Consider the following 144179-nt stretch of genomic DNA (forward strand, 5'->3'; position numbering starts at 1 on the left):
TATTGACTATTTGCTCAATATTTCACTATTATATGAATTACATATTCCCAGTGTCCTCAGGCCACTATTAGGTTCCTAGACAGTCAAAGATTCATGTTTAATATAGAGAAAATTAGAGATAGAGAAAAATTATTTTATAATATATGAAAAAACTACCATATTTAATAATTCTAGAAAGTCTTTGAGAGTTCAAACCAGTTATGCTACTTACCTTATACATAAAATCATATGACTTTCCTGGGCAAGAGCATTACAGTTTAGTCTTTTTCATTTGTTTGTTTTGTCAGTAAGGGACTTGCCTTCTGTGTCCTACATTGGAATTTACTATAATTTCATTCAATTTATATAGATAATAAGTGGAATGTAAACATTGTTCACATTCTCACAGTTACAGTTTGATATAACTAGGATGGAAATTCAGTTAGAAGGCACTCCTCTCTACATAATCTTTGTAGTGTCACAGAAACATCCAGAAGGTCTGCCTTCTTCCAGCCCTGCCACATATTATGTAACCAAGGATCTGCCAATTAATTTTTCTGGAAGTCAATTTCCTCATTTATAATTTGGGGAAAATAAATCCTGTGAGGAAATAAAACCTCACAAGATTGCAATGAGAATCAAATGAGGTAAAACATATAAATACATTTTGGAAAAAAAAAAGAGAGAGAGAGAGAGAGATACCATTTCTGGAAACCCAGAACAATTTTAACAGCAATAACAATAACAAGTCCTCATTTTGTAACTATGTCTTGTATTAGGAATTTTATGATTGCAATCAATAGAAATCAACTCAAACTAGCTTAAGAGGGGGCAAAAACTGGAGAGAGGACTGCATTATAAGGATTCAATAGCATTCTGGTATCTGAAACTAGGAGCACATCAAGATCTCAGGAAAGAACTGGAACCAGTTACCTTTCCTCTCTTCTCTTGTATTTGTTCTCGGTTTATCTGAAATATTATTTCTAATATCTAAAGATATATTTCCTCTACCTATCCTCGAGTAAAAATTTGGCTGCTTGCATATGCAGAGCATGTATTTTCCAGATCCAACCACTTCGAGACACCAATCTCTATGTAATTTCCAACTACAAATTCACTGGGAATCTGGTTATGCTTTGATTATGTGCCCACCTTCAGTTATATAAATTGTGATGAATGATCAAGAATAAGATTTTTAAAATGGCTGTTGGGTGAATACTGCTATTCTCCAATATATTACAGACCTTTTATTTCTTTTTCCTCCAGAAAAAAAGGTTGTTGAATCCCTTAGGTATCCACTATTCTCTTTAACTTTCCAAAGCACTTTCACATGTGAATGAAATGAGACATTGTATTATCTTAACAGATAGAAACAGAATTTCTCTGAGGGATGGAACTATTTTTGTTGAAAGGGGAAAAAAGATACTTCAGTAAGCCATTTGAAAGAGAAGAGAGATCTGGAGGGCGTAGGTGCCAGCTGAGTCCCAAGAACAGAAGAGCAGCTTGGGGTGCTCTGCTTTAGAAAATGAAAGTCATTGGATTTTGCTCTTAAGAGGATTGGGGAGAAAAAAGAAAAGGAGGAGGAGACTGGGAGGCAAAGAGCCCAAGAAATGTGGTGTGTCAAAGTGGCATGAGGCAAGGAACTTGTAAAAATCTCCCGAGTGGTACGGTGGCCCCCACCCCTTCACCTTTATCACCTCTACCCTACACAAACTCTCCAAGAAGAAAAATATTCAAGATGTGATTTTTAGTTGTTTTTGTGCAATATGAATTATTTGTTCATTCTGCGGACATTATCAGAATTAAGTAAGAGTGTGTGTATGTGTGTGTGTGTGCGTGTGTGTCTAAATTAAGTACGTCTGGCCTGAAGTGATGTGGAATGGAGGGAAAGTGTGTTAAAGGAGAAGTGGAGGCACAGCATATACCACCAAAGATGTCAAGGGCAGGGAGGCAGCAACTGACTCTGAGTTATAAACGCATTATCTCTTATGCTCCCTCCAATAACTTGCCAAGTAATTAAGACAGATATCATTACTGTTTGACAGATAAGGAAACTGAAGACAATTGTTTACGGAATGTCTTATAGCAAATTAGTCTTGGAGCCGAACTAAAATCTGTATGTCTTATCACTGGACTCAGGTTATTACACTGAACTTCCGTCAAATGTTACGATAGGGACAGGACAATAGTAGCATACCTTAGTGGAAAGAATCAAGAACACATTTCTTTAAATGAAATGCTCTTAATACTTTTAGTGAAACCACTAAGATTACCTTTTAGTCATTCTTCCATTCATTTAATATATATGTGTTGAATTCATGCTCTGTAATTAGCATTATGATAGGTAATACCCTTTTGCTTATGAGTAAGAATCATTTGACCAAAGTGAATTTTTTAAAATTTTTATTTATTTATTTGTTTTATTTTTTGAGATGGAGTTTCACTCTTGTTGCCCAGACTGGAGTGCAATGGTGTGATCTTGGCTCACCGCAACCTCTGCCTCCCAGGTTCAAGTGATCCTCCTGCCTCAGCCTCCTGAGTAGCTGGGATTACAGGCATGCATCACCACACCCAGCTAATTTTTTTTGTATTTTTAGTAGAGACGGGGTTTCTCCATGTTGGTCAGACTGGTCTCGAACTCCCAACCTCAAGTGATCCACCTGCCTCGGCCTCCCAAAGTGCTGGGATTAGAGGCATGAGCCACTGCATCTGGCCTTGACCAACGGGAATCTTAAAATTATGAGAAGAAAAAAAAAGGAATAGGAGGACCATGAAATCCACAGCATCCTGGGTTTTTTTTTTTTTTTTTTTTTTTGGTTTATGTTTGTTTGTTTTTTGGTACTTTTTGAAATCGCAGTGACACAAATTCTGACCTAGATTCAGCACCAGAAGTAACTAATTATGAATCCGCAACTAACCATATTAATATTCATACACTGATGGTGGGAACTGAATGGTATAGCACTTTAGAAAACAGCTTGGTAATTCCTCAAAAAGTTAAATACAGAATTACCATATAATCCAGGAAAATCATTTAAAATTTTCCTTTCTAAGATCAAGAAATGCCTGCAAAGTGCTCTGCCAGCCTAAACATTCTCCCTCATCCAAAAGTTCCCAATGAGAAGGCTGTATTCTGAATGTCTGTGTCCCTGCAAAATGTATATGTTGAAACCTAATCCCCAATTCAATAGCATTATGAGGGACAGCCTTTGGGAGGTGATTAAGTGATGAACATAGAGCCTCATGCATGGAGTAGTTTCTCATAAAAGAGGCCTGGGGAAGCCTGGTTGCCCCTTCTACCATGAGAGGACACATAGAAGCCATCAATTATGAGGAATGAGCCCTTGCCAGATGGTGAATCTGCTGGCATCTTGATCTTATACTTTCAAGCCTTCAGAACTATGAGCAAGAAATTTCTGTTGTATGTAAGTTTCTCAGTCTAAGGTATTTGTTACAGCAGCCAGAGTGGACTAACACAGAACTGTTTAGAAAGGGGACAGGAGCACTTTGTGAATTAAAGCACCACTTTATCAATAGCTGTGCAGCCCCAGATATCCAAAGAAGTGCCTTGGTAAGAGAATGAGGTTGAATTTACAGCTGAAGCTTGAGAGCTAAGCAGCACTTTCCAGTTAACACAAATTAAAAGTTGGTGAGCCCGTGTGCTCAGGCTTGCCTGTGAAAAACAACATTTAACTCAGGCAGGTCCTGAACCCATTAACCCATCCAAGTGCATTGAATTGAAAAAAGAAGCTCCTGCGAGGTTCTGCCTATAACCCGGAGATTGGAAATAGATAGGCAAGTAAAGCACGGAGAGCAGAACATTGCTTTTAAGATAAAGTTAATGTTCTGAGGCTCATTCCATGTCTGAAACTTCTGCCTACGGAATTTTTAATGTATCTTCTTCAGTGTTAGAGTAGCAGTGAGCTGGGAACAAAGGGGGTAAAGATAAGCCAGGCACAGGAGAGGTGACCAAAGATTTTCTTTCATTACATACATTTTTTCCCAGTCACTTTTCTCAGAGATTTAGGATCTGATCTTGAGCACTTGGCTGCCTGACTCTCCACTTTGTATAATGTTATAGATGAGTATATGGAAGATCTGGATAATTGCATGTCTTAAAGCTCCTCCTGTGTAATATTTTCCCCCATTCAATGGCCCTGAATTCTTTTTGTTTCATTTTGTTTTGTTTTTGTCTGAGACAGGGTCTCACTCTGTAGACCAAAGTGGAGTGCACTGGTGCAAGGCTGGAGTGCAGTGGTGCAATTACAGCTCCCTGAAGCCTCGACCTCCCACGCTCAAGCAATCCTCCCACCTCAGCCTCCCAAGTGGCTGGGACCACAGGTGCATGCCACCATCTCTGGCTTATTTTTAACTTTTTTGTAGAGTCAGGGTCTCACAATGTTGCCCATGCTGGTCTTGAACTCCTGGGCTAAATAGATCTTCCTGCCTTGGCCTCACAAAGTGCTGAGACTACAGGTATGAGCCAATGCACCTGGCCCCTGAACTCTTACAAAGGGATAATTTCTTAAAAACTTAAAACATATTTTATTCCTTTTAGCCCCTACTCCATATGTGGTCTAATAAACTACTGATATGCAACATGTTTGCTAAACCCTTTAATACAATTATTTGGAATAATCATGCCACTGATAGTAATTAGAACAGAAAGGCACTCAGTGCTTCCCTGAATCCCTTTGGCCTGCCTCCTACTCCCAGTCCTCTGTCAACCCTTCTGTTGCAGTTCCTGCTGAGCTGAACAAGAGACACACGTCAGCCTCACAGCTTAAACAAAGAGCTACAGTGAAAGAAAAACAGCTGAGCCAGCAGGAAGCATAAACAGAGGGGGAGGTGTCAAGATAGCTATTTTTAAAGCCAATGTAGTAAATAAACTCATAGGCTTTAATAAAGCCAGGTAGCTCTTTTCTTGAGAAGCTAGCCTATGCTTCAAGCTTGGCCCAAGGTTTGCTTGATCCTCTATTAGAACAGCATATTTGAAATTTTGGTACGGCAAACAAACACTGGGGCAGGGGAAGACATGTCCTCATTCTTAGGATTTTATTCTTAAAAAGAAAAACAGGAAGCTTGAGAACCATGAAAACACAAGGCAGATAGGAATCACAAAATATGAACAAAATGTTATTGTTGCCCATCAAGATACAAATGGATGCATCATGAATTTGATGGCAATTTCTCCTCTTTGGATCTTAACTACATCCCTCCTTCTGGCCCTCAAAGTCCTCAACTGTCTCTGTCACCTTAATCTATTTCTCTTTCCTATTTTGTTCTTACTCTTGGATCTGACAAAACAGAAAGAAAAATGCACTATAATTATGAGCACATGATGTGCCTGGAACTGTGGTATGAGTTATCTTACTTAACACAACACTTCTAATATCTCCAGTGTTGAAGAAGAAACTGAGGCTTACAAATTCCAATGTAGAATAAATTCCCTCCACCTGAATGGCCTACACAGCTCTATAGCATCTAGTTCCTGCCTACCTTGCATCCCTCACCTCCCTGATCTCCTACCCCTCTCTTCTCCACTTTAGTCAAACTAACCTTTGAGTTCCTTGATTAAGTCAACTTACATTCTACCCTAGGGCTGTTGCCCTTGTACTCACCATTGAAAGGCACTGGAATCCTCTTCCTCCAACCATGGTTCCTTCTAGTCATCTGGTTCTCTGCTCAAACGTGTCATCTCATTAGAGTAATCTTCATGAATGTTCAGTTGAAAGTACCTAATCTTTCCCTCAGAGTAACTCCTTGTTGTGGCCATGAAGGTGCACCATTCAGATGACCCTTTACAGTAGCATAGTTGGCTGATAGCCTCCAACTGCCCCATCTTTAGATCCATTGCAAGTGTTCACACTTAGACCTGAGGCTTTCTCTTCTGAGGCTACCCTGAGCCTATGACTGAGTAAGGTAGGGGTACTAGACCCAGCCCACTTCACCACTTCTGCCCAGTGCAGGACTCCTCTAATGAACAATATCTACTCAGGACTGGGATCTGGGGCAGAGATCTCATCAGGTTGGCCAAGACTTTCTTCGAGCTGCACCATAACCTGTCCCAAACTCCCTCTTTCCTTCTCTCCTTGTCCAGGTGTCAGAGCTGCATCCCATTCCAAGTGCTCCCCAGCTACTCCTGCTCCCACTCTCTCTTATCCTTCACAGTATCTTCTCCCAATCTATTGTTTATCTAATTCTGTCTTGATGTCTGCTCCTCAGAAGACCTGAACTCTCTTGTAAAACACTGGTTGATTACTTTTATAGCATTTATGACTATTTTTATTTTATCCAATTAAATTGATCCACTTATGTATATATTTAATGTCTCCCTCTTACCACTGCTACCATCTCCTCGTCAATGTAATCTGTCTTATTCATCACCTTATTCCCAGTGCTAAGAACAGTACCTGGCTTATAATAGATCTTCAGTTAATATTGTTGAATAAATGAATTAATGGATTTAGAAGGCTAGATTTATGCTTTAGATCCAGCAGTTCCTCTTTATTCAATTACTGTGAGTTTTACTGTTCTAGGTTTTGGACATAAAACAGTAAGCAAGAAAGAGAAAGTCTCTGCCCTTTAGCATGTATATTCAAGGGAGAGAAGACAGGTAACAAACAGATAATCACAAACATATATGTGCTATGTGATAAGATATATAAACAAATTATAGTGCGTAATAAGGGAATAAAGAATGGTTGTTGAGTAATCAGGAAAGATCTCTCTCTGATAAGATGACATTTGAACAGAGATTTGAATGAAATAAAGGAGTGAGTCAAGCAGATACCTGGCCCAAGAGTGTTCCAGGCAGGGGGAGCATAAATGCCAAGGCCAATGATGGAGTGTGTTTGGCAAGTTCAAAGAACAGTCTGGAGGTCAGTGAGCCTGAACCAGACAACAAGGAGAATGGCAGAAAACACTATGGGGGAGGCACATGGTAAAAAAATGGCAAGTCGTTGTATGCCATCATAAGGATTTTAGATGAGATTTTCCTCTAAGTGAGATGGAAAGTGAATGGATAGTTCTCCCTGACATTTTAAAAGGATGCATCTGGCTGCTAGGTGGGAAACAGTAAGAGATCAAGGTAGAAGTAGAGGAAGCAGAAAGCTGGTTAATATTTCATAAATATCTCTAGTGTCTATCAGTAAAGATGGCGATATTTGGCCAAATTCTGATTATATTTGAAGACAAAGTTAGTAGGATTTCCTAACAAATTGAATAACCAAGGCTTGTGGAAAAGGAAAGAATCTAGGGCCGGGCGCGGTGGCTCAAGCCTGTAATCCCAGCACTTTGGGAGGCCGAGACGGGCAGATCACAAGATCAGGAGATTGAGACCATCCTCGCTAACACGGTGAAACCCCATCTCTACTAAAAAATACAAAAAAAAAAAAAAAAACTAGCCGGGCGACGTGGCGGGTGCCTGTAGTCCCAGCTACTCGGGAGGCTGAGGCAGGAGAATGGCGTAAACCCAGGAGGCGGAGCTTGCAGTGAGCTGAGATTCGGCCACTGCACTCCAGCCTGGGTGACAGCAAGACTCCGTCTCAAAAAAAAAAAAAAAAAAAAAAAAAAAAAAAAGAATCTAGGATAACTCCAAGTATTTCGTCCAAGCAAACAGAAAGATGGAGTTGTTGGTTACTGTGTTTTCCTCCGGTCAAGCTCAGCTGAACAGGTGTAGTCATACATAGGCAGAGTAGATTTAACCAGATTTGAGGTTTTTCCTGTTGAATACAATGGTGGGAGTGTTTTGAGGATACTGCAAATGAATAATTATCCTGATGGAAGATGGGATATAAGTTGCACAAGGAGAGACATTAGCAGATGTAGGGCATGACAGAAAGAGAAAAGGCATATGGTTGGTAGACGGAAGGTCTCTGTGGGACTGAAGAATTGATGGTAATAATGTAACAGAGGGTGAGATGAAAACGTCTGAAGTGGCGGTCAGAAAGTACGGTGGCCATGTTTTTTCCTTTGTTCCATAACTGTTGTAGTCTGTTCTTATGCTGCTAATAAAGACATACCAAAGACTGGGTAATTTATAAAGGAAAGAGGTTTAATTGTCTCACAGTTCAGCATGGCTAGGGAGGCCTCACAATGATGGCAGAAGGCAAAGGAGGAGCAAAGTCATGTCTTACATGGCAGCAGGCAAGAAAGCTTGTGCAGAAAAACTCCTACCTATAAAACCATTAGCTCTCATGAGACTTATTCACTCGGGAGAACAGTATGGGGGAATTTGACCTCATGATTCAGTTATCTCCACCTGGTCCCACCCTTGACGTATGGGGAGTACAATTCAACCTGAGATTTAGATGCAGGCACAGTGAAACCATATCAATAGCAATCCTTTTTTTCTCAGTTGAATAATATTTGAGAAGAGTTACAAGTGAAATGAAACAAATTCCATACCTACCTCTTCAACTACCATCCCATGTGTCAACCCCTCTCCGTGGTTAAGGTTCTTGAAAAAGTCTCCTTACTCAGCTTCTGCATTCTCCATGTTTACTTCTTAATTCCATATGGTAAGGCTCCCATTCACAACATAGCAAGGCAAAATTTTGTTTGCTACAGCTTTCAACACTACCTTGAAGCCAGCTAAAAAAGTCTACTCCTTTTGATTTATGACATCTCTTCAGTCATTTGTATCTCTCATTCCTACATTACATATCCCCAATTTCTTCAATTATTCCTTATTACATAGTTTGTAGCTACTTTGAAACCTGAGGCTCTCAGCAGGATGTGCTCTAATTTGTCTCTTAACATATGTCTCTAACTCTCTTAAGATATAATGTTCAGTATTATTCAGAAATAAGAAGAAATGAAGTACTGGTGGATGCTACATGGATGAACCCTGAAAACTTTATGCTAACTGAAGGCAGCCAGTCACAAAATACTATATACTATATGATTCCTTTTTTATAAAATGTCAGAATAGGCAAATCGAAAGAGACAGAAATTAGATTAGTGGTTTTCCAGGACTGGGGAAAGATAAAGGATTGGAGATAATGGCTAAGGACTGCAGAGCTTCTTTTTGTGGTGATGAAAATATTCTACAATTGATTGTAATCATGGTTGCACAACTCTGTGAATACACTGAAAGCCACTGAAGTGTATACTTTAGGCGAATTCTATGGCATATGACTTATATCTCAAAAAAGCTTGAACCTGGGAGACAAGGTTGCGGTGAGCTGAGATCGTGCCACTGTACTCCAGCCTGGGCAACAAGAGTGAAACTCCGAAGTAGAGTGCTTTAACCTCTATAATTTCAATTTCACTCTGTATAAAATAGATAAATAAATAATATCTGCTCTACCTCCTCCTTGACAAGGTTGTTGAATCATATTTTGCAACATCATAATTATGTAAGTTATTAGCTTGAGTGACTCTCACCACCTCACATTTGGATTACTAACACATTTCACTTGCTGGTAACCCATTTGTTTTGCATGTAGTGGTAAGAGGGTTTTTAAAATTTTTTTGTTTTTTAACATGTACTACCCAACTCAGGAGAGAATTTACATTAGTATCCACTTAGTACTAGTACTAAGTACCCACTGTACTAGCACTTAGTACCCACTGTATCAAGTCCAACTCTTCACCTTAGCATTTAAAGCTGTCTTCCAACTTTGTCCCATACATCTCATCATTCTTTACATCAACTTCGTCCCACACATCCTATCATTCTTCACAGCCAAACTACTTACAATTATAAAACCATTGTTTTCTCTTTCATGTATCTTGCCTATTAACTGTTTAGCTGGTTACTCCCCTCAAAGAAAATATACTCTACTATGGCCTGAATGTCTCCAAAGCCCTAACCCACAATACGATGGTATTTGGAGTTGGAACGTTTGGGAGGTAATTAGATTTGGATGAGGTCTTTAGAGTGGGGCCTTTAAGATGGGGCCTTTATAAGAAGAGGAGAGACTAGAATGCTTTCAAGCTCTCTCTTGTTCTTGCTCTGCCACGTGAGGACACAGCAAGAAAGAGGCCATCTGCAAGGCCGCAGCAGAATCCTCACTGAGGAACTGAATCAACTGGCACCTTAATCTTAGATTTACCAGCCTCCAGAACGGTGAGAAATATATTCCTATTGTTTCAGCCACTCAGCTTATGGTATTTTTAGGGCAGCCTGAACTAATACTTCTTTAAACTCCCCACCAATATCCCGTTATCACCTCCTTCACACTTTTTTTTCAAAACTTTCTTATCTTAGAATTTCCCCCCATACTGATCAGTTCATTACTCTGCATCCTTTTAGGAATTTTGCTACGTATAAATCTAATTTGCTGTTCTTATTCATTTATGTATTACATTTTAACTCACCTATTTGACTAACTTCAAAGGACAGAAGTAACGTCACCTATTTGACAAACTTCTGTTATACCTTCATTTCTCCAAAACAAGTTTTGTAGTAATTTCTACCAATATTCAGCCACCACTGCTGCTTCTTTTGCTGAAACTGTTGGTTCCACACTCTGGTCCAAACTTAATAGGAAAGACTCACCATAAAAGATAATCAAGAATGGTTAATACACAGTATGTTGAAATTTAATTTCCTTAAGTTTAATTCCAGAGTTCTGATACACATTAGCATTTAGAGTGCCAAGAATTACACTGTAGAAGGTAAGTACATTTAAAGATTGTTCCTTTTTGTTGTTATATTACAAAAGATTATAGTTGAGGCAGATCTTGAAATTGCATCTCATCAGCCCAGCAGGTGGTGTGACTCCCATAGGAGAACAGGAAAGGACATGTCCCATAAGGAGGTAACTCAGAGTCTCTGCTAGCTCACAAGCGTGGTCTCAGTGACCTACTCGAAAGCTATTCTGCTTGTATCATCAGTTCAGCCTCACCTTAGAAAACTCAAGCCCAGTTTTCCCAAATGATTTTTAGATAATAAGATTTCCAGATGAAAACCAGGGGGCATTTCCCAATTTTTAATACATCAAGGAAGATGTTTTTCCTTGCTACCAGTCCCATTTTCTAATCAGTTAACGCTTCCTGTGATATCTGTAGGGGAAAGGTGTAGTGCAATTGACAGGGAGAGATGAGATCTTAAGCCACTGCTCATTCATTGGGTGATGAGTAGTAATGCCTCCTGCAGGCCATAGGAACTTATCTCGGGCCGATCAGTTACAGCTGGAAGGATGGGGCCATAGCACCATAAATGCACTCCTCATTTTATGGGCAAAGAAGCTAAGGCCTGTAAAAATGACATGCCCAGTGGTACAGGAGTTACAAACACGGTAATAAATATTGGCTCAAAATTTGGCATGGAAGCTTATGTGCTGCTCTAGAGGAGATCTGCTATGATGTGGAGATTGGCTTGTTGTGGGTGTGTTTTATTGCTCTTATCATTTAAAAGTACTTTTTGATTATTTGTCTCCCATTTTTTTAGGTTACAAGGAAATCCTTCAAAATGAGTTCTTGTGAAAAACCTGAGAATGGAAAGAAGGAGAGAGGAATAGGAAGAAGGAAAGAGAAGCAAAAGGTAGGAAGAAAGTTGACCTTGCTGCCCTTTCCTAGTCTCCTCCTCCGACTTTCCTGTTCTCCACTGCGCCCATCTCTGGTTTCACCAGGCTCCATTCCTTCCCCAGCTCCCTGTTTCCCACGGCCCTGAAAGCCAGCCGACAGGGATTTGCATTTTGAAAAGCCTTGCGTGGCTGCCGGCGCTGGGCATGCTCAAACGCCCAGAACTGGCTTTTTTCGGCAACTTTGGCAGCTCTCCCACCCCCACCCGAAGGGGCAGGTACGCACAGCTCCCTCGGTGTGAGTAAACGGAAAGAAATTACCCCACTCCCGCCCAGGGCAGAAGGCCACAGGCCCGCGGGGCAGTGTCGTGCTCCGGGGACGCTGCCAGGGGGCGCCGGGCCCTCGGGGGTGTCGCGGCGCCGGGGCAGTGGGCCGGGGGGCGCGCGCGCCCCTCCGGGGGGGCGCTGTCCAAGGGCACGTGCGCGGGCGCGCGCTCTGGGAGTGGTCGCGGGGTGGCGGGAGGGGCGGGCAGGGGAGTGGTCGCGGGGTGGCGGGAGGGGCGGGCAGGGGAGTGGTCGCGGGGTGGCGGGAGGGGCGGGCAGGGGAGTGGTCGCGGGGTGGCGGGAGGGGCGGGCAGGGGAGTGGTCGCGGGGTGGTGGGAGGGGCGGGCAGGGGCGGGGCCGCGGCGGCGCGCGGAGGCCGAGCTCGGCTGGGCTTGGCGAGGCTGCGGCTCGGCCACCGGCGGGAGGGCAGCAGCGGTTGTACCCAGAGCTTCAAAACCCCAAACCGGGGACTTGGGGGCGCTGAGCCGGACCGGGAAGCAGAGCCTGGCCGTGAGGAACAGCCGCCCGTTGCTGTCTGCCCCTCTGCGGACGGCGTCTCTCTCGACTCCTCTTAGGAAGTGGTGGGGGTGGCGTGGCCCCCGTCGGGAGGCGTTCGAACGCCCGCTCCGAGAGAGAAAGGATTCCCCTGTGCTTGGAGCCCGCACTCGGGCGCGGAGGGAGCGGCGGCAGGCTCTCGCTCTCGGCAACATGGGCTGCACGCTGAGCGCCGAGGACAAGGCGGCGGTGGAGCGGAGTAAGATGATCGACCGCAACCTCCGCGAGGACGGCGAGAAGGCGGCGCGCGAGGTCAAGCTGCTGCTGCTTGGTAAGGGCGGCCGGGTCGGGGACCCCGGGTCGGCGGGGGACCGGGCGCGGCGCTCCGCGGAGACCGCTGCGCGGCCCTCTGCGTTTGGAAACCCGGAGGGAAGGGGAGGAAGCGCCCGAGGAGGCTTCTGAGCGGGAGCTGTGTCTGGCGGTGCGGGGCCGAGGCGGGTCCTCCTCTCCGGCTACCCGGCCTCCCTCCGCCTCGGCGGGCGAGGACTCCCCGCGGTGGGGCGGGCGCGTCACTTCACTCGGATGCCTTCGGCGACACAGCAGAGAGCCCAGGCGCGAGTCCGAGGCGGCGGGTCCTGTGGAAACCCCTTGCTTTGAAGTTTTAGCTCAACATTACAAAGACGAAGGGGCATTCGCGGCTAGAAAATAACCGCCCCCCCCCCGCCCGCCGTCCCCAGCCCCCTCCCGGAAAACCCTTCTTCGTGTGAGGTGTGGGTTGTGTTTCGACTGTGATTTTCTCATGCCCAGAGTGCCACGTTTGGTGAAATCAGTGCACCTTTTGTGGGGTCTCTGAGATGGGGCTGAAATGTCTTTCCTGTTAACTTCCTATGGCGACTCCTTAAGTGGTCAAGGAGCATCGATTACATTCCGCCTGCGCTGGGGAAAGGCTGCGCTGGATGCGTGATTTTTCTTGCTGTGGGGGCATGGAAGCCACCCAAGTGGGGTTGGGAAGCTTTGCTTTAGTAGTAGGCAAGGCAGATACTCGAGTGGTGAAAACTGCTGTGAAAGGAGCGAGAGGGTCACGCCAGACAACAGGGTTCTCCCTCCGCTGCCACCGTTTCTGATGAATGAGATTTGGAAGATACACGCAAGGCTTTTATTTGTTCTTCGCACTGTTCTGTTCGTGAAACGCTACGTGGAGGTCTTTTCCAAATGTTTGACGGGGAAGAAAATAAAAAGGAGTAAACCAGGGTTTTCATTGAGGGAAGCAGTAGGAAAATATTCACGGGTTAAGATTTGTGAGTTAGGGTTTTCTTTTGTTTGCATGTTTTCTTCTCACACTCTAGGTATTTAGATGAAAAATTTCTCAGAATGTTCATTTGCATTTGCAAGGACTGCTTTTATTTTTATACCAGTTATAATAAAAAAGAAATGTTGCACAAACCTGTTTTCAGTAAGCTTCTGTTTCATTGGTTTAATGACTGCAGAAAAAATGGTGGTTTTTTTTCTCCATTACTAGTAGGCTTGGGAGCAGCAAAGTTGGCATGACTAAAAGTAATAATGATCTGAGTCATTTTGCAAGTAAACTGTGAAATAACTTTGCATTTTAAAGACCTGCGTGGCTTTTTTCACCCTCTCGCCCCCAACATAAGTCTTTCTCAGTTAATGCTGTTGCCTAAGTTTTTACATTAATAAGAAATACTGTGTTTTGAGGAGGTTAGTGTAACTGCTTCTCTTGTGAATTGAATGTGAGATAGATATGAAATAAAAGGATTAAGAAGTTTTTTTCTTGCAGTTTTTGCTCTCCTGGTGTGATACGTTGTTTCATTGTATTTCTGTGTGACTCTTAGTTTGAGCCAGCCATCCACCATGTTTAAAGCAATTGAGAAATGAATCATCTGGTCGTGGTGTTTTGTCCTTTAATTAGGTGACTGTTAGGGATGGACTAGAATAAAGGTCCCAGGAGGAGGCTTTTGCTTGTGTTCAGAAGAGATCAGTGTGTCTTAACCTTAGCAGGTTGGCATTTGGGGCCGGGGAATTCTTTGTTGTGCGGGTTGTTTTTGTGCATTGTAGGATGTTCAGCAGCATCTTTGGCCTCCACTCATTAGATGGTAGTAGCAGTCCCCCAAACTATGAGCTCCAAAAGCGTTTCCACATATTGCTAGAAGTCCTCTGGGGGCAAAATACAGCCTTAGTTAAGGACCACTGTTCTAGATTAACACTTAAATATAATTGAATGTATAATATAGAATCAGAAGGTGAATCTTTACAGTCATCATAGTGAGTTCAGAGAAAGATGTAGCAGAGGCCTCATTTTTCAGAAGGAATTATGGAGTCCTTATTTCTGTTTCGTTTTTGGTTTTTTTTGAGACGGAGTCTTGCTCTGTCGCCCAGGCTGGAGTGCAGTGGCCGGATCTCGGCTCACTGCAACCTTCGCCTCCTGGTTCGAGCGATTCTCCTGCCTTAGCCTCCTGAGTAGCTGGAACTACGGGTGCCTGCCACCATGCCTGGCTAATTTTGTGTTTTTAGTAGAGACCGGGTTTTCCCATGTTGGCCAGGCTTGTCTCGAACTCCTGACCTCAGGTGATCCGCCAGCCTCGGCCTCCCCAAGTCCTGGGATTACAGGCGTGAGCCGCTTCGCCTGACCAGAATTCTTATTTCTTTAAATCAGTACTAGCACCATTAGAAATATTTAAGAATGGTTTTTAGAAATCTCTGGGTGACTGAATTCTTTCGGCTGTCTTTTCTAGCTTTGGTCTTTTGCTTTTCCCTACCTCTCTGGAAATCCTGGCTGTCCTGCTGGCCCAGCACTCTGCTCTGTCTTATCCCCGGTCTACTCTACCCTTTTGCCCAGAGTTCCAGCACCCTAGTCCTGTAAACAGAATGCTGGCTTACTTATTCCAGAAATTCAATTCTTGGAATGTTTGAAGACATTGTTTTCCTAATTTGACTTTAGTAGTGAATTGTGACCTTTGGTTCTTTTTTGAATCCTTAAAGCATATGTATAAACAGCTCATTGAAATAATTCCATGTAAAACACGGCAACAGAATCAACTAGAAATGTAAAATCGTGTCTAGGTAATGTATAACCAGTGTCACAGCCATTTACATTAGATCTTGTTCCTTTTCACTTATTCTATTTTTCTCATCAAATGATGTTTTTTAAATTTAAGGTGTAAAAGCTCTAAAGTACGTTAAAGACAGTCTGTAAATATATTGTGTTTTTTTCTTAAGGAATGTTTTGTCATTTTAGACAGTGGGGCTGAGTAATTTAGATATGAGACTTGCACACTGTTAGTAAAGATTTTGGCACTGAGTGCCTATATGATTTAAATCAGAGGTATTTCAATATACTGAGCGGTGAATTAGGCCTTAAAAGAAGAGGACCTAGTCTAATCATTGGCACTAAGGAAATTAGGCCAGAGTTTGGGTTGTTTGTCTTTTTGGTTTAGTTTTTATGCTTATTAGGATGACAATACTTAATACAGAAACTTATTTTAAAGAAGTAAGTAATAATGAAATTTTTTTAATATAATAATGTCTACTTGTTGAGGAAATTATTTTTTATTATATCTTTGAGAATGTTTTAATTTATCATCCTTCTAAGGGCATTAAGATTAAGCTTATGCTTTATTTCAGTAGGTAACTATAGTGTACTACTTAGTACTTACTAAATGTTTTATGTGTTTTGAGAATGTAAGAGATGATATACAAATAAATTTGTATAATCATCAATTAATTTTCTCTTCCAAAGCTTTGAGCAGTATTCTCCTTTATTCCACCTCACTATCCTTCCTTCCGCTCCACTCACCCTCATATACAAAATTCGACACCCTTATCTCCTTCTTTAGCTTGGTTTAAATATTCCAGGTTTAGGAGAAAATGAGCTGAGGGATTGGATTTCTTCTGTTTGGTGGATATTTTTCTATTGCTACCACTGGCCAGCTCTTTGGGATGCTGCATCTTTAATCTTCACTCCTTTTAAACTTGCCCTGTGACTTCCCCTAGTTGAGAAATTTTGGCATTGCAGGGCTTTCGATTTTTCATTGCTTTGACTTTCTTAGAACTGGTTTAGGATCTTAGATGTCAAAAAGCCCATTTCCTTGAATAAAATGGACCTGGTATTTCAGTATGGGTTGTGTGCTTCTCTCTCATGGTGTACCTTGTGTTAGCAGTTACTTTAATAAGAAGCCACAGGTGGTTTAAGAGTTTATTTTGGAATTGGTGATTTTTTCTGTACCTTCTGTTTTTCATTTTCATATTCATAGTTCAATTCCTTCTCTGCCTCTAGCAGCCTAATTTCAGTAGGCTTTCCTGCTTCTTGTATTTCTCTCTAGCCTATTCTTTCTACTGTAGGTTTCATGCTGCTTCCTTACTCAAAAACCTTTGTTGACTTTTCCGTTTCCTGCAGAATAAAATCTTTTAGACTTGGTTTCCCTCTACCCTTATACTTTTTCCTTAGGGCACCCTTCTCCTCCAAACAGAAACTGTTGGCATATGTTAAAGCATATTTGCACTTGATTTCTGGTGGTGGTTAGCCTTCTGCCCAGCCTGTTTTCCTACTGCTGTGAGCACTTTAAAGGCAGAATTTTTGTAGGTTTTCTTTGAATTCTTAACAACCCTTCTATTTTATCATGTGTAAAATGACTTCTTAATTATGTAAAATTATCTTGCTGGAATGTAAACTTTTTGCTCTGCTGTTTTCATTATCAATGAGAGCAAATAACTGCCCAGCCAAATTATGTAAACAAAAAAGGAATAGTAAATTATGTGATGACCACAGTGAACACATCGCATCTAAAATCAAATTGTTTAGTTTAAGATTTTTTTTCATACTTATAAGAGCTTTTCACAGTCATTGTATTTGATAAATTAAAGTTGTGAAAATGATAATGGAAATTCACTGGAGGAGGGTCTGCTATGTTGCAATTATGGGATTTTGCCCTGCAAATTTTTTTTTTTTTTTTGTAAAGGTGGATCTCATTTTCTGATTTTTATTTTTGGCCCCAATTTCTGATGCATAAAAAGTATGACTCTTGTTGAATGTCTCAGTGATAGGAAATATGCCTGTCTTACAGAATTTAATAGATATTATTTAAACCTGAAAAAGACTGCTGTAATTTTTTAAACAAAAATTGTGTATTCAACCACAACCTTAATTTTTATTTTGTAATACGTTTCTAACTGCCTTGGAAAATTCTATGTACAGCAAATTCACACGGGAAGACCTGAGTGTACTTGAGTGTATTTACAGATTTCTTGGTCACGTGTTCTGGCATGCCATTAACCAATGTATGACTCCCCAGAGTTTGACACGGTGAAGTTCAGATCCCGGACTCCAGTTGAGTCTTATGAACTAAGGTCAGCTCTACTTAATCTTTTAGTGCTTGGACTGCTTTGTGACCTAACTTGTTAGTACCAATTAAAAACCTTAATGGAAATAGGGCAGAAATAATTTTAAAAGGAATGTTCATTACCATAAATGTAGTGACTTAACGCAAAATTTATTGTCATCCAGTTGTGGAGGTTAGAAGTCCAAGAAGGGTTTCCACTGGGCTAAAGTCAGGTTGTCTATAGGGCTTCTTTTCTTCTGGAGATTCTAGAGGAGAATCCATTCTCTTGCCTTTTTCAACCTCTTCAGAGGCTGCCTGCTTTCATTGGCTCATGGTACCTTCTCCATCTCAAAGCCAACAATAGCTGGTGGAGTCTTTCTCATGTGGCATCACTCTCCAGCCTCCCCTTTTCACTTGGAAGGAGCCTTGTAATTACATTGGGCCCACCCGCATAATCCAAGTTAATAGCCCCATCTCAAGATCACATCTGCAAAACTCATTTTGCCCTGTGATGATATTCACAGGTTTCGTGGATTGGGACGTATTTATCTTTGGGGACCATTATTTTGCCTAGCACAGTCAGTCCTCTGGCTCCCAAAGGTTGGTGTCCATCCTGCATGCAAAATGCATTCATCCTCTCCCAACAACTCCGAAAGTCTCAACCCAATACAGCCACAACTGACTGCAGAATCTCAACCAGGCTCTTGATCTAACTCAGGAATGGGTGAGATTCTGAATTTAATCCATACTGGGACAAAATTCATATCATGAATTTTGTTTGTGGACCTGTGAAACTAGCGAACAAGTTATCTGCTCCCAGAATATGGTGAGTCAGGCATAGGTTATCATTAAATGGAAAGAAAAAAGGAGTCACGAGTTTTGAGCACTTTCAAAACTCCTTTAGGTTTCAAGGGCTGGGGATAGTTCTCTGTGACCCTTTGCTCCACCCTCTGGGTACTGAACTTCTCCACTCTTGGGAGTCATCCTTCTTTTCTAATCAAGGGTGGTAGCACCTGTATGCTGCTTATTACTCTTATCAGCCTGTTTCTTGCCTGTGGAATTATGAGGGTCTGACAGCATTATTTCATTTCATATTCTTTTACTTCACTTTTTTCCTCTCCCGTTTTACTGTAACCAGCAAGAAAAAACAAAAACAAAAAACTGGCCACATCTTCAATACTTTGCTTGGAAATCTCTTCATCTTAGTGTCCAGGTTCATAGCTTATAAGGTCTGCTTTCAATATAACGGCTGGACTTAATTCAGCTAAGCTTTCTGCCAGTATATAACAAGGATCCCCCTTCCTCTAGTTTTCAATAACATGTTTCACCTTTCTTCCCATCCAAGTCCTCAGCAGCAGCAGATTTAAGGTTCATGCATCTAGTAATAGTGTGTTCATGATAATTCACGTGTTTTCTAAGATGATAATGTTTCATCTACCAGGCTCCTCACTTCCTTCTGAGCCCACACTGGGAGAGACATTAACATCGTATTTCTACTAACAGTATGTCAAGGCCACCTAGACTTTTTCTGTTATGCTTCTCAAAATTCTTTCAGCTTCTGCCTGTTGCCCATTTCTGCATTTTTAGGTGTTACAGCAGCACCACACTTCCCATTATCTTCATTGATATATATAACTTTTGAGAGTGCAAAATGATTGTAATTTTACATTCTCCCGTCCCTTATAATTTATGTGACTATCATGGTAACACTAAAAGCACCAGTTTCTTACATGTCATATGGAACCCATGGTGTTACTCAAGTGGTAATGTGAAAGAATAAAGCTCTTCTTTGCCTTTTCTTCATTGACGTTTTTCCTGATCATCCAGTCTAAATTAGTCTTCCTTCCTCTCCCTTCCTAGTAATACTGAAATCATCTTGTACTTTTATTTTTTATTGTCTGTTGCCTTTCTCTATGGCATTGGCCCCATCAGAACATGAATCTTGTCAGACTTATCACCTGATGGGATGGTGCATAGTAGCCGTTTCATAATTGTCGGTTAAATGAATTGATAAATTGTTGAACATTAATTTTGACTAGTTTTCTTTTAAAGGGAAAAATTGGTACATATTCTTTGTGCTTTGGGTATTTTGAGTGAAATTTGACCCAACATATATCTTGCTGTATTACAGTAATGAAAACCTACTACATTATTCCTAACACAGTTCTAAAAAGCAAATTAATTTTGAGTACCATCTTGTTACGTGATCAAAAAAATATGATTCTTGGTAAATAAGTGGTAGAGTGAAATGTGATTTTCATATTTGTATGTTTTGGGAACTTTGTTTTTAACAGTATTGTTGCCTTGCTGCTTCACGTGTTATTTAGATGCTTTCTTAAAATGCGTACACTATTGCAGTGAGGCATTTAATATGTACTCACAACTATATATTTCACACTGGATGATGTGAATCTAGTAAACCTCAGCTTTCAGGAGCCAGCAGGCTGCTCAGAAGCTCACCACCAGTCTCTTCATTATGTCTTGCTTGTTCTCATGTGGTGAGAATGGTCACTGTAACATTTGTAAAGTGTGTTCTATGCTTTTCATGTCCAGTTACGCTTTAGCCTTCCCAGATCCTCAAGAGAATTTACAGTCTACTTGGGGAAGTACTATATATACATAAAAATAAGTCCTCATAATGTTAAATGGGGAAGAAAAAGAATAAAATAGATACTAGGTCGGGGAGGTGAGTGTCAGTATTGGGACTTCATTGTTGATCTTGCGGGGCGGAGGTGGAGGTAGTCTGCCTTTCAGATACTACTTTGATTATAAATCTGTCAATTTCCTTCATGTATTTCTGAACCTACTATTTAACCCCGATTGGGTATAAGCTTTGTATTGTATGAAAACTTATAATTTAGAAGAGACTTTGCTATGTATCAATTTAGTTTCCAAACATTTTCCATGTCTAAGGAATTTTTTTCCCCTCCAAGGTTTATTTAGCTCTGTAGAAAGACTTTCCAGATAGGAAAGGGGAGTTGACTTCGAACTCTGGTGGTAAAAGGTTTCCCATGAGATCTTGGGCAAGTTACCAAATTTTTTAAGCTTTGGTTTTTTCTTCTATAAATGCTGGATAATAAATATATCTACTTCACAGGGCTAGGGACAAAGTCAGCTAATGCATCTGAAGTACTTAGAATACTACATGGTACATACGTTCTTAATAATTATAGGCTGTTATTATAAATACTTTAGAAACTCTCTGGAATCAGCCCTCCCTTGCAGTTTCATCCATTTATGGTCATAGACATTAAATTATTTTTATTGGCTTTTCTTAGCAAGGATGTGTGTGTGTGTGTGTTTGTATGTGTGTACATGTATATGTATATATAGTGAAGACTTCAGGAAGTATAAATTCAGTTTTAAACATTAGTTTCTAATCCCACCATAACTTCCTTGAGGGACTTGGATTTATCTTAACAGCTTCCTTACTGGGACTAGACCAGGTAAATATCTGTGCTGTGTTAAGAATTCTATAGAGAATGCACTCTAAGTAATCAGAAGACTTTACAAATGTTATAAAAGGAATTTTCTCTTCATTTTATTATCCATTTTTAGAATTAGTGCAGTGATTTCTTGCAAAGCCTTTTTTTTTTTTTTTTTTTTTTTTGGAAAATAAAGCTGTTTGTGTAAATTATGAAACGTTGAGCTCATTCAAAAGATGGTGCCATTTCTCAGAGGAATTTATGACAACTTTCTGTACTGTTGACTCAGAGATTCCTGATAGAACTCCAGGATTATAATGGATTTACTTTTAGGAGAAGCATCTCTTGAAAAGTGGTGGTAACCTTGATAGAGAAACAGTGAATCATTGAATCTGTGATAGTATTTGTTCCTTTTAACAAATTGTAAAAGGAGTTCCTTAAGACTTATGTCTTGAATTGTATGAAACTCCTCCTGTTACCCTTGCCTCACTAAAGTACAGTCCAGAATTTTTTCTAGTAACTAATCTATATTATGTATTTTTCTTGTTTGGGCACATACATCTTATTTGACAGCTGCTGCTGAAGGCTTACTAATTTTGTTCTTCATGGAAGAACAGCAAAAGAGGGATGGAACTTGTAAGTAAACCTACAGTTAAAATCAATATAATGTAGTAGGATTTAAAAGAAAACTGCCTTCTTATATGGTTTCAAAGTTAATCTAATTCCAAGAATTATTTATTTCAGTATAGCTTAAAATTGGTCCATGTGTACTAGCTCACTTACATTTTCACAAACTGAGCACATTAATCAGCGATCAGATCAAGAAATGTATGCAAGGGTTATTTTGTTACTGTAAAAAGTAATGCTGGTCAGTAAAGTTGCTGGGACTATAAGATGGTGCTCCTTTAATTCAAGACCAACACTGTGCACTTGCCTCCATCCATTTGTCCTCTCTCTCTTCCAGCACCTTTTTCCATCCACCTGATTCTCTAGCGTCTTCACACTGCTTTAAAGACTCCTGTGTACTGGTCTCAAGTCATGCCTAGCTTTAAAAGTGATAAAATCCAAGTAATACACCCCTTAAGTACTTTTTAATCTGTTGTTTTCTAATTTAAACTTTTCAGAATATTCAGAAAAATAGGCAGCATTCATATTTTTCCTTTTTTACTTTCTAGTCACTCTTTGAATTACTTTCAGCTTTAAATTATTGACTTTCTGATTGATATAGAAGTATTGAGAAATAGGCAGTCGTGTAACCTTATCAATCTATATCAATCTATATACTTTTTAAAGAGGTAATGTGGTGTCTGTTCCCGTGTACTTCTCTCCTTCTGGAGTTCCTTTTGTATGAAGGTCGGGCTTCTCATTTGAACTTATTTGTAACTTCTTTGTGGTTTTTATCTTTTTGTGCTACTTACACATTTTCTAGGTTCATTTTTATCCAGTTGGTAATAACTAATCTGCCTATTGATATATTGAGCTTTACATTTTAGTGGTGAAATTTCTATGTCTAAAAACCATTTCTCATCTTTAGCTTGAAAAAGTATCCGTTATTCTACTTTATTTTCTGGCTTTTTCAAAGCCATTTTCATTATACTGTATCTATTTCATAGTCTGAAAAACTGTTGTTGTTGTTTTTTTTTCTTTTTTTTTTGAGACAGAGTCTCGCTCTGTCGCCCAGGCTGGAGTGCAGTGGCCAGATCTCAGCTCACTGCAAGCTCCGCCTCCCGGGTTTACGCCATTCTCCTGCCTCAGCCTCCCCAGTAGCTGGGACTACAGGCGCCCGCCACCTCGCCCGGCTAGTTTTTTTTTGTATCTTTTAGTAGAGACGGGGGTGTCACCATTTTCGCCAGGATGGTCTCGATCTCCTGACCTCGTGATCCGCCTGTCTCGGCCTCCCAAAGTACTGAGATTACAGGCTTGAGCCACCGCGCCCGGCCTGAAAAACTGTTTTTGAAGTTCTTGAGCTTCAGTTATTTCTGGTGTCTTGACTCTGCCTCGCAGTAAATTGTGTCCTCTTGTAATTTTTTATTTGTGAACATGTATTAAGCAGTATATTGTCTGTGTGAATCCTGTACACCCTGCGTTGGCTGCAGCTTTCCTTTCCATCTCATGGATGCTGTGGCCTTCTTATTTGGTTTTCCCCAGGCAGCCCTTTCCTGTAGAGTCAGTATGAGGTAGCCAGGTTCTCAGCTGTTTCGAATGCTTTGCCTTCCCTGGTTATCTCAGGCATCAGGAAAATTATATGTTGCATACATTGTACAGAGGTCCCATGGTGTTGGGGAAAGGTCAGCTCAGGCATTGCCTCTGCTTAGCCACAATTCATCATACTGCTTGAATATGTGTTGCTGCCTAGGAGACTTTCTTAACCCAAACAGAGCCCCCTGCCTTTAGCAGTTTCTTCATCTTCTCTGACATACAATTCAACTTTGGCCCAGAGAGGAGATTAAGATACCGGTCTGACTCTGCCTCTCTTTTCCCCATCTGCCTTCTGCAGTTGCTCCTGACTGAATGCCCTATAGCTCCCAAGCTTGCAGGCTGTGCCACAGGATGCCTAGGAAAGTAAGCCACTTGTACTCTTCCATTTTTGTCTGGATGACACCAGTGTCTGCTTCTTCTCCCATTATTCATGTAAATGCAAAAGAGAAAAAAAGCACTTTAATAATTTTGAAGAATTTCTCATATTACATTCTCTATTGTGTCTGGCTCTGAAGTTAGGTTTTTGTGTTTTTTTCCCACAGTTATTCCTACTGTATGTCCTTGCTGCAATCCATGTGCTGACCTTATTTTTTTAGAGCTCGTTCTTTTTAAAGTTAAACTTTACTATGCATAGAAATAATTTTGAAACTTTCAAAATGCAGATTCTCATTGAGTAGGTCTGGGGTGGGGCCTGAGATTCTGCATTTCTCACAGGCTCCCGGGGTGCTTGTATTGCTGAGCCACAGTCCAGTCCATCTCACAGTCCTAGAGGAGGTGATCTTCTCTGGTTCTTTTCCATTTATCCATTTCATAAGCATTTCTCACTTCTTATCTGGCCTTTGCCACGTTCATGAAAACTATCACTTTATCAGTAAAGTATTTAAAACAGTGCCTTGCACAGAGTAAACATTCATGTTTTAGATATTCACACGTACATGCACACACATATATCTATCACACTTATTATTATTGCTGTTTTACAGTTAAACTTCTTTTAATGTTAGTCTAGAAACTTGTTTTAGTAGTGCATTTTGAGAGAAACCATTTGGTATCATCTTACATGGAAACATCCACTTCCTTAGGAATGACCAAAAACTATAATTAGTTATAATGAATCTTGTATGATTTGGCAAGAGTTTTTTAAGTGGAGTTCTTTTGATGATACGATTATTCAGGTCAGGCTGAAAGAGCCCCAATGATAATGTTTTTCTGACTGTTTTCCTCTGGTAATGTTTGTGACAAAACTCCTTTGTCATAAATAAATATAGTTGCTGGTGCAGACTGAATGTTTGTATTCCCCTGAAATTCACATGTGGAAACCCTAACCCCCAAAATGATAGTATTTGGAGATGGGGCTTTTGGGAAGTAATTAAGGTTAGATTAGGTCATGAGGGCTGGTCCTTCATGATGAGATTAGTGTCTTTAGTTTTAAAAAAAAGACACTGGAGCTCTCTTGCTTGTACCAAGACGTGACCATGTGAGACATAACTCAGTGAGGGCCCTCACCAAGAAACACACCATTCTGGCCCCTTGATGTGATCTCCAGGAGCTTCTTGACCTATGAGAAATAGATGTTTGTTGTTTAAGCCACCCAGTATAGTTTTCTGTTATAGCAGGCTTCACTGACTGAGATAGTTGCCAACTCTGATTAAGTTTACAGTCATTGGACCTGAAATAATCATGCTGCTTTTCTATCATTTCAGCTCTTCTGATCTGTAGGTGTTGCATACAACGTGATTTTCATACTTTTAAAAGGGAGTTTTGATCTTAGAAAACTATCCTTCATGTTTAGTGATAAATAATTGCAAAATAAGAATTGTTTTGTGATTACAGCGTGTGTTCTATAGCTTCTGCTTTCATCATAGTATCGTTTGCTGGTTGGGCTTAGTTGCAGTTATGACATCTGGTTCTTATGAAACGTGTAAATTCATTCAACAAATATTTATAGAATGCCAGTTCTACGGCCTGCATTTTCTAAATATGTGGGAATGGAAGTCTTTGGGAAGCTGATATATTAAAGTACATAACACATTATTGGAACATTTCACCATTAGGTGAAACAATATGTTTTGTTGTTGTTGTTGTTACGTTTAAATGTAAAAACTGGACTGTGGGTTTACTCTCTCATTTGTCTTAATATGCCTTTGTAGTAAATCATCTTAACGATGTTTTAGATGAATGCAGTTTATAGGTCAAGTTGAGTTTTACTGCTTTTTGCCAAAAACTATTTCAGACTTTCAGAGCTAAGCACTAAGTAAATGGACTCCACAGTAATTTATACTGTGCACATGGTGATGCTTGGAATTTTAGAATTAATTCTCTGGAAAGTTGTCAACTGAGAAATGTCCATTGTAGACTTAGCAGTCCCATCTGAAATAACTTGAACTGTAATTTAAAAAGTAGTATAGAAAGAGCAATTCTGGAAAATATAAAACTCTCAAAAAGATCTTAATAGTGGTCCCCTTTGGAGAATCGGTAGGACTTAGGCTTTGTAATTCATAGAATTGTGTAGATTTTGCATTGTATTTGGGTATATGTTGATGTTTATGTCCATCAGTGAAAAAAAATATTATTTTAAAATTAAAACAAAACAAAAAACTTAGAAAATTAGAGCATCTGAATGATTTTGTCATATAAGCAACCTTAACTTTTAAAAGTATAAGCTAAAAACCATTTTGAAGAATTTCTAGAATGGGTTCATATCCATGGAGAAATAAGTTGAGAACCAAACTTCAATGTTTTAGAATTGAATGGTTGTATTCTAGAAATGATTTAGTATAAAGGTTTGTCTTTATTTCTGATAGTTAGGATTAGCTATTTAGATTTATGATAGTTTTAATAACTAAATTATTATGTGGATGTTTACAACTAGTATCTCCAGTTTATTTGATAGATCTTTTGAGGTAAAAATATAGTTATAACTTCCTTGTAATATATTTCCTACATATTTTGAGGTGTTGAGTCTTGAGACTGATATGTGGTATTACTAATACCAATGTAGTCTCAATAGTCTTAATTATATGCAGTATCGGTGTAGGAAAAATATAGGAATTGCTTTCTTTTGGTCTGGTATTTAATTATTTTCAAATGCTGCTTCTCTCTATATAAAGTATTACAGCTATACTGTGGACATTTTAGGGAAGCAAACATTTGAGTACATTTCTTTTCTCGATATATTTTGAATGGTTGATGTATTGCAAATGTAACTTTACACTTTTTCTGGCTTCAGTATTTACTTATTAAATATTTTCTGTAAATCCCAACTTTAGTAGCTACATAATATTTTACAGATACTCCATAATTTATTTAATCACACTAATGTTGATAATTGATGTCTCCTACTTTTACAGTCATGTACTGTGCTGGAACTGTCAAATTTTATGCATGTATCATTGCCCGTATTCCTAATTATTTCCTTAAATTACTAGGTTAATAGTTTTGAACCATTTTAAGGCTTATAATGTGTATAGATACAGATTTTCTCCCCCTAAATGGTCCAGTTTCTGTCCCTACAGGAGGCATGTGAAGCTGCTGTGTTTCACCTTACCCTTGTCAGCATTGAGTGTTCTTGTAATTATCTGCACTAACTTGATGGGTAAAAATGGCTTCCCATTGTTGCTGTAATCTGCAATCTTGGATTTGCTGAGGGGCGGTAGAAGGACTATATACTCTAAAGAAGTTAATGTGCTCCATTTTGAGATTCATCAGAACCTGTCTTGTAATACCTTGCATGTTTGTATATTCCCTCTTCCCCGTGTACTTTTTGATTTTGTTACTTTTTCACCTAGATTGTTTTGCTTCATGTTAATGAGAGGATTTAGAAAGCCTTAAATTGTTGGCCCATAGAACTGTTCCTTGAGTGGTTTTAACAAGGCATTTTAAAATTCACTTAATTTTATATGCCTTCAGGATGTACAAACTAAAGTAGAGAAGAATTTGTTACACGAGAAGAAAAAATGGAAACTATGATAGACAAGACTGATTAATTCATGTTAGCATTGAAGACCTACATACCCTAAACCAAGTGGGACCAAACAGCATACCATCTGTATACCACCTGTTTTCATGGAAGTGCAGGTTACAGTGAGATGCCCTCGGAACCGGACAATACCAGATGTTGACTTGACAGCTTAAATGTACTCTTGGTTGGAAGCATCAATTGGTAAAACAATTTTGGGTAAAGCTTTATCAATACTTAGTAAAGGTATACATACCTTTGAATTGATAATCCCATTCCTAGGTATGGATTCCAGAGAAAGTGTTGTACATGTACCAGGAAAAATAATTACTACAACATTGTTAGTAATAGCAAAATTTCAAAAGAACTAAATTATTAATCATCAGGAGTGAATAGGAGTGAATAAATATGTGAGCAGGAATGAATAAATAAATGAGGGTATGTACTGAAATTGAAATACTGTGTAAGAACTATACAAATGAAGTACTGTACAGAGAAAGTGAATGCATGATAAATCTCAATAACAGTGCTAAGTTAAATATGCATTTTGTAAAGTGATATGCTTTATGACACATTCATATAAAGTTAAAAAAAATCCTCAGAACTACGCCATATGTTTATAGGTACAATCACATAAAGGAAGAGTGTAAATAAATGCAGGGAGAGGATAAACATCAAATTCAGAGTGCTGGTTACCTCTGAGGAGGCGGAGAGGGAATTGGATCAGGAGGATGTATCCAGGGTACTGCAGTGTTTTAATTCTCAAGCCGGATGCTGGACACAGAGATGTTTATTATCTTGTTTTCTGGATATTTTTATATGACTGAAATATTTCGTAAATAAACAGGACTTTTGTTATCGTAGGCTAATTCATCTCAAGTTTGGCATATTTTCCTGTGATTTCACATCCGGTTATTTCCCAAGCCTTGTTTACTCCTTATTGCATTGCATTGTCCATCCATCATCCTTCGTTTTTCCATTTTTACACAAGTTAGTCTTTTGTAATGTCCTCTTACCTGGTTTTCCTCCCTACGTACTTCCCACCCTTCAGTCTATATCAGTCCTCCAGAATGACAGCTTTGATTGTATCAGTAACTGGCCAGAAGTCATCAGTAGCTCTGGTTATTTACAGAATATGGTTCTCTTTATTAGCATGGAATTCGGGAGCCTCGGTGATTTGGCTTCCACCCTGCATTTCCATATTTCCCATGATTCTCCGTTGCCACAGTGTGAGAACTTCCCCTGCTTTCCCATCTTGATAACCTTGCTTATGTTGTTTCTGTCTCAAGGAGTGCCCTTCCACCCTTACCTGTTTCCAGTCCTGCCCAGGCATGTTCATGAGCAGAGTTTGGGAGAACTTTTCTCAAAGTTGAATAATATCTGGATCCCTAATAAGACAGTTCTTATGGATTCCTAATATTGATTTAAATCATTTCAATATATAAAACTATGAAAACATATAATTAGGTATAAAAAGTTTCTCACTTCTAGATAGCCACAAAGCTAAAAAAAAGAAAAATTACACAGAAAACCACAAACCAATAGAGTTCTCATTAACATGACTTGTTCTCTGCTGGTTGTGATGTCAGTCAGCTATAAACTGCTTTCACATGTGGCATGCCTACTATCAAATGCCACAAGATGTCTTAATTCTTCCGTCCTCTTTCTCTAATTGCAAAGTCCTCATTCCTGGGGTGCTCCCACCTCCAGTGGAATAAATGCCTCAGTGAAGCATCATCATGAATGAAAAGGCTCAGTAGTGTTCCCCACCAAGTGGCTGCATTACGACATGAAAAAAATACATCTGCGCTAACTTTCTAATGCCTAAGTGCAGATTTATTTAATATTAGCTGTTGTCTGCTATGAGCTGTGTCAAAGGTTGTGTGGATCCAAACATATATCATACATAGATCCTGCCCTTGGGGAGTTTAGTGGCAAAAGAAACCGAGGAAACATTATTTACGGTAGGGATAAATGCTAGGGGGTGTGATTTGAACTTGTATTGGGAGGCATCTGAATTCCAAGTTAGCTGTTGCCCTTCAGCTATTAAAGGACACAAGCAAGAATATGAAGTTCACATGTTTATTTTTAATTTTTTCACTTTGTTCTCCTTTCATGACCTCTTTTCATTTTTTTAAATATACCCCATTTCTTTCAGTTTTCTAGAACTAAGGTGTAGGTTGTATTAATCTCATGTTACAAAGCAGGAAATTGAGGTTTTGATAGATAAGGAATTTGCCCAAGACATACTGCTAGTAAGTGGCCAGGCTGCGTGTTGTCTCCTTGTATACTGCCTCTCAGTCCTCTCTTAGGACGCTTCTTTCTTTATGTTATTTCATGTGTGCATTTGCAATTATGCAATTAAATGGTATTTTTCCCTCTATTAGGGAGACAGGGCCTGGTCAAAGTAAATATCTGTTGAATAACTTAGTGAACAATTATATCTTATGTTGAAAGAATTAATAACTACAACACCATTATTAACTGATATACCCAACAGGTGTTTTAACTAGATAATTTAAAAGGGGAGACTAAGTCGTACATATCCATTGAAGTAGGTTGGTGTTTTGTTTTTACAAAAAAGGGTTAAAGAAATCAACTTAAGGATATAATCTGGGGTTCGATTCAGTCTCATTTCTTACACCTACGCTATTTATGGCTGAAAGATTTCAAATGAAAAGTGAAATTTATTTAAAAAAAAACCCGAGGCAATTAAATACCCTGAATCTTTGAAGAGAGCGGTAATTATATCTAATACGCTGTATTTACCGAAGAATGTAGACTTTTATATTTCAGAAAGATTTTTTAACATCATTACTTTCCCACTAACCAAAGTAACTAAAATATTAAATTTATCTCAATATGTCACAGTGTAAAAATATTCCTGTCATTGATAGGCCAGCCCCTGCATGATAGTGGTAGAGATTCCAAGAGGGCAGTTAAATCAGTCAAGCTTGTCATGTCAGAGATAGTCTTCAAGAAGGATCAAAGGGTTCATTTTAACTTTGTATCTTTTTTTCCCATTAATATAGCCTTAATATAGTTTTACATCCTTGGTTTTGATTATACAATGTGCATCTTAAAAATTAGTAAGCTGTAGTTAATGCTTGTATTTCTCTAATAACTTTTAAAGTATGTTTGAACACTGATTTATCTAATTATCAAATTGGAAGTAAAACTATTTCCAATTCTACAAGTTAACTTGGAATAATGTCAGGGATTTTTTTCTCTAATACAGTAGGAGAAAAGCAGTGAGGTGGTTAATAAACAAGACATGGGTGGCTGAGGTAGGAGGATGCTTATTCCATCTGAAATGCTTAAATAGTGTAAATATACAAGAGAGTGTTTCTGGTGAGTTTGCTTTGAGGATTTGTATTAATGGCCTTAACATTCTGAAACATGGCCCTAAAATACTTTTTTCTTGAGGTCATCAAGAAGGTTAACATCCATTGTGCCATAGTCAAGAAGGAGAAAATAAATTTAGGTAACACAAAGTGATACTTTCTTTTTCTTGCACTTTGGCGATTGTCTAGTTTTCTTAATCTTTATACCTTCTGTAACTTCTACTTTTGTCTCTTTGAGTGTAACTCCTAGAAATATTTCAGGCAGGCAATTTACATACATTTCTATGGAAATCAAGCTTATATAGTCACTGAACAGATTATGTTTTAAATTAATTGATTATTTATTTATTTTTGAGACAGCCTCATTCTGTCACCCAGGCTGGAGTGCAGAGGCATGATCTTGGCTCATGCAGCCTCGACCTCTCAGGCTCAAGCAATCCTCCCACCTTAGCCCCCAGAGTAACTGGGACTACAGGCACTCACCACCAAACCCAGTTAAATTCTGTATTTTTTTGTAGAGACGGGGTTTCACCCTGTTGCCCAGGCTGGCCTCAAACTCCTGTACTCAAGTAGTCTGCCTGCCTTGGCCTTCCAAAGTGCTGGGATCACAGGCATGAGCCACTGTGCATGGCCATTTAACTTTTATTTAGAAAAGAAATAGAAGGTGCACTTTTATTTTAATTGTTATTTTATGGTTATAATATCTTGTGTTTAATAGAGTTCTTGTAAACATTTTGTTAATGGTGTATTTTTAGCTTCTGCGTGAATTTGATGAATTTTGTACTTGGTGTAGTTATGTAAAACTAGGATTAAATTTGGTGCACAGGGATTTTAGATATAAAGCCCTAATCTTCCCCAAGTTCTTGGGGAGTTTGCTCTGGAAAGAGTGGCAGGAATGAGGTGACAACATGATTTTTTGAACACTCTGTACATTAATTTCCAGGCTGAAGTTATCTGGGGCTTCCAGTTTTTATTTGGATGCTTCTTACATAAACAAGCCTCTAGTGTACTTTCTGTTACTTGCTAGGGTAACTTTAGGTTCATTGTTGACAAATAACAGTTTAACTTTTACATCCTCTTTTATAGTTGGTTTTCTTTATATTAAAGGAAATGATGTGTACATTCTGTATTTAAGAGAAAACTATAATGTTTTCCTGAAAATGGTATTTTCTTGAAAATGGCATTTACATTTGCAAGAAGTTGGTTTTGATTATTGTCACTGGAGCTTTGGGCTCGGCAGTAGCTTTCTGGGCTGTGTTCCAGAAGTATATGAGAGCTATAGTTGTGAAAGACTTGGATTTACAACTTACTAGGTTATAGATAAAATATTTTTTAAAGTAGATTATTTTTCTATAAAATATAGTTTCATCTTTAGTGAGCTATATTACCAGAGGAAAGTTACCTATTACATATTCAGAAAAAAATAAAATGATACATTGTTTATTTTTTCCATTATAGCCTGCCTTTGAATTCAAGTTTAAATATATTGTTTGTTATAAATGTATTTCTAACTGAAGTGATTTTTCAAGATGACTGACTCAATATGTGGGATTATGCAATTTTTGAAGTATTGAGCTCTTCTTGATAAAAGAAAACGTTTAATACTTTTTATAGTCTCCTTACATGAAGGAAGACAGAATACTCTGAGTTGATATTAACCAAACAGAAATTATTTTGGTTTTTGGATATTTTAATCAATATTGAATTGTTTTTGCTTACGTAAAAAGTAAACATTCATTGATACATTATCAACTTCAGTAATATCGAATTCTGTATTTCTATCCAATAGTACATACATGATGCATAAAAGTGATTTATTTGGGCCTCTGTAAGGTCGATAATATTAAATAAAGGTTTCAGTGATTTCAGTTAGGTAGTTAGAGGTTATGTTTTTATTTATTCTGAAATGATTTCATCAGGATTAAACAAACTTCTGTGTGCTTACCTTCCTTAAATATATTTTATGTAGTCTAGTTTTCAAGACTTTGTACTCTTAGTCATTAAGGTGTCAAAGTCAGTGAGTAGGCTGGTGCCTTTATTATTGAAGATCAGTGATTATAATTGAAGTTTTGAAATTTTAAGTAGCGATAGCATTCCAGGAGGAATGATAGCAGAGTTAGGCAGTTAGATGTTTAAGAAAAAAACAGTGTGTTACTGAGCAGACAGTTAGAAAGCTGCTGGGTGCAGTGGCTCACACCTGTAATCCCAGCACTTTGGGAGGCTCTGGCGGACGGATCGCGAAGTCGGGAGTTCAAGACCAGCCTGGCCAATGTGGTGACACCCGTCTCTACTAAAATTACAAAAATATTAGCCAGGTGTGGTGGCGTGTGCCTGTAGTCCCAGCTACCCAGGAGACTGAGGCAGAAAAATCGCTTGAACCCGGGAGGCAGAGGTTGCCGTGAGCCGAGATCGCACCACTGCACTCCAGCCTGGGCGACAGAGCAAGACTCCGTCTCAAAAAAAAAAAAAAAAAAAAAAAAAGGAAAGAAAGAAAGCTAATATACGTATCAACAAGCAAGTCTGCCTCTCTTCCTTGTGAAATTCAAAACTAAGAGCTGTTGGAGCAGGCATTAAGTTTTCTGAGGATGCAGTATTCAATTGCATAGTCTCACTTTTCCAGTCCTAAAAAATATATCGTACTCATTAGGCATTTATTGTGTGCTTATCATGTACCATGTGTCCTGTTAAAATACATGAAAGAAAATATGGAAAGAAAAGATTCTTATTCTCTGGATGTAGCGGTGGATAAGAGATTTAAGATTTCCTTTTGCAAGGTGAATCAAACACCCCGAGTGTGTGTAATGTTATGTCATGTTATGTCATGTGTCATGTCTAACCTTATCATAAAGGAAAGCCTTTTTTTTTGAAACAGTATCTTGCTATGTTGCATAGGCTGGAGTGCAGTGGTGCAACCATAGCTCACTCTAACCTCAAACTCCTGACTGAAGTGATCTTTCTTGTCTCAGCCTCGCAGGTAGCTGGGATTGCAGGTACATGCCACCACTCCCAGCCAATTTTTTAGTTTTTTATTTTGTAGAGATGGTGTCTTGCTCTGTTGCCCAGGCTGGTCTTAAGCTCTTGGCCTCAAATGACCCTCTTTTCGCAGCAGTCCAAAGTGATGGAATTACAGGAGTGAGCTGCTGTGCCTAGCTAAAGGAGGGCTTTTGAGTATTGAAATGAATCATTGCTTTCTAATTCTATAATTTTTTAACAGACTTTGTTTTCTGGAACAGTTTTAGGTTCATAGTACTATTGAGCAGAGAGGGTTCAGAGCTTTCCCATATATCCCAGCCCCCACACATGCATAGACTCCTCCATTCTCAAAATCTCCCACCACAATAGTACATTTGTTAACAGTGGATGAACCTACAGTGACACATCATCATTCAAAGACCATAGTTTTACATTAGGGTTTACCCTTGGTAGTGTACATTCTGCGGGTTTGGAAAAATGCGTAATTACATTTATCCAGCATTATAGAATCACAGGGAGTAGTTTTACTGCCCTGAAAATCCTCTGTGCTCCTCGTATTTATCCTCCCTCCTACCTAATGTTAAGCAACCACTGACCTTTTTTACTGTCTCCATAGTTTTTTCTTTTCCAGAATGTCATATAGTTGAAATCATGTAGTATGTAGCCTTTTCCAATTGGCCTTTTCACTTAATAATACGCACTTAAGTTTCCTCCATGTCATAGTTTGATTATTTATTTTTAGAGCTGAATAATATTCCATTGTTTAAATGCACCACAGTTTATCTGTTCACCTGCTGAATGACATCTTAGTTTGCCGGAATTATGGTAATTATGAATAAAGCTACTGTAAACATCCATGTGTAGATTTTTGTCTGGACATGTTTTAATTTCCTTTGTGTAAATACTAAGGGACACAGTTTTTGGATAATATGGTAAGAGTAAGTTTAATTTTTGTAAGAAACTACCAAACTGTGTTCCAAAGAGGCTGTACCGTTTTGCACTTGCCAATGAGTGAGAGTTCCTGTTGCTCCATGTTCTCACCAGCATTTGGTGGTGTCAGTGTTCTGGATTTTGGCTATTCTAATAAATGTGTCGTGGTATCTCATTGGTACTTCAGTTTGCATTATCTTGATGACATATGATGTGAAGCTTTTTTTTTTTTTTTTTTTTTTTTTGAGACAGAATCTCACTCTTGTCACCCAAGCTGTAATGCAGTGGCAAGATCTCAGCTCACTGCAACCTCTGTCTCCCAGATTCAAGCAATTCTCCTGCTTCAGGCTCCCGGGTAGCTGGGATCACAGACACTCACCAAAACACCCGGCTAATTTTTTTTGTATTTTTAGTAGAGATGGGGTTTCACCGTATTGGCCAGGCTAGTCTCGAACTCCTGACGTCTGGTGATTTGCCCACCTTGGCCTCCCAAAGTGCTGGGATTACAGGCATGAGCCGCTGCACCTGGCCCTGAAGCATCTTTTTATACACTTATTTTCCATCTGCATATCTTCTTTGGTGAGGTGTCAAAAGTTTTTAGCCCATTTTTAAACTAAGTTGTTTTCTTATTGTTTTTAAGAGTTCTTTGTGTATTTTGTATTTTAAAAATATACAGTGTTTTTTTAATTGAGAAATATAACCTTTGTATATTTTGGATAATAGTCCTTTATTACTATGTCTTTTGCATGTTTTATTCCAGTCTTGTCTGTTCATTCTATTGATAGTGTTTTTCACAGAGTATAAGTTTTTTATTTTAATGAAGTCTAGCTTATTCATTCTTTCATGGATAGCGTGCCTTTGTTGTATCTAAGTCATCACCAAACCCAAGGTGATTGAGAGTTTCTCTTTTTATCATCTTGGAGTTTTGCGTTTTATGTTTAGATCTGTGATCCATTTGATTTAATTTTTGTGAAGAATATAAGGTCTGTGCCTAGGTTAATTTTTTTTTTGCATGTGAATATCCAGTTCGGTCACCGTTTGTTGAAAAGACTGCCTTTTCTCTATTGTATTGCCTTTGCTCCTTTGTCAAAGATCAGTTGACTTATCTATGTGGATCTGTTTCTGGGGTTGTTTGTTCGGATCCATGGATTAGCCTGTCTATTCTTTCACTGCTACTACACTGTGTTGATGATGATAGGCTTAAAGTAAACCTTGAGAACAAGTAGTGTCAGTACTCCAACTTTGTTCTTCTCTTTCAGTATTGTGTTGGCTACTCTAGATCTTTTCTCATATAAAGTTTAGAATCATTTTGTTGACATCTACAAAATAATTTGGTGGCTGATTCCATAACTCTTAATGAGGTGTTTGTTTGCTTAATCAGTATTCTAATATTTAGTAGTGTTTCCACATATTTACGAAATTCTTGTTTTCTGAAGGGTGACTGATAATGGTTTGGCTGAGTCCCTACCCAAATCTCATCTCAAATTGTAGTTCCCATAATCTTCATGTGGGAGGGAACTGGTGGGAGGTAATTTAATCATAGGGTTTGTTACCCTCATGCTGTTCTCAGGATCGTGATTTCACATGAGATCTGGTGGTTTTATAAGGGGCCTTTCCCCCTTTTACTCACTCACTTCTCTTCCTGCTGCTTTGTGAAGGATGTGGTTTCCTCTCCCTCTGCCATGACGGTGAGTTTGCTGAGGCCTCCCCAGTCATGCTGAACTGTGAATCAATTAAACTTCTTTCCTTTATAAATTACCCAGTCTCAGGTATGTCTTTAACAGCATGAGAAGAAGCTAATCCAGTGATCTTTAAATAAATAGTCACAGTATAAATGGCAAAATACTGTTTTCTCAGTTTGCACCATGCTATTCATGCCAGTCTCAGGCAATCCATCCCTTTCAGATTCCTCCCAGTTCATCCTGGGATATACAGGGAGGACCTTTCAGCTACAATCTTTGACCTGTGGCTCTGGATTCCACAGGAACTCTTACCATTTTCCTCTTTTCTCATTATGGCTCACAGTGGCAATGTCTTCTGAAGCTGTTGAGTTTAGAGGTGGCATAGCTTCTGCCAGTGCCCACCGCCCACCACAGACATGCTGATACTACTGATGCCCAGGCTTGAATTTGCTGTGTCTATCTTGTGGCCTTGAAGAATTCCTTGTGATGTTCTCCACGTCAAGCTGAGGGTACCATCCTGAGCCACATAATAAGTAAATATATTTTGTGCTGCTGGCTCAAGTTCAAGTTCTGGCTCAAAAAAACAAAATATATTTTGTGCTGCTGGCTTGTGCTCTCACAGTCCCACAGAGACTTTTGTGAAACAGTTTTTTTGGGGACTTACTTGTTTATTTGCAGTGTCCTTGTGCCCTATTTCAGTCCAAGTACAGATGGGCTGGGTTAAGTGACACCATATTCAGAAACATAGTTCTGAGGCTTGTACTTTGTTTTTAATCCAAGCTGTGTACATTGATAACCTCTACCCCCACCTTGAGAGGTGTCTAGAAAAGCCTAATTTCTAGGTGAGAGCATCTGAAGTTCAGGCAATACTCTTGTTGGCCCATAGCAGACACTTTAGATATTTCAATTTACTGTCATCTTTTTTTAAAAAAAAATTATGATTGACACCTAATAATTGAATGTAATTATGGGGTACAGCATGTTTCAACACATGTATACATTGTGTACACAATCAAATCAGGGTAATTAGCATATCCATGACTTTAAATATTTATTATTTCCTTGTGCTGAGAACGTTCAGCACAATACTAACATTTAACAATATTCTTTGTTTCCTGTTTGGATGGTGGAGAATCTTTAGTTGTGGTTCTCTCCAGGTAGATATTCTTGATTTCACTTTTTTGTATTATATTAAAAGAGTCTAGTGTTCAAGCAGGCTGAATTTAGTTTGAATCTCAGCTTCCTCGCTGGTGGTTGATTGTGGCACATTTCTAGATTTCTGGGGAACTCAATATCCTTATTTGTGAAATTGACAGAAAACACATCTCATAGGGATTGTGTGAGGATTAGAGATATATGTTAAGTTTACTGGGCACATGCTAAATACTCGTTATGTGGCAGTAATCTTGACCTCTGAGTTGGTTGTATCACTTACTATCTAACAGTAAATAAAGGAATCTCTCCTGTTACTTGGCTTCATAGATCTGTGCTCAGAGGCAACTCTGTTGCAGATCAATTTCCTTAAAGTCTCTCTGGGAAGATGCCTGCTTCTTCTGTAAATATCACATCAACCCTCTACAAGTGACTTTTGCATGCTCTAGGTAGCCTCTCTTCTAAGTTAGGTTATTTTAGACAGTTTTTTTCTTAAAAATGCAGCCATCAGAAGAGTGTAGATTAAAATAAATAAATAAATAAATAAAACATCCCATGGAGCCCAACTTCTCTGTAAATTTTCTGGACCTCATTTTGGTTACTAAAAACAGTGAAAGTAATGAGCCAGGTGATCTTTTAATAACTCGTTTGTGCTTTAAAAATTCATTATTCTATAAGAGAAGATCTGTTAGGCTCAATTTTGTATTTTAGGCAGGTGGCTTCCATATATCTAGGAAGTATTCTGGTATTTCCGGTGTGGAATTAAGTAAGCATCCAGGAGAAATTCAGTATAAGTCAAAGTTTGGAAATTAACCAAGCAGCTTTCAGCCCCTTTTGATTTTGGTCTGCAAAGGTTTTCATTACATTTTACAAATGAATACTTGTGATATCCATTTGCAAATCAAATTCTTCATTTTAAGCTATTTGCCAATGTATTATCTGTTGTGATTTTGTCAGTTGTAACCTTTTAGAATATTACTTTGAATTGTTATGTAGCCGGTTATGTTCTTCAGACCATTATGAAAATCTCTTTTATTAAGGAGAATATTTTGGTAAAACAATTTGAGTATTTCCTAAGGAAGGCAAAAAGTATATTTTTTATATTCTTTCCATTTAATTCCATTATTTGGTACTAGTTCTAATTTTTAGAAAAATAAAATGTTCTGGTAACTAATGTAATAGTTGGCATCGTGTAGTATGATATCTTGCAGTCTTCTCCAGAACACCAAATTTCCACAAACCAAGTGGCTCCCTAGTTAATCACATCTCATAAGTGCTGAATGAAAGTCAGTTAACAGACTTTTGAAATGTAGTACTCTTTTGGATCTTTGATATACTAATGTGAATTGTGAATCCTCAAAAAGAAAGTAGAGTATACACCTACTAAACTACGTAGCCTGGTATCCAAAGAACACTTGTTGAGATTCTTCATAATATTAGTGTTCCAAGGATACAGTTTGTGAGAAGCTCATTGTATAGTACTTCATAGTTTATAAAGTACTCCTGCATTATTACCTTATTTATTTCTCACAACCTATTTAGGTGTTGTTTTACTGGTCAGGTACATGAGCATCTGAGAAGTTGTTGCTACATATTGAAGGTACATACTTATTTACTTGGAGATTAATTTGTGTTAAGAAGGAAATTAGAATCTTAAATCAGCAACAGTATGTTGTTTTGATAAGCATTTGAGGAGTTAATTGAGTACAGCTCTGGTGATTACAGAGAAATCTGTTAGAAAATGTTGACACAAAGAATGAGAGTTTAAAAATGTCAACTATTTTACCGCTGGGCATGCTAGTGAAATTTTCCACTCAGTTATGTTTGTGTCAACAACAAAGAATTTCTTTAAATGCCATATATTTTTAGCAGTGCATTATGCATTATGGCTGTGCAATATAAACTCTCCTAGTTTTTATTAAATTTAAATGTGTGTTAGCCTATAATGTTATCGTTAATGCTGTGCTTGTTTCTAAAGTGGGAGCTCCACAACTCAGAATACTCTGAATCATAGACTGATAGGAAGTTGAGTCCAAGCAGATTTTTTTTTTAGCATCCCTTGGTTTATCCTCCTCTTCAAAAAGCTGAAATTACCCCTGAAACTACTGGATCATGGAACTATACAGTATGATTGAAAGTCACTGGAAGGGTGCTCAATTTTTTATTTACTGGTAGATACTTGTACAGTGCTTACCATTTCCCACCCTATGTCCTAAAGGATCTATAAATATCAGGTTATTTAATTAATAGTTATTGAGTGTCTGTGCTGTGGACTGAATGTGTCCCTCCGAAATTCTGTGTTGAAGCCCTAATCCACAGGGTGATGGCATTTGGAGGTGGGGCATTTGGGAGATAATTGGGTTGGAATGAGGTCGTGGAATGGAGTCCTCATGATGGGCATGAAGGGACCTTGAGTTCTCTTTACCATGTGGGGATTCAGCAAGTAAGTGACTGGCAGTAAACCAGGAAGAGAGCACTCACCAAGAACCTGACCATGTTGGAAATTTGATCTCAGACTTCTAGCTTCCAGAACTATGAGAAATAAGTGCTTGTTGTTTAGGCCACCCAGTCTGTCTTACTCTGTTATAGCAACCCAGACTAAGATAGTCTGCTCCTGTGCCAGGTAGTTACCCTGGTCTTTAAGGCATTTTATGAAATTCTACAGCACCTCACTGAAGAAGTTTGTATTATTTTACTAATTTTATAGATGAGAAAACAGATACTCTTCTAGAAATCTTCTGCTTCTCAAATTGAAGGTACACAGCTGTATGTCAAGGTTAATACAAGCAACAGGAAAGGAACTGTCCTGCATCTTTAACATTTGGCTTTGTTGCTGCACAAACAAAATCAGCTGAATTCTTTTCAGCTTTATATTTTCAAAGAGAAAGTTGTTCTTGGAGCTTACCACTTCAGTCCCAATGGAAAATCTCTCCACCTGCAAAGAAACCCTCCATGGATTGAAGGCATACTTTGAGGAGCTCCTTGAGGTTGGGGATAGATGGTTAAGGTACATACCTGGGATAAGTAATAAAACGGTCCTTATTCAGCCACACACTAGGATTTGGTGTGGGTAAGCATGATGGGTGGGTTTTGAGACATCCTGTGGGAAGAGATTTAAGAGAGTTAAGTTGACCTTCAGTGAAGAGAAACAGCAAGGAAGAATGGAAGTGTGTGGGTAGTATTGATAGGTTTTTGCTCTGCATTGTTTGATGTTAATCTTATTCTTGTCTTCCCACAAAATCTTTAAAGTGTTTGCTTTAAAAAATAATTTGTAAAACTGGATTTGTTTTAGGGAGTGTGGCCAAGTACTGATGATAGCTTCAAGGAAGACTTAGAGGACTTGCTGAGACACCCAAGGGAGGCTGACACCTCTGGGTTTCATCTATCTAGGACTAGTGTTCATTTCTTCTGGCAGTATATGTGTCAGTTCTCTTTTATATAGCATCTGAAGGTTTTATGTGTTTGAAATACAGAATGGTCCCTATCCACCAGAATCCCTCAGTATTTTATTTAAGCTACATAATTTTAATTTTGTAATCATCTTTATCCTACACCTCAGCATGCATAGTACTAGCCCTTCTGTGGGTAGGCTCATACCTGTTTAACAAATGGAGATGTGTTGTGAACAGTAGTGAGTTCTTAAACCTTGCTTGGTCTCTACATGTCCTCTTAATAAGATGTTTGTAGTAGATTCTCCATCACTCCATTGTGTGTTCAGTGAACTCTTCACTGTTGACACGTTAATTACATTCAACTGAAATTCACTTACATAACTACTTAGCTCAAACCAGTAACACATATTTGAGAAACTGAACATTTTGAGTCCAAGTTCTGTATTTTACATTAATTTAAACATATGTGAAGATAGTTTTAGCCCATTATTGTTGAATTTTGAGATATTTAGAAACACTGGTTTTCCTTATGTCTTTTTGCCTACCTCATAGTCAGAGTGTGAATTCTGTAGCGTATAATCCCCATGTTGATACTAATTCATTAATCAGTGTTCTTTAGAGTTGTCCCACCAGATGCAAACCTACCTAAACTAGAGGCCAGCCTTGTATTCTTGTATTGAATATAAGAATATCATGTGGCATATTGTAAAAGCATCACTGAAATTACACTACTCTAGGCCTCAGATATGGTCCATGCCTTTTTTCTTGTGTCTAATAGTCTTATCAAAACAGAACTGACCTTTTTTAGTGAACGTATGCTACTTTATCAAACGGGTGCTTTTTTTTTATTTTTTATTTTATTTTATTATTATTTTTTTTTTTTGAGGGAGGATGGAGTCTCTGTCGCCAGGCTGGAGTGCAGTGGTACGATCTAGGCTCACTGCAACCTCCGCCTCCTGGATTCAAGTGATTCTTCTGCCTCAGCCTCCCAAGTAGCTGAGACTACAGGTGTGCACCACCACATCCAGCTAATTTTTGTATTTTTAGTAGAGATGGAGTTTCACCATGTTGGCCAGGATGGTCTCATCTCTTGACCTCATGATCCGTCCACCTCAGCCTCCCAAAGTGCTGGGATTACAGGTGTGAGCCACTGTGCCCAGCTGCTTTCTTTTTTTCTTTATTTCTCTTTTTCTTTTTGAGACAGTCTCACTCTGTCGCCTAGGCTGGAGTGCAGTGATGCAATCTCAGCTCACTGCAAGCTCTGCCTCCCGGGTTATGCGATTCTCTTGCCCCAGCCTCCCGAGTAGCTGGAACTACAGGCACCCACCACCATACCTGGCTACTTTTTTTATATTTTTAGCAGAGACAGGGTTTCATCGTGTTAGCCAGGATGGTCTTGATCTCCTGACCTTGTAATCTGCCCGCCTCGGCCTCCCCACTTTGAGTACTCACATTTTACCTTTTAATGAGTTGTCTTCAAAATTGGCAGAAGTTGATTCTAGACTTTACCTAATTTTTATCACTGCCTCTTTTAATCTGGGGTATTTGCCCATCTCTGCTCTTCTCTAACATCCTCATGATTTCTCAAATTTCCTTTGATTAGTTTACAAAGATACCAGTAATTGGAGAAGCAAAAATGATGATATAGTAATAGCTGATTGGCATTTCAGAGCATTAGTATACCACTTCTTCACTTGACCTTTTTAATAGTAATGGAGAGTCATTGGAAAAAAGGATATATGAAAAGTTAGAAAATAAGCCTGTGAGAAAAAAGCTAAAGATGGCATTGTTTTTCTCCAAAAAAGAGAAGGCTCAGACTTTGTATGTGAGGATGTATTGTAGTAGTAGCCAGCTCTTTTCTCCTTCCACCAAGACCGAACCGAAGGGAATTGATGATTTAGGCTGCGTTATTAAGGGATGTATATTGAGTATTAATAGGAATTTTATGATTCTGAATATTGCTCATCTCTGGAGGGACTTTTTGGTAGAAGTTGTGATTTCTCTCCCCTCTTAAATCTCTAAAAATAACATCAATTTTCATCTCTCAGTAATGTTGTACAGTGCTCCCAAAGGCTAAGAGAGATATTAAGTGACCTTTCAAGTCCTTTCTTGCTCGGTGACTCTGTCTTTTCGCAGATCTCACCCCACAGCTAGAGATCTGTTGCATTAGATTCACTTTTGTTCTTTCTTTGTCATTTAAAGGGCTGTTAACATTCCACCATGAATCTGCTAATGGAAAGGTGACCCTGCCATTTAATATACTATTCTCAGTGTAAAAATAAAACTCCACTTTATATGTTTATGTAAAATATAAATACTTTATGCGGTATTTCAGTTATTTAAAAAACATGAGCTATTTGATAAATTATTTTTAAAGACAGTCTTTATTTTCAGTTTACCTTCAGATTTTTGGCAGAACATTTTCTGTTGTGAAATTGAACATGCTGTGCATTTATTTTTATTTTTTCATTCAAACACTTTAGTTCTTTTAGTTAACATATTCTGTAACTAGAAGTAGTTTTTAGTATAATAGTTTTTAAAAACTATATTACCAAAACAACAAATGCTATTTGAGAATATCATCTCTCAAAATTTCTGATTTGGAAATAAATCATAGATAAAAAATCAAGGTAAATATGTAAAATACTTTCCTAGCAGTTACTGTACCATTTGGACAGTATTATCCCATTTGACCGTTGTTACTTTTACTTCATTGATAACTAAATACAGGGAGGGCAAATTAATATAAAACCTTGGACTCCTAGATCTCAGCTTACAAATAGGGACTTTGGGCAATTTGCTTAATCTTTGTTTATTAAGCCTCAGTTTTACCATTTATAATCTAGCATGGTGATGGCACAATGCTTGTTTAGATTGCTGGAAAAATAAATACAGAATCCTTAGCATAGTGCTTGCCACATGGTAAGAACTATAAAGATTATTGTTTTATTCATTAACAACAACAGATTACAGATTGCTTACTACCATTCACTAGGCGTTATGCTAAGCAATGAGCATGTAAGGACAAAAATATTCCATTCTTTGTGCTGGGGAATCTTTCTTCCTTGTATTGGAAACATAGGTAGAAACATGTAATTGTGATATAAGTGCTCATAGACATGCAATCTTCCAGAAAGTAGAGTTGGATAATAATTTGATTGTTAGAGAAAACAGAATTTCAAAATTGTTTAAAATAACAGGGAAGGTTACTATTTCTTTAGATTGTTCTCATTTTAGCAAAATAGATTGATACATTATTCTTACAAATAATCACAAAGTAGAAATAAACAGTTTTCCTTTGCTTGAATATAAATGTGTTTAGAAGACAGTTGGAGGAAGTGGAGAGCCTCTTAGTTCCATTTACATACTGATATTAATATTCTAAGGTGATTTTAGGATTACTCACATTTAATTTATCTTCTAATGTTGTTTATTTAACTCTACATGTGATAATTTAGTCCCTTAAAATGACATGGGTGCTTTGGCAATATCTATATTTATAAGGTTATTTTCAGTTTCATATCCCCCACCTTTCACTAATACTACTGTTATAGATTGGGGATGAAGTGTTACAAATAAATCTTCTACATATATTACATGTGTATACCTGTGGTTCTTAAAAACGATTGTCACGATTAGAGTATATTACCTGAGACATCAAACAGCCTGTGAGAGCTGATAAAGTGACTGTCATCATTATAAATAATAGCCAGTGAGAGTGAGTGGGTTAATGGGTTGCTGTTTCCTGGTAGTGTTTTAGAAGCTAAGGTCACCTGAGAACCATTGGTGGTTTCATAGACTTCTTAAAGTTGGAAAGAAACTTGGAGTCACCCCTTCAGCCTCACAGCTAAGATAAGAATGACCTATTTCTGCATCTCTGACTAGTGGACATCCAGACTCGAACACTGCACATGGATGCGTGGAAGAAAGACAAGAAAGTTTTTCCTTGCAATGCTCAGCATTCTGTGGAAGGTAGACATTTGTAGCATCTGTAGTGTATAGCAGGAGGCGTATGCAGTTAGGTTCACTTTTTTGTCCTTAAGATGGTGGTCAGTGTCACAGAAATGAAGATGGAGTCTGGCAAAGGAAAAGATTTTCGTGTTTTACGTGCCTGGAGTAGTAGCTCCCATCCTGCCAGACCTGATGTCCACCTAATTTTAATGCCCCCTATAATATTCTGAAACAAAATTTGTAGATAATAGTAACCTATTTGTATATATTTACTAAAAACCAGTAAACATGCCCAACGGCAATATATTAGAGAAATAGAAGAAATTTATCCCATGTTTTTCAGCATGTAAATGCTCAGTCACAACTGTGTCTTTATAAAAGTTGGATACTTGTTTCCTTATATAGAATCATTTATAGTTTACTGTACATGCAAACTGCAATAGACGTGCCATTGAGAATATAACATGCAGAAATAGGATTCAACTTTACTGAAATTTCCACGTGACAAGGATTACTGTTTTCTCTCTTTTATGCAGTAGTTGCATTGCTGGAAAAAGTCAACACATACTAAAATCATGCAAAAAAGTCTTTGTGTTTATGTGGAAAATTGAGTTAGGTTGTAGATTCAGATAATATGAAGTTTTTGTTTTTTTCACCAACAGAATATAGGTCATTAGAAAATTGTGCAGGACATGGAAAGTACTCTATTGAAGGGATTCTTCTGTATATCATACAGCCACACCAGTGACCAAAAATGCTCCCACAAATTCCCATTAGATTGTTCCTGGGGTAGCGCTATCCTTTTTCAGAATCATTGCCCTTAGCTGACTCCATGAGAACTTCAGCTTGCAAGTTGAAGCTCTAAGTGCTGCCTCAGACTAGAGAGTATACAAGAAACTACCTTTGACAGGTGCTCTGGAAATCTCTAGTCATGTACTTAACCCTCTTTTTACTAATTTACTAGGTTTTTAAAAGATTGCTGTGAAATTTATTAGAAACAAGCCCCTCATGCATACAAAGGCCATAGCTAGAACATCAGATTCACTTAAAAATTCTGACAAAATATACCTAATATTCACCATTTTCATTATTTTTAAGTGTACAATTCAGTGGCATTAAGTACAGTCACGTTGTTCACCATCACCAGTGTCCATCTCTGGAACTTCTACATCATCCCAAATTAAAACTCTTTACCAATTAAATAATAAATCTCCATTGCTTCTTCATTCTCAGCTCCTGACAACCACTATTCTACCTTTCTAAAAATTTACCCTACTAGTTTGACTAAAAATATTTTATTACAGGTTTTTCCTTTTTGATAATGTGAGATTGACTGTCTTTTTATGTTATAGGACCCTATATATTTCCTCTGTTGCCAGAAACTTATGCTTCATTTTGTTTCTTTAATGTTGCTTGTTCTGTCCCTTAAATGTAAATAATAATATTCTCATTGCTCTTCTTTCTGTACTTCTGTCCCTGATTCTTTTGATTTTGTCATAATCTATGATATCCCCCTTTAAAATGTTCTTAGACTTTAAAATGGGAAGTAAGAACCATGCCTTGACAGATGACAATTGTAGTTAGATTCCATATTCTACACGTGGCTTTTGTGGTGGTTTTCCATCCATTTGCCCTTGCTCTCTTTAATAAAGTTCTGTCGTGACTGTTAAAAGGCCTAAAACCTTTTAACGTTTGTAACTTGGAGACTTACAGGCTAAAATTTCCTCCTGAGGGAATCCTTTTGTATATCTAGTATCATTTTAAAGTAATAGACATGTATAATTTTCTCGAATCAAACACCACCCCTATCTATTAGGCAAAATCTTTGGACTTCTATTTCATATGAAATCACTAATCTTTCAGCAAATTGTGTATTCAGAAATGCTATACAATAGAAGAGGAGGTAGAATGAAGGTTCCATTTAGGAACAGTTTGCCCTTAGCAAGTAACCAGGTGTTAGTCAGTGTTTCAGGATGACTTCATGGAAGGGAAGTCATTGAAATGTCTATAATCAAGTTTTTAAATATCATTCCCAAATTATCTTGTTGATTGTTGATTACCAAATTTTATTAACTTTTAAAGACAGTTTTATTGAGATATAATTCACCAAAAAATCATTTATTTAAAGTATATATTTCCATAATTTTTAAGTGTAGGCATAATGTTGTACAGCCATTACCATAATCAATTTTGGAATACTTACATTACCACCAAAAATTTCATGACCTTTACCAGTCACTTCTCATTTCCCCCAAAACTCACACCGTTACTCAACCACTGGTCTACATTCTGTCTCTATAGATTTGACATTTTTGTACATTTCATATAAATGGAATCATATAATATGATCTTTGGCTTCTTTCACTGAGCATTGTAAGGTTCCTCTACGTTGTCCTCTGTATCAGTACTTTGTTCTTTTTCATAGCTGAATAATTCTGTCGTACAGATGGGCTACATAGTTTACCTCTTCATCCGTTGATGGACAGTTGTCTTGTTTCCACCATTTTGCTATTATGAGTAGTGCTGCTATAAACATTCATGTACAACTTTTTGCATGTGAGTATATTTCATTTTTATTACGTATGTATGTAGGATTGAATGTTTAACTTTTTGAATAGATGCCAGAGTGTTTTCCAAAGTGGTTGTACCATTTACATTCCTATCAAGCAGTGTATGAAGATTCCATAATTCTTCTACATTTCACCAATATTTGTATTGCCTACTTTTTTATTATGGCCGTCCTAGTGGGTGTGAAGTAGTACCTTTATTGTGGTTTTGATTTACATTTCCCTGATGACTGATGTTATTGAACATCTTTTCATGTTTATTAACCTCTATTAACTCTGAAATCTTAAGTGTACAAAATTCCTATTAGTCCATTCTTTCACTGCTGTCAAGAAATACCTGAGACTGGGTAGTTTATACAGAAAAGAGTTTTAGTTGGCTTACAGTTCTGCAGGCAGTACAAGAAGCATGACTGGGAGGCCTCAGGAAACTTTCAGTTATGGTAGAATGTGAAGGGGAAGCAGGTGCCTCTTACCTGACTGGAGTGGGAGGAAGAGAGAAGTGAGGAGGTGATATATACTTGTAAGCAACCAGATCTCAGATAACTCACTCACTATCACCAGAACTGCACCAAAGGGGAAATCTAGCCCAATGATGCAGTCACCTTCCACCACCTCCACTTCCAACATTAGGGATTACAGTTTGTCATGAAATTTGGGTGGGGACACAGACCCAAACCACATTAGAAGCTCTAACCTGGCAGTTAGCTTCATTAGTGATGATGGATCAAAGGGACATAGCGTATTTCATTTAATTCTAAGATACACATTTTTCATATTTGACATCCCTAAAATCAGTGCATTTTACAGTAAATATATGGCTTTAGTAAAGACAGTTGGGAAAAAGAAATCTCAGTTGACAGTTGAGGTTTATTACTCCTGGTTCTCTTAGTCCTAGAGCAACTGATTCAACTAGAAACTACAGTATATTGTTAAATTAGGACCAAATAGTTATTTCTCTTGCAGCTCATCAGATTAAAATTATGGTGTGATGCCTCTTTACCTACGTAAGCCTTTTCTGATTAGTATTTACTTACCAATTTATAGGCAATAATAAATTTGATGTATTATTTATCCTCATTAAAAATAATTCCCTATTTCCTTGTAAAAAAATTATTAATTTATTGGGTATTTCCTCAATAAGTTTTTCTGTGTTCTTCTTTATAAACTTTAGGTCTCTGTGTGTCATTGTGCTTGAAATAGTGCAGGGATTTAGTGAAAGCTACACCATCATTTATCATTGTTAGACTCACTCTTGTCTGGCAAAGACAGCTGACAAAAGTATTGAAGGCTTGTCTTTTATTGATCTCCACTGGACTTTGACCCTTGCAGAAACTGACTATGGCCAGAATGTATGAACTCAATGTCATCTTTTATTATTGATGTTTATTTTAATTTACATCTTGATGTAAAATGGCATCTAGCAAAACTATGTGCTTCCTATAGTATTATAGAAAACTAGGGTGCAGGGGGCAGCAATCCTATTGACAGATGATGTAGTTTTATAGATTCTGGCATCAGATCGTTAGATTATATGTTTTCCGGAACCAAATTTGCTTTTGTATAACTTCTGTTTTTGATTTTAAATTTCAGTCTCTTGGTTACACAGTATGACTTCTCTTTCATATGAGCGCTCTTCAGTTATTTATCGGACATCTTATTTCCACTAGTCTTTTTTCCTTCTAAACGTTCCTTCCTCCCTCAGCTTTCTTCAAATGAAATAGTTTGTTTTGTACACCACAAAATTATTGTATATAATCCTATTTGTGTGCCCTTCCTGGAAAAATGTCTTCAAAAATGATATTTGGAAGGCTAGTGGTCCGATGAAAAGTATACTATACTTGTACTTTTAGAATTATATGAACTTGTACACATTTTATTTGTATCAGCCTTTCTGTAATCTTTTACTGTCATTTTCTTGTAATCTGAGGTTTTTGGAATTAGGACTTATGTGTTATTTAACTTTGACTAGATTTCTTAACATTGTCCTGGCTATGTGGGTAGATTCCTATGGCTAGTGAATAGTTGGAGGTTCGTAAAAAGAGGTGAGACTGAAAGGCCTTTGGATCCAGTTCTAGAAATAGCTGGAATGCCATGCTAAGAAGTTTGCATTAAAAAGTTGTTAGATTTAAACATTTTAGAAAAATAGTTCTATAAGGAGTATTCAATTTGGTAGATGAAGGTAGTTAAGTTTTGAATATGTTAATATGCAGAGGGACGTTTCCTCTGTCTCATGGAATCAGATTTTGTCTGTCAAACCAACCTGTCTTAAGGGAACTTCTAAAAACAAAATGAAAATTGCCAGCATACCTTGAGTATTTATTTTAGTCAAAAACATAGACTTTTATTCAGCAATCTTTTGATGTAGAGTCACGATCTCTTTTTTCCTTGAAGTATTGTTCAGAGTTGTCTTTTTCACGTAACCAAAATGGACTCCTTATTTCCAGTTTCTGTTTCTTTCAAGTGAGAATTTAAAGATACCTGCAAAGCAACTTGAATGAAGAATTCTTCCAGATTGTAAAATCCTTTTTTCTCTCTACTTAACAATTACCTCACCTTTACCTGTTCAGCAACACTTTTTAGCAGCTTGCCTTATTTATTTTCTTTCCGTGACATTCACCTTAGTTTTCACGAGGAAAACCAAAACAAAATGTTAAAAAAATCTTTCATCTTGCATGTTTATTTGCATAATATTAAAAGTTTTCTAAAATGTAAAGATGGAACAGAGGGTAAAGGAAAGAGTAGGTTTATGGAGTGTGACAAAGACTGCCAGTTAGCCCCCAATACCCAGTGTCCTTCAGCATCTGTTTTCTGGGCATATGGCCACACATTTAGTGACTGTATTTCCTAGCTTTTCTTGAAGCAAAATGAGGCCAGAAGACAAGCTTCTGCCTATGGGGATGTGAATGGAAGTGATGGGTACTGGTACCACTTCTGGATTGTGCCCTTAAGGTAAAAGGGCATCTTCTCCACTTCCCGTACTCGTTTTCTCCCTCCTGCTGATGGCGGGGTTCACGTACAGGTGGGATCATGGACAGATATCTTACATCTGAGGTGGAAGCCATGTCATGAAGATGGCAGCACAAAAAAAATATGTCTTTTATATCTTGTCTATACTTTTAAAATATGCTTAGAAATCTGTTGCATATGTTTTAATAGGATTACAGTAATTAATTTGGACTATAGATTAGATGTCAAGTAAAAAAAAAATAATTTATCTTGTACTCAGCCTACCTCCTGCTGAGCCCCCTACGTTTTGATAAGTAGGGAAAAACTACAGAACGTCCCAAAACTGCAAAATGCTTAAGCCTTAGTCCTGCCCGATAATATAAAAAGTCCGTTTATGTAGTGTTCAGATAAAAATGTTTCATCACTTGCCATGCTCCCCTCCTGCTGTTCTCCCCAATTGGTGTGGGGGACAGCAGGTGGGTGGGAAGGGAGGGAAGAGTGACTTAAACTCATTGTAGCAGGAATTGTCTGATCCCATAGATGTAATGTTCTCTGCCTCCCTAGTCTCAGAGGTGATGGCTTCCACCTAGGTATTCCTGGCATCACAATTGAAATCTCTGGTGCTGTAACTCATAGCTTGCTTGGAGCTTACCTGCTTGAGTTCCCCCTAAGTGCAGTCCTTAGTCTTTTACTAAGTCTTGGTCGTCTCTCCTACTGTTATATTGGTCCATGTAGCATCCCAGTGTCTGTCAACTCAGTTACCACACACTGAAAATTAGAGGTGCCTTGGTTGGGAAATATCAACCACAGAGGCTCTCCTGCCCAAATGTGGTGTGGTCATTTTTAGGGCCTATGTTGATAAGGGGACCAACTTGGGAGAAAGTGTGGGGAAGGAATGGAGGTAGGGGTTATCAAGAAACTTTTGAGAGTTAAAAGTAATTTGCTTTGACTGGGAGTGAGATTTATGTATATGAGTAATGAGATGGGAAGATGGGTAGATGCAAAGGAAATTAAAGAAGATGATTTTATTCAACTTTAATCATAGAGATACCAATTTTTTCTAAATAAATTGCATAATTTTGATTTAGTGTAAAAAATTGGAAATTACAGAAATATTCAAGAAGTAAAATCACATTACTCCAGCATAAACACTTTTTTCCCTCAGAGATCATTATTCTGATTTTTAATTTAAAAAAATTTTTTAAAAATTTCTTCAATGTAATTTTTCCCATGTACTTGTCCTGTATGAATAAACATATATATAACTCTAAAATACACTGTATGTGCTTATTTTCCCTTTATGAATTGTTTTTGTATCTTTTGCTGTTGTTTTTTAGAACATTGGTATTTTTCTTTTTCTTGTCAATTAGTGTTCATTATGTATTAAAGAAAACTAGTTTGCTGGTCATTAATTATGAATATTTTTGTCCTGTTCTGTAGTTTCCCTTTCCATTTTATATATGGGTTTACATCTTTTTCTTCAAGTACGTTTTGAGACTCTTTATTTTATTTTGTGTATTATGTTTGCATGTTTATATATTTGTTTATATATTTAAATCTAGCCTGCTTTTTAAAAAATTGTCAGCGTAAAAGCCAGGCTCTTGGATCAAATAAAGCGAACCTGACCATGGCTTAATGAAGGCAGATGTTTATTTCTCCCATGTCACAAATATAAGTTTAAATAGTCCTGAGGTGCTCTACCCCATGTGGTCATTCAGGCATCCAAGTACTAGTAGTCAGTCATTGATTCTTCACTACTGTGCACCTATAATAAAAGAAAAAGCTAAATAAGCAAAAAGTATTATTTTCATTAAACCTGAGCCATAAATATTTATCTCTTTAATATTCCATGTGACCAAATGGGAAATACACTTACAGTACTCTTACTGTATACCAAAGCATGATGGTTGGTTATCGTGAGGGAAAGCAGATGTATGAGTGTTTGAGTTGTGAACTGAACTAGCTCTTTTCTTGGAAAACCATTTTTAATTGATAGACAAACTATGGTTAGTCCAACTTGGGATTGGCAGAGTTAGCCATTCACTTCAAGGAAAATAGCTAACTCTATTTGTTGACACCTATAAAATTTGAACTTTCAAGCCAAATAAAATTTTTAAAATAAAAATACTTAAAAACTTGTTCCTGCTACTGGGATATTGGCATCTTCAAGACTGAAATCCTTTTCTGAGGAGATGAGTAATTTTGAAAAGGAAATTAGAAAATATATGTGTGTGTGTGTGTGTGTGTATGTAAAAATAATGAAATACATCAACATTTGGTCCTGCAAAACTCAACCAATTTGCAAATCAAACGTGGGTTAAAAGATTAATTCCAAGTACGAGATAGACCAGTGGATTTAATGTGTAGGCATACCTTGTTTTATTGTTCTTCACTTGATTGTGCTTTGCAGATACTGCCTTTTTAAAAAACAAATTGAAGGTTTGTGGCAACCCTGCATCCAGCAAGTCTGTCAACACCATTTTTCTAATGTATGTGCTCACTTTGTATCTCTGTGTCACATTTTGGTAGTTCGCACAATATTTCAGATGTGATCTGGGATCAGTGATCTTTGATGTTACTATTCTAATTGTTTTGGAGTGCCATAAACTGTGCCCATATAAGACAATTAACTTAGTTGACAAATGTGCGTATTCTCTTTCCTCCACTGGACTGGCTGTTCCCTCATATCTCTACCTCTTCTTAAACTTCCCTATTTCCTGAGACACAGCAGTATTGAAATTGGGCTTAATAACCCTACAGAGTGGCTTCTAAGTGTTCAAAGGAAAGGAAGAGTCACAAGTCTCTCAGTTTAAGTCAAAAGCTAGAAATGATTAAGCTTAGTGAGGAAGGCATGTCCAAAGTTGAGATAGGCTGAATGCTAGTTCTCTTGCACCTGAGATAGGCTGAATGCTAGTCCTCTTGCACCAAACATTTAGCCAAGTTGTGAATGTAAAGGAAAAGTTCTTGAAGGAAATTAAAAGTGCTACTGCAGTGAACACATGAATGATGAGAAAGTGAAACCAGCCTTATTGCTGATACGGAGAAAGTTTTAGTGGTCTGGATAGAAGATCAAACTAGCTACAACATTTCCTTAAGCCAAAGCTTAAGCCAGATCAAGGCCCTACCTCTCCAGTTCTGTGAAGGTTGAGAGAAATGAGGAAGCTGCAGAAGAAAAGTTGGTTCACGAGCTTGAAGGAAAGAAGCCATCTCCATTAAATAAAAATGTAAGGTAAAGCAGCAAGTGGTGATGTAGAAGCTGCAGCAGGTTATCCAGAAGATCGAACTAAGGTCATTGTTGAAGATGACTACAATAAATAACAGATTTTCAATGTAGGCAAAATAGCCTTCGATTTGAAGAAAGTCCCATCTAGGACATTCATAGCTAGAGAGGAAAAGTCAGTGCTTGGCTTCAGAGCTACAAAGGACAGTCTAACTCTTGTTCTGGGCGAATGCAGCTGGTGACTGTTGAAGTCATTGCCCATTTAGCATTCTAAATATCCTAGAGCCCTTAAGAATTATACTAAATCTTGGCTGGGTGTGGTGACTCATGCCTGTAATACCAGCACTTTTGGGAGGCCAAGGTGGGCAGATCACCTGAGGTCAGGAGTTCCAGACCAGCCTGGCCAACATGGTGAAACCCCATCTCTACTAAAAATACAAAAATTAGCCAGGGGTGGTGGTGGGCACCTGTAATCCCAGCTGCTTGGGAGGCTGAGGCAGGAGAATCTCTTGAACCCAAGAGACTGAGGCTGCAGTGAGCCAAGATCACGCCACCGCATTCCAGCCTGGGCGACAAGATGGGACTCTGTCTCAAGAAAAAAAAAAAAAAAAAAAAAAAAAATTACTGTGCCTGTGCTCTGTAAATGGAAGAACAAAACCATGGATGACAGCATATCTTTTTACAGCATGGTTTTCCTAATATCTTAAGCCCAGTGTTGAGACCTTACTGCTCATATATAAAGATTTTTTTCAATATATCAATATATTTCTGCTCATTGACAATGCACCACATTATCCAAGAGCACTGATGGAGATGTACAAGGAAATTATTGTTGCTGCTGTTTTTAGAGACAAGGTCTTGCTCTGTTACCAGGATGGAGTGCTGTGGCATGGTCATAGTTTACTGCGGCCTTTAACTCCTGAGCTCAGGTGATTCTCCCTCCTTAGCCTCCCAAGTAGCTAGAACTACAAATGCTTGGCCAGTGTTTTTTATTCTTATTTTTGGTAGAGATGGGGGTCTTGTTATGTTGCCCAGGTTGGTCTTAAACTCATGGCCTCAAGCTGTTCTCCTGCCTTGGCCTCCCAAGGGAATTATAGGTGTGAGCCACTGTGCCCAGCCTAATGTTGTTTTTATGCCCTCTAATACAGCATTTGTTCTGCAGCTTAAGATCAGGAAGTAATTTCAACTTTCATGTATTATTATGTAAGAAGCACATTTTGTGAGGCTATAGCTGCCATTAGATGGTGATTCCTTTAATAGATCTGAGTAAATTGAAAACCTTCTGAAAAGGATTAGTCATTCTAGATGCCATGAAAAACATTTGTGATTCATGGGAAGAGACCAGAATATTAACATTAGCAGGCGTTTGAAAGAATGCCTGGGTTCATTGTAACCCTCATGGATGACTCTGAGGGGTTTGGGACTTCAGTAGAGGAGGGAGCTGCAGATGTGGTGTAAATAACAAGAGAACTAGAATTAGAAGTGGAGCCTGAAGATGTGAATGATTTCCTGCAGTCTCATGATAAACCTTTAAGGAAGGAGGAATTGCTTCTCATAGATGAACAAAGAAAATGGTTTCTTGAGATGGAGTCTTTTCCTGGTGATGATGCTGTGAACATTGTTGAAATGACAACAAAGGATTTAGTATCTTACATAAACTTAGTTGATAAAGCAGTGGCAGGGTTTTAGAGGATTGGATCCACTTTTGAAAGAAGTTCTGCTGCTGTGGGTAAAATGTTCAAAGAGCATCACATGCTACAGAAAAATCTTTCTGGAAAGGTAAAGTCAGTCAATGCAGCAGACTTCGTTATTGTATTATTTTAAGTAATTGCCACAGCCACCTCAGCTTTCCCCAACACTCCCCCGATCAGCTGGCAGCCATTGCCATGGAGGCAGGACCCTTCTCCAGCGGAAGATGATGACTTGCTGAAGGCTTAGATGATTGTTAACATTTTTTAGGAATAAAGTATTTTCTATTAAAGTATGTACATTTTTTAGACATCATACTATTGCACAGTTAATATAGACTATGGTAGAGTGTGAACATAATTTTTGTATGCACTGGGAAACCAAAACATTCTTATGAATTGCTTTATTGCTATATTCTCTTTACTGCAGTGGTTTTGAATAGAACCCATAATATCTCTGAGGTATGCCTGTACAAAAGTAAGAAAACTTTGTAGAAATCGTTTCAGATTCTACACTGTAATAATCAAACTTTAAGAAGTTACCACTTCTCAAATTACAACATAGAATAAGACTATCCATAATTATACTTAAAATGCTATTGAATGCTCCTCCCTTTTCTAACTAAATTATGTGAAAATGGATTTTCTTCATATGTTTCAACCAAAGTGTAATGTATTACAGTATATTAAATGCAGAAGTAGATATAGAATCCAGCTGCCTTTTATTGTGCTATTTGCAGAAATGCAAAACAGTGCCACTTGTCTTACTATTTTGGGGAGGGAAGGGAAAATATAATTATTTCATTAAAATAGTGTATTCTTTTTTAATAACTAGCAACTTAATGACTGTGTTACGATAACTAATCAAGAAAAAAGGTGACCTTTTTCTTTTTCTTCCTTAGTGGCTCTCAATCTTTAGCATGCATCAGAATCACTTGGAGGGATTGTTAAAACACAGATTACTGGACCCCTCACCTCCAGAGTTTCTGTCTGACTCAGTAAACACTGGATGGGGCCTGAGATGTCCATTTCTAACAAAATCCCCAGGTGATGCAGATACTGGTATCATTGTTTCAGAACCACTGTTCTACTTACTTCTTTGGTTTATTAGGCAACCTTGTTTTACCTGCCATTTGGGAAGGAAAAGTATTAGAATTTTAAAAAGACATGTATGTAGTTCAGGTATAAAGATACCGAAAGTGTAGTATCCTTAAGTTGCCAGAAATTTGGGAATTAAAAAAATTAAGCAGAAGAGTTTGTCAGGAATTATTCAGTGTCTGAGACTTTCCCCTACATACAAGCTAACAATTTACCATACTACCATTTCATGAATGCTGTGAAAAAACAAGAAATTCCTCATTTAGAGACAAAAAATGACTTTAATAGAGCAGTTATGCCAGAGAATCAGCATTGGTGGTGATTTACCCAGTCCGTAAGGGCAGCATGAACAGTGCCAGGTGATAGGTGCATAAGCAGTGGGTTATATTATAGTAGAGGAACCCTGACTTTACAGATCACAATTTTTAAAAAATAAGTCAGTCTGACCTTTGTCCCGGAGGATATATTACCTTTATTATACAGGACAGTAAACCTATTTTCTGCCACAGAGGGAGACATTATCAGTATCTTGTCTCTACAAATACCCTTGAAAAGATAGGAATAGGTAGTCCATGACTCTGCTCACAAATGTTCACAAATGTGAGAGAGGCCCATGGAGAATTGTAGCTTAGCAGAGGAAATGTTGAAAAAGTTTGTATATGTTAATTATTTACCAGTCTTTAATAGGAAACAGCTTAGGAAAAACAGAGCAATTAGACTTGAGCTTTAGACAAAGCAGTGTATGATTTCCTGATGAAGAAAAACATCCTCCTCTTGTGTGGCTCCAAATTATTTTCATAAATGTGTATGTATAATTGTGATAGGAAGTAAAGTTTCTTACCCTTTTAGGTCTTACATGAACTGTAAAACAAAACATTCTTATAAAGTGTGTGTGTGTGTGTGTGTGTGTATTATATATATAAAGTGTAAATGTGAAGTTAGTATGAGAAGTAATGGTATATTAGCTACAATAAATTGCATGTGCAATTTGATTCTTTTGATTTGGCATACCTCTTTTGCAATGGGCTGTATAATATCAAATTTTCCCACATCTTTTTCTACCTAAAATTCTGTAACTTTCTTTTGTGCAGCATGCAGTGTTTATTTGGACTTCACTTGGTACAGATGCATTGTTAACCTCCTTTGTTTTTCCCTCATTAGCTCAAGATAATTAAAGTATTACTACTTGGCACAGGGGTAAAGACTCTTTGGGTCGATGTGATAGAAAGCAACCTCATACCTGGCTCTCATAGCTGGGAAATCAAGGTGGATTTGTCTGCAGTCACTACTAGAGTGATATATTTCCTATTTGGCCCAGGTCAGTCCGGTTGAGCTTGTGTCTGCTTTAACTCTCAAAAGTCCCTACTTGGAAGATAAATTATATGTTCTCCTGACTGTGGCTTCATGTAAAGGTTCAAACAGTACTTTCAGGCTTCTCAGGTCGTGATCTTCATTCAGTGCTGCTCCTCTAGGTTTTGGCCCCATCGTTTAATGGCATCCTCCATTATGTGATCGTTGAAAATGGCTTTTGTGGGCCAGATTTCACATCATCTTTTCAGTTTTGTGATCTTTCTTGATAGCCTTCATATAAAAGGAAGGAGAATATATATATATATATATAAAATATTAATTTGTAAAATACTTTGCTGGTTGGTATAAGACCTATAAACGTGAAGAATTTTATTCCCAATGACACCACTCTCATGGGCCAGTTGGAAACACATGACACTTCTTCTTTGACCAATTGGGTGATTGGCAGTCAAACCAGATAGAGTGGTGGATGGAAAGGTCCCTCCAGCACAACATTTGACATTTGCTTCAGTATCTTAAGGACTTATAAACACAAACTCAAATATAGACCTTGAAACTGTATGACCCCCTTCAGACATATGGTGTGATTAGAGTGACTTAGAGTTTATTTTATCACTATACAAATAACGCTGTATTAAACATTTTCACAGAAAACTTATAGACACCTAAAAATATGCCTATGGCCTCCGGTCCTCCACCCTTCCTCATCGAGTGGGTGTGTAGATTCAAATTTTAGAAACATTTTGTCTGTCAGTTCAGTTAGCCGAATGGTCTATTTGATGGGAATCTCAGAAAAGAGCTTTCAGTGCTGCACACAATTCTTTCTTTTGTCCTGCCTTTCTAGGGTAGCTTTGTGTGTGCATTCATTCATTTTTTTAAAACCACATAAATGTATTCTTTCATGGTTCTGCAGCTAAATATTCAAAAGCAAAGTGTCAGCAGGATTGACTCCTTTGATATATAAAAATTATATATATTGCAGTATACAGGGTCATGTTTTACTATATGGGTACATAAATAATTAAGTCAGACTAATTAACATATCCATCATCTTGCATACATGTCATTTTTTGTGGTGAAAACATTTAAGATCTACTCTGTTAGTAGTTTTCAGGTATACAATATGTTGTTATTAACTGTTGTCACCATGATGTGCAGTGGATCTCTACAACTTATTCATCCTAACTAAAACTTTGTACCCTTTGACCCACATCTACCTCCCTCCCTCCCCTTCAGTTCCCCCAGCTAATCCTCCTGGTAATCACAGTTCTATGCTGTTTCTATGAGTCTGACGTTTTTAGATTCTACATGTACTGTATAAGTTAGATTATGTGGTATTTGTCCAGGTTTATCCATACTATCACAAATGACAGGATTTCCTTTTTAAAGCTGAATGATATTTCATTGTGTATATATACACAACATTTTCTTTATCCACTCATCCATTGACAGATAATTTAGATTGATTGCATAAGTTGGCTATTGTGAATAATGCTGCAGTGAACATATCTCATCAGTATACTGATTTCATTTCCTTTGTGTGCATACATTGTTGCTCATTATAATAGTATGATACCTATCTCAGAAGTGAATGGCTCAGGGGATAGTTTTATATGGAGTGAAGATTGGGGAAAGTGGGTCATTTTGAAGCTCTAGATTTTGGATTTTCATGTTTACAGTCATTATTAAATTTTTCTTATATCCCAGAATGTCAGATGTCTCCCATATATGTGTAAATATTTATTTAAATATAAGTTCAGAGCTTCTTAGAACTAAATGGAAAAGATTTTAGATAATTACCTCTGTTGGGGAATGATAATTAAAAACAAAACCTTCTCCCAACCCAGAAATCCTTTTTACAAAAATAGCAGAGATAGAAAATATTTTCATTATTAAATATGTGTTAAACTAGATTGTGATGTACATCTGCTAAGAGATTGGAAAGACAAAAGACCCTCGCCCTTTTATACATTACAGCCTATTCAACCCATTACATGCATGTTCACATGATAAACAGTAAGTCCTCAAGTAAGAGGACTTCAAAGCACCTTTATCACACATAACTTACCCTACCTTTACTATGGTCATTGGGATGACCATCATGTTAGCTAATTGGCCTTATTCATAGGAGAAAAAGAAACTTCTGTCTTTAGGACAGAAGTTAATTTTGCATCGTGGAGCAAGGTGCCCAGGAAGTCAAGTTCCTACCCTGCCACAGAAACTGGGAGGTAGGGATGCTATCTCCCTTAATATTTGCATTTCAAAGAGATGGCTCCCAAGTCCTTGAAAAATACATTCCTGAGTCATAAAGCTTGTAAAAGACCTATTTAGTTTTCAAAAGAATATATTATATACATTTCAAAGAGAGAGAAAAGTATTTCCAATTATAATTTTTCTGAAGTAAATGCTCTAAGAAAAAGGGAGGGAAATGTTTTTCCTTTCAACAGGGAGGATTGAACGTTTTATTTTTAATTTGTGTTTGCCCTTGCACCCCTACTTTGTCTGCTTCTATCTTAAACATAAGGACCTTGATCTTGTTAATCTTACAGTAGCATTATGATAAAGAGAAGGGATTTTAAATGCATTTGTAATTTAGTTTTATTTCATTTTCAACTAAATTATAGTTTAGTTTTATTCGATGTTAACATTTTAAATCAGTGATTCAACATAAAAATTAGGATTTCTTAAAAGGAGAGTAGTGGTATAAGGACTTCAGCATAGGATAACTTGGCTAAATCCCTATGTTGTAGCTGAACAGCCTGTGATGTTGAACACCCTCCATCCTTGAAGCCAGGAAATAAATGATATAAATGTGACCCTAAGCAGAAAGTAGACCAAAGGATTTTTTCTTTGAAAGAAAGAAAATATATACTTGTTTTCTGAGGTCAGAAGTGTTTTTTTGTTTTGTTTTAAACTTTACCAGCAGATAAAACTAAAATTTCCTATGCTACCCCCAACCTAATCAGAGGCAGACACTGTTTGGCTATCATATTGATAGCGATAAATTATATAACCCTGTTAAAGGAATTAGAATCTAGCAAAGAGTTACCTTATATCTTGATTTGTTTTTATTTTTTCTCCCTTCCTCCACCATCTTGACTTGATGCCTTTCCCTTTCCTGGATCCTACCGGTAGGCTGCGGTATGTTTGAGACCCCAAAGTGCCCGTGAGTTCTCTCCCCACTGTTACTATGGTGGTGCTCTTTTGCCCTCAGTGCAGTCTTATTTGCTGGACTCCATATTTGCTCTCAGAGATGCAGTTTTTCGTTAGCCGCTTCCTCCTTAAAGGAGACCAGTGGGCGGAGGGGGAGGACTTCTCTGTGTGCCTGTTACCAGTAGAGAATCCAGTGCATCTGCAGCAACCTCAATTCTTGCCTCCTCAGAAGAAAGAATTCATCCGAGGGGCACAAGGTAGGAGAGACCTAGACAAGTTTTAGAGGAGTGAAAATTTATTCAAAAGCTTTAGGGCAGGAACAAAAGGAAGGAATGTGTACCTGGAAGAGGGCCTGGCTGGTGACTCGAATGGTTAGTGTGCAGTTTGACCTTTTGACTTGGGGTGTTATCCATTGGCATACTTCTAGGGTCTTGTGTCCCGTCTCCCTGATTCTTCCCTTGGGGTGGGTTGTTCACATGTACAGTAGCCTGCTAGCGCTTGGGAGAGGAGCCTGCAGTGTGTTTACGGGAATTGTGCCCATGCTTACTTGAGGCTTTCTTCCCTTACCAGTCTAGCGTTCCTAGAGGAAGGTCATATACCAGTTAAACTCCACCATTTTGCCTCTTATTGTGCATGCTTGAGCTCACTCACCCATTTCTCCGAATCTTACTGGGAAGCTGCTGTTCGCCAGTTGCAGGTTTCTTTTTGTCTATATGGAGACTACCTTTCCCTTTTACTGGCTGTGACCAATTACTATTTTAGAGAAACATTTGACAACATCCTGTCCATCACCTGATGGTCGCCTGACATTCCTGGACAGGTGGAGCCCTCTCCTGCCCTGCTCATGCCTGACTAGCTACCTGCTGTAACGTCACAACTTTGGGTTTATAACCACTGGCCTACAATAACCATAGCACACACATTCTCAGCCCTCTGGGAGTCACATTCTCCCCTCTAAACTCTCATTCACTCCACAGTGATTATCTTATTGATAGTTCCTGTGTGGGCCACTTAGTCACCTTGACCAGCCAGGTTTTGTGACTGCAAATGGTCACACACTTTGATCTTTCTTGACTGACACATGTTACATATTTCTCTTTTCTTCTGAAGCTGCTCTTGGTAGATGGGAGCACTTTTCATCCCACCCTGGATTTCAGTGAAAAGTAACAGCAACTTGGCTGAGTACTACTGGAAAAAATTTACCCCCCAACCCCATTTTTTTCCTTACAGTATTACTTCCTGCTGAAGCCATGTTCATAGGGCTAACACTTATTCTGGACAGAAATACAGTTATAATTAAGCATTAGTCAGTCTGTGCTTGGACCCACTTCCTTGTAACTGAAAGTCACTTAACAGGATACTGACCATTTGCATCTCCATTGTTCCCTGAGTTCCAGTTTAACAGCTGAGGCCACCCAGTTTAAAGACCCTCACAGAAGAACTGAATCAGCCTAAGAATAGTTTCTTCATCTCCCTGTCCTATGACTTTACCCTGCTTTCATCGACCACTCAATCTATACACTTCAGCCGACTCCCAAACCCTTAAAAACTCTAGCCCCAAACTCCTCAGGCAGATGGATTTGCGGTTTCCTCTGTCTGTTCGGTGGCCCTACTACGATTAAACTTCTTTCTCTGCTGCAGCCCAGGGTCTCAGCACATTAACTTGGCATGCACATTAGGCAACGATGTGCAGCGTTACACTCCCAGCCTCCCGGAAGTGACTGCTGCCTGAGATTTGTAGAGAACAACTATTTACTCTTTCCTCTATACTATATGGAGAAAATACCAGTGTTCAGAATGTTGAAACCCTAACCACGTGACATTTGTACTTTTCCTGTTAGGAGACTGTGTGGAAGTGAGAGTTGAAAACTAATTATGTAAATTACTAAGCTTTGAAACATTTTTGCAAAATTTCTGCCTGTAGATATCTATTCCACAAAAAGTATTTTGTGACTAGTAAAGAAAGTACAAATCCAGTTAATAAGACTCCCATCCCCATTCTTTTTTTTTTTTTTTTTGAGATGGAGTCTTGCTCTGTTGCCCAGTCTGGAGTGAGTGCAGTGGCATGATCTCGGCTCACTGCAAGCTCCCCTTCCTGGGTTCATGCAACTCTTCTGCCTCCGCCTCTGGAGTAGCTGGGACTATAGGCACCTGCCACCACACCCAGTTAATTTTTGTATTTTTAGTAGAGACAGGGTTTTACCATATTGGCCAGGCTGGTCTCGAACTCCTGTCCTCGTCATCTGCACGCCTCAGCCTCCCAAAGTGCTGGGATTACAGGCATGAGCCACCACGCCCGCTCCCCCACTCTTTAATGTTAAACAGATTTCAGGATTTTTTGAACCACAAGCCATTGACTGGATGTACAATGCAAAGTAAGCTAAGGGTTCCATGTTCCCATTTATTTGAAGAGATAAAAAGTGAATTAGAATGTAGAGATAATGTCTGATAGCAGGAAAATTTGTTTTTTTCTTAAGGTTTAAACATTCTCATTTGTACATACATAAACTCAAATGAATCACCAGGGTGGCAAGACCAGTTCAACTGGAAACAAACTTATTCTTAACTATTTCTGATTTTCTTCCTTTCATGGATCTCGAAACTCACGAGCTTACGTCATTTGAACCTTTCTCTGGGCTTTTGAGTTGTTTCACTAACAAAATAGACCATAGGTGGCTATTCATCAAAGTTGGCTGTATCTGTGGAATCGCCACCCCTGTGTATGAATCCTGGGATCTAGAGTGTCCCATCATCACAGCATGGTAGCCGCTGACTCACTCACAGTACTCTAGAAACCCAGACTGGTTTCTTAAAGACAGCCCCACTGGAAACTGCCTAGGTTGTATTACTTGTGTGGACCCCCAGGATTAGAGAAATGTGTGAGCCAGAATGCCTGCCATTGTGCTTTTCATAGAGCCAAGCACACTGTTGTTGATTAATAAATAATGGGTTGTTTATCTTGGACTTGTTTTTATTGGCAGATGCCCTGAAAGATTCAAAGGCTGTCTGTAAATGAAGAATGCTTTTATTGTTTATTTAATGCCTGCTTTTCTATTCAGTGTGAGGGTATTTTGGGAAAATTTCTTAAATATCAAACAGCAAGTAAAATTTAGGGAGTTTTATCCTCAGATATTCAAATAGGCTGTTTAACTATAACCTCTTTTCAGATGTTTCTGATGAGTTGGGTATGTGTGCTTGTGTGTGTGTGTCTGGAGAAGAGGTAAAGGGAGAGATGAGGCCCAGAAGTTGACTGTCAATTATATCAGTCATAAATAGCTTAAATAAATTCAAGTACGTTTCTGGTTGGTTAATTTTGTGTATAGCACAAGCCAGCTTCTGAAAATTACAAACATGTGCAAAGTGAGAGGCAGCAGGAATCACATGCAGAATGGGTAAGGAGAGGCTGACAAAGGAAATAAGTTTGATGGTTAATAAAGAATCACCAGGGTGGCAAGACCAGAGCAAATTGCATTTTGGCAGGGGAAACAGTGTTTGAAGATGTGTGGCATGAGCAGCAGTGGGTGTTCCTGGATCTGTAAGTTGTTCAGTAATGCTGAACATAAAACTGTAGGAATGGCCCAGGGAAAATGGGAATATGGAGCCTAAAATGGAATGAAAATGTAGTGAAAATCCTGGGCCCTGTCTCTCAAACAGTCACAAATTCCTCCAGGATATTGTAGTATTGGCCAAAAAGTGTGTGAAACCAAATGATAGACTTGTCATATCTTCCATGTCTTGTGTCCTTGGCTCGGATGTTCTCAATACCCAGCAATCAAGGGAGGGGAGCCTGACAAATAATTGATCTAATTTGGTATAAAGATAGCAGCTGTTGTAAAGTGGAAAGGGTATTTAAGAAGGGCTTGATTTTGTAAACTGTCATTTCCTTAGTAGTATTTTCATGTTAGGATAGCATAGCCCTAGGAACTCAAATCTTGAGGAGGCCCTGCATATATAGAGAGTGAAGGAGAGTTTTGAGAATGGCTTCTGGCCTTATGACTTGCATGACACTGAAGATGAAAAAACGCTTTTTATTTTATTTTTGTCCAGCACAACATTGAATCCTCAGGGCTAGCAGATCATCTTGGTTCTGTATTACGTTTTTAATAATGGTGATTGAACACATATTGCATGAGACATAGCTGTTTGAATATCTGATACTTTAGAATAGTTCTTCATGTGGCTTCTTGGTGCCACTGCTGCCTATTTCACAAGAGCCACGGGTTAAAATTAAGATAATTGGTCGGCCGGGCGCGGTGGCTCAAGCCTGTAATCCCAGCACTTTGGGAGGCCGAGACGGGCGGATCACGAGGTCAGGAGATCGAGACCATCCTGGCTAACACGGTGAAACCCCGTCTCTACTAAAAAAATACAAAAAAAAAAATTAGCCGGGCGAGGTGGCGGGCGCCTGTAGTCCCGTCTACTCGGGAGGCTGAGGCAGGAGAATGGCGTGAACCCGGGAGGCGGAGCTTGCAGTGAGCTGAGATCTGGCCACAGCACTCCAGCCTGGGCGGCAGAGCGAGACTCCGTCTCAAAAAAAAAAAAAAAAAAAAGATAATTGGTCAAGCAGTTAAAACATCTTCCAGTGGGGAGCAGAGTCTTAAATAAAACTAATTTATACAGGTTTTATTTAACTTAGAAAAGACTGAATTTTTTAATGCTTTAGAGAATACACACAAACAACAGTAGAAGCATGTTTTGTTCATTTGAGTTTATTGACTTTATGAAATAATAGGTAGAGCAGACTTATTTCCCAGAACTTTTCTGTGTGTTTGGAAACCGATGAAGCTCATTTTATTTGTTTGTTTTAAAATAAATTTTATTTTGTATGTTAAATGCATACAACCTGATGTTACAAAATATATGTATCAAAATGGTTACTATATTGAGACAGATGAACATACACATCATTTCATGTAGTTACCTGTTTGTCTCCTGTGGCTAGAACAGCTGTCATCTACTCATTTAGCAAAATCCTGAGACCATACAGTATTATTACTCTACAACTACAGTTCTCATGTTGTATGTTAGATCTTTACACTTATTAATCCTACATATTTGCTGCCTTGTATCTTATTTTAGTATAAAACAAAATTCAGCTCTAAGAGGTAGACACGCAGAGAGAAGACTGGGTGTGTGTGTGTTGGGAGTTGAATAAGTATATTCAACTCCCAACATAAAGTGATTATAAAGTGATTATGATGAAGTTAGAAACCTTTTATTTATGGTTTTTTTTAGGTGCTGGTGAATCTGGTAAAAGTACAATTGTGAAGCAGATGAAGTAAGTAGATTTAAACATTAAATTTGCTGTTTATGTTTAAGTAAGTGTACCCTTCTACCAAAGGAAGTAAATGTTTTGGTTTTTTTCCCCCTTTTGTCTCATTAGAATTATCCATGAAGCTGGTTATTCAGAAGAGGAGTGTAAACAGTACAAAGCAGTCGTCTACAGTAACACCATCCAGTCGATTATTGCTATCATTAGGGCCATGGGGAGGTTGAAGATAGACTTTGGTGACTCAGCCCGGGCGGTAAGTTATTAAATTTGTTGGAGCCGACCTGATGAGTAAAAAGAATAACTTGTGTGCTAATACCATACTGTGTTATTACAAAGGCTTGTCAACTATCAGGACCATTTTATAAAAGGAATCAAAAGATTAGAAGTGAGTGAAATGAGTCAGGAGCATTAGAAGTGAGTGAAATAAGAACATATAGGATTGTGTAATCTCTCCTTTGTGCTTTCCTTTTCCATTAGATGATTTGGACAACTGAATAATCATCACGGTGCTTTCTGTATAGCATGCTGTATTGGGTACCCCTGTATTACCATAATAACTTTTAGTACTGAGTAAACTGCTTACCCTGGCCCTCTTCAAAATCTGTTTCTGTAATTTGGAATAATGAAGTGATACAGTTATTTGTATTCATGCCTAGACTGAAAAGCAGTCTAATCTCAAATAGTGAAAACAGTATAAAAGTTTGCTTATCTTTGGAATAGGAAAATATCGGCTATTAAAAACCATGTATCAAAATTTGAGAGCTAAAAGAGATTTTTGGAGACGAGCTAGTTCCAATTCTTTATTTTGCCAAGAAAGAAACTAGCACCCAGGAAATTACATGGTACAGAGATTGCCATACAGCTTGTGGTAACCAAGGCACTATGCCTATGCCTCCTCATTTGCCCCAGTAACTTGTTTCAGTTGGATTGGAAGCAGCCCAGATCCAATCCATAAAGCACCTTTTTTTTTTCTTTTCTTCTCTCATCTTCTGTATATTATTGTATTATTTTTACTAGTATTTACTATGACGATTTTGTGTGTAGAGACTATACATTTTTCTTTCTGTCTTAGTATTGGCCAGATTTTATTTTTTAAACATGTAGGCTCAACTCATGCTTAATAGGGAAGAAAAATGAAAGCAACATTAGGGAATACACACTGGAAAACTCTGTAAAATCTAGTTTTTCAAATGTTACTTTAAAAATTCTCTTACAAGTTACTGAGCCATATTAATTTACTGTTTTTAAAACTTTTTTAAAAAGGTTAGTATCATAAATTAAAATTTTCAAGTAGATTTCAATATCATTTTAAATAATTTATACATTTATCATTTATTCAGCAAACTTTTTGACTCAAAAGCATTTGTTGAATGAGTAAACGATAAATTCATAAATTAGAGTGATTCCAAGCAATAAATATTCTGGAGAAGATCAAATCTTATTTCAGAAAAGACATTTTAAAAGAACATTATTATTGAAAATAATGTTGAAATCTACTTGGAAATGCTAATTAAACTAAGCCGTTTTAATCTTTGTTTAAAAGACTCTACAGTAGAGAACCATGCTTAGATTAAGAAAAAAGAATTAATACCTTACACCAATTCCAATTATAAACTTTTAATTTAAACCTGTTACCAAATTCACATATGCGACATTCTGCATTTGGATCTTTTATGTGCTTCTGAAAGAAAAAAGCATTGTAGCCTCCATTTTAGGAGATCATGAAGGGTCAATACAAGCAGCTTTTCATGAGTTCTTTTTATTTTTAAGTTTTTCTCTCAAGGAATGTTGTCGTTTTCTCTTTCTTTTTTTAAACATAACTTGGGCTTGATTTCAAGACTGGAAATAACTACTCTCAAGCTCTATTTTTTTTTAACCAGTTTTCTGATGCTTTGGAATCTTATGTGGGCCTGCTTTGCTCATCTTTGTTTCACTGTTGCTGGTTTGACCCACTCTTTTTAGACTCTCTGTAGCGATACTTCAGTAACTGTCTTCTTCCTGCCTTCAGACTGTTAATTCTGTTTGCTTTCTCCATCATCATTAACTCATTCACACAAATGCCTCATGTCCTCCCATTGCTTCTCATTGGTCTACTCCATGTTTTGTGTTACCTGTCTTTACATAAGCTTTCAAAACTACTGGGCTTTTGCAGTTGTGCTGAGGAATACAAAGATGAATTAAACATGGCCTGGACACGAGGAAGGGGAATTGAAGCTGAGTGTTAAAACATGAATAAGAGTTTTCTAGACAACAATGGAAAAAACATACTAGGAATAAGAAACAGTACATTGTTATTGTTATATTTATTATTATTATTATTATTATTTTTTTTTTTTTGAGACAGAGTCTCGCTCTGTAGCCCAGGCTGGAGTACAGTGGTACAGTCTCAGCTCACTGCAACCTCCACTTCCCGAGTTCAAGCAGTTCTCATGCCTCAGCCTCCCAAGTAGCTGGGACCATGGATGTGTGCCACCACACCTGGCTAATTTTTGTATTTTCATAAAGATAGGGTTTCACTGTGTTGGCCAGGCTGGTCTTGAGCTCTTGGCCTCAAGTAGTCCACCCATCTCGGCCTCCCCAAGTACTGGGATTACAGGCGTGAGCCACCGCACCCAGCCACAAACAATATATTCAAAAGAAGTCTGAATATATTTCTGTTTCTGAAAGTATTAACCCTGAGTTGAAGGATAACCAGATACTGAATTTTGATAGGTACCACAGGTTTGCTTTCGGAAGAAAAGCAACATAAATAATCTGTTTTAGTAACCATTCGTCAGTGTCTGTTTTACCATAGTCTTACCAACTTAGGTGTTATCAGCGTTTCAATTTTTAACATCTGATAAATGCGAAATACTGTCTTTTTCTAGTTTTTTTCTGATTTTTAATGAATTTGATAATTATTTTAAAACATTTTTTTGTTTGTATTTCTTCTGTGAAATCCTTAGTTTTTACTCATTTCTGTTCAATTACTTATCTTTTCACATTGATTCTGTTTAAGTATTAAGGATATTAACCCTTCCTTGCATATTGCAAACACTTTTGCCTAGCATATTTCTTTTCGTTTTTGAAATAGTACATTACAAAACTGTTAAGAGTTTTAGTCGATTCTCACTTCTGTGGTTTGTTTCTTATTAGAATGGCACTCTTCACCTTATAATTTTTTTAATTCTCTTATTTTTTAAGAATGTTTGTAGTTTTATTTTTTATATTTATCTCTTTATCTCTTCACACAGCTTTAAAGTTGTGTTTGTTGCTAGTTAGGATCTAAGTATATTTTATCATATCTTTTGCCTAACAGTCATTTATTAAATATTAAATAATCAGTCTATTCTGTCTGTTCCTCAGTGACTTGAAATTGCTACCCTTAGCATTAAATTGAGTGTGTTTCTGGACTCCAGTTTTTCTTTCTATTGATGTATTATTTTTCCCCACATCTGTCACGTACTAAGCTATTCAACTTCCCTAAGCTTGTTTCCTTATAATACAAGGGAAATAATGATAACATCTATGTTGTAGGGTTGTGAGGAATAATGACATTAAGCACTCCCCACATGCCTTTGTAATAATACATGCTCAATAAATGTCTGTTACTGCTATTGTTGTCTTTTGCTTTTTTTCTGTTTGTTTTTTGAAACAGCATTTCCCTCTTCTTGCCAGGCTTGAGTGCAGTGGCACAATCTCGGCTCACTGCAACCTGCACCTTCCTGGCTCAGCGATTCTCCTGCCTCAGCCTCCCGAGTAGCTGGGATTACAGGCATCCACCATCACACCCAGATGATTTTTTTGTATTTTTAGTAGAGATGGAGTTTCACTATGTTAGCCAGGCTGGTCTCTATCTCCTGACCTCAGGTGATCCACCTGCCTCAGCCTCCCAAAGTGCTGGGATTACAGGCATGAGCCACCATGCCCAGCCTTTTTTTTTTTTTTTTTTAATTATTATTATTACATTACTGTTACTCTTGTGAGAATGACACCATTTTAATTTCTTTGGTTTCATGGATTAGTTGGCACCTGGTAGATAGAGTAAATGCACCCCATTTCATTCCATTGTTCTTTTGCCAGATAACAATGCCATCATAATTTCTCTCCCAGATGAACTTGAGAGCCAACTTAATTCCCCTACAACCCTGTTGAAACACAACAAACCAAAACAGCTTGTTTACTTCGTTGGGATTACATCTTAGTATGTAGGTTGATTTGGTAAGAATTGAGTAAGAAGATGTAAAATCTTAATAAGTGGTAATTTTCTGTGGTTTGCTTCGTATTTGGCAGTTATCAGATTTCCAAAACAGATTATACACTGATTATTTAAAATGAGAAGAAACAAAATTGTTTTCAAGGCTGGCATGGAGCAATCACATTTTATGCCTAATAATCATTTCAGAACTTTCGCAGAATGAGGATAGTCCATCTGTGAGTGATAATGTATTGATAATTTAGGTGATTATGCTTCTAATGAAGTAAAATTTTAGAAGCTTTACAAAGGGGCCTGTTCGCCTGTTCAGGCACTGGGCACTTACAGGAGTGCTGTTCACAATGTGATTCATGGGCCAGTGCCTGTCCACAAGAGTGTGCACAAAGTGGATATAGAAATTAAACGTAAGCATTGGGTTTGTAGCAATTGACAGAGTAATTTATATGTTCACGCTGAGAGTTTTTAAAATATTAATTTATATTTTGTATGTCATTTAAATTTTTCTATTATTATTCTGGAATAGGTTGGAAACAAATGCAAATGAAATAAAACACAACACTGGTTCTTCATCACAGACAGCTTGAGAAGCACTTATTTAGAATACTTCAGGCTGTGAGGAGTAGGAATCCTCACCTTGAATTGACTTAGACAAGTTTTTCCCCCCAAGCCTCATGTATGTTTCTGCATAATGACCATTTTTCTGTTCCAATAACTTTGTTATTTTATGTTATTATTGTTATTTACTTTCATTAGTTTGTCTGTGTCTGTCTGCCAGATTTGCTAGATTGTTTTTTAGAAAGGTTCTATCAGTTTGCCTTCCTTGCAGCAGTTTTTGGAATGCCTTTTCTTAGCACTCTGGACAGCCAAAATTTAGGAGTGTTGTATTTAAAAAATCTTTGCTAATTTGTTGTTAGTAAATCATGTATCAGCATATTTTGAATTTTCCATTTTTAATGTAGCTGACCAGTTTTCCATGTCAATTTGTTATGTTTTTATTTTTCTATGTGATTTGTGGCACTTTATTCATTTACCACTTGGAATCTTGGTGTTTTGATGATCTATTTGCTTGTTTATATGTACATATGTATTAACCCTTTGTCCACTAATACAAATGTTTAGTAAGTCACATTTTACTTAACTGCCATTAATGTTATGGTAATACTATATTTTAAAAAGTGTTTAAATCTTCACCTGTTATTTCTTCCATTGTGTTTAAATGTAGAACATCCTCTCTCAACAAAAGATTTAGCAAATATTGATGCTCTTTTAAAAACGAGAAATTTCAAGGGAGTGAATTTTACCATTTGTTTCTGTGTTTGTTTTTTAATCTGTCTGAAGCATGTTTTGTTGTATGCATGGAGTAAAGATGTACATTATTTTATTTCTCTTCAGGTGGCTAATTATCACCAGTGTGACTGGATTAATCCTATCTTTTCTGACTGATTTATCATGTAATAAGTTCAGATTTGGGATTTTTTTCCCCTATGGATCTGCCTTCATAGTAGATTGTTTCTACATATTGTAGGCTTTTAATATCTGACAAAAACATCCCTGTGCTCCCAGTCTTTTTCAAAATGCTCCTTATTACTTTTACTTGCTTTTTCCACGTGAATGTTTGTATCATTTTTAGTAGTATTCTGATTTATGTTTGAGAACTAAGATGAAGAAACTTAACGGTTTTTGTTTTGATTCTGAAAAATATTTATGTGGCAAAATGATACTAGCTACCATTTGAAATGAATGTATGCTTCTAATATAGTATATTTCTCTTCTCATTTCACTTATCTCACATTTCTATATCTATTGACAAGTTCTCTTGTCAGTACGAAGAACACTTAAATGTCAGTATTTCTCCATTTTACCAATTTGAAAAAATATACATGTATAAGATTTGTAAATATGTATATTTATATATTTATTGATAATTTCCTTTCTTGACTTAATGAAACTCATACTTCATGCTAAATTCACTGCAATTTAGTTAAAAATTTATCTCTGACATATAGTTAAAATTAACTTTATTTTAGGCTTTTTCCCCCTTTTAAGTTAATTTTAACTATATGTCAGAGATAAATTTATGGGGAAAAAAGAAAAATGACTTCCTATTTCATTTCCTCCAGTCATTTTTACTTTGATTATATTTGTGCTTTTAGAAAAAAAATGTATTTTACATGTATGTATTCCTTAAAGCAACTCTTTAACATCTGATCAAGTCGGCTTCATCCCTGGGATGCAAGGCTGGTTCAACATACGCACATCAATGTAATCCATCACATAAACAGAACCAAAGACAAAAACCACATGATTATCTCAATAGGTGAAGGAAAGGCCTTCAATAAAATTCAACACCCCTTCATGCTAGAAACTCTCAATAACACTCCATTACCATATTATTCATATTATTTAGCTTCTGTTTTAGAAGGGCTTGCTGATCTTTTTAAATGTAAACTCTTAATCTCATGCATAAATTCTACCTGCTGTATTACAATGAATAGTCATCCGACCTTTGCTTTAACACCTCAGTCTCTCATTCCCCTTCCCTTTTTTGTTTTTCAGGTGGCTTTATTTAAAAAAAAAAAAAAAAAAAAAAAATCCTGTAATTGAGATGAACTCTGATATCTTTTGCTCTAAGAATGCTCCTTTTTCTGCTCTGTGCCTAAACATGGACTCTGTTCTTTGTTACCTTGTAATTATGTCAGACTACAGCCATCATGCTCCCTCAAAGTCTTCTCCTCCTATCCTAGGCAAACTCTTCTGAATTTTCATAAAGTGGGTGACAGCTTTAAATGAAACATGTAATCGCTAAATAAGTACAGCATGCTAGATATTCCCTGATCACTGCTTGAAATGAGGACTTATTATTTGTCTCTTGACAAAATAGTGCTTCATAGCTCCTTTCTGAGTTCTCAGAGCACACGGTTATATGAACTGGAATTTACTTTCTCTAAATCATCTTATTTTTATTTAGCTTTTAGTACTTTGAAAATATTTTAGCTTTGCTACATCCGAGGAATTTTTCTGTCAAATAATTGCCTGTCAAATAATGTTTCTTTCTCACCACCACAAAGACTTCCTGTAAACTGCTTTATTAACCTGTAACCTGCTTTATTAACCTGTAACCTTCCTTACCAAACTCCAGTCTTCTCTTAAGTAATCTCTATTCTTTTTCTACTCCGCATCAGACTGTTTTGGTACACTCGTATTTATATTTATAAATGTTAAGTAATTTTCCTTCTCATAAATTTTCAAAGACCTCATTCCATGGCAAGATAAAATCATTGTCATCATTCTGTGTTTTTAAAATTTATCCTGTTTTAGATATGGCCACTTGTGATTGGGTGACTAGCCATGGAACTTTAAGTAAGTTGCTTAACCTCTTTGTGCCTTGGGTTCGTTTTATACAGAAGATTAGGTAGAATAATTTCAGCAGTGTTCTTCTCAGATTTATTGCCTGAAGCTCATCTACAGATACACCTGAATGTCCTGGTAATGATGTGGAAGTGAATAATCCCAGTAAGTTTTTTTTTAAAGAAAAGAGGCTTGAAAAAATTATCTGAGCTTTACAACTTGATGTTATGAGATACATATAGATAGTAAAATGGTTACTCTAGTGGAGCAAGTTAACATACCCATTATCTCACGTAGTTAAATTTTTTGGCTACAAGAGCAGTTAAAACCTATTTAACAAAAATCTCGAATACAGTACATTTTCATTAGCTACAGTCCTCATATTGTACTTCAGTGTCTACTTCTCTAGACTTGGTCATCTTGCGTATCTGCTACTTTGTATTCTTTGAATATGTCTATTTTCTCTTTCTCCTCCCTCCTTTCCTCCCCCACCCCACAGCCATAACTACTGGTTTGTCCTCTAGCTTTGTATATTTGACCTTGACCTATTTTTGTTTCTGTGTTTTTTGGTTTTTTTTTTTTTTTTTTTTTTGAGACCTGGAAGACATTATGCTTAATGAAATAAGCCAGACACAGAAAAATATTACATCATTTTACTTATGTGTGGAATTATGAAAAAGAAACATTTTTTTTAATGCCACAGAGAGAATGCAGTTTATAAATACAGCTTCCAAAGTTTCTTAAGGCTTTTCTTCAGGCCTATCCCTGGAAAGTTTGAGAAGAATGTGATCTTGTGACCCATACTGGAGGGCATTAGTCCTTTTTTGTCAAAAAATGCTATTGAAGTTGAATGAAGACGTCATAATGGAAGCTTATTTAAAAACCTACTTAAGCGGAAAGTACTTTACTAAAATAGGTTATGTTTGATGTAATTTAATAAATAAAAATGGTCAGATTCAGAAATTTCTCATGTATAGGTAATCGGATAATTGAATAATTGTTTACTGGAATTAGGCTAATGGTGCTAAGAATGACTTGAAACCATGTTATGTGAGATTTATTAAGGATATTATGCACGTGTCACTTGCCTGCATGCATTTCTCTTGTGATTTGCTAAAAAGGGAAGCATATGCTTGAATAATATGTTCTCATGCTGAGAGACTTAATTATTTTTCATGATGGGTTCCAGCTGAAAAGAAAATGTTTCACAAATTGGCAGCAGCATGAATTTATATTGTCAGCTAGTACACTCTGCTAGCCTGTGTCACCAAATGCTGCTTCTCTTCTATACCCCTTATAATAATGTGTGCCATCACTTTGTAAGCATCTGCTACGATACTTTGGAAGAATGCCCCTTGAGAGAAATTAGGAATTGTCCACCCAGTTAACTTAAAGCTACATATTTCAAGTTAAGGAGATTCTTGGTTAAGAAAGAAACTTCACATCTGGGTTTGTTTGTTTATTGTGTTTTTTTAAAAATTGTGTTATTACTTGAAAACTGGAGTTATGTTATCCAGTATGGTATCTACTATCCGCATGTGGCTACTGAACCCTTAAAATGTATCTACTCTGAATTGAAATGGGCTGTTTGCATAAAATACACACCAGATTTTTTAATATGTATGAAAAAATATGAAATATAATTGTATATTTATTACATATAAATGAATTGATATTTTTATACATAGGTTAAGTAATACTGTTGAAAATCATTTCACGTAGCTTTAAAAAAAGCTTTTACAAATGTAGCTATTAGAAAATTTAGATTGTATTAGTGGTGCACGTTATATTTCTCTTGGACCCCACACTGATTTAGAGTGGTTGATTACTTGTGGATCAGAATAACCAAATATGAGTAGCCTCAAATTTTAAGCAAAGTTTAATTAACTTTATATAAAGTATCTTTTCATTTAGAAAATTTTACATACTGTCTTCTATATATATCATGAGGATTTCTACTCCAAAGCTGTGCTTATTTTGTTTTCTATGCCTGGATTAGCAAAACACCTGCTCCCAACTTCTGCCCCATTGATTTTAAAGTGGCCATACTTAAAATCTCCTGAAAATCTCACACCATTGTATGAAACTAGTCTTCTGGTCTTGCCCACTCCACATTGATTTCTCCCTGCTCTGAACTTATTTTGCAACTATAAGGTATATCAGAAAGTTAACACTTAGTTCAATTCTATCTCTAATCTTTAAAAGTTGTGTTTCTTAGTTTAGAAAACATTTTAAGGAGACAGGAAGAAGACATAGGTTCTTCTTCTGTTTTCTCAAAAATGACCATCTTCAATACACAAAAAAACTGTGAGTGGATAATTGGTTAATGTCCCCTTTATGAGCTGGAACCTAAGTTATTCTTCCAGCTTCCTAGTGCCTTGACAGATAGTACTGACACCACAAAACATAGACGTATGATGTATGATTATTGTCTTTTGGTCAACCCAATTTTTAAGTGGTGCCTTAAAGAAAGAAAAGTAATGACACTTTAATAAAAACAGAGGAAATTCACGATTGCCATTTTTTTTTTTTTTAACTCTATAATTGTCTCCTTTGTACTTTCTATCTCAAACATATCCCCATTTACTTAAAAAAATGTCCTTTGAATGTTCAGGATGATGCACGCCAACTCTTTGTGCTAGCTGGAGCTGCCGAAGAAGGCTTTATGACTGCAGAACTTGCTGGAGTTATAAAGAGATTGTGGAAAGATAGTGGTGTACAAGCCTGTTTCAACAGATCCCGAGAGTACCAGCTTAATGATTCTGCAGCGTAGTAAGTAATCATAACTTCAGAACTAAACTATCATGAATAATTACTTGCAAGTCAAATGTACTTCCAAGTCAATTTTATTGCAGAATTGGCTGACACGTTCTTGTACAACTTAGGATATTCAAGATGACAATATTTTAAAACTTTATCTGTCTTATGTGTGTTGTGTGTGTGTAGATAGCAGTGTTATTTCCTGTGTGTTCAGTAGTGTCTCAAGAGACTCATGATATGTAACTCTAATTGAAACATGCAGAATGGTACCTTTTCCAATATATTTTCAAGAAAGTAGTTGGAAGTTTCCAAAATCCACTCTGAATTGGGGTGTATAAGTTTACTTGGAGCTATCTTGAGAGTGTAACTGATTTGAGTTCTTTTCATTATGCTAGCAGTGCCTGAGAAGAGTTACTTGTTCAATGACAGGTACTATAAGTAGGGATTTTTTTGGAAAGAGTGCATGATGACTCCAAGATATTTTTTCAGTAAGTACAATAGCTCTGTATTTGAAAATTGTCAGTTGTGTGTGTGCCCTGTTGTATTTGACACAGTTTCCAGATACTTCAGTTTTTTGGAAGAAAAATCTGCCCTGAATTTTCAGGTGGCGGCCCCAGAAAGTTTGCAAAACAAGTTGTGATAAAAACCTAATCAGGGAAGCTGGGTGAGGTGACTCATTGCTTGTAATCCCAGCACTTTGAGAGGCCAAGGTGGGCAGATCTCTTGAGCCCAGGTATTTGAGACCAGTCTGGGTAACTTAGCGAGACTCCCTCCCCCCTATCTCTACAAGAAATACAAAAATTATCCAGTCATGATGGTGCACACCTGTGGTCCCAGTTACTCAGTGGGGCTGAGACAGGATGATTGCTTGAACTCAGGAGTTTGAGTTTGCAGTGAGCCATGATTGTACCACTGCACTCCAGCCTGTAGATGCATCGAGGCCCTGTCTCAAAAAAATAAAAAATAAAAACCTAATCAGGGAGCTTTCTGTTTGGTGATCTCCATAGTACAACACCAAAAACAAACAACAAAATTTAAAATTTACCACACATACTCAAAAATTCTTATATGATATGTATTAGGCATTAATTGCTCTTAAAATCTATGTTGTACATTTGTTTCACTTTCCAGGATTTTTCCATTTTCTTGACACAGCTGTTGGCTGTTAGGGGCACAAGTAAGGATTAGATAGATGACAGATTTTGAAAGGTCTAAGTGAATGCATGCACTTTGCCACAATGAATAAATAAATGAGGTGTGGCTCCTGAAGAGCGAATTATATTATTTGTTTAGCCTCAGCATAGGTACTATATGTTATGTGATTTAGTGTGTTTAAGAAATAATATTGTATCACCCACATCAATCTTTATAACCCTGTATTTCTTAATCTATATTTTTAACATTTTAACCTTATGTAATATTATTACATAAGGTTAACCTTATGTAATATTATTACATATGGTTACATATATTACATAAGGTTACATATATTAATATATGTAACCATACATATGGTTACATATATTACATAAGGTTACATATAACCTTATGTAATATTATTATTATTACATAACCTTAACCTTATGTATTATTACGTGGTTTATACGTGTGTATATAACATAAACACGTTGAATATGTAGCCCATCTCTCCAACTGGTATCATATCCTATACAAAGAAATATTCCTTGACCCACTGAGTTGGTCCTTGCTCTCCAGTTTTAGGTACTCCTAATGTACTTTTTTTCAGCTTTACATTTATTTTGAGGTTATTTTATTTCTATTTATGTCGTGAATATTTGATTATTTTCTGTCTCTGCTGTTACATTGTAAATTCAGTAATGTGTTTTTACCTAATGTATTCCCACAGCCTGACACAGTCAGCACTCAATATGATCTTGTTTAATAATGAATAAATTCATAAACCAGACATCACAGAGGAGACAAATTAGAAAAAATACTTATAGGAAGAACACAACTCTTAAACCATATTTGCTTTGACACCACCAGCATCTGCAGAGATTTAAGTGGGAGTCACTATTATGAGAAGATTGCTTTGAGTGGAGCCCAGCAAAAGGAGCTTTTTCAGTAATTAAGGGGTGCTACTTGGGAATGACAGATTGAAGTTCTCTTTCTCACTATATGTGGGAACTTCCAGACCCCCTCAGTCTCTTGTCCAGTACTCTCTCCTGTGCACACTACTTGAAAATGAGTTAACAAAAACACAGTCTGGGCATTGGTGGCTCATGCTTTGTAATCCCAGCATTTGGGGAGGCTGAGGTGAGAGGATCGCTTGAGCCCAGGAATTCCAGACCAGCCTGAGCAACATACTGAGACCTTGTCTCTACAAAAAGTAAAAACAAAAAATTTAGCCAGGCATGGTGGCCCATCCCTTATAGTCCTCGCTTCTTGAGAGACTGAGTCAGGAGAATCACCCAAGCCCAGAAGGTTGAGGCTATAGTGAGCTATGACTGCACAGCTGCATTCCAGCTTGGGTGACAGAGCAGGACCATGTCTCAAAGAAAAATAAAATAAAATTATAAAATGAAAAATACATTGCTTTAGTTTTACATTATTTTATTCTAATAGTTGTGACCTTGAGATGGCACTAATGTGGCTGCTTTTTAGGAATGAAGAAAGTCATAGAAACATTTTTCTCCATAGTTATTAGAGGGCATCTTGATCTATGAGTTCTTGACTGGGGATGCTAAGATGCAGTCAAGTTGCCCATTAGGACTGACTCCCCACCAATTCACACTTTAAATTTGTAATCATTTAGAGCAATCAGAATTTTTCGCAGTGCCTGCTTTCCTTCTTTGTCTTATTGAAATATTATTTTTAGAGATTTTTTTGAACTGTAGCAGTTTTTTGTTTTGTTTTGTTTTTGTTTTTGTTTTTTTAGTTTTTTGAGACAGAGTCTGGCTTTGTTGCCAGGCTGGAGTACAGTGGCACGATCTTGGCTCACTGCAACCTCGGCCTCCCAGGTTCAAGCGATTGTCCTGCCTCAGCCTCTCGAGTAGCTGGAATTACAGGCACACACCACCACGCCCAGCTAATTTTTGCATTTTTAGTAGAGATGGCATTTCACCATGTTGGCCAGGATGGTCTCCATCTCCTGACCTCGTGATCTGCCCACCTCAGCCTCCCAAAGTGCTGGGATTACAGGCGCAAGCCACCGTGCCCGGCGAACTGTAACAGTTTTAAGCAAAGAAATCTGTGAGTAATCAAAGAACATTTTAAATAAGAGTAGCTCATTATTTTAAAGAGGCAGTAAAATCTTGCCATGGCTTGTTTGATTTGTAAAGTAGGATTTTCTTACAGTAAAGTAGAACATTTGGAATTAAAAGCACAGAGAAAGTACTGGAGTATTATCACCAGTGTGATAAGATTCTCTTAAATTCAGTGAATATAGTACAGGTAACTCAGGCTGTCATCTCTTTATGTGTTCTAGTATAATTACCACATACATACACTTGACTGTCTAAAACATTTTTTATTTCTAAGTTATCAGTCACCTTATAGCTCTCGTAATAAAAGCACTGCGGTGATGCTCTCTACATTCAGCTGACCTTAGGACTCATTCCAAACTCCTGGTTTAAGGCTTTGTATAGCTTACTAGTGGCTTTGCTCTCCAAGAAAGAACATGCAACCGTTCTCATCTCCATACTAATTTACAGCTTCTCCTGGGGCAGTGTATTCCTTTTCTTCCATCCCTGTTATTCTGTTTACACCCCTCAGTATCCATGAATCCTTCTTTAATCACCTAGGTCCACATTAATCTCTCCATTACCTGTACTTTCTGTGAATTACTGACTATACCGTATAATTTGACAGAAAATAACTTACTCTTTTACATTGCATGGTATGATACCACTACATTTTATATCACAACATATGTAGCACCAGTGGCAGAGAGTATTACATGAGTGACTCAAACATGTATTGATTTAGAGAGCAGTAACATGCAGCGTAGAGGAGTATGTGCTGTTTTCCTGTATGTAACATAAGACTGGTTGAAAAGAAACATCTCATTCAGCCTTTGGGCAGAGCTCTTTCATCACTACTTGCTCCAAAATTAAGACTTTAAAAATCTTCAGTAAAAAAGAGTAATGTCTGGATCATAAACACAGTGCTATATCCAAAAACTGTGATAAAGAATTCTAAGAAACAAACTCATGGTGTGTACTAGCTTTTTTTTTTTTTAAGTTATTCTTTTTCCTTTGAATTACTGATAACTGTCCCTCAGAAATAAAGTACATATTTAAAAAATACTAAAAGAGCTTTGTGGTTGCAGAGGTGTAAACATTTTTATTTCCATGGGAGTTATATAAGAAAATACAAACTTAAACTCGTTTGTGTCTTTACACAGAATTTTAAAAACTTTTAGTGATTTCAGATTATCGCTTATATTGCAGTGTGTTTTAATTTTTGTTTTGGATGATCTTTATTGGCTATATTTAACATGTTGTTTTGTTTAATTTTTTCAGCTATTTGAATGACTTGGACAGAATAGCTCAGCCAAATTACATCCCGACTCAACAAGATGTTCTCAGAACTAGAGTGAAAACTACAGGAATTGTTGAAACCCATTTTACTTTCAAAGATCTTCATTTTAAGTGAGTAGCTTTGAAATATATGCTTTCTAAATTTAGATATAAAACACATTGCTTTAGAAATAAAAGGTATAATAAAAGTTGACAACATTTTTACAGTCGGAAATTACAATTGGAAAAAAACTTTCTTCAGATGATTGTGCAAAATAATTTTTGGGTGAAGTCAAAAAAAGCATTCCTAAGTGGAATATTTTTATTTAAGAAAATCTATCCAGGCAAATTCCATTTTGCCTGTAGTTTTTACAGTGATTCAAACAAAATAGTTTTTGGCTTTTATTTCTAAATAGAAAATTCTGCTCTAATGTACTGTTTTCGGAAAGTGTTGCCATCTATTTTTAGGTAAAAAGAGAGCAAGTTTTACTGATAGTATAAATGCTTATTTATGGAAATACTAAGAGCACCTTTAACAATTTTTTCATGAACAGTTTTCTTCCTAGGGAACTTTCCTTCCCTGTGAAGGTAGTCCTTATCCGCTATTTCATCATCAGAAATACTCATTTAAAGTGTACTGAATATCCACTTACTGAGGTCTGAGCAGAAAAGCACTGAATTGTGGTCTTTAGAAATGCAAGGGGTCTTGGAGTGGATGTTTTTCCAGTTCCCTCATTTTATGATGAACGAGGCTCAGGAAAGTTTAGTAAAACATCATATTCAAATTTACAAAACTACTTTTCTCTTTTTCCAGTAAATAACAGTTTCCAAGGTATGAGGAAAACTGTTGGACTTAGACACAACCAAATATGATATCTTCATTTGCAGAGCCTTGTTTTATTATACAGCCTTCCTGGTCAGTTACTTTCATCTGTTTCCCTTCCAGGTCATCCGCTAGTCGTTTCCATGACTGACTTCTTCTAAAATGCTCCACTTACTCATTTCATTGTTCACTCAAACAAAATTGCCTTTAAGTCTGTACTGTTATTCATCATTTCTGTTAAAGTAATAGTAAAATCATGAAAAGAGAAAGTATGTAGCCTGTGTAAAGATATATTCATTAATAAGATAACATCATGGGATATTCTACTGAAACAAAACTTCTGTATTGTCATAGACATCTAAGACCACTGTAGTGTTACTTGATGTTAAAAATACTCATTAACAAATACAGATGTTCTTTTTTTCCTTCTTAGTATTTTTTATTTCGGTACATTGAAGCCAAATAAAGAGGCAGAAGTTCTTTTTTTAAAATCTGCTAGTTTCTTATAATTCACATTCATTTAAAATGTCACATGTCCTAAGTGCCAGTTGAGTGTTCAGCTGAAGGAACACCAAACACAAAGCTGTTGAATAGCTTTGGGAGGCCCTTCTGAAGTAAATGACTAATTTATATGAATATAATAGAGTCACATTATTCATACAGTATTAAAACCTATGCATGTCCTACACCACATATTCACTAGTAAATATTCCTGGAAATAATAAAAATGCTAGAATTAAGTGAGTTGTAGACTTACAGGGATTTTGTTGTTGTTGTTCTTTTAAGTTTAACAGATAGGGATATTTTTGTTTGTTTTTAACCCAGCAAGGTTAAGATTGATTTTAAGATTGCCACTGTAGTCATGGGCATCAAGTAGATGTCATCTCACAGCTGCAGAGCTTTATAGATATGTTGACCCGAATTGAGCACACTCCAGTTGTCACTGCAGGAGATTGGATTAGAAAAGGTGTTTATGATCTGTTTTTTTAAGGAAAATTTTAATATTTCATGTTTTTCTAAATTTCAACTTTTAAATACAGTGAAGGGTTAGATAAATCATTTGTTATCAGTTTGTGATTTTTTCTTAAGATTATGTTTAGTGGAGGTTTTTGGTGTCTTTGTAGAAATTCACACTTTATAAGACTGTGTCTATATCTCCTTAACTTTTACCCAACTCCATCTCCACAATACCAAAAAGAATTTTTTAAAAGATTACACAAGCAAAAGAACAATAAACTTATATTATTCTGTTTGCCAAAAAGTAATTTGTCTGCATTTGGTTTGCAAATGGAGTGTCCCATATCGTTATTGAAATTATTTTGTCTTTTTTATCTTCACTAAAAATTACAGGATTCAACATAATCATTCTAAATAAATCTTTACTGTGAATTACGGATTAGGCTTTGCTTCATCTAACTTTATTACTCTGAAATGGTCATGATAATAAAGCAGAATTTCTAAAATCATCTTGGAAAAAAGGTTCCTAGTGAGAGAAAAAATAGTTATCGGTTCATCTCATAAAGAAATCTCACTGTTAGAAGTAGTGAGCACTGTTAAATTATATGCAACAGTACTTCTGATTGCTTCCATAAGTATTTTATATTTAATACATTTGTTGCTATCACTTGTCACTGATTTACAGGTGGTTCATGTAATTGAATTTTCCAGAAAACTAAAGTTTTATTTCAATTTTCATGACTACTTCTCCCCAAGAAACAAACATTGACCTGCTTTCTTAAACAAAGATATAGGTCATAATTAATTTATCTGGGAACATTAGCTTTGTGCTTTAATACATGCTATGGTTTTTCATATGCTTTTTTTTTTTCATTCTCATTCTTTTCTTAAAAAAGCCCTCTGAACATTTTATGCTACTGTCATTATCTCTTACTGAAATTGTTTTAACTTCTTTTAGTCTGCTTATTACTATTTCCATAATATTAAATAAACAAACTGAGTACTCTGATTTCAAATAATCAGATATGTCTGATCTGGAGAATATCGTCATTTTATCTTAAAACTAAGAAGTGATTTTAATGACAAGGAAATTCACTATTAGATTGGGACTTAGAATTTTTTCTTTAACCTAGTATACCTTAGATTCTGATTTTGGTTTTTGTTCACCTTGTTTTAAAGATTGTGTTCTAAAGCAAACTTAAATTATGTTCAGCTAATGGCTTACAGTAGTCCCCCCTTATTCGAGGGGATATGTTCCAAGACCCTGCATGTATGCTTGAAACTGCTGATAGTACTGAACCTTGTATACACCATGTTTCTTCGTAGACTTACATACCTATGATAAAGTTTATAAATTCAGCACAGTAAGAGACTAACAACTAATAATAACATAGAACAATCATGGCAACATATTATAATTAAAAGGTATGTGAATGTGGTCTCACTTTCTCAAAATACTGTAGTATTTTTGGACCTTGGTTGACCACAGGTAACTGAAACTGCAGGGAGTGAAACCAGGAATAAGGGGGAACTACTGTATTTCTAACCAATATTGTCTGAGGAGAAAATGTGTGGAGTTGGAGTTGCTAAGTAAAGATTCTAGACCTCGGTTCCCCTAATAAGTAGTTGGGTAAACTTGGTTAAGTTTCTTAACAGGCTATTACAGTTTTGCTCTGTGTTAGAGGCTTAAAAATAAAATGAGTTATTGCCTATGAAAAATGTTGTAAAAGTGAGAACTCTATAAATAGTAATAAGTGGCAGAGGCAAATATTAAATCAATTATTTGGTACTTAAGGCAGTCTGATTATATAAAATTCACTTTTCATCTTGTTTAGGTGCACTCTTAAACATTTATTTCAGGACCATAGTTTTCACTTCCCTCCTAGGTTTTTCAAACCTGTCATTTCAGCATCCAGCAAATACTGGGATTGAGTAAAGTTGACTCTCACCATTATCCTTCCACGAGGTTCATTGATCGTACTCCATTTAGGCTTCTTGGTTGAGGTTGATGTATTTAGTTGCTGTTTTTATTCAGTGACTTAAAGATAAACACAGGTTTGTCAGGAACCTCAGATAAACTTTGTCTTATTTTGGATTTTGAATTCTGTTAAATTACTATCATTGCTAGCATATGGTTTCAACTTTGCTTTTTATAGGTTAAATGAGCCTCAGATGAATGAGAGCAGAAATGCATTTAGAATAATTCTACTGGGAATAATTCTACTTGAGTGTGGTCATCACTGAGATATGCTATCTTTTCAGTAAAGTTATTTTCAAATTGTGTTCCTGGGCATTTTTGCAAATGGTAACCCAATTTAAATCATTTTAATTTACTATCATTTATTTTGTTCTTGTTTGATCTTTATTACCCAGCTATGCTTTTTACATCTTAACTCTTTTATTTTGTGGTAGAAACATTTTATTATATAGCTTACCTGAATTTAATGAACAATGGTACCAGCTAAGCCAAAAGAATGAAGCTGCTTAAATGATCATAAAAGTAACAATACTAGTTGATGTACTCAGATTTGGTTTATAGGCCAGTACTGCTCTGTAGGGAAAATTCTTTTTGCCTGGGAATTAAATAGGGACTATTTTAATTAGTGCACCATCTAGATAAATGGAGCCTTTAAAAATGTACCAGTTTGCATAGTGTTTTCATTATATAAGTGGTTATTTCTAGGTTGTATAATGTAGTCTATGCAAATTTTAACTTTTGCTTAACTTTAGAAAATCTTAGAAAAGGAATAGACTATTGTCTTTATATTGTTTGATTTTGCTACTACTTTGTTCAGTAACCTACAGTGGTTCACTATTGTATATTGTATAAAAATTGAGTTATTTTCCATTCTAAATTTTAAGTCCATTCAGTAGGATCACTCATTTATGTCATAGTTCAGTTCTCTCATTTTGTAATGTATCCTGATTTTACTTTGTATGCAAACGTATTTTACCCTATCTGAATTTTATTTGCTTGCCCTACATTTTCTTACCTGAAATGGCTTCTTCTTTACATCAAAGCCTTGCTTATTACTTCTGAGCTAAAATGACATGTTTTAGTAGGAGGAGGGATCTCTGTTCTCTGCCTTCGATGTCTGTGACTGTGGCAAATGGAATATTTACTCTTTGATCTCTGCATTCCCCAGTTGCTTCATGTGACTTCTCAGTGTTTACACATAGTGCGGTCCATTCATTTGTTTGCTTTAATGTTCTAAGTGTTCTCCCGTGTGTTAATGTCTTGTTTTTTGAGGATATTTTTGTTTTTGCTTTTGTTTTAGAGATACTTTCCCTTCAATCAAAAATTTTAAAAACTAGCAGATTTTTTCCCGTTTTGAGAAGTCCAGTTTGTGACATTGTTTTCCTCCCATAAAGTCCTTCTCTCCTTCCTTTTCATCATACATTTCCACAACTATTCAGAGCTTTTTTTGTTAGCATTAAAGAACTTCTCAGAACTTTTTGAACGTTTAATGTGATGTTAACTCATTTCTCCTCTTAACAGAATGTTTGATGTGGGAGGTCAGAGATCTGAGCGGAAGAAGTGGATTCATTGCTTCGAAGGAGTGACGGCGATCATCTTCTGTGTAGCACTGAGTGACTACGACCTGGTTCTAGCTGAAGATGAAGAAATGGCAAGTAGAACTACTTTAAGAGTTGAGCTTGAAACATGAAGAGCTGAAGGTGTTGCCAAGAATTTTTCTGAGAAAAATTCTTAAGAAATTCTTTCTAATGTCTGTAACAATTTGAAAGTACAGGGTCTTTCCTCTAACTTTTCTATTTGCCTAATACAAGAGAAATATACTAGAGAAGCACAGGTGGATCTTGAGGAAAAGGAAAGCATGGAGTCAATCTCAGCTCAAACCTGTAAGCTTAACTATGCATTTCTATATCTGATATCAACATAGCACATGGAAATATATTTACATAGTAGTTCAAAATCCCGTGACTTAATTTGTTACTTCTGTTAGTTTAGTAAATTTTTTTTTTGAGACGGAGTCTCGCTCACTGCAACCTCCACCTCCCAGTTTGAAGCCAGTTCTCCTGCCCCAGCCTCCTAAGTAGCTGGAATTACAGGCACGTACCACCACACCCAGCTGATTTTTGTATTTTTAGTAGAGATGGGATTTTGCCACATTGGCCAGGCTGGTCACAAACTCCTGAACTCAGGTGATCCACCCGCCTCAGCCTCCCAAAGTGCTGGTATTACAGGCCTGAGCCACCGCACCCAGCTAGTAAATCTTTAATATATGTTATACTTTGTTGCTGCCCTGTAATTTTCAGATAGGTTTCAATGTACCATTAATATGGGGGAAATGTTTTTAAATAGAAATGTAAAACTTTGTCATTTTAAGTTAACTTTATTACAAAGTGGGGAAAAAAGAGTAGAAATGTCAGTTTTGTGCAGTTGACCCTTGAACAACAGGGGTTTAAGCTGCATGGGTCCACATATGTGAGAATTTTTTTCAACCACGCACATTCATGGGATGCGAAACCTGAGTATGAAGAAAGTCAACTTTTCCTGTACGTGGGTTCCACAGAACCGCCTGCTGGACTTGAGTATATGCAGATTTTGGTACCCTTGGGGATCTTTGTACTAATCCCCCTGAATATACCGAGAGACGATTATATTTTTAAAATCAAGTGTATGAAATTATAGTGCAATGCAACACCACATGTTCGTTTCTCTCATTTCAGCACTACAAAATGTATCAGTGCCCTCTTTGATGAGCACAGATCCTAGAAGTTCCAGAAACAGGAATTGGAAGTGTCCTTCCAGTATTTATATTTATTGTAATATTTAGAGTAATGGGCGAATTGGATCTTAGCTTGTTCAATTTAATTTTATTAATCTTTAAAAACCTCTGTTTATCTTTTAATGGAAACTTAGATGAAATGAACTCTATGACAATGTCATTTCTTTTCACATGTTCACATTTCACATCCTAGATTATACTGTCCTGTAGCAGGATGTTCCCTGGCACAGAGCATGACATATAGTGGGTACTTAGCAAGTAAAAGTTGAATGCAGAAAGTGATGAAAGATGGTTAGATACTTCTCTCACCTAAAGTGAAAGTGGGTTCTGAAATGACAGAAATGTATTTTTGTGATACGTTATGTATTTTTCAATGACTGAACTCTGTTTTATTATAACACCTATTATTTTTTAAAATACTCCTTAAAAGTCCTTGCTGTTAGTGACAATTGGTTTTCTTTTTTTCTGTTACAGAATCGAATGCATGAAAGCATGAAGTTGTTTGACAGCATATGTAACAACAAGTGGTTTACAGATACATCCATTATACTTTTTCTGAACAAGAAGGATCTCTTTGAAGAAAAAATCAAGAAGAGCCCTCTCACTATATGCTATCCAGAATATGCAGGTATTTTACTTTTCTGGGAATAACTTGTCAAGTTACATATTTCTAATTGAAACTTCCCCTAAGGCAAGAATTCAGTTGTTAATTTAAATCTCTTGGCTTAGTGATTCTTAGACATTTAAGGGATATTATTTATCAAACTGCAGTTGAGCACAAAAATTTCCTTAAGATGTGGAGGAAATTACTGAAAATAATGTATTCGTTTTATGGAAAAACTGTTAGATAATGTTTAGTGATGACTCCAAGTTAAAATACTGGTTTTTAAATCAAGTTAACAGATTTCATATCAGGTACTGTGTGATGTACAATAAATAAGACATGTCTCTGCCCACCATCTAATCTCAAAGACAGACATACTTAAGCAACAAGCAATAGCAGTGCATCCTGCTGCTAAAAAGGAGCATGAACATTATTGTAAGGGGGAAAATGAAGATGGGATCATTGAGGCAGCTAACTCTTCCAGAAGGGCAGGGAAGGTTTCACAAGAAGCCTAAACTTTGGTAATGAGACTGTTAATAGTGCTTTAATTTTACTATGATGGAAAATTCCATGGAGTGAGAAAAGTAGACCTGAAGTACAGTCCTGACTTTTCCATAATTAGCTCTTTGATCTTGAACAAGGCAGTTAGTTCACCTAGGTCTCAGTATTCCATCTGTGAAGTCAGGAGTTGGGCTAAAACATTAGTTTTAGTTTAGTTCCTTGGAGCACCTCCTGGGTTGCTGTTGAAGGTGGAGATGGGAGAGGGAACAGAACTAATTACTGCCCCCCGCACCCACCACCTTATAACTTTTTCATTAAAGCAGAGTAACTCAGCTTTCATCTGGTTTACATATCAAGTAAGGTTTTATTTTAGTGAAGAGCATTCAATATGCCTTAAAAAACAGGAGTTTGACTACCACTGGTTTATGTAATCTCCAAATCTAGTTTGAAGAGTTTAGTTATTTACCGTCACTCCACTCTTCCTGTTTTTTTTGAAAAAGTCTCAAGAATTTGTTTTTTTATAAACAAAGTTTTCCTGAGTCTTGTGTTGAGTAAATTGTACGATGAATATTCACTGCCATTTTACAGGAAATGTTAAAACAACCCTGTGATGTCAGTGCTCGGGTATCCCTACCCATACAAATGAGAATAGCAGGGCTTAATGAAGCCAGAGTCCAGTTCCAGACCCAAGTCCATTGTCCTCCTGCTCCTCGACCATTAATGGCTAGGCTACATTTAATTAAACATTCAGTGAAACCAAAAGGGGAGGGTTCTTTGGTAAATATAATCATGTTAATTGTTATAACTCTTTTTGTGTACTGTGAAATTATACTTAAGTTCAAACTAATTTCACACAGTTGCTTACTTTAAAACTTTGCTTTCTTTTTGGAAGTCATAGTCCTGAGTCACTGTGTTCAGGAACATTTTTTTGTGTGTGTGCTTATTAGAAATAAGTTATCCAGAGTCAAGATGGCTTATTTTTTCCCTTATTTGAATATATTTTTTAGTTTATTTTTGTCATATTCTATGATGTAGCCATTTTGTATTAATTCATAGTACCAGATTCCCAAAATGAATCCATAAATATTGTATACCTACAGGGATTTCAGAGCAACTAAGAATATACTTGTTAGCTCTTTCCTTGCCAGGTAGACAGTGTGTTTAGGAATTTTTGCTTGTGTTTTGCTTAAGTTAATAATCCCTGACTTCAGAATCTTTGCACAAAAAGAATATTACACAATTCTTTCACATCTCCAGAGTTAAGATTATTATTAAAGATCTCCATGGCATGCCCTAAGTATTGATTCAGTTGCTTCTTGCTTCAGCCGCAACTCTCAATTTCCTATGGCTGTGGAATAACCCTGTGTATCCCCTAAGCAACTTGCTTGATTTATCTCCTGTCTGTCTGCTCATGTGTCATCCTTCTCCTCCTCTTCTTTTTACTGTATGTTGCCACTTCACCAGTTTCATCTGCAGTCATGTCATCTTAGCTCTCTATCCTTTCATAGTCATGGCTATTCTCAATAGGTTAAATTTTATGGTCAGCCCTAATTTATCTCTGGAGCCTTAGATTTGCATTACCAACTGCTTGAACATACATGTTTTGTTGTTGTTTGTTTGTTTGGTTGGTTGGTTTTTTAGCACCCGAAGCTCAAACAGAACTCTTTTTCTTGTTTGAACTCAGATCTCTCCTCTTTCCTTTTTGATTGTGTCATCAGCCTCCCAGTTCTTCATTTTTGAACCTGGTTATCACCTGTGCTTACCTTTGTTCAGGACCATTCTATCACACATTTAAAAAAAAAAAATACCATATTTGCTCTCGTGTCCCTGCTTTGCCATTCTTTTCTTAAGACTTAAAATCAGAATGAAGAATGTTCATTCATACGTGTTGTACTTTGAGGGTAATCTAGCTAGCTGCCTAGGATATATAGAGCAAATTGAGCTAGGCACTCAATGTAAGCTGTTTGGCTGAAATATATTTTAATTTAGCAGTTGCATTAGCTTCTGTGGGCCAACAAGATGCTGTTAATTGCTTTAAAATTTTGGAGAACAAAACTTACGATTTAATAAAATTTGATTTTTTGAAGTATGTGATTTCTAGTGATATAAAATAGTTAAAATGTAAACTTAAAGATGATAACTTTATTACCTTTTTATCCCTAATAAAAATCTCATAATCTCTGTCATAGCACATTACACCACATTCCTATGGGCATTTGTCACATTGTATTATACTGGATTCTGTAAGATATAAAAGGAGTATGGGGCTGGTGGGGTGTGATGTTTACTCTTGAAGAGTTCACATTCTAGTTTAGGAGACTCAACACTGAAAAAGAATTTAAGACTATAAAGCAGTATAACAAAAACTAAAATAGTTATTTCTAGGAGGAGACAAAAGTTTTTAAGTGATAGAGAACCCAGCTAGATTTGATTAATTAGAAAAAGTTAGATGGAGTGCCAATTTTGAGCAAATGTGAAGGCAGGCAGAGATCTCAGCCGGTGAAGTAGAATGAAGAGGAAGTACTGCAGTACCACAGGTGGCAGTTTGCATGTTGGGTCCTCATGACATGGACCTGGGTTGAGCGCCAGGGTGGAGGAGAGGATCTCAGAATGATGGCACTGCAGAGCAGACTGGATAGTAGAAGACCTTGAAAGCCTGGCAGATAATTTTGGATTATTACTACAGAAGAGGGGTTTAAACAATTTTTTTCCAAATGAAATTTGAATGTTTTTCAATTTTTTTATTGAAGTATTGCATATAGCATATTGTATACATTAATGTATATTATGTACATACATACATACACACACACCCTCAGCAAAAGTGCATTTTTAGAGGTGAACATACCAGTATCCACCACTCAGGTCAAGAAACCAAACAGCTTCAGGACCCCAGAAAGTCCCATCATGCTTCCTCCCAGTCTTAACCAATCAAAACCTCCCCACAACACACACATACACGCTCACACCCCATACACAGAGTAATCACTGGTTACTCACTGATAATCACTGAAGACCTTAATAAAAGAACAGACACAAAGGAAATAAATACCCACTTCACATGTGCCACAGACACTATTAATTGGTGAGGCTTTTGTCCTCACCAATTCATTTTTCAAACAGTGTTGTATCATACAGTGTATGATCTTTTTGCATCTAGCTTCTTTTGCTCAATAGTTCACTTATGAGATTAATTCATGTTACTGAGTATAGCAGTAGTACTTTCATTCTCACTTCTTCTGTGTCTTCAGTGATACACAGTTCTGTCAAGTGTATATCTAGAAACTGAATTGCGGGGTCAGAGTGTGTGTGTGATTATCTTTAGATATGCCAAACAATTTCTGGAGTGTTTGTACTCAGAGGAAGTCTTTTTTAGTCAGTAACCTGAAAGCTGGAGTGTGTCATTCACTTTTTTTGTAACCTCATACTCCTAAACATCATTGTAGACCTTGGTACAATTTTTGAATAAAGAAAAATGAGTGAAGAATGCTAATTAATGTATATATAGAAAAGGGAGGAAAAAATACTGATCAGCATTCAGCCAACATTTTTTGATCCACCGTTGAGCCAGAACTGAAATAGCATGCCGTCATCAAGCATCTGAGTTGGGGTGTAGAGGACAGAGGATAAGAGGATAAAAGATCTGGCATTTGGAGATTGAGGCAGGAACAAAGATCCTTATGAACACGGAATGCCATGTAGAGGAAATTTTTTGTTTAATTTTAGGGATAACTTACAGTCATTAAAGGTAACTAACATGGAGTGTTTTTCATTTAGAAGAAGTAATGTCTCCCATTCTAGAAGGGAAAGCACAGTTAAGGAGTCCATGAATGAAACTGTATGAAACTGACTTCAGTATTTTAAGCAGTTATTTTAACTTTCTGCATTATGTTTCTTTCCTTTTTCCATCTCAGGATCAAACACATATGAAGAGGCAGCTGCATATATTCAATGTCAGTTTGAAGACCTCAATAAAAGAAAGGACACAAAGGAAATATACACCCACTTCACATGTGCCACAGATACTAAGAATGTGCAGTTTGTTTTTGATGCTGTAACAGATGTCATCATAAAAAATAATCTAAAAGATTGTGGTCTCTTCTAAGTTTTGCAGTTAATGGTAAAATGCATTTTCAAACCAAATGAGTACTTATATATGGATCTCTGTAGACTAGAGTCTTGCAGCAACACAGAATGTAATATAAGGCAAATGCATCTGGGAGCTGACCAAAGTTGTTCTGTTTTGTTTTTTTAACTGAAAGTAACAGAAGGACCTTTCTTAAATGTGACAGATGGTCCTGCAGTGTGAAACTGAAGGACAGTGTTAAAGCTGGGCTCTAGTATATTGATGATTTCTGCATAAGTGTAAATATGCAAATGTATGTATACATGTATTTATGACTTTAGTTTTCGACATTATTTTTAGGTTTTAAGAGTGGCAACTTAGGATTCTAGGGTGATGGCTTTGGAAATAACATAAATAATACCTTGTACTGAATGACAGACTATTACTATGTTTGCCAGTTTTAAACAGCTTTATTTATGTTCATGTCCTGTAAATTTTTAAGTACAGTAATTAATATTAGGAAACATAACCCTTATCTTGATTATATGTATACTTGTATTAATAAAAATGTTATTTGTACAAACATTGCACAGACTATTTTAATAACATGATTTGTTCTTTAAATTTTATGTGTTTTATTGAAATGTTCTTAAGATGAATACACCTGCCTTTGGATCAATTATTTAAACATTGTATGCATTTTGATTTTTCCTACTTTAAGAAAATAAAATAATTTAATTTTACATTAGATTCCACATGAGATTTGGTTTGAAAAATTAAAATTTCAGATTTTTTAGGATATACTGTCTTAGACTTATTGTAAACACTTAGTTTTTATTCACTTGTTTTCACTCTGAATTTTAATATTTGGCTGTTAATGCATTGCCTCAAAGGTGATGTCATCTTAATTTTTATACACTTTAAATAACTACATTTTTGTTTATAACTAAGTTTTGAGGGATCCTAAGAGCGTTTTTGTGGGTAAAAAAAAACTTGTGGGCATAATGAATTTTGAGACATTCATTGGTGAGGCTTTTGTGTATTTCCCTTGAGGCGTCCCTTGTACCTAGCATACATGATAGCTCCTTGTTGCGAAGGTAACAAGAAGGATCTTTGAATACTCTATTGCTGATATAATGCAAGATTTAAATTTATACATATAACTAGTTTCAAATATGATTATCACATTATGTTAAAATTACTTTGTTCCCTTAGATATTCAGATTTCTCCACTTGCTTGAGTTTATGTTATTTCTTTTTCAATTATACTATTATTTCTGAGAATGAAATGGACAATTACACTTAGAAAATGAGTACTAGTATTTAATAAGTCAGTGATTATATGTATGCTCAAATAAGTGTTACATATCACTCGATACTGAGCTTTGATAGAATAATTTTCTTTTGATTATTCATGATGTGTCATCTCTGACCTTGTTTCAGCAAAGTAAACAGCACTCCCTCCCCCTCCCCCCGTTTTTTACTCCTCTTGGAAAAAGTTAGTCTTTCAGTACATGTTGCTGGTAAGTAGTTTCCAAGTTATGTGTTGTCCCTGGGTTGAAATATATTTGTTGAATTGTGTGTGTGTATGTGTGTGTGTGTAACCATAAACTATATTCATATCTGTTTCATTTGGAGGATTTTCTTCTTTGTAATGTAAAGAAATTCAAGGTTATCAAAGTTCCTTAAATGTGTTAGCTTAGATTCTTTATGTGCCTTTCATGAAAGATATGTTTTCTTTAATTTTACTGATGGACCTGTAATATCCACATTGTGAAACTATGTATGAAATTCAACTATAATTTGAATAAATTTGAATCATGAGAATTATGGGTTAAAAAGCCACAAAGAAGCACATATTGGTGACCATCATTAATGAAATCCTGAACTTTATTCTGTGTAATTGTGTTAATAAATCCTAATAAATTTAAATTTTTAAAATTTTACAAACCTATTGGCTAAGTACATTTTGGATTACCATTTAAGTATCAGTCTTGTATCTTCATTTCTTCTTTTTCTGTGCTCTTTTTACGATTTCAGCTACCTCAGAAGCTCAAATTTTCCCTGCTCCAAGCTGTGAGATGTGATGCCACTTGTGGAATTGCCTTCTTGATATCCCCTTCTGAGAATCCATTGCCTGCTGTAACTCATTATATTCAAAACTAAATTCATCGTCATTCTCCCCTTAAACCAGTTCTCATCCCTGACTTTGCCATTTTTTCCTACTAAGTACCATCATCATTTATTCCTTCAATGGGGAAGTTTTTAGCCATTTGGAACTCTTTTTTTTTTTTAATTTAGTGTAAGTTCTGGGATACATGTGTGGAACATGCAGGTTTGTTACATAGGTATACATGTGCTATGGTGGTTTTCTGCACTTAACCCATTATCTAGGTTTTAAGCCCTGCATGCATTAGGTGGAACTGTTCTTATTCCTCGTCTCCATTTCAGTTTACTGACAGTTCTACAAAGCCTTACATCTGTTTTTTGTTTGTTTTCCTTTCTATTCCTACTACTACCTATTCAAGTCTTTGCTAAACTTCCTCTTGAAATGACTTATTAATTAAATTCCCCACCTCCCATTTCTCTCTTCTTGAAAAACCCAGGTTAGTTGTCCTGATACAGAACTGTGGCCCTATCGCCTTCGGTGCCTTGATCTGCATTGACTCTGATTTAGTAAAGTTAAATATGTTAGCCTCCCATTTAATGCTCTTCATCACCTGAGGCCTCTTCACTACTTCTCATTCCTTTCTACACTGTATTCAAATAGTGTCCTGTGCATAGCCTGGCCTTTCCTCCAAGTACTATATTACTTACTACATGTGATATGCTTAGAACAGTGCCTAAGTGTTCATTTGTGTCTGTCAATGTTATTTTTATTAGGACTTGTAAAATGGTATGTAAAATTTATTGGCACTTTTAAATTTGTTTGTGATGTATCTTTTAGACTCCTCTGGCATCTGTTCTTCAGGGTGCCCTTTGGGGAGCTACATGATTCTGATAGAGCTGCCAATCGCATTTCTCACTTCTCAGTCTGTAGGCTTAGACCTGACCAATCCGAGTCCTCCAGCATTGGACAAGTGAGCGAATCGTCGTCCCAGTTGCCATTCTTAAAGTCCCTAAAGCGCTAGTGGTTTCTAAAATTCCCTTCATTTCAGTACCCTTCTTAGGTCTACTTTTATGCCTAATCTAGTTTAATCAAATTCAGTTTGTTACTGAAAAAGTACTGATTAAAATCCATATGCTCTCATTTAATACTGACAGTAACTAGATTGATCAAAAAAGGCTCAAAGAGGTGAATTAACTTGAGCAAGACCAGATCAAGGTTTTAAACCTAGGGCTTCTGACTGCATGTCTGTCAGAGGACCCCAAAGAGGCTACCTTATTTCCAGAAAATGTATAAGTAGTGTTTCACCTATCCCCGCTCTGCCCTTCTGAGTTCCTCTGAGCCGTAAGACTTTTTCAGATTTAAAAAGATACTTATTGTCTTTCATCAGAGCTATTTTTTACTCAGATCTGAAGCTACTTAAGAGCACAAGCAGTTACCATTTTTTACATCATTTGTTGTTTGCAGAACCACCTTATGTAAATGAATTTGATACTGTAATTTTTACAGATGGTAGCATCATCATTGCTTAGTGTGTTATGTTGGAAGTAGAAAGTGATGATGGAAATCATAGACTCTGGCACCCAGTCTGGCTTCAAATTCGGGCTCAATTTCTTATTAACTGGGAAAATCTGGGCGAATAATTTAGTTTTGCTCTGCCTCCATTTATATCATCTGAAAAAAATAAGGATTAAATAATCCAACCATTAATTTTAATGGTGGTTGTCAGTATTAAGTTCAAGTACTTAGAAGGGAGTGTGGAATGTATAAGCCCTCAATAAATTTTGCTGTTATTTGATTACAAATAATAGTTTTAATGGGCCTTTAAAATCATAATCAGTGCTTAACAATTGGTGTTGATACGAGCTTTGAATGAAATGCCTGAAAAACAAAACTCATAATTCATTTTCATAATTAAAACTAAGTGTCTCACATTGATATTGATACTGGAAAATGAGAAAACAATGCAATCTCTAATCAACTTGACACTTCTGTCATTTTAATATAGCCAATAATATGAGAGATTAGATATTTTAATGTTAGGTTGGAAAATACTCTTTTTCTTTTTTTTCTTTTCTTTCTTTTTTTTTTTTGAGACAGAGTCTCGCTCTTTTGCCAGGCTGGAGTGCAGTGGCATGATCTCCGCTCTCTGCAACCTCTGACTCCCTGGTTCAAGCCATTCTCCTGCCTCAGCCTCCCAAGTAGCTGGGATTACAGGCACGCACCACTACGCCCAGCTAATTTTTGTATTTTTAGTAGAGACTGGGTTTCACCACGTTGGCCAGGATAGTCTCAACATCCTGAGCTTGTGACCCGCCTGCCTCGGCCTCTCAAAGTGCTGGGATTACAGATGTGAGCCACCACGCCCAGCCAGTTTTCTTTTTTAGTTCTTTTCAAAACCCTTTCTTAACATGTAGTTAAGAAATGTAGTTATATAAAGAAGTTTACGTTTCACAATCCCACTGGCCTGTTTCCCAGGCCTTTTTTTTTTTAACCAATAGCTGTTTGCTTTGTTGTCTGTTGTGATTTGTCTTATTTAGCTGGATTTTGTAGTTACTTTAAAAGTTATGAAAGTTCACATTTCATCAAATCCAGAGGCCAGAGACACCCAAATATTCACAGACAGGAATTGGCTGCAATTGGCCAAGCCAGAACTGATTAGGCCTCAACTGGAATAGTCCCACCATGTAATAAATCTTCCTGAGTACTGTGTATAAGGTCAAATATTTCCAGCTTCTTTGATTTTACTGCCCGTCTTCCTAGGTCTCCATCCATAAAGTGGATGGAAACACTGTCATTGAAGGAGCTAGTTCGTCAAATTTAAATCTATTTATTTATTTATTTATTTATTTATTTATTTATTTATTTATTTATTTTTGAGATGGAGTTTCGTTCTTGTTGCCCAGGCTGGAGTGCAATGGCGCGATCTCGGCTCACCGCAACCTCCGCTTCCTGGGTTCAAGCGATTCTCCTGCCTCAGGCTCCTGAGTAGCTGGAATTACAGGCATGGGACACCACACCCGGCTAATTTTGTATTTTTAGTAGAGACGGGGTTTCTCGATGTTGGTCAGGCTGGTCTCGAACTCCTGACCTCAGGTAATCCGCCCGCCCCGGTCGCCCAAAGTGCTGGGATTACAGGCGTGAGCCACCACACCTGGCCAAAATATTTTTAATTGATTAAAAATGAGATAATTTGAGGAAACATGCATAGAATACTAGGCAGAGACTATTTTTAGCAGATAAGAGTGCCACTTTTAGTAAAGGAAGGTGTCACCTAGAAGAAAGTACAGGTGCTCCTTGACTTACCATAGGTTATGTCCTGAAAAACCCTCTGTAAATTGATATCTTACTTTGAAACTGCATTTAATACACCTAACCTACCAAATGTAGCTTAGCCTAGCCTACATTAAAGGTGCTCAGAACACTTAGATTAGCATACAGTTGGGACAAAATAGCATAAAGCCTGTTTTACAATAAAGGATATCTCATGTAATTTTCTTAGATACTGTGCTGAAAGTGAAAAACAGACTGATTGCATGGGTACTGAAATATGGTTTCTAACTGAATGCATACCAGTTTCGCACCAACGTAAAGTTGAAAAATTGTTAAGTTGGACCATCATAAGTTGGGGACCACCTGTACATAGAGTAGGACTCTTGAGAGCCTAAGGGCCACAGAAATTCCTTTTCAGCTGCAGTGTCTGGAGGGATTCTTATAATTAATTTTGTTCCTGTGCAAACACACTATCTGTGTATTCTCTATTTTACCAGGATTTTTTGTTTTTGCTAAATTGGACATACAATTTTGCAGTTATTTTTTTACTAAATTGACAAATGTTTGTACAATTTCAATGTAAAGCTAGTCTTCAAAATACATCACTGTGAAGATTGGATATCACCTTGGATTTTGTGTTATTCACTCTTGAATTTTAATTATGTTCTGTGGAAACTTCACAGAGTTTTAGCTTTGATCCTTCCTTCACTTTTGAAAATCAAGAGTGAAGTAAGTCAAAGCTACTTCTAAACAGCTCTATCTTTAATTTCTATTAAATAGTACTGAGGTGTCAATTTTGTAGCTTGTTCAATGCGGACTATCCCAGCAGCAAATTCATTAATATGATTTGTACAGGACTCACTTTGCAGCATTCCATTTTAGTATAACATGTTTTCCTGTTTACAAATATAAGCAATTATCTTTCCATTTTAAGTGACCAATTGTCCTAGCAATCTACTTCACAAGGCAATTTACCTATAATAAATAGAACTTTTTTGCAGACTTCAGCATACATTTAAATGATTTACACCATTCTTGAATTCCTTAACATAGTAAGTTACAAATTTTAACTATGAATTTTTTCTTCAAAAGGAGTCTTGTCTAAATCCAATAAAGCATTTTTCTGGCTGAAGTTGCAATGGAAAACTTCAGTATGAAGCTGGCATAAGGAAAGCCAGTAAAAAGTGCCCTTTCTTCTTTCTGAGAGCCCTACCTCTGATCCTCCTACACTTAAGGCTTCTAGATGCAGATTTATACAATAGTTCTAAATCAAGACCTTCCTTGAAAAATGTACTAATGTAGTAAGATTTACTCAAAACCACAAACTCCTACATTATTTAAAATATGTTAGAAATACATAAATATATAGAGAAAATGCATACATAATTTATTCAGTGCCTACTGTGTGCTAGGTACTTTTCTGGGTACATTACTAATGCTCTCATTTAGTCATCAGAGCAGTCCTGCAATATTGGTAAAATTTCCATTTTCTATATAAGGAAATACATTCAAGAGAGGTTAGTATTTTGTGCAATGTTGGCTACCTAGGAAGTGGCAGAGCTGGGAGTAAAATCTAGAGTTAAGACCTTTGTTAGCCATATCTTCAAAATCCAGTGTCATTTCTTAGCCCTATCTTCAAAATTCAGCGTCATTTGTTAGCCGTGTCTTCAAAATCCAGTGTGATTTGTTAGCCATATCTTCAAAATCCAGCGTCATTTGTTAGCCATATCTTCAAAATCCAATGGCATAAAGAAGTTTTTCCCAAGGGTGCCACATGGTGTAGTACAGCATGTCCAACAGCATTGCCTGAACAGATGTTAATAAGTATGCATGATGCACATTAGCATGTCAATGGCTATGAAAAGCCAGTGCAGTAAAGAAGAGCTCTCTATGTGTTAACCCTCCATTTCACAAACATAGCAATTGCACGAACACAGCAGCCACTACCCAGGTGTGAATGTAGAGCACTTGAAATATAGCTAGTCCAAAGCGAGTGGCCCTATTAGTGTAAAATACAAGAGTTCAGATATGCAGAATCAAAAAATTACATGTTGAACTGATTTTTCATATATTGGGTTATATAATTTTAAAATTCTACCTTTTTTTTACATTTTTAATGTGGTTACTGGAAAATAGGTACTCATGTGTCTTTGCATTATGTTTGTATTTGGGAAATGAAATGCTTTTTTTTTCTTCCACAACAACTCTATTTGCATTGCGTGGAAATGTTCCGAAGTTTTAGAGAAGCACATACAAAAAATAAAAAGGATGAAATGCTAAAATTTGAATGTGGAAGATCTGGGTCTTGGTGTCTTGAATAAATCACACCTTCAGTGACTTTCTTGGGAAATGGTGGGCCTCAGTAAAGACTTGGACTATTCCAGTTTTAAATGCTATGGTTGAGTTTGGTGTAATACAGCCTTTCCTGTGGGGGGAAAACCCATCTCATTTTCACTTTAAATATGTCAGCTATAATAAAAGAGAGACATACACATTTTAAGATCTATACTCTAAAACACGGTTTTGAAATTAGCAGCTCTTTATTTTTAGTTCCAATACATGGAGTGGGAGTCGACCCTTCAAGATACTGGAAAATTATTAAATCCTGGTTTACAGACTCATCTCTTTAGTGTTCTGCAGCCAAATCAAAAGATTAGTGTTTTCTTTTTTAATGTTGTTATTGTGTTGTGTTGTGTTTTTAAAATATGTTTCAATTCCCCCAGCCAAATTCCTTTCTTTCTCCACACCTCCCACAGGACTGGGCTGAGCACAGTCATGCATTAAAAAAGCTTCTGAACTTATTTTGGAAAGAGTAGCTCCCTGGAGTGTGGAGGAGGACAGGAATTTGCTATCTGCAGGACTTAAATCAGGATAGAGTATCAAATATTCCAAGGCCTTCTATGCACATTTCATTTATTGATAAAGATAGAAGATTGCAAATGACTTGTTCTTTAAGGGTCAATAAAATCATATCTACTAATCTATATAGTTGAAGTTTACTAGATTCTCAAACTTTCCACAAGATTTGAGTTCATTAATGGGATCAATCTGTGAAAAACTGTATTTATATGCAGATTTTAGCTATCCTTGTCCTTCAAATGTGTATACACACATATATCTGTGAAAATGATTATTTTCTACTTGATACAATGTGCGTCAAATAAAAGTTTACTATATTGGAATATGGGAATAAATTCATTTATAATTACTTGAAATTGTCCAGGCACATATTTTAGAAAAAATACTCATTTTTGTTTTAAGTTTGGAAGTTGCTGAATGATTAAACCTGATTTAAGTCCCTCTGACAATTATGAAGAAAAAAATTAGATTCTTATATCAACTTAATTGTCATTTGGTTAAAAATTATGTATCGAATAAAGACATTTTAAAAGTAAATTTATATCCATATTATTTTTAATAATCCAACATTTAAAAAATCATTTTTTAATCAAATCATCATGTTCATATCTATACACATCATTAAGGTAATTTTATCTATTTTTATAACTCTTGTATTAAGTTGGTCAAATGCATTTATCTTTATTTAAATACATTATGGTTCACATGGAAAGCAGAACTTTACATGGAAGAAAAGCAGCATCAATCCTGCTACCTAATTTCTTAGAATCCAAGTTTATTTTTTAGGACTGTGATTTTTCTTGGCATAAGTATGTGAATAATCAAAATCAATGGTTATTCTGTTTACTAAGTAACAGAGTACCACATATTTGACTGGCAATCTCAGGCCAGGGCTGTTTTAAACATGACTTATCTCAAATTTAGCAATAGAGTTCACTTAAGTCACATCAATGCTTCATCTTTTCTAATTAAGTGTTATCTCTCTTTTCCATGAACCTTTGGCAAAAATGCCCTTTGTGTTTAGCTACTGTCAAGGACAGTTTGGAAGCATTTGACCTGTTAAGGAAAATACAGCTGCTAGCTCCACTTATAGACGTTGTGGCAAAGCTCTAATGAAAAAGCAATTTTAAAAATGTATATGTTTCTTCTAATAACTCATTTCACCAAATCAGTTTAATAGTTTAATTTAGGTCTGAAAAGACTAAGGTCAACATTTGGTGTGGATAGGTTTTTAAAAATTTTGCCACAGAGATTTGGACAGAACAAAAACTATTATATTGAAATTATTATTTGTATTCCAAACCCTGTTTTTCCACTAGTATTTAGGGATAGGAGTGTAAGTGTGTGAACCCGGGGTCATTTACTTTTCAAATGACAACTTAGCACCTTTGCTGTGAAAAGTCCCATTTAGGGACACAAAACAGGAATAGTAATGAAGAGGCCAGACTGTCTGAAACTGAATCCTAGCCCTGCTGCCTCTAATTGTTTGACCTTGAATAAGTTACTTGGCCTTTCTATGCCTCGATGATTTCTCTATAAAATGAGGATAACATTAGTGCTGTCCTCCCATAGTTGTTGCAAGGACTCATGAGTTATTAATGTAAGGTGCATGATGTGTGCCAGACACATGGTAAGTGTGATGGAACTTTTAAATGTAATTCTCATCATAGTGATGTTGGTGATGATGATGAATATATTATGAAGAATAGAGAGGAAAAGAAAAGGGAGGTAGACATTTAAGTAACTAATTGTAATTCAAGGCAAAACAAAATGGGTTTGGTGATGGTCTGTTCCAACACGGTTCCAGTTTACCCCTATTGTCACAGCATGATTATTAACTTCATCCTGTTGCAGTCTCAGAATGGATCTATGGTCCTGTAAATAAGAGCAACCTGATATGAGAGGTCACAGGACGGACTTAAGGCTTCATGAAGGAAAAGACTTCTGAACTGACGCATAAAAGGAATAGGGTTAGAGAGGGAAAGTCATTTCTCTGTCCGTTGCCTGCCTCTTTGTGAAGGGGGAGCTAGAAGGGTGAAAGCTGCGTTTTCCTTTAGTTTTCAGCAGATCAGAAAAGAATTCCAAACAAGACTATATTGGTGTTCTATTGCCCTGGTAACAATTTACCATAAAATTACTGGTGTAAAGCAATATAAATTTATTCACTTAAATTCTGGAGGTCAAAAGTCTAAAATGGGTCCATGGGACTGCACATCATCTGAAACTCTAAGGGAGAATCTCTTTCTTTGCCTTTTCCTCTTTCTAAAGGCTGTTCACATTCCCTGGCTCATAAGCCTTTTTTCCACTGTCTTCAAGACCCAAAGCCTAACCTCTTCTCTCTGATCTCTGCATCTGTCCTTATGTTTTCTCTATATATGTTCTGACTCCTGCCTCTTTCCTATAAGGACTCTTTTGATAACACTGAGCTCATCTGGATAATCTGGAATAATCTCTGCAATTTAAGAGCCTTAATTTAATCATATCTGTAAAATCCCTTTCACCCTAAAAGTAACATGTCCACAAGTTTCAGGAATTAGAACATGGACATCTTTTGGTGGGGGCGGTGTGTTATTCAGCCTACCACTGAGACTCATTTTTCTCGTATCAACAGTATAATATTTAATGTCAAATGTCATCCTATTAAAGATGAAAGTTTCAATATTTTAACAATCTCAGGCACAGGGCTGTCAGCTAACTGCAGTTTCCAAAACCAGAATCAGGAACTAACTGAGAAAACAGGACTCCAAACTTTAATGTAAGTTTTTAGCTATATGTTTAGGAGAATATCGGTGCAAGAAGTCCTCATTATCTGAGAGCAGCTGGTAATGGAAAGGATTTTAAAGTTAGACTCCTTAAAATTGGAAGAGAAATTCACAATAAATAATCATAAACAAGGTTGGCTGGTTCATTTTTTGACAAATGAAGTGTAACATTCTAAAAATATGCTTTCTGTGCCTAACAACATTTAAATTACAATTTCAGTTGTGCTCTGATTTGTTGAACAAAGAGTAAAGTAAGTTGAGTCTTTTAGTATGATATTTTTTCAAAAATGATAGATCATGACTGCCTTCATATTTGGCTTTCATAGAATGATCATAAAGAGTTATTTCTGAAAATACATTTGAGGGCTTTCCAGGTTTTTCAAAGACCTCTCTTAACAATTCACCTCTGAATAATTTTGTTATCATTCTTATTATATTCTTTAATTTTTAACAATTCTCATTCTGTGTCTTCATTTTTTATGGGCTTTGATTAAAGAATTTCTCCAATATTACTTTCATCAATTACATTAACAATATATTCACAATATTTCTAATTTCACTAATAGTTTATTTGAAATCATATTTGCATTGAACATCAAATCACACAATGAAAATAGGATAATAAAACTTGGATGGGCAAAGATGTTGCTGTCATTGCTAGGGCTGTGTACTCCTATTAACAGAAAAGGACTGCTTGAGAAGAGATTAAATCCAAAGTTTCAAATGAATTTTTCATTATATGATGCCTTTTTCTTCCCCATGCAATCTTTTTTATAATGGGCAAATCAAATAATAAATACCCAGGTAATCAATCTAGCCTTTCACTTGAATAGAAATGTAATAATTTGGGGGAAAAAGAGTTGGGACTAAAAACTCCATTTAATTTGTCAAAATTATGTTTCTTATGTTACTATTATGATAATTACATTCAATAGAGTGGTGATCAATTTCTGACAACTTTTTCCTACCTACAAGCTCCATGAGGGCAGTAATTATGTATATAATGTTCACGATTTTGTCCCAAACACTAAGATACTGTTATAGAGTAGACAATCGTTCAATTTTCAAGCAGGAAGTAAGATGTAAAATGTTCTAAAAGATGGTTATGTTGAACGAGCACTCACTTATAGCTATAATATTTACTATAGAGAACTTGTTATACCCATGTGAGCCTAGAATTCATTGTAGAAAGTGGGAGAATTCAATAAAAATATTTTGTCACTAAGACTTAGTGTAGAAAGAATTATGATTTCTTCTCTTTATACTTTGAAGAACGTTCTTGGTGGTAATTCAAACTCAGCATTTCCCATATTTTTCCACTGAACATAGTATTATCCAAGATAGGTATTTGGAGAACAGGGAAATTGTTTCATCAAAAAATTTGTAAATAAACAACATACTATACCCTCCTCTTAAAGTTCTCTAAGTCTTGCTGCAAAAAAAAGAAAAATGTTTCATTGGCTATATTTATTTAATAAGGAGACCTCAACTCCCCCTGCCCCCCAGATACCAACAAGGACACAATGAGTATACTTAGAATCGTTTTTAAGTACTTCCTGAATTTTTCTCCTCTTCCCACGCTATGTCTATTATTTTGAGTTTTAAGAACTTGGCAAGTAGAGAATGGAGGGAAAAAATAGAAAAGTAGGTGAAGAAAAGAAGAGAGAAAAAAAAGATGGAAGAGTGGAAATGTTCAATAAATACAGACGGGTGAACAAGAGGCTGTGCTCTGGAGCCAGGGTTGCAGGGAGAGGAGAGACAGTAAAACTGCTGAAGAAGAGGTGGGTGGTTGTCATCCACAGGAAGGCTTTTTCAGGAGGAAGCTATCCAGTGTTTAAGGATATGGTAATCAATGTCTGTGGTTGTTTGCAGAGAACAGCTAAGAAAGAGTTGGTATTTTGGTCCTTCCTCTCAGAAAGCCTCTTGGATTCTTATCCAAATGAGTCTTCACCCCCCTAGAGTTTTGTGAGCCAGGGAGTTAAGGGACAGCCATGGAGATTTATGGACTTGCACTTACATAACTAACCCCACCTAAGTGAGTCCTTATAAAAATTGTTTATGAAATTGTATGTGTATTTGTGAATAGGTATGCACAACACAGAATATAAGATATGCATGCATGTGTGCATATGGAATATATGTAATATACGTATGTATGTCTTAAAGAAGAATAAAGCAAACACTTGTGTTCTCTATGACATATAAAGTTACAATATCTGGAGCCCACCGTGTATCTGTCCCTGATCAGTCTCTGATCACAGCTCACTCTATTCCCTACAGAGCTAAGCAGGATCCTGAAGTTTGTGTTCATCATTCCTCTGTGAGTTTTTTAAATTTATCACATAGTTACATACTCTTTATATATTTTTCTTTCTCTCTCTCTCTTTTTTTTTTTTAAGACGGAGTCTTTCTCTGTCACCCAGGCTGTAGTGCAGTGGTGTGATCTCAGCTCATGGCAACTTCTGCCTTCTGAGTTCAAGTTATTCTCTTGCCTCAGCCTTCCAAGTAGCCAAGTGCCTCTGGGACTACAGGCATGCGCCACCATGTCTGACTAATTTTTGTATTTTGTAGAGACAAGTTTTCACCATGTTGGCCAGGCTGATCTTGAACTCCTGACCTCAGGTGATCCACTGGTCTTGGCCTCCCAAAGTGCTGGGATTACAGGTGTAGGCCACTGCGCCCAGTCCTATTATTCATTTTTTAACTTTAGATATATGACCTCCAACTGGAGGTGTCCTTCTACAACTTACGTTTTTTGTTGTTCAACATTGTTTGTGAGATTTATCCATGTTGGCATGTCTTACTTTTCATATACTTTCACTGGTAAATTTTAATTGATTGCATGAACATGTCATAATTTATTTGGTAATTCTCTATTATTGGACATTTTGATCATTTCCCCTGCTTTGGTCAATACTGCCATGAATCCACTCATCTGGAGCTTATACTTGGGGAATGGAATTATTTGATAAAACATACTTATATCTTGAACTTGGCTAGATGTGAAATTACTTTTCAAGGTGGACATAGTAATTTATACTCCTACCCACATTTTATAAAACTTGCTGTTTATTGTTACACTCAAGAACACTTGGTATTGTTAAAGTCATATCCAATTTGCAGCAGGGCAGCAAAATTTGCGCCATGATCAGCTGCTAGGAGACAGCTTGTGAAATTTTGAGCATACTCTCTAAAAACACATCTGCACTCTGTCTCTGTGAGTCAGCATGAGTTCAGCCCCAGCCAGTCTGTATGGTGTCCTGTCTTAGGAAACAATGAGAACAGAAAGATTTGCTTAAGATGTATCTTTGAAGTTGAAAGATAGCCACCACTCCGACCTGTGCAGGTATCTGCAAGACTGGGAGAAACCTCTGACTGTGTGAGATGTACATGATCAAATCAATGGTGGATGGGGACTCATCTAACTTTATGGTTCCCTTTTCCTGTTTGGTATTTGGAAACAGAACTAATCTCCATATATATATATATATATATTTAGAGAGAGAGAGTTAGCCCCTTGGGTTTTGGACATTTCAGTGTGGGGTGGGAGTATAGGTGGCTATCTCAAAAAGGTAAATAGAGAATCTCACGAGATATAAGGAAGAAAACTTGAAAGCTTAAGCGACTATCTGAAAAATAGGAAGTGTGATTGTGTTTATGCTGCAAACAAGTTTAACAAGTGTTTCCAAGTCTGTTGTGCTTCATATTTCATTCATACTAAATCCAATTTAAATTTCTCTGATAAACTGTACCCTAACCCAACCCTCTCATAACCAGCCAGCTTTATTTCTCACAACGCCCTCCAAAATTTCATCCTGTCTCATCAGTTTGGTCTCAAAGCCTTGTGAATATGCCAAGGCTTATTGTCAAGATTTTCCTTTTTCTAGCATGACCCTGTCACTTCCTTCTCTGATGTAAGTAGTCTGAGGTTATACTTAACAACTGTTCCTCAAATCATAACAGCTGCAAGCCTTCACTAACTTTGCTTATAGAAATTCTATAGATCTGAGCACCTCCCTTTTCTAGATATTCCCAGTATCTTCTTGTGGTGAATTATGAAATGTTTCTCATTTGTCTTACACTTCATGATTCCAAGGAAGCAGTACCTCAAATCTCCCAGAGGTCAAACTTCCTTTCCAAACCCCTTTCATCCAACAGTTGACCATGATCCATGTGGCATTGCCAATGATTTATTGTCGTTCTTCCCAGTGGTGAAACTGGACATAAACTATCACTGATAACTTTGCTGGAAGTCCTAATAATTCTGCAAGTCTATGACTCACCTGAACACCAATCATCTCTTTTTGAATTTCTAGTACTACTGCTGTCCCACATGCTCTCCAAGATCCTGAAACAAACTTCTGTCAGTGGCTCCATCCATTTCCTGGCTCCTTTTTGTGAAAATGGGGTGACTATCCATTAGTCAACACCCTCTTTGTAAAAGAAACCAAACATAAATTCAAGACAGTTTAATAAGTAAGTATTGACTCCTGTAACTGGCAAGTCTGAGCATGAGGTAGACTTTGAGCACATTGTGATCTAGTTTCTAACAAAGCTGTCATTCATACTCAGTTTTTCTATGACTCTGGGCTCTGCTTTCCTCTGTGTGATGGTTTCATTCTTATGCAAGCTTTTCTTCCACATGGTATGAAAAATGGTTCCTGTCAGCCTCAAGTCATTATTCTCTGTAACTTACTGACCAAAAGAAAGAGAGTCTCTCTCTTTCTCATTGTCTAGCTAATCTCATGAGGGACTCAGATAGGTATTTCTGGGATCATATGTCTAGCCCTTGATTATCCCCCTTGCTGATCAGGAAGGTAAGTTACTGTGATAAACTAGGCCAGGTCTGGGACAGAGTCCTGTGGCTAGAGCTGGTGAACTATGTAATTGACAGGCTTCCTCAGAATCACACCAGATGGAAGAGGAACACTTCCCAAGGAAATGGTGATGAATGAAGCATGCATGCATGCATGTGTGTGCATGCAGACACATATACACACAATGTCCCCTGGAGTCTTCTTCTTGACTAAGCCCAGTTAGTAGTCCTACACTACAGACTTCCATGGCCCTATGTATAAGAGCTTTTTAATGGTTTAAGCTCTATCTTTCTTACAGTAGGACTTGTCAAACTGTCACTCTCTAAGTTTTCCCTCAATGCTAGAAGGACTGCTTAGAAAGTTCTGGAATTAAATGTGTAATGTGCCTGAAAAGTCGCTTTCTTCAAATAACTTAGACCTTGGCACTAAGTATGCTTCACTGGCCCAGCTTCCCTTTCTGAGGTAAATTTCTTTTTGAGGAAGAGAAGCTTGAGGAAACATAAACTTCATTTAATAGGTTCCACTTGGGTCAGTTAGGCTTTTATGCTTTTAAATCTCAGAGATCAAGGTGTCAGTGCCTTTCCTTCCTGGAGGCTCCTAAATATAAATGAATACATTGGGTAGAGTTGCTCCTAAATCCACCCACTAGCACCCAAGTCCTAGCTTTGGAAGTAGATGGTGGCTCACTCCACTGTTCAACACAATCTGAGCCCCACGTTTCAAAATTCCAATAATGTCCCATATTATTTTCCCAGGGCCCATTTAGATCCCTCCTGTATCTTTAACTTTTCCATTGTTTATTTCAGCTGACATTGCTATACAGTCTCCCTGAACTGTTAGACCGTTATAGTCCTTATAATTCAGAACACCCATCCAGCACAGTCATTGTATGTTTAACAAGAATGTGTAGTTATCGAAAGAGCCATATCTTATACATACAATACTGCATACTGTATGTGCTTAATACATACTTTTCAATAGTCTTGAAGAGATACACGTTGGTCACTCATTTTATATATAAATTTTTTTAAGCTCCCAAAGTTCACATAGTTCAGAAAATAATTCTGACCAATTTCCTGAGAGAAAGAGGAAAGCTCCCTGCAACCCTCCCCATGATTTTCCTCAACTTTCTTGGAGTGAGATATTTATTGATTCATTTAAACTAATGCTTTTCAAACTGTTTCACTGACAATTAATTCTGCAAGACATCTCTCAAAGTATTTCCAAAGAAATGTTTACTATTTCTCCCTTTGGGAGATTTACAAAGCACATTACCCTAATAAAGATTCTGAATATGACTGCGTTAGAGATAGCTACTTAACACAGGACCTCACAAACTTATTCCACCAGAGAAATGAATTTATGTGAAACATGTATTAATCTCTTGTACATTTAGTGCTTGAGGAACACAGTATGAGAAGTGCTAATACATTAAGAGATGTAGACTTTTTTTAATACGTCAATTGCATCTCGAATGTTTTGCCAGTAAACAGTTACTTCATGTATGATGGAAAGAAAGGGATTAAAGTATTAGGATGATGTAAGAAAAAGGACATTTACCTGGAAGATCAGTTTATCTGGGCCCTATGTCTATCACAGCACATTTATTGTACAATTTCACTCCTGACCCATATTACCTTATTGATTTTATTCTTAGGTTCACTTCTTCATGATTTTTAATTTGTTATTTGGTTGTATTACCTGTGTTTAGGTTGTTTTAAATTCATCCTCTCATTTACTCAGTAAAAGTTTTTTGAAAACCTGTAACCTCTCTGCTTGCTGTGGTAATGAAAAAGTAACAACAGATATGTGAAAATACCTCCCTAATTTTCCAGCCCACTGGGGATTTCAGTAAGTAATTACTGCAAGCTATAAAAATTCTAGGGTTTTCCAGAGAGTGCTGTCTCAAGCTCAAATAATCAGGTAAGTTTTCTTGGAGGAAATCGTATCAAAGACTTGAAAGATGAATGAATGATGGTGAGGTGACCATCTGTCAGAGGCAAGGTTCCAAGGAAAGAGAACAACATGTATTCTGCTGATAAGAAGAGAGAAAACACATGCTGGGTTCAAGAAACCTAACATTTAGTACGGCTACATCATTGAAGGGATTCAGGGAGGGGAACAGTAGATAGAAGATAGATGAAGCAGGGCTATCACACAGAGCTTATGTAGTGCTTTGCAAGTCATTTAAAAAAGTTTGGACATGATCAAATTTGCATTTTAGAAAGATAACATTTTCTACAATGTGAAGAATGGGTTGAAAAGAGATAAAACAAAGCAAGCAGATCAGTAGTAGGGGTGTGTTTAATAATCCAAGGAATAGTGGGCTGATTTTTAAATCAAATATGCACATTTCTAAAATGGAACAATTCATATGAATGCCACTCTAGTAATTAGGTGTGGGAATGAAAAAGTAATAATAGATATATGAAAATATCTTCTTAATGTTCATCCTCTTTCTGGCTCTCGTAGCTTCAGCTAATGAAGTAGTGAGGAACAGCAGGAAAGCAGGGTCAAAAAAAAAGGGGCAACAGTTATCACCACACATTGGTATATGCTTAAGACATGGTAAGTAGTTGATCTGTGGAACAAATATGTGTAGCTTATACCAGTGTCTGTCTATTCTGCCTGCTCAACAGCCAGAGAGCTTTTGAAAATTCTGATACTAGGACAGAGATTCTGATTCAATTCAATTCTGATTATCTGGTTTGGGGTCTTATAAACATCCCCAGGTAGGATTAGAGGGCATGAGTGAGATCCTATAAGAACCAATGAGTCTACAGATAAATTCAGACCTCTTTTAGCTTAGTTAATTTACATTCCATAGTCAAAGGTAGTTTTTCTCAAATTTTAGCAGGCATTAGAATTACATGGGAGGCTTATGAAACTCAGATCTATGGGCCCTACTCTGAGAGTTTATGATTCAGTAGGCCTGGGTGGGACCTGAGAATATACATTTATGATGAGTACTCAGGTGTTGCTGCTATTGTTCCAGAAACCAAGATTTCAGAACCATAAGTCTAAGAACCACTAGTCATTTTAGAAATAAGAACTTCCTAATTTCCTTTTTGCTAGTGGAACAATATTTTCGTATTTTATTCTTTTATTTATTTAGATATTTGGAATTGTTTCAGTTTCACACCTGTGCACTGCACACCAAAATGGAAACAAAATTGAGAAACTATGATATGCTTTTATTTTATTATAGACATGAGAAGTAAATACAGGGCTTAGAAGAATTTCCTCAAAATATTTTCTATGCTGAAATTTCTTTTAAAAAATTTATTCTGATTCAAATAAGGAAGGAAACCCACATTTTAAACATGATGCATATGCAGTGGGAGAAAATATAAAATAATCTGATGATTCACCACTGTTCATGATTTAGCAAAAGCTTGCCCACCATAGTTACTAGAGTGGCATATCTGCCTTATGTTTCTCTCTGAAATGAGTCTACAGCTTATGGCAACACCCAGCACCTGGGGCTAGCTGGCTGGCTGACAACTCACAGAATCAACTACATCGTAGTCTGTGCTAATTAGTTATTTTTATGTGACATTATTGTTGTTCTGATTTTTTAGGAACCTTGGTCAGTTTATAAAAGACTGTTTCTTTTTTTTTTTTTTTTTTTTGAGACGGAGTCTCGCTCTGTCGCCCAGGCTGGAGTGCAGTGGCCGGATCTCGTCTCACTGCAAGCTCCTCCTCCCGAGTTCACGCCATTCTCCTGCCTCAGCCTCCCGAGCAGCTGGGACTACAGGCGCCCGCCACCATGCCTGGCTAATTTTTTGTATTTTTTAGTAGAGACGGGGTTTCACCGTGTTAGCCAGGATGGTCTCGATCTCCTGACCTCGTGATCCGCCCATCTCGGCCTCCCAAAGTGCTGGGATTACAGGCTTGAGCCACCGCGCCCGGCCAAAGACTGTTTCTTAACAGCAAAATATTACCAAGAAAAATCTGATTTCATAGTCAAGTCTGACATGTTTCTCAAATGCACACAAATCATTTCAAAGTTTTAATTAAAAGTAAAATCTACCTTAAAAAGACTGTTCATGGATTAATCACATCAATTATAATTTAGAAACTATATACAAATGTGTTGCTAAATTGGGAAAAATTCTGAGAGACATACTGTTAAGCGATTTTGTTGTACAAACATTATAGACTATACTTCCATAAACCTACATAGCCTACTACACACTTACGTTATATGGTGTAGCCTGTTGTTTCTAGACTACAAACCTGTACAGCATGTTACTGTAGTGAATACTATAGTGAATATTGTAGTGAATACTGCAATGTTAACACAATGGCAACTATTTTTGTGTCTAAACATAGAAAAGGTATAGTATAAATACGTTATAAAATATAAAAAATGGTACACTTCTGTATTGATCTGTTCTCACACTACTATAAAGAACTACCTGAGACTGGGTAATTTATGAAAAAAAGACATTTAATTGACTCACAGTTCTGCAGGCTGTACAGGAAGGATGGCTGAGAGGCCTCAGGAAACTTAGAATCATGGAAGAAGGCAATGGGGAAGAAAGCAAGTCTTACCATGCTGGAGCAGGAGAAAGAGCATGAAGGGAGAAGTGCTACACGCTTTTAAACAACCAGATCTCGTAAGAATTCACTCACTGTCACGAGAAGAGCAAGGGGGAAATCTATCACCCTGTGGTCCAATCATCTCTCACCAGATTCCTCCCCTAACATTGGGAATTACAATTCAACATGAAATTTGGGTGGGTCACAAAGCCAAACCATTACAACCTATACGCGACACTTACCATAAATACAGCCTACAGGACTGGAAATTGCTCTGGGTAAGTTAACGAGTGAGGCCTGGCACAGTGGCTCACGCCTGTAATCCCAGGACTTTGGGAGGACAAGGCAGGAGGATGACCTGAGGTCAGGAGTTTAAGACCAGCCAGGCCAACATGGTGAAACCCTGTCTCTTATACTAAAAATACAAAAATTAGCCAGGCACCGGTGACTGTCACCTGTAATCCCAGCTACTCGGGAGGCTGAGGCAGGAGAATTGCTTGAACCTGGGCAGCGGAGGTTGCAGTGAGCAGAGATTGCACCATTGCACGCCAGCCTGGGCGACAAGAGTGAAATTCCATCTAAAAAAAAAGTTAATGAGTGAGTGGTGAGTAAATGTGAAGGCCTAGGACATTATTGTACATTACTGTATATTTTATAAACTGTATACTTAGACTACACTAAATTTATAAAAATATTTTTATTTCCACAATAATTTTACCTTAGCTTATAAAGTAACTTTTAACTTTATAAACATTTTAATTTTATACTTTTTTACTCTTTTGTAATAACATTTATCTTAAAACACAAACATTGTACAGTTGTAGAAACAATGTCTTGTTTCTTTATTTTTTTGAAAGGCTTTTCTTATTTTTAAATTTAAATTTCTTTTTTTGTTTGTTTGTTTTTTTTTTGTTTTTTTTTTTGTTTTTTTTTTTTTTTTGCTTTTTAAACTTTTTTGTTAAAAACCAAGACATAAACACACACATTATCCTAGGCCTACACACAGGGTCAGGATCATGAAGGTGTCACTAGACGGAATTTTTCAACTCCATTATAATTTTATGGGACCACTGTTGTGGATGTGGTCCCTCATTGACCAAAATGTCATTATGTGGCACATGACTATATTAAATTATAATACAAATTATTAGAAATTTAAATTTTTCATAAAATTAATTCTTAAGGAATATAAGAGCCACAGTGTCAAAGGTCTTAGCATTACCCTTTCTGCTTAGCATGTAACATTTCTTGTGCCTATTGGTGAATGAAGCCTTATGGATAGGAAGAAATTTTCACACTGAATAATTTACCAAAAATATACTTTTTCAGAATAAGTTTGGCATGTTTTTTACATACCAGACATTTTTTCTACCAACATCATTTTTAGCAGTAACAAAATGAAATCTACTCAATGCCCCAAAACATAATGATCACTATAGATTTTACTTTTAAAAATATACCAATATGAAATATCACAGGAAGTATGGATATAAAAGCAAAACTCTCAAAATAAAATGAAATGTTGCAATTTTGAAGTTAAAGAGCCAACTGACTTCTTCTCAATTAGAAAAAAAATCTGGCGAAGCAGATGGATCCTGTACTGAGAGCCCCAAGGCCAACAGACTTGGCTTTATTGGACCATGACCATTAGCCATAGCTTTGCCCTTCTCTTGTCGTTAACTCGTATTACTTTAACAAACTGGAATATTCTAAAAATAAGGTAACTATTATATGAGTTTTTGGGAGCATCATAAAAACTGACAGGAAAAGCCAACAAATACTTTTTATTACTTATCATTCCAGATTGTCACCAAACACCATGAGAAGTTTTCATCAATTTTAGATGCTTGCCGAATTTCATCTTTACCCCAATTTTTCTTGATACTCCCGTCTTTAATAAGTTGGTCCCTGTAACCTCCAAGATTCCTTATGAAAGAAACAATATTGTTTCCTCATTCTCACTATTGTGAAAACATGCACTTAAGAACTCATAATTTATCCAGAGCAGTTTCAAAATGTCAGGGTAATGGAAAATTATTTTAAAATACTTTAAAATTGTAGACAAAAACCCTGTAGCCTCCGTAAGCTCCTGGAAAACATTACTGTTGATTATTTAAATTATTATTTGTGTCAGAATTTGTGGAGTGTTTAATTGCCAGCCAAGTAAAGAAACATTTACTACCAGTACCAGTACAAGACATTGTGCTAGATACTTTTCGACATAGATTTAATTTCATTCTAAGTACATATATTATTTATCATTACTTATTCATAGCTTAAGAAGATATATTTTAACTCAAAACAATAATAGAAAGCCTCAATGGTTAAGCATATTTCCAAATTAGCCATTAACAGAATGTAAAGATTGCATTTTTACAATAAGGAATAAAGAAAATCTACAACTAGAATTAGACATTGAGATAAAATAGGATGTTATTGGATATTACTTTTTGATATTTTAAGTATTTATGCCAACAATGGTGATAAACTTGAAATATTTGTCTCTAGCCAATACGACAAATGCATGGTGAAGCTGGAGTTCCAAGGAAAGCTGTATAATATTATTTATGGTTTTTGGAAGTGGCTATAGGTTGATAAATAAGTAATTTAATCATAGCACTTTAGAACAGGAAGAGAAATTAGAGATAATCTACTTCCACACTCTTATTTTACCCATGAAGCGCAGAGCTAATACCAGTAATGCTGGTAGGTATACTTTTGTTGTATTTATGCTTGAAGTACAGATAGCACATCTGATGGCACTTTCTCATAGAGTATAGCATAAACTTGGAAAAAGTTCATTCCTGGCTTTGAAGTTTTTGTGTGCTGGTGTGTTTGTTAATGCCCAGAGATCCCATACAATACGTCTGAATGGAACCCAGGTATCTGCAATTTCAATAGGCACTCATAGTGATTGTGATGCAAGTCATCTTTGGCTAGTACTAGGGAAATACAGAACTATAGAATCTTAAAGTTCTAAAAAGGGGTTTTACATTGAGTAAGCACACTTTTCCAAACAACTCACAGTTTTTTTTTTTTTTTTCTTATTCAAATATGTTGCTTTTTCTCTTCCTTTGTCAACTCTAAGGAAAAGGGAATGTTGTTTAAACAAGAAGCATGGAAGACCCTAGAGCAGTACATTTGACTCACTTCCCACACTTGACCAAGAATCAGAATCACTTGTAAAAATACACATTCATAGGACCTTTTCTTGGAGAGTCTTATTGATGGGAAGATATATGGTGGGATACACAAATCTCCAGTTTTCAGAATCACTTCTGGTGATTTTGTTAACTCACCCAATTTGAAAGCCCAGTCATGATCTGTTATATTGGAATATGTTTCAGTGGTTCTCAACTTTGGCCTATAGGATTAACTAAGGGGATCTGTGAAACCTAGAATGTTAGAATCCAACTCCAGAGCTTCTGAATGTGTAGGTCTGGGTCAAGAATTTGCATCTCTCCCAAGTTTCCAGGCAATGCTGCTGATGTTTCAAGGATGACACTTTGAGAACAACTGGGCTAGATGATGCTGTCCTGAAGCAGATAATTAATAGGAAAGTGCCTAGAAGTTGCTGCAATACCTCTGCCAAAACCCACAATCTGCCTCCTGTTGTCTAAGAACAATAATATGCCCTCTACTTCTTTTCTTGCTTCCAAATCTCAAGCAGGTGTATGACTCCAGTGGAACCCAAACTGGAACCTCCTGATAGAGATTCTGGTGTATGCATATCCCAGGCTTCTAGCTGTTACAATGTTTGGGTGCAGCTGGAGCTAGACTGGAGGCTGGAAGAGGGAAAATGGTGTCCAGTCACCAATACACAACGTAGCACAAATGTGCAGGTAGGTTTTCGCAGTAGTTGGTCCCAAGCTAAGGAAGTCAGTTAATTCCTGACGGTACTCCAAATGTCAAAGGGCTAGTAGGATCTGAGGGTCTGGAAAATGGAAAAAAAAATAAGACACTTAAAAGAGAGAAAAGAATTTTAGAATTAGGTGATCAGGATGAGACTGGACTGACCAACATGACTAGTAATATAGACTTAATCAAGGCCAAAAAGAAATCTGACCAATGAAGAAAGGCATTACGCTTTTGACAACACACCCAAATCCTGCAAAAGACCTGAGCATCTGAAAACTATTATTATATGTATAAATGATCAGTAGACAGAACAGGAATTGGAAGCAAAAACAGATTGCAAGAAGGGCCACAAATCTGTGTTAGAGAAAAAGTATGCACAGAATAAGGTATACTTCAAGTGAGAATACAAGAGAGAAAAGAAAACTGAAAGCTGACCTGAATATACAGAGGTCTCATATTCACCAGGTAAATGAATGCACTCATATGCAATGACAAAAATGAAAATAGGAAAAAATATTTCAGGACATAGAAAGAAATGAATGTTAAAGGTGTAACTATAGAGGAAAACAGCAGCTAAGGCAAGAAGCATAGTGTTCACAATTAGCGTCCAGTGAGTGGAAAGAAGTAAATTATTAAGATTCTGTTTAGCTTGACTGACTTCTGCCAGGCCTTTATTCGTACAGACATAATTTTTAAAATCAGGTATTAAAACAGAGAATAATCCTGAGATAAAAGATTCAGTTTTACAAATGAAACTAAACAGGGACATTGAAGCTGTCATTGATTTGGGTAGCCCAAGGTAACCAGATGATCACATTAGCACAGAACAAGATTCTCAATCACTAGGTTCTTTTCAATTTTCTCTTGAATCCTTATCTTAGTTATAGTTGAGGGAGATAAAAAAAAATGCAATATTCTTTGTTCTCAGTAAATTAAATAAACACCCTACATTGCTGCAATATCTAAACACATTTTAGCTTTCATTTAAGCATTTAGGAATGCTTAGGTAGAAGAAATCACAAAATAATAAACATAGATGTGACCACATTAAAATTTAAAACCTTTTAATGCTAAAACAAAAACAAAAAAAATGGTATGTATTAGAAGAGAAGGGTGCCTAGGATAGCTACACTGTGTGAACAAAACAAATTGCAGCATAATATGTATGGTTTTCTCACATCTTGTAAGATTAAAAAATGAATATGGAGAGACAGACCTTAAACTGTGAATTGGGTATGTCTGGGGGTGAGGCAGGAAAGGGAGGAAGGGGGCTTAAACTTTTTACTTTATACAGTTTAGTTCCACTCAAATATTTTATAATGAGCCTTTTGTTTTATAAATATAAATAAGTGATCACTTACGTATTCAATATTAAAATACTGGATTGTGGAATGTTGGTTATTTGTACATTTTCATGACTCCCCTGGAATTAGGATCTTCTCAATAGCATTTTGTAACAAAAAGCAATGGAGTGATATCTGCTGAATGATGAGGAAAAAAATTATTTCGCAGAAACGTCACAAGAACTTAAGGCATCAGAAAGACATTTTCCAATGAGCAAAGACTCAAGACATATATTTAGCATGTACTACTAAATAAGACATCCATCCATGATGCATACACACACATATATATAATTCATTAATTAGAAATCACTGTGCTGAAGACCAGTGGTGAATGTAATCATTAGAATGTGGAAATAATGCTAAAATAATATGTACTGTCATTACAGAAAATAACATAGAAATTACAATTCTTGAAATAAATCTACATAACAAAAATAATAATTTCTCTATAAAAGACCAAAACAAAAATTATGCAGTGTCTCCCTAAAGTGGTAAAATTGAGACGGGAGGAAGCATAATCGCAAAAGTGTCCTCATTTATAATGCATGACGTGCAGTGAGTGCTGTGATGTGCTACCGGGATCCGTCTTCAGGAGTGACACACATTTCCTCTGCTGCCTGGAAAGTTGCCGGGTGTGCTGCCTGGTCAACACCTCTCCGTCTTCAGCTGTCTTCAGGCAATGCCTCATTTGAAGTGACACCTGGCCCAAGGTCACAGCCCCTTCTAGGGACAAGGCAGTATGCAGTGACTGGTCATCTGGGTCCACTCGCCAAAACTCTGAAGGACTGACTGTCTAAGCTTCAGAGCTCCTTGTGAGTTGCTAAGGACTTAACTGAGATTGCATAACAACCCATCTTTTCTGCTGTCCAGTCCTGTTTTCCTCTCTTCCTTCTCACAGGTGTTGGTTTCAAGAGCAATTTCCTCAAATCTTCCTGTACTCAAATCTCCATCTTGAAAAATATTATGGTAGGTTCTGACTCTTATAATAAGGTTAATGAGAAATGAATTCAATATAAATTATTGAAAAGTAAAAAATTACTATTTTTAAAAACAATGTGCAAAATGAACAAATGTAAAAACTCATTGAATTCCATAAGGGGATCAATAAAAGATCAATTAATAACAAAACCTTTAATCCCCCCATCTCAACAGTCAAAACCTTGAAAATGTAATGGAATAATTTTGAATAGCAAGTAAAAGTAAAACATCATGATAATAAATTTAAAAAGAAAAGTATGTGATATATAGAAAAATAAATGTAAAATTTTAAAAGAAGAGGATAATGAGGAGGAAGGTCTTACCCTACTATTGATCAAAATGTCATATAAACCTAAGGTAATTTTATCAATTTATTATTGGATGCAGAATAGATAAAGAGGTTATGAAATAGACAACCCTAAAAATAAACTCAGGCATATACAATTTAGTTTGTGATAAAAGTAGCAATTTATATAAGTGGGGAAAGAAGAAACTAGTCAAGAATAGTGTTGAAATGAGTGACTAACCATTTGCAAAACATTAAGTCAGATGTTTAAGTCATCCCATCTAAATAAGGTTAAGCCTTAACTTTCCACTTGAGCCTTTGATTCCCACTCTTCCTGTCCCCTCTGTAACCTCATACTATTTATTTTTCTCATATATTTTTCTGTATCTTCTCCCTCCTCCTCTATTCCATCAACATGTAAGCATGCTTAAGCCTTTTCTATCTTAAACAAACAACCAACAATAAGGAAATAAAACCTCTCTCAAACCCTCTAGCTCTTGGAGCTTCCACCATGTTTCTTTCCTCTTGTTGACTGAAACAGCTTCCTATTGTTACTGTCTTAGCTGCTTCTCCGCAGTCACTTTGGCTTATAGCAGCTTGTTGTTTGCCCCCATGTCTTAGACTCAGTCCCTAGACACAGATTCTGAGACAGAGAATTTGGGCCAAAGGGTTTGTTGGATATGCTCTCAGGAGATGCTCTTGTAAGGACATGAGGCAGGCAGGATTAAACAGGGGGAAGGAGATCTCCAGTGTGTTTCTTCCTGAGGCCTCAGTTGATCCTGTGAGGGAGGACTGGAATTCTTCCAATTAAGATAAATCTTCTCACCATACAGTCACTGACCTGGGCTGCCTCTTGCATGGCAGTTCTGCAAATGGGGGCACTTACCTCTGGTGGATGGCAATTCCCAGAGAAGGAATGAGGTAATTGGCTCTACAGAGAGGGTCTGGATGAGCAACATAGTATGCACTACAACTAAACTTTGAGAGGTTCACAGTCACTTCCTTCCTAGATACTATCTTCCTACCAGGGCAAAGCTTTCTGGGATCCTGATTAGTCTTGTTTCCTGGGAAATTATGAAAAGAAGTGTCAGTTGGATGAACTACAGCTTCTGCTGCTGCAGCTGATTTCAAAACTAACTGATACCATCTTCCTGTACCATCCATTCGAGGTTCCCTCTACCTCAACTCACACTTCCGCTGATCTAGGAAGTTTGCCTCATTAGGTGTTGCACACACAACATCATTCTTGAGCAGTTTGAGCTCTAGGGTTGCTATTCTCGGGCCATGGCAGATGTGTTTTCCTGCATATGATTAAAACTGGGCATGGCAGCACCAAAGAGACCCAAACATATCCCATCCTGCCCTCATTTGGTAGCAGCTGCCCTTCCTCCTCCTGAAGACCATATCGATTACCTTATCCAGGGTGGTGCCTCCTTTCCTTTCCTGCTGGTTTCTTGGCACAAGGATACTGGAAGATTGAGTAGCAGTAGTCTAAAAATTCAATGGTACTGTTATAGGAACCAGCATTTCCAGACATGTAGAATCTAAAACATATAGGGGAAAACACCAGTTCCCTCCAAGTGAATCACTGGGAGTAATGGTTATCAGGGCCACTCCAACATTAATCTTTCAGTTCCCAAGCCCTTGAATTCTACCTTTGGGGAACAAAGCTCCACATGATGACTGTTGATTTAGGCTGTATGTGACACTCTGGAGGTTGACGCCCATTCTCATAGGATATCCTTTCTAAGCTGGCCCTCAGCTATGCTTTTAAGAAACCAATCTGCCTGGTGTGGTAGTCCACACCTGGAGTCGCAGCTACTTGGGAGGCTGAGGCCAGAAGCATAGCTTGGGTTCCTGAGTTCCGGGCTGTAGTGTGATATGCCAGTTGGGTGTCCAGGTTAAGTTCAGTATCACTATGGGGACCTCCCAGGAACAGTTAACCATGAGGTTCACTAAGGAGGGGTGAACCATCTCATGTTGGAAATGGAGCAGGTCAGAACTCCTCTGCTGATCAGCGGTAGATCACATGTGTGAACAGTCAGTGCACTCCAGCCTGGGCAACACACAAAGACCCCTTTCTCTCTCTCTCTCTCTCTCTCTTATTTTTTAAAGAGGCCAGTTTATCTCTACCAAACTGATTTCTTCTGAGTTGGGCAGGATATCATAGGAGCAGTGGATGCCTTGATCTCATACAGGACCAGGAGTAGACTCAGGCAAGAGAGGCACCTAGAATGCAACATTTAAGGAGCCACTAAATCTCAGGATTGTGCCACTTACCTCAAGCTGTTTCTCATTCCATACAAAATGGCTGACCAGGTCCCTCACTGGGAGCTCTGCCCATCCAGAAGTTTTTCTCTCATTGTTGATGAAAAAAGTCAGACTCTCTAATAGTTGAAGAGATTTATTCTGAATCAAATATGAATGATCACTGGCCTGTGACACATCCCTCAGGAGGTCCTAAGAACATGTGCCAAAGATGGCTGGGCCACCACTTGGTTTTATACATCTTAGGGAGGCATAATGCATCAATCAATACATGTGAGATGTACATTGGTTTAGTCCCAAAAGGCAGGGCAACTGGAAGTGGAGGCTTCCAGGTCATAGGTAGAGTCAAAGATTTCCTGATTGGGAATCGGTTGAAAGAGTTATTATCAATAGAAAGGAATATCTGGATTACGATAAGGGGTTGTGGAGACCAAGACTTTATCACTCAGATGAAGCCTCCAGGAAGCAGGTCTCAGAGACAAGAGATTGTAAATGTTTCTTATCATACCTAAAGAGTCTTTTCTGTCAGTAATTACAAAAGGGAAGTGGGTATAATGAGGCATGTCTGGCTCCTCCTTCTCATCATGGCCCAAACTAGTTTTTCAGGTTAACTTTGGAATGCTATGGCTGAAAGGAGGGGTCTATTCATCCATTCACTTGGTTTTGGGGTTTAGAATTTCATTTTTGGTTTATATCACTGATGACTTACAGGGCCAGGCTTGAGACAGACTATAGTGTAGAAGCATCCACTTCTGGCTTGAACCCACCATAATAATTTACCCATTTATTAATCCTGTTTGTCCTTTTCCTCTCTCAGTAGTTGCCATGGGGGTTTCCTGTGAGGCAGCAGTCATGAGCAGAGGGAAACAAGCTGTTCAACCCTGGCAGATGACTGGGGAGCTCGGTCCCGTGTCATGCAGTTTACCTGTGCATTCAGCTTTCTGGATCTGTCATGCTCAACTCCAGATGTACCAATTCCACCTGGCAATGGATTGCTGCTGGGCTTTTTTGAGCTCTTTATGACTTGGTGATTTAGACTGAATAATGCTCATGAAGAAAACACTAGCCATGTGGTTACTTGCTGGCCCATTTATTAGGCTTGCTGTAAAATCCATACAGTGTTTGATCCCACTGCAGATAACTCTAGCACTAGACTCCCAGGTTGTATGGCCTGAGTGACAGGGTTGTTTGCACTGTAGTCTAAACTTGTTCTTTCCTGGAAAACTCTTTCCTGTTCTTGTCTCCACTCAAATATGGCAATTTTTCATGTCACTATCTGTGGTAAATAGGTTAACCAGTATTTCCAGTAGTAGAGCTCTAAAATACCTCCTCAGCATGGTGATTTTGCTTTGTTTTTAGTTGTGGGGGAGGCAAGATGCAATCAGTTGCCCTTTACTTGTCCTCACACACCCAAGATTACTGGATCCCTAAAAAAACTTTACTGATTTGACAGTTTGCTAACATTGTAGTGTATATCTACCACCCGAGGGCGTGCATGAATCTATTAAGTTTCTGACATACTGTTTACTGCTTGCTCATCCCATGAGATTAAAATATACCTCTGTGAAATGTCCAGGTAGTTAAAGTTCCTTCAGACTCTGATAGACAAGCAGAGAGCTGACAGTGTCCTGAGACAAGACCATTGTGTGTTGTCCATTACACATGAATTCAAACGGCTCCTCATCCTACTTCTCATATGAGTGGGAAAGAAGGCATTTTCCAGGTTAATGGCTACATAGTATGTGCCAGAGGCTATGTTAATGTGCCACAGCAAATACCTTGCTGACAGCTGCAATTGAGACTACCATTTGATTAAGTTTGTGGCAACCCACTAGCAACCACAATGATTGATCTGATTTTTGCAAATTAAATGGGTATATTGCATGGATAATCACCTCTGCCTTGTTTAAATTTCTGGGGGTGGTGTTCCTCCTGAGACAATTTTTTAAATTAAATAAAGTTATTATCAGGGCTGAAAGTAGGGGCTGAAGGCAATTCACACTAGTCCATCAAGATAACTTTCACCTCACATGTCAAGCAAACAAAATAAGGGGTTGGGCCCATCATCAAGTATGTCCATTTCAAAAACAAATACGGGGAGCAGAGAAATAACCATCAGGTGGGTCTGTGGACCCAGTGGACCAACTGTGAGGCAGACCTATCCAGGAATTTATGTATTACCTTTCCTCCTATAGGCACCCATACTAACTGGGAGAGCAAGAGAATCCTGGCGCTTTGTGTCTCCAGTTTCAAAATCCATTCTTACCCCGACAACCCTTCAGAAAATCTGGAAAATCTTTCCACAATACTTAGTTACCTGAGCAAATGGCTGTGATCCCCTAGGGAAGTTGTAAATGATCCTGAATAGAACTCCAGTTTTCTAGGTTCTTTCCCCATCAGGACCTGGCTTCTCCTTTGTTCATTGCTTGGATTTAACTCTTAGTATGATCACCTGCCAGGGAAGTAGGACTAGAGTTTAAAGAGGGCAAACACTGCTTTGTGAGCTGCTGATGTATTTGACACCTCTGCACCATCTTCAAGCAAGGGGGACAGCCACTATCTTTTAATAAGAGGGAATGCGCCACATCTTCAGGCACAATGGTTTCATGAAACTCTGGGAGTTCCAGATATTCAAAACCATTTATCCCTTCCAGGGTCTCTGCTTTTCCTATTAGGGCTCTATCAGTATACAGAAAAAATTTCAGAGCTGAAAATTTAAGCTCTTTGAAGTTCCTCTACTCTTATAAATAAATCATGAGCCTGATCCTCTCCTCCCTCTGGCTTTAGGAGATTAGGATTTTCATAAAACTTACCAAGGAGTCCCTCTGACTCTCATATTTTGTCTTTAATTGGTGATTCTCACCTCAAGCCCATCTTTATCTTTCTTCAATGATAATCAGCTGTAGCCACCCAATTTCAGAACGTATTTTAACTCATTCCTGTCTAGTGTCAGAAATATTCCATTAGTCAGCATATCCTTTTCTACTGGTATTCTATCCCAGCTCACCATCAGTGAAAGTTTTAACAATTGTACCATCATAGCATGGCAGGAACTATCCATACTACAACTACTACCAGTAATAGGGTCCTCATTGCCAGCTTGCCAGTGAGAGATCCACCTCCAAACCCCAATTTAGAGTCTACTTTGTAGGACTACTTCTTGTACCAGCTAGCTTAGATTAAATTTCCTGAAATTGACTCTGATATGAGAAATTGTGAGCAGAAAGTTTATTGGAAATTATCCTTGGAAGATTCACTTGTAAGAAAGTGATGAAGGTAGAATTGGGAAGAGGCAGAAACTGACTCATACTGCAAGTACAATTGCAATCTCAGCTAAAGCTATAAGAGCTATGAAACTGAGATGGCTTTTCAGACTTATCTCCAATTGAGAGAAGAGGTCTTTGTATTCTCACATCAGCAAGCATTTGGTCACAGGCCATCCTTGGGGGAGGGCATAACTCTAGGCAAGGAAGTCCTCTGTTGGCTGAAGGCAATTCTCACTGAGGGACACAGCTGAGGACTAATAACGGGTATTCAGAGCAGCTGCGGATGGATGTTTGGGCCCTGTAGAGATGTGGGTGGACCATGCCAGTCTCCTCCACTACTTCACTGATCCACCAAATCTATGCCTGTCTTGTTGCCAAACACAATGAATACTTTTTAGATTTTTATCTTACTTGTCTTTATCCCAACATTAGGTTTTGTGGTCATTACTCTCGTCTTGAAACACTCTTTTTCTGGCTTCCCTGAGACCATTTCCTTGCCACAATAACCTCTTGGTTTTTCTGTCTGGTCACTGCTTTGTCTCTGCTGTTAGTTCTCTTTCTCTGCATATTTCCTAGATGTTGTTTTACTCAGGATTCTGTACAAAGCTCTCCTCATTCCTAGCCAGTATTGCACAATTGTGTAGAATCAATTTGAGTCCATGTAGCGAGGACTCCTGAAAATAGATTATACCTTTATACTGATTGTTTCTTAAATAGGCATCTTGCTTTCTGGATATTTAGAAAAGCCACATTTAGGCTCAACATGTCAACAATGGAAACTATCTTCTTTTGTTAAAGATGGGCTCATCTTTTCAGGTTTTCTATCTTGGTGAAAGGCATCACCTTCCAACAATTACTTTAACTAGAAACCTGGGAGACTTCTTTGCTCACTCTCGTTCTCAAATTCAATATTCTGTTTCACCAAGTGCAGCTGATTTTACCTCAAGTCTATTTACTTTCCTTTACTTCATTTGCCCATCTTTGATCAGACTATGTCAACAGCCTTCTAATTGGTGCCCATTGCTATTATTCTGAAATTCAAACTTCTTGTGGAGTTTTCAGTCTCTTTATTATCTTGCCACTCCTTATTCCCTACAGCCTATTTCTCACCACTTCTCAATTTCTACTGTTTCTATTTATCTCTGACCTTTGTCTGGACAATCTATTTTTAGCTCTGAGATTTTAGTTGTTGCTCATCTTTGAAGAAATGCTAGTAAGCATAGCTTAAATAGTATAGTATATTGGTTAACAGAATGTGTTCTGAAATTAGAATCCTTTAGGTCAAAGGCTCCACTGTGCATTAGCTGTAAGCCCTTTGATAACTTACTAAATCTCTTTGAGCCTGAGTTTCTTTCTCACAGATTTGTGATGAGAATGATACAAGAGAGCACATGTAACATATTTAGATTATCCTATGTGACAAATAATGCACTAAACAATGTCAACATGAATACATGGAAATGAAACAACTTATACCTGAATAACTCCTGGGTGAATATTAGCATTAAGGCAGAAATAAAAAAGACTTTGAAATTAATGAAAATATGGATAGAACTTAACAAAATCTCTGAGATGCCCCCAAAGCAGTGTTAAAAGTTTATAACCCTAACTGCCTTCATCAAGAAGTTAGAAATATCTCAAATGAACAATGTAACTTTGCACCTAAAGGAACTAGGGGAAAAAAGAAAAAAAACAACCCCAAAACTAGCAGAAGAAAATAAACAACAAAAACTGGGGCTGGGCGCAGTGGCTCAGTCTGTAATCCCAGCACTTTGGGAGGCTGACGTGGGCAGATCACGAGGTCAGAGGTCAGGCATCCTGTCTAACAAGGTGAAACCCTGTATCTACTAAAAATATAAAATATTAGCCAGGCATGGTTGCGGGCACCTGTAGTCCCAGCTACTCGGGAGGCTGAGGTGGGAGAAGGGCGTAAACCCGGGAGGCTGAGCTTGCAGTGAGTGGAGACTGCACCACTGCACTCCAGCTTGGGCGATAGAGGGAGACTCTGTCTCCAAAGAAAGAAAGGAGAGAAAGAAAGAAAGAGAGAAAGAAAGAAAGAAAGAAAGAAAGAAAGAAAGAAAGAAAGAAGAAGAAGAAGAAGAAGAAGAAGAAGGAAGGAAGGAAGGAAGGAAGGAAGGAAGGAAGGAAGGAAGGCAGGAAGGAAGGAAGGAAGGAAGGAAGGAAGCAGAGAGAGAGACAGAAAGAAAGAAAGAAAGAAAGAAAGAAAGAGAAAGAGAGAGAGAAAAGAAGAAATAAAAACTAGAGAAGAAATTAAGAAAATTGAGATGTAAAAACTTCATACAAAAGATCAATGAAATCAAGTGTTGTTTCTTTGAAAACATAAATAAGATTGATAGGCTGCCATCTAGATTAACGAAGAAAAAGAAGGAGATCTAAATAAGCAGTTAGAAATGACAAAGGCAATATTACAACTGATACCACAGAAATACAAAAGATTCTCAGAGACTCCTATAAGCAACCCTATGCGCACAAATTAGTAAATCTGGAGGAAAAGGATAAATTCCTGCAGGCATACAATCTCTCAGGATTGAATCAGGAAGAGACTGAAACTCTGAATAGGCCAATATCAATATCTGAAAATGAATCAGTAATAAAGAACCTATGAACCAAATAAAGCTCTGGACCAGATGGATTTACAGCCGAATTTTACCAGATATACAAAGAAAAATTGGCACCAATCCTACAGAAACTATTTTTTTAAAAAATTGAGGAAAAAAGGGCTCCTCCCTAACTTATTCTATGAAGCCAGCATCGACCTGATAGCAAAATCTGGCAGAGACACAATGAAAAAAAGAAAACTTCAGGCTAATATCCTTGACATACATAGATGCAAAAATCTTCAAGAAAATATTGGTAAACTGAATCCATCAGCACATCAAAAAGTAAGTACATCACAATTAAGTAGGCTTTAGTCCTGGGATGCAAGGCTGTTTCAACATACACAAACCAATAAATGTCATTCTCCACATAAATAGAATTAAAAGCAAAAATCATATGATCATCTCGATAGACACAGAAAAAGATTTTGATAAAATCCAATATCCCTTCATTATAAAAACTTTCAACACACTAGGCATCAAAGGAATATACCTGAAAATAATAACAGCCATCTATTACAAACCCACAGCCAACAGTGTAATAAATGGGGAAAAATGGAAAGCATTTCCCCTGAGAAATGAGACAAGACAAAGCTGCCTACTCTCACTACTCCTATCCAACACAGTACTGGAAATTCTAGCATAACAATCAGGCAAGAGGAAAAAAAGAAAGGACATATAAATAGGAAAAGAAAAATTCAAACTAACTCTCTGCACTGATAATATGATTCTATACCTAGAAAATCCTAATGAATCTGCCAGAGTCTCCTAGAATAAATACATGACTATAGTATATTTACAGGATACAATATCAATTTACAAAAATCAGTAGCGTTTCTATGCACCAATAACATTCAGGGTGAGAGTGAAATCAAGAACACACTCCCACTTTATAGCAGCCACAAAGAAAATGAAATACCTAGGAATACAAATACCCAAGGAGGTAAAAGACATCTACAAGTAGAACTTTGATATTATCACTTCTTCTACTCAGCTTCATGTACATTATTGCAATTGCTTATTTTCTCCTTAAATTCTTCCTTAGAGTATAAGTTTCTTCATAACCTAATATATTCCCTGTTCTAATAAAAGAATCTAGTAATAATCACACAAGGTTTGTATAGTCTGCAACGACAATGATTAAAGAATGTGTAAATCATGCTTAAAAAATTAAAGAGCTTGGGAAAGGAGCAAATAGTTTCGCTGAGTTCTGAAGGATAAATAAGAGAGATACAAGAAAGGAAGGACAATCCCTGTAGAGAAGACAGGATCTGTGAAGGCTTAGACACAATTAACAGTAGTTGGTGAGACCGCTGCAAAGCATGGGCAGGGAAGCAGCAGAAGAGGAGGTCAGAGACTGGTAGCAAACAGATGATTACACAAGTCAAGGCCTTGTTTTCCAGGTGCCTCGTAAACCTTCCTGATTCACCACGAACCTAGAAAGTAGAGGGTCCTTAGGAAAGCAAATATTAACTTTCTCAACATCTCGGATGAATAGAGACTTACAGTTGTATTTAACTTAATTGAAAGTAATTAAGAAACGTTCCTTCTCTTTTATGTGTGTGTCTCTAGGTGTAGAGTCATATCTGCTGCAGAGTTTCAGTGAAGTATGATTAGCAACATGACCTTAGGTTTTAGATCAAATTTTAGCTGAGGTAGTTATGATAACATACTGCTTCATTAAAAAGGTATATTATAAAATCTATGAGAGATATGAGAGGTTAACTAAGACATAACATAGGATCACGAACAAGCTGTGTATATTTAACATAGATGGGTCTTGAAAGTGTTTGAATGCTGTACAAAGGGGAAACCATAGGTTGATGATGAATCACAGTTTTTAAGGAATGAAAATAAATAAAATCCAAAGAACAGGAGGAAGAATTAGCCTTAACCTGGAGATGAGAAACACATTTTCTACTAAGACTAAGTAGGGAAGTGTACAAATTAAGTACCTGGGAGAATGAAGGAGACAGTGGTAGGCTGAGGGTACTCAGGAAGAATATAAAAACGTGGTGTTATGGTCCAAATGCTTTTGTTCTCTCCCAAATTTACATGTTAAAATCCAAACACCCAAGGCAATGGTATTAAGAAGTTTGAACTTTGGGGAGGTGATTAGGTCTTGAGGGTGAAGCCCTCGTGACTGGGGATTAAGTGCTGTTATAAAAGAGGTCCTCTCTGCCTTGCCCCTTACACCATATAAAGATACAGCAAGAAGGCACCATGATGAACAAGGTAAGGGGCCCTCACTGGACTCTGAATTTGCTGGCACCTGGATCTTGGATTTCTCAGCTTCCAGAGCTATGAGGAATACATTTCTGTCGCATATAAGCCACCCAGTTAGTTTATGGTATTTTGTAGTGACCTGAATGGATTAAGATACTTGGATAATTTCCTGAGAAGAAAAAAGAAATTAGTATTTTTGGGGTCATTTAGAATTGTATCTAGGAAGAACTAATATGTTGGTACAGTCTGCACCTTGAAGAAAGAGGATTAGTTGGAGGCTAGAGGAGTAATGATCTGAAAAGGCAATGGGAGCCAAAAGAATCATGGTGTCCCCCAAAATATAAAAATGAGCTGGGCATGGTGGCACATGCCTATAGTCCCAGCTACTCGGGAGGGTGAGGTGGAAAGGTCACTTGGGCCCAGGAGTTTGAGATAGCAGTGACCTGTGATCACGGCACTGGATTCCAGCCTGGGTGACAGAATGAGACCCTGTCTTAAAAAAAAAAAAAAGAATCATGGCATCATCTATTATCACCTTTAACCATACTACATTGGCATTATATATTTACCGTCCTACCTAATGGCAAGATTTAATCTACAAAGACAATGACTATGGTTTTTAAAATATATTTTTGTATTCCTGACAGAACTAATTCTGTATAAACATGGTAAGTACTGAAAGAAATTGACAGGGATCTGCCTGCAAAGGTAACATTCTGTTTTTATTTAAAAAATCGTTAATGGTACATTTCCAATGAAATAGAGGTTTATGGGGACAAAATGGAAAGGTGTAATAAGGAAATAAGTTGTGAGGGCTGGAAAGAGAAAAGACGGAGAAAAGTTGCGATGAGGACACGGTGTAGGAGAGAAGGACAGAGAGATTTGCATTGAAGCTCACTGTTAAGTAGGGCAGAGTGAGATGAACTGACCTCAAGCTGAAATTCTGGCCTCAACTTGTTTCCATATTGAAGTAGCTTGATTCTAAATTGTATGTTTTATTTGGAATCAACATGTGCAGGCTCTGCTTTGGAATACCAACAGGATATTGGTAAGAAGTTGTTTTCTGCCTGATCAGAACTCAACAAAAGAAATGGTGTGGTTAACTCAAGTCATGAAGTCATGTTAGAACAACCAGTACTAGGACACATTTTAAACTAATCCCTCAGGATATAAACCAGTTTATATCCTTTAGTTCTGAGTACTTCAGTATTATTTCTGCCTGATCCTTTTCTTCTCTTAGCTTTTTCTGTTGTCTCTCTCCCTCACTCTCCCCTGTTGTACCTCTCTGCCTCATATTTCCTTGTTTTTTAAATTTATCCTTTATTCTTCCCCTAACCCTTTCTCCTTTGTGAGGAAGGGGGAAAGTTTGTGTGATGGGACCTAACACAGAAAAATCAACATGAAGAAAAGAGAGGGGAGCTATGAAGTACAATAAGCATGTCTTTCTCTTCCCTGTTACATAGAAAAATGTCATCCACAAGCTGTGTTTGATTAGATATAAACTGCATCAGTTATCCAAAGTGAACAATGAGCATGGAAGAAAGAATTTCAGGGTCATGGGAAACACTGAGCCTAGACTCAAATGCCTTTGTCCTTTAATTTTAGCTTTGTCATTTACTATCTGTGTGATTTCTGGTGAGTTTTCTTTTCTGAATCTCAACTTTCTTATTTCTTAAATGAAAATGTTATTCTGTAACTGTGGTAAGCAGAATCCTGGTCCTTATGATCATTGCTCCCTGATGTTATACCCATGAATGTGTTACTTTACATGACATAAGAAACTTTCAGGATGTAATTAAGATTACTAATATGTTGAGTTTAAGATTGGGAGATTATGCTGATTTGTCTAGCTTCACCCATTCTACTCATATGAGACCTTCAAAGTAGAAGAGGAAGGAAGAAGAGCAAGTTCGAGAGATTCGGGTCATGAGTAAGGTTCTGTGTGCTGTTTCTGACTTGAAGATGAAGAGGGCTGCATGGGAATCAAAAAAAGGAATAAATTCTGGCAACAATCAGTTATCTTGGTAGAGGACCCTCAGCCTCAAGGGAGACCTGCAGACCCATCCAGCGCTTTGATTTCAGCCTGCTTAGAGGCTGAGCAAAGAATCCAAACGTGCTATGACCTGTAGAGCTTCTGACCTATAGAAACTATGAGATAATAACTTTGCATGGTTTAAAGGTGCTGAGTTTGTGTTAATTTGTTATTGCAGCAATAGAAAACTACTACCACTAGTACTACTAATATTACCAGAATTAAAGGAATTGACACATGTTGGAGTTTAGGGAGTACATAAATCACATCTCTTTCATCTCTCAAATAAAGGACAAAGTGAAAAAGAAGACAGAAAGGACAAATGGAAAATTTACTGATAAAGACTGAATTGCATGACAGACCTCAATGTGTGGCCATCATAGGCTTTCTAATATTTTTTCTCTGGAAATAAATGTACATTTCTAGTCATGATCAGAGTTGAATACCTCAGGCATCCTCTGTAGAAGTAGATTATTTACTACCTGGTTGAGAAGAGACTAAATAGCAATATGAAATAGTATGAGAGATACCATGTGCTTGGGCTGAGCAAGGTTATTTCCTGCTCACAAACTCACTAATTGGGTCATTTATTCTTGTCCAATAAGTGAAAGGAGAGACTGGGTTGGCTACTCCAACTAAAATGCTTCTACATGGAAAGATAGTCCATGAGAACTAAGTCCTTAGCAAAGAAACTGGCACAAATTAAATGCCTCATATATAGCTATCCCAAAGTGACAATTATCTGACTTTCCTAGCATTGTCAAATTTCCTGGGTTTGGGACCCATCCCATTTCAGTTTAGCTCTTTCTCCTGGATTTGGTCCTACTCCCTCACATTGACCTCCCTGAGCTGAGGGAGTCAAGGCCCAGAGGTCTTCATTTCAGCACCCAGAGGAGGTTGGCATCTCTTGCTTGTAGACCTTCATGTAGCTGCCCTGCTCCATCCACTTCCTGTTTTATTACCCTTTAAGAATGACCTGTTGGGTCTCATAAACTTGAGACCAGGTTCTCCATGTTTAGCAAGTATAAACTTACAATGCATATAGAGACATCCTTGTAGATGAGTTTTCAATAAAGGGAAAGGTGGTAGGGCTCTCTTCTGCCCCCATTTTAGACACTTTATACCTACTGCTTGGAACTCAAAAGATCCTCCATTGAACTTTAGTATTCTTGGAACTCACCCAGTAGTGGCAGCCTTTTTCTAATTTTAAGAAACATATGATACGAATACATCAAATTTTATAACATTAACTATTGTTAAAACTTTGCTAAATGTGTATTATCATCTAGTGAGCTATAGTACAAAATTTGGTACAAAATTATGGGTAGTGTAATTTCATAGTTAATGTTCATCAATAATTTATAGTATTACACAACAAACTTGATGACTTTCATATCTATTACCAGAACAAATTTAATTTAAAAAATGATATAATATAGAAGTGATATTAGTGGTGGGAATTTTAGACTACCTAAGAAAGGATATAGGACTGTAGTTCTCTAGTGAAGAATTCTGAAGAGGGAGCACACGTTGCAGAGGAGTCTCATAAATCACAAACTTAAATAGTCACTGCTTTAAAATCTAGGCTGGCTCTGACTATAATACTATTTTATACTCCTCTTTCCCAGCCAATTAAAATTCCAGCAATTACATGGCATTCCAGTTGGCTATTTTTGCTATCTGCGTAAAGGCAGGCAATCATCTTAGAATTATAGGATGTGAAAGGAAAGTGAGAATAGTGCAAACTCCTCTGAGTTAAAAAAAAAAGGCATATATTTTCTTGAGCTTTATAAGGAAAAAAAAAGAAATCTCATGGCACTACCAAGATGCCACAGTCAATTCCAAAATATTTGTGAACATTAGTATGTTAACTTAAAAAAATCTTTTGTTCTTGCTGCATTTATGCAAAATGCCTGTGAAGAATCTATGAGACGTTTGATAGGTTACTTATCTTCTCTGTGCTTCAACTTTCTCATCTGAAAAATGGGGGACAATAAAATGGGTTTCATTTTATCCAACAACATGGATGTTTTTGAGTATTAAATTAGTGCCTCTCTCTTTCTCTATACACACATATACACAATGCGAATGCTTAGAATAGTAATAAACACATAAAATCATATAAGCTATTATTATTGCTATTCTTACTCCTTAACACTATTTATACTGAATGATGTGTTCTTTCTGTGATAATATTTATATAGTGTTTATAGATATTTGCTGTTTGTGGAGGATTTTAATAGCTTACTAAGCTTAAATGAACACTTTCATGTAGTTGTACAAACAGTCCAGGTAGGATTATATTTACCCAATAGATGGAAAAAGTATAAATTATAAGATTTAAAAAAGGCTGTAGAATTAAGGCTTGTATTTCCACCTTCCAACCAGGATCATTTTTATTATATAACTAATAATACAACTATATGAATCTTAGTAAAAATGTTTTGAATTTTTCATCTTCTACACAGAAATTCTACTCAGAATAGCAAAAATAAGATTATTTCAGAGATTTTTTTTTTTTTTTTTTGGCACAGATTCTTGCTCTGCCGCCCAGGCTGGAGTGCAGTGGTGCAATCTCGGCTCGTTGCAAGCTCCGTCTCCCGGGTTCACACCATTCTCTGGCCTCAGCCTCCCGAGTAGCTGGGACTACAGGCATCCACCACCACGCCCAGCTAATTTTTATATTTTTTTTAGACATGGGGTTTCACCGTGTTAGCCAGGATGGTCTCGATCTCCTGACCTCATGATCCGCCCACCTTGGCCTCCCAAAGTGCTGGGAGTGAGCCACTGTGCCTGGCCTCGGAGGAAAGTTTTAATTTAATTCAATTTGCTTTGAAAGTGCTTCATCCTCGGTAGTCAATATTTTTGGTAGAGTAAAAGGAAATGCACATTTATGTTCTGAGATTTTGAAGCAGTAAACATTTATTTTTCAGCTAATAACAAGACTCTTTGGCAAGTGGTTGCTGATGACAGATGTTTACCATTCTCCAAGCTTAGAGAAAGGATTCCTTTGAACAGTGGGATTTATGTTGTCTCAGTAAAGCAGTGACTAGACTGACCTTTGCAAAATGCTCTAAAATTGATTATAAGAGGATAGAGACTTTAATGAAATAAATAGATTTAAAAGGTAACACGAAATGCACAAGAAGGCACACACAAATAATAGCAAACTGTACATTGAAGGCCAAAGAAGTCACATATTGATCAATAACTCCATCTGTGAGGTCAATAGGAATGAAATGGAAAATAGACAGAAAGCCATCCAAACGCTGGTTGTCAGATCTTTTCCTTCAAAGTCAAATGGAGACAGGTACATTCCGCAAATGGAACGTTAGTTTCTTGACTCTATTTAGAAGGCCTTTGATTAGCTTGCAAAAAAAAAAAATGCAAATTCTTGGGCTTTCCTCATGTTTTACTTAATGTCTCCAAAACCACACTTTTAACATACGTGTATCAGACCTCAAGGATACTCAGTTTAAGAATAGCTGCTCTAATTTGGGCTTCAGTCTTCACCTTATCATTTTGTAGTCTAAGAGTAGGTTCTAAGTTGGAAGAAAAAGAAGATTAAGGCATGTGAGTGCTTGGGTCTAGGAGTCAGGAAACAGTAAACATTGGAAACATACAGGAAAACTCCACTGAAGGGGGAATTGGGATTGGGTTGGAGGGAGATTGGACATTGAGAAAAAAAAAGATTAAATATTTCTTATGTTGATATTAGTCATATTTCTTGGTTTCAAGTATTAGAACCAAACTCTGACTATCCTAAGCAAAACATTAATAATAATAATTTCACCAGAAAGACATTGGAGGTTCACAAAATTTATGACAGGCTAGTTTGTCTAGATTTAGTTTGGTAAACAAACTAGATTTAGTTTGGTAAACAAGCAAAGATCAAAGGGGCTGTAGAAGGCTAGCTAGTAAGAGGATGACAAGATTCATGCAGCAGTAAGAGGCTGGTTTAGACTGCCACTTTAGGGAATATAAGCTGTAACTTGCTACTAAGATCATCAAGATTCATGGTCTGAGGAGCCCCAAAGTCAAACTGACTAATCCCAAAGTATGTGCTTTCTCCTGGCTCTGTTGGTATGGAGTGAGAAATATCACCCCCTTTGGTATTTATGGGTCTGGGCAGTACCTCTTATCAAGGTTCCACAAACTGGGGTTTGACAACAGGCAGAGAAGCTGTGAATAGGAAGTAGGAGTGCGGATGCTAGAGAACCAAAAAACTGTCAAATGTCCACTATGAGCTCCATCAGGAAAGTTCATCTGGGTCCGCTTTCATCACATGCAGGTGAGCTCAATAACCACTCATGGTAGAACCTACTTTTCTCAGCCCTTTATCCATCTCTGCTCCCATTCACATGAAGACTTACATATCTGATATATTTTCTAGTTAGAACCTTCTCATTCCTTGTGCTCAATATCTTGCCAAATACAGTCATTCAGTATTTCTTACTTATTACTTTCTAGGATTCTGTAATTTTCTGAACATATTTGAACAGACTGAATGCAATCTTACTCTTATTCAATACTGTGTTGGGAAGCAGTACATTGCAAAGGCAGACACAGTCTAAAGCCAAAAATAAACAGTCAAAATTCTCCAATTTAATTCTTAGGTTTTTGTAATGGCCATAGTTCTCAGCAGTAGTACTATAAACAAAAATAATTGACTTAAAACTGGAATATTTTCATGTTTTAAAAATGTGAGTCAAATTAATTTAAAAATGTATGTTCAACCAACTCATGTCAAACAGATCTCTCAAATATTTACCAAATTCCTTCTTGGCTGCCCATCACTCTTCTTGTCCTTATTCTAAATGAAATTCCATTTTAGTAGGGAGATAAAAATAAAATTAGATACATTATAAAAATAATACAAGATTACACTTTATGATAGTGTTTGCTTAACATAAGATACACCTTCATAAAAGAAGTAGAGTTCAACTTAGACTTTGAAAAGCAAAGGGCATCTAGATGAAAGGGAGTAAATCAAAATTGGGGAAGCTATGCTGTGTTCTCCACTTAAAGGCAACATTGTACTGCTTAGTACCTTTGTAACTAAACATTATTTCGCTCCTACTACTTCCTTATTCAATTAGCTGGCCCACTTGGTAGGAACTTGAGTTTTCTCTTGTCTTAGAAGATTTTTCGTTCAGTTCTGCCCTGTTTTTATATAGAATTTAAAAATGTTTGGTAGTCATTTGATCTACTGATGTTAAGATGTGGAATACTTTGCAGGTAATATCCTTAATGCTAAGATGTCTAGAGAACATGGATCCATCTAGAAATGCTTTGCTCATCATTAGTAGTTATTAGTAGCTTTGTTTATTCCAAAACTCATAATGTTTTCTCCAGAACCTATCTCTGAAGTAGGAGAAAGTAGAATAGGTATGCTGTCTTCTCTCTTCTCCAGGGAGGAAACAGAGCAAGCTTGACATGACAATTAGAGCCAACCTCCTGGTAAAATTTTCCAGTGGCCTCTCATTTTACTTAGGATAAAATCTAAATTCCATAGCATGGTCCATTTGCTACGCATAATTCAGCCCTGTCTCCTTTCTAACCTCAATTCAAACCATTTTCTTCCTTCCACACTATGCTGCAACCACACTGGAACCTCTCTTATTACCCAGATACATCAATGTACTTCTGAACTCAAGGTTTGTGTTCTTCTTGATACCACTACTTGGAATCTTTTTTCTCAAGTTCTAGAAATGCTGTGTCTTCTTTTGCCAGGCCTTAACTCGTGTTGTACAACCCAGAAAACCTGCCCTGATGACTCAACCTGTAGTTGTCTCTCTTTTATCCAATTTACTTTCTGCCATAGCATCCTGTTTATTTGATGTAACTCGTCACCTGAAAATTATCTTGGAATGTATTAATTCTCTATCTTTCCACTATTTTAGCTCCAGAAGGGCAGGGATGGTATATGCCCTGATAACCAATGAATCTCCAGTGACTTGACGATCACTTGGCATACAGAAACTCTAAGGGTAAATGTTTTGATGACCAATGCTGACTCTGTTATAGATGAAGGATTATAGAGGCAATTACAGAGGGCTCAATTTTGATGACAATGGGAAAAAATTAATCTTATATTCCTTATAAGAGTGAACTTGAAAAGCAGTTGGGTCATTTCATTGTTTGCTCTATTGATGGTAACATCAATAATCATGAGATCAATTATATTACTGAAATTCTAGAAGCCAGGTCTATCACTGTCTTTTTTTTTTTCATTTACTCCATGACACCAAGAGTCTATAATCACTAACAAGGAAGAGTTCTTGCAATGGTTCAGACTTTAGCGGCAGGAAGGAAAAAATCATTCTGAGGAGATAATGCAACATTATCCTATGCCTGTACACATAAATAAAATAAGGGATGAAGTTAAGATTCTGACTAAAGTGGATATTGTTTAGGGGAGCTGTAAGAAATAAAATTACTTGGAAGTAATGTTAGATTATTGTTAAGGTATGATAAGACTAAACAATAATCCAGGAATAAAAGCATAAAGTCCATACTGGAAATACTTGTCAATAAATTTAATTTTTTGTACAGGGAAGTGGCCCCAAATTAGCAATGTTTGCAAAGAGTAATCTGTCGGTTATATATTGAGTGAACCCCAAAGGAGAGCAAAAAGAAGTAAAAAGGTTTCTTAAGAAGCACAATTAATGTTTCCATGCTTGCCAAGAGAATTGCCTTTGCTTTGATGAATATAAATTTTAATATTTGTTTGAACTCCTTTGCAAGAACATATATTTTCTCTTTACTGCATAAACTATTGGAATGTTATTACTTAGAGAAAAAATAAAAGGGATAGGTCTTCACAACTGTATAGCAAGTAGGATGACTTGTATGTTGACCCGAATTAATTTCTTTTTTTTTTTTTTCCTTCTTTCTCTTTCGCAGATGCCATCTTCCGTTTTCACTGTTCCTCTTTCTTTTTAATAGACATCTATTTTACAGAGTTGTTAATGTGAGTTCAACAAGATGACATTGTGGGGGATAAATGAGAGGAAGAAATACAGAATAGATTCAGGAATTTGGCCGAGAGACTGGTGAGTGTGGGCTGGAGATGTTGGAGAAGAATCCAGAAATGTGTGACTGACTGCAGGTCTGCAGGCACCTCCTTTGAATTTGTGAAGGGCAGGAATCTCTCTTGGTCTCCTCCCACACTGAATTTAGCAACCCTGAAATCATTTCCTAGACTGCCAAAAAGAGAAAAACTCATGAAGTCACTTCAGTTTTTGTCCCTCCTCACTTGCATCTATTTTCCATGCAGAAGCTGGAGGCATCTTTTCATTTCCCAGATAAATTTTGACTTGCAATCACATTATGTGGTTCAAAATATGCGAGTCATTTACACTTTATTGAGTTATCCTTTTTCTCTTATGACTTTAGAAATTTCTCTGTATTCTTAATGTGTGAAAGCTACAATGTGTTCAGGTGTGAGGTTTTATTTGTTGCTTGTTTAATTGTTTTGACTTTGCTTGGCATTATATGAGTTTTTACAAAATGTGGAATCATATTTCTAAAGTTCTGAGAAATTAGTACTCATTATAGTAGCATTTCCTATTATTTCTAAGTATATTTTCTATGACCTCATCTAGTATTCCATTTACATGTTTAAACTTCTAGATTTACGCCTCATACTTCTTAACTTCTCTTTGATAATTTCTAGAGTTGGTACGCATTATGCACAGTCGTTGTGTTCTAGAAAGTCTTTGGTGACATTGAATTAGGGAATACTGAGCCATTGCTACTAGGGTGCAATCTCACTTAGATTATAAACTTAAACCCTAAAAAACAATTTATCCTGGAAGATTCTATTTTCTTTACTTTACAAAAGAGAAAATGAGATTCAGAAATGTTCAATGACTTGTCTAAGGTCACCCCATCAACAAATGCCAAAGTTGGGACCCAAACTCCTTCCAACTTACCCTAGAGCCAAAGCTTCTTGCACTGCAGTATACTGCCCCCTGCTCCTCCATTTTGTCCTTGTCTTTGTATGAAAGCTGAAATAAGAAGGACAGCATCACCTTAGTTTGACCTAGCTTGGGATATGTGCATCTGTCAACTCAAATTTTTCACCACACTCTGCATGCCCGTGAATGACAGCAAGTGTGCTGTGAGGATTGATTTTAGAATTACAAATAAATTTTAATGAGTAGATGAATTTCCAAATATGAAATCTGTGAATAATGAGAATCAGCTGTGTCTCTGTACCGCCACCAGGTAGAATTCCTCAGTCTTGCAGATCACTATTTTGTTCTTCAGTTAGGTTCAATTTGTTATTTGACTTAACTATGATGAGTTTCCATTATTCTTAATTTCAAACAAAATAGTAGTTTTATGATCTCCAAGTTCTATGTCCACAACAGTCAATTTTTGTTCCAAAATTATGTACTTCTGCATCTTGAGTGTATTTCTCTTATCTCTTTGAAGATAGTAACTATATTTACTCAAAATTCGTTTTGTATTTATATATTATCTGTATGTTATTGAGTATAAATTCTTTGTTTCTTGCATTTGTTGCTTCCCTTTCTGGCATTTCTCAGATGGTGGCTGATTCTTAGTCATGTGTTCACCATGTGTCTTTGATTATCGCCACCTGCTGACACCATGGCCTTTTAGTGCAGATAGTTGTTGGTGATGCCATTAGTTTACGTCTAGCACTTGTGGGAGGCTTTGTTCACTGCTTCGCCTTGGATATGAGGATCTTTTATCCTCTTTACCCTCTTAATGCAGCTATATATTAACATCTGTTTTATAAACTTTTTACAATGTCAGTTTTAAACTGATAATCCATAATGTCAGTTTTGAATAGGAGCCAGAAATTTTGGTATGAATGATCAGTCCACTACCTTCAAGCTAAAAGTCCCATGATATTGTCAGTCCTGGTAGGACATGTAGCTATGGAAACAAAACTTCCTGACATAGATTAGACCATAGCAAAAAGTGCATCCAGAGCCAAGCAGTATGCCTGAATGGAGGAGATTAAGGGAATAAATGCTCTGATATCTATTTCTTCTCTTCCTCTCATCTCCTGCTGGTGCCTTTTCTTTTCTTTTCTTTCTTTTTTCTTTTTATTCTTTGGCTAGAACCAATAATAAGCCAGAGAATTGGTAAGCCCAGGAGATATAATCCATTGAGAATTTTAAAGCAGAGCCTAGAAGAACAGAGAAGAAAAAATCAGCACATCAAAGTAATTTTTCTTTTTTTACTTTGCCCACACCTGCCTTTAAGCATTCAATGTGGTGTTTAATTGATTGTGAACTTAGAATTGAGGGCTAATTTCTAGTATGTGCCAAAGTTAATATTCCTGTTAGCATAATCTAACCCTCTGATTATGATTTTATTTCTAGGTCAAAAAAATGTACTAATTTGCAGTCAACATCTATAATCTAGACTATAGATTGATATACAAATACATAAAATATGCACGTATATTTTGTTAATAAATATATTTTACTAAAATACATACAAAAACACAATTATCTTATCTGAATCTTAGTGTCTTTACTAAGAAGCTTGATATATATTAAAGTCCAACAGTGATCTGAAAATCGAGAGACTGGGGCTGGAATACTTCCGAATAACTCAACTGAGTAATAACTCAACTGAATGCCCTCTCTTTACTAGGCCTTCTTAGTACATTCTGCCTTTCTTTTCTTTTTTTTTAAGAGAAGAAAACGAAGCAGTTAAGGCAAATATTTGCCATGCTTGATAAACAATGTTCTGATGTTCTAACTAATTCTTATCAAGGCATCCAATGTCAGCTGAGTTAATACACCATTACACAGAAAATAAAAGTATCATCAGGAATACAATCTACTAATTTGCTGATCGTGGTCAAACAGTAACCAGTAGGTAACAATGGCATAACAAACAGATACTCACTGAACTATATTTAGAATATTCTATGCAGTTCTTTTTCTCTTCAACTCTATACTTGATGGTAAAATAATATCTTTTGGTATCCTTTGTTATTGCTAAGTATACCAAAATATTATTGTGAGAAAAATTACATAAAGCTTACATGCATATATATTTTCCCCTAATCAAATTTGCTTCCCAAGACATTTTGTTTTGGCAAATAGGAAGCATATAAATAATTTCTTCAAATTAATTGTAATTAATTCATTACAATTCAGAGGCCATTAATAGACACATGTACCATGTGTCAGGAACTGTGATAGGGACTGAGAATAAGAGGATGAAAAATCACGGTCATTGCCTTAAAGAGCTACCATAAAATAGACAAAAAAGCCAGGTAGGCAATGATACACAGGACAATAGGTGAAGCAAAGTCTATAGGTGAAATAAGTGGCATGGAAATAAGTTAGAGAGACTGTGATTAACTGTTTGAGAGGCTTATTGGTCTCATAGAGGAGTTGCAATCTAAATTGTGTTTTATAGTAGGCTTACCAGCTTCCTTCAAAGTGTGTATTTATATGAATTGGTGGTGGGTTGGGGAGTACAAGGGAAAAGGAAAGTGTCCTTTGGTTGAGCATTTCTCTCAAGGAAGAATATAAATAAGTCATTTACTATCATTTGCCCTCTGATCTCTTAATTTTAAAATTCTTTATAGTTTGTAACTCCAAATCCAAATATTAGAATCAGCCATGTGACAGCATTGATTGCCTATCAACATCATTGAGGATCTCTATGTGAAAGGTGCCAGCAATAGTGGTGGTGGAAGACACACAGATGAACAACGAATACTCCTTTAAAGCAGTAATCATCTAGTAAATGGGCAATATACATGTAGACAGAAAGTACATAAAATGATGACTAGTATAGCAGTGACACTGACACAACAAAAAATAACATAATAATTAAAATAAAATATTAGTGCCATATATATAATGTTAGTTACATTTTTGTAGTGTTTCTCACTGATACAACATTTTTCTTGACATTAATTTCATTTAATGTCCACAAATACTCTGAAGTTGATGTTGATATTTCTATGTTATAAATGAAAACAAAATAGGCACATAAAGGTAATAAATATATAAAAAAATAAATGAAGAGAAATATTTTTATGGTCAAGTGTAGTTAGAGAAAAAGAAAAAAGGCTGTAAAAGATGGACTGGGCTTAAAGCCATTGAGAAGAGGCTGGGAAGGCTTGTCACATGAGTTAATGTAAAAAAGAAGATGAGGGATATGAATATGTAGATCATAACAGTGAGCAGATCAGCTTGGCTAGAACAGGCATAGAAAAAAATAACTACATATAGGCATGCAAAATCTATAATAAAAATTAGGAAAAAACTCACATTCAACAATAGAAAAATTATTAAATTATATATTTATAGGATGGAATGTTAAGTATTGAACTCTGATTTAAAATAGTATCTGTAAATCATAGTAATGATGAAAATAATTAGCTTTTACATAACCAATCTTTGCATAATGAATAAACACAGATGGTACAAAATTCAGAAAATACAAAAGGGTTGATAGTGAAAAGTGCTCGTTTCTCCCTGGTCCTCATTTCATTCCCCACCCAGAGGCAAACATGATGACAGGTCACATATATTTCTCTGTAGATAATAGGTGCATGTACAAGCAGGTACACACATATATTACAATACATATATATCCATTTTTATTCCCAGATTATAAATATTTGTTTCTTAAACTTGTTTTCTTTTTAAATTTAACAATATATCTTGGAAATGGTTTAAAATCAGTTTATGTAGAGCTGCCATTGTAGAAATGCACTACAATTTGTTGATGGGCATTTAGGTTCTTTAACTATTTTGTTTTTTATAAACAATACCATAAAGGGGCAGAGTAGATACAATTTAAATTTTGATAGGCATTGCCAAATTGCCTTCTGTAAAGGTTATGTGAGTTTATATCTCACCAAGAGAGTATGAGAACAGCTCCTTCCTCACACCCTTGCCAGCATAGTACATTTTCAAACTCTGTTATCTGCCAAAATGAATTAAAATGTATGTATTACTTTTTTAAAAAAGTAAGGCTGAACATCTTGAAAAAAATCATATTTCTTTTGTTGATGGATAACTGGTTACTATCCTTTGCTTATTTTAATTGGGTCATTGACTTCTTTCCTATTAATTTTAATTATTCTTATAATCATCTGTTTCACAAGTTTTGTCTCACAGTTTTGTCTTTAAGCCTGACTGCATTTGTGATGCCTGTACCCTGTAATTATGTTTTATTCATGTGTAGTTGAGTTGATAAATTATTTCATATTTTCTTCATTTTATCATTTTACCTTATATTTTATCATTTACCTTATATTTACATCTTTGATTCCTTTAGCATTTAAAAAATAACAAATGCAAGAAGGAAGGATCCTATGTGGTTACCTTAACATCACTTGTTGAAAAATTTATCTTTTCCCCAATTATGTGAAATGCCTCCATCATATAGTAAACTGATGTAACTTTAAATTGATTTCTGGACTCTCTTGTCTATTTATTAATCTGTATAAATATACCTTGTCTGTCATTACCTAACTTGCTTTAAATATGTGTAACTACTTAGTGACTCTCAGTCTCCCTCACTATAACTATATGCATGAATAATCATGTTGGTTGACCAACATAGTTGG

General features: G+C 36.9%; 1 protein-coding gene across 1 annotated transcript; it reads left to right on the forward strand.

Moving 5' to 3' along the window:
- The first annotated feature begins 12121 nt into the window (after nt 1–12121).
- Nucleotides 12122–94298, forward strand: GNAI1 (G protein subunit alpha i1). Its single transcript, XM_030933179.1, has 8 exons — nt 12122–12603; nt 65830–65872; nt 65978–66119; nt 76024–76181; nt 80654–80782; nt 85930–86059; nt 87656–87809; nt 92201–94298. The coding sequence occupies exons 1-8, from the start codon at nt 12486–12488 to the stop codon at nt 92389–92391; spliced, it is 1065 nt and encodes a 354-aa protein (XP_030789039.1). The 5' UTR covers nt 12122–12485; the 3' UTR covers nt 92392–94298.
- The last annotated feature ends 49881 nt before the right edge of the window (nt 94299–144179 follow it).

This window comes from Rhinopithecus roxellana, chromosome 6 (genome assembly GCF_007565055.1).
Source record: "Rhinopithecus roxellana isolate Shanxi Qingling chromosome 6, ASM756505v1, whole genome shotgun sequence".
Classification (NCBI taxonomy): Eukaryota; Metazoa; Chordata; class Mammalia; order Primates; family Cercopithecidae; genus Rhinopithecus; species Rhinopithecus roxellana.

Bases quoted from the DNA above. Each gene is read 5' to 3' on its own strand.
- GNAI1 (XM_030933179.1), top strand. From the start codon at position 12,486: ATGGGCTGCACGCTGAGCGCCGAGGACAAGGCGGCGGTGGAGCGGAGT. The intron at 66,120-76,023 runs GTAAGTTATTAA...TTGAATGTTCAG, and splicing joins TTGGTGACTCAGCCCGGGCG to GATGATGCACGCCAACTCTT. The intron at 76,182-80,653 runs GTAAGTAATCAT...TAATTTTTTCAG, and splicing joins CTTAATGATTCTGCAGCGTA to CTATTTGAATGACTTGGACA.